The 120,768-nt window shown below is 51.3% G+C and overlaps 4 protein-coding genes across 8 annotated transcripts; all 4 read right to left on the bottom strand.

Annotated features, from left to right (window-relative positions):
- Positions 1-25,079: 25,079 nt before the first annotated feature.
- Positions 25,080-33,441, bottom strand: FGF8 (fibroblast growth factor 8). Its single transcript, XM_053983961.1, has 6 exons — positions 33,423-33,441; positions 33,022-33,162; positions 32,901-32,937; positions 30,664-30,811; positions 26,336-26,442; positions 25,080-25,417 (listed from the first exon to the last, which is right to left on the bottom strand). Exons 2-6 carry the CDS (start codon positions 33,051-33,053, stop codon positions 25,130-25,132), a joined length of 612 nt encoding a protein of 203 aa, XP_053839936.1. The 5' UTR covers positions 33,054-33,162; positions 33,423-33,441; the 3' UTR covers positions 25,080-25,129.
- A 10,776-nt stretch (positions 33,442-44,217) lies between these two features.
- Positions 44,218-48,468, bottom strand: NPM3 (nucleophosmin/nucleoplasmin 3). 2 transcript variants are annotated; one of them, XM_053983426.1, is made up of 6 exons: positions 48,313-48,468; positions 46,600-46,685; positions 45,781-45,900; positions 45,462-45,555; positions 44,929-45,052; positions 44,218-44,813 (listed from the first exon to the last, which is right to left on the bottom strand). In XM_053983426.1, the coding sequence occupies exons 1-5, from the start codon at positions 48,353-48,355 to the stop codon at positions 44,961-44,963; spliced, it is 435 nt and encodes a 144-aa protein (XP_053839401.1). In that variant the 5' UTR covers positions 48,356-48,468; the 3' UTR covers positions 44,218-44,813; positions 44,929-44,960. The 2 variants fall into 2 exon arrangements, with proteins under 2 accessions (XP_053839401.1, XP_053839400.1); XM_053983425.1 differs by lacking the exon at positions 48,313-48,468 and adding an exon at positions 47,489-47,684.
- A 1,361-nt stretch (positions 48,469-49,829) lies between these two features.
- On the bottom strand, positions 49,830-72,007 carry OGA (O-GlcNAcase). The gene is made up of 16 exons (XM_053983424.1): positions 71,572-72,007; positions 67,968-68,019; positions 67,546-67,643; positions 66,206-66,336; positions 65,372-65,543; positions 64,403-64,501; positions 63,974-64,258; positions 63,273-63,431; positions 61,611-62,221; positions 61,045-61,219; positions 57,486-57,571; positions 56,523-56,627; positions 54,843-54,928; positions 53,735-53,927; positions 52,778-52,937; positions 49,830-52,096 (listed from the first exon to the last, which is right to left on the bottom strand). The coding sequence occupies exons 1-16, from the start codon at positions 71,756-71,758 to the stop codon at positions 51,960-51,962; spliced, it is 2,736 nt and encodes a 911-aa protein (XP_053839399.1). The 5' UTR covers positions 71,759-72,007; the 3' UTR covers positions 49,830-51,959.
- Positions 72,008-74,580: 2,573 nt separating this feature from the next.
- KCNIP2 (potassium voltage-gated channel interacting protein 2) lies at positions 74,581-118,565 on the bottom strand. Of its 4 annotated transcripts, none has more exons than XM_053983735.1 (9): positions 118,414-118,565; positions 80,485-80,584; positions 79,250-79,370; positions 78,797-78,866; positions 78,629-78,699; positions 78,010-78,117; positions 77,542-77,646; positions 77,224-77,286; positions 74,587-76,893 (listed from the first exon to the last, which is right to left on the bottom strand). In XM_053983735.1, the coding sequence occupies exons 1-9, from the start codon at positions 118,484-118,486 to the stop codon at positions 76,846-76,848; spliced, it is 759 nt and encodes a 252-aa protein (XP_053839710.1). In that variant the 5' UTR covers positions 118,487-118,565; the 3' UTR covers positions 74,587-76,845. The 4 variants fall into 4 exon arrangements, with proteins under 4 accessions (XP_053839712.1, XP_053839710.1, XP_053839709.1 ...); XM_053983734.1 differs by having other exon boundaries at positions 74,588-76,893; positions 79,250-79,374; positions 80,489-80,584; XM_053983737.1 differs by lacking the exons at positions 80,485-80,584; positions 118,414-118,565 and adding an exon at positions 98,446-98,987 and having other exon boundaries at positions 74,581-76,893; positions 79,250-79,374.
- Positions 118,566-120,768: the final 2,203 nt, after the last annotated feature.

Consider the following 120,768-nt stretch of genomic DNA (forward strand, 5'->3'; position numbering starts at 1 on the left):
AATGAGGTTACCATAGTATACAGGCCACTTGACAGTACTTGCATCCTATTCCAGAAAGTCATCTTGTCTGTCTAATCTGAAGCTCCCAAATACTCCTATGAATAAATCACCAGGTCTGGAAGCCTCGTATTTTAGATGTTCAAAACTGCTGGATAAGGAGCTCTCTGGTCCATTTACACTGAATTTTATATACCCTGGAAGACAGGGAAGTTTCAGAAGGCAGCAGATTTTTTATCAGCATTTTAAAGGAGTGATGTCTGAAGCATTTAAAGATTTTTCAACCTGAGTTTGAGCTCAGGTGAAATAACGGCACATCTAGTACAGGACTTAAGTAGCCAGCTGAAAGGGAGGTAATACAACAAATTTTGCTTAAGATTATGGAAACTGTGTGTGAATGCAGTTTTATGTAAATTTTATGTCTTTCTGATGATATGAAATTTGGTTCTTTTTGTAACAGATTACAATATTGTCTGAAACATTAAAATTATTAAAAGCTGAGTGACTTCTCTGTCTGAAATTGTGATTGTAAAGGCATACTTATTATCAAGTTGGTCTTTTTCTAGTAGGATCCCACAAAGACTACTTATGCACCTTACACTAATATATTTACTAACAATCTGAAAAAAAATCTGAAATCCTTCTTAGCAAAGCTTTGTAGGAGGCACAAAGCATGGGGCAAGAGGCGAAGGATGCTTATGACTGCATAGCCCTAAGTTAAGTGTAGGCATAATCACATCATATGTATTTCAATCAAGCCAAATGTAAAGTCTCACATCTAGGAACAAAGAATGTAGGTCACACTGAAAGGATGTAACTCTATCCTGCAAAGCTGCAATTCCATAAAGACTTCATTAAGATGAATAATCAGCTGAATGTGAGCTCCTTCTGCTGTGCTGTGACCAAAGGGCTAGTGCTGTCCTGGGAAAAAAACAGGAGCTCAGAGTTCTTTTACCTCTGGTTTTGACTCTGTTTGTGACTGTTTTGGAAATAGTTTGTCCAGACAACACTTCAAGAAGGATGTTTAAAAACTAGAGGGGTTTCAAAGAAGAGTAGTAAAGAATGATTACAAGACTGTCAAACATGTTTTGTAGTAAGACCCAAAGAGCTCAATCTATTTTAGCTTTCTAAAGAGAAGGTTAAGGTGTGAGATGATCATACCTTATGAGCACTGAAACAGGAAGAAAAATCTGGATCTTCCATTTAACAGACAAAGAGATAAGATCTCTTGACAGAAGGTGATGGGAAACAAATTCATTAATGAAGTGTGCTTTTGTAGTGAATAAAATCAACTGTTGAAACAGCTTACCAAGATTTATGGTAGATTCACCATTACTGGGTTTATAAAAAACAGTACCAGTTGGGTTTGGTTTCGGGTTTTTTTCCATATTGAGAGAGAAAGAGAGAGAGAGAGAGAGAGAGAGGCTTGACCACAACTGCTAAAACTTAACCAGGAACTGACCTGGAGAGTCCTAACTCAGGATATCAAACCAAGACAGTCCAAGGGGTCTCTTCTAGTCTTAGACTCTCTTACTCTACAGAGGCAGCATGTGCATAGTGCATGTCTCCCTGCACTGTGTGGCACCCAAATTCCAGTGTACAGTCTCCAGCCTCTGGCTGTGCTGCTTTACCAAGGAAAACTACTTGGTACAGACCAGAAGGAACCTGAGTGCAAAGTACATGTGCAGAATGACCCTCTGGGATACCCTCTGGATCGAAGGTATGGACAAGTGCATGTGAAGAAGGGGGGCCTTAGTGCCTTCCAATTTGTAACCCAAGGTATAAACAACTGTGAAATACTTGGCTAAGATGAAAGGTGTTTACACTCAGGAATCTTGGAGAAGGTCAACTATGCTCCAAGCAGGGGACACAGAGCAGTATGAAGAAAAAAATTACATTCCTCTTAAATATGGCATTGTTTTCAAGTATGGACAATTGTCTTACAACATAGTAACAATAGTTATTTTTTGCCCAAAATGTAGATGTCATCCATTACTTTCTCTGGGTTCTTTTTTTAGAGAAATATACCAGCAACTGCATACCCTTGCACACACTTTCTCAGGCATGGTTTTGGATACTGCCTGTTGCAGAGCTGTCACAAAGCTGTGCATTGCAGACTAAGAAACCCATAGCCTTACTCTTTGCAGTTATGCCGAAGTAAGTGCTTATGTAGGTGCCTGCAGGAGCAAGAACTAAGGAAGGTTTGAACCATTCCTAAAACTGTATGTGTAGCATGATTATTTTGCACTGCATTGTTCACGCTCTAATAAAGGACTTGAAGCAGGTGCTCAGTGTAGTGTAAGCATAATAATGTATCTTTCCCAAATCTTACAAAGATCCCAGTCCTTTTCATGGCTCATGACCAGTCTGAACCTCTAGAAGAGGGGTAGGGTTCTGTGCTGAAGTAGCAGACCATTCCAGTATCACGGCTTGTAAACTAAAAATCAGGGGGCTTATATCTGCAAAGCCTGAACAGCGCAAGTCAGTGAAATCCAACTTGAAGAAACACCATTTGAATACCTGCCTGTCATTTTTTTTTTCTGTCTTCAAGGGGTTTTATTATTTGCAGTGCCCTCAAATACACCTTTCCACCTAAAGACACATTCATGTGGACAGCTCTTTGTTTTGTTTTTCCTTCCAACCAATGCTTTTGTGTATTTCTGAAACTTAAGACACCTCCTCTGCTACTACAGTACTTATCTGTAACACCATCGCTTTGAGGGATTAAAGCAGGTTACTTGTTACACACTTAGATCAAGAGTTATCTGAGTAGAAAGTCTATCCCGTTAGGGTTGGCGGAATCCGTTTTTGATCTTGAGTTGTTTTGATTTTCTCTAAGAGCAAGTAACATGTTATTTTAACTTCTGAATAAGGTGTGCTACCTGACTGTGTCTCTTCTGTTTGGCAGAAAGGATTAGAAACCTCCACAGAACTTGCACTCTATTAAAGCAGAGTGCTCACCATTGAGAACCAAGGAGCTGAATTGTTTTCAGATTATATGTGTGTGTGTGTGTCTTTCCCACATCAAAGACTTTGATGGAAGCTGTTCACGCTATTGTCAGGAATGCAGGGATTGGCACAAAGGTGATTAGCAAAATTGCTTTTCTGTAGGAGAAGCACAAAAATTATCAAAGGATTAAAGAGGATAAAATTAAAAGGTTATGCTGAATTTGGGGGCAAATTTTCTGCTTTTAAATTTTCTCCCAAATTATACATATTGATTTGGTTTTACCTATAAAATATTTGCCAGAAGAAACCAGGATTAGAAGCTGTTTCATATGGGTTCTGTTAAAGGGAGATGAAAAAATCTTCCCTTAAAAATATTCTCAACAGACCCTATTCTAAAACCTATCCACAAGAAGCTTTTGATGAGAACTATGAGCACACAGCTAGCTGCTGTCCCTACAATGTTCTTAACAGCCACAGGATTGGGACCTTTAGTCATGATTATGCTGAAAATTATGATAACAAACAATTCCATAAATCAATTTGTCATCAGTGATACTGTTTGTTTACTTTTCTCACTACACTCTGCTGACAAAGATACTAAACCGAGGGGATCACTTTCATTATCCACTTGCTAGGCGCATGCAATGCTTTTGTATTTTGATCAAGCAGCTGAGCTGCTTGAATGGTTTGGGAAGAAAGGCAATAAAAAGGGATTTTCGAATATTTTAGTGTATCAAAATAAACAGAGCCCTCCAGAATCTTTCTTGCTTGGCAAAACTGCAGTGCAATAGCCAGCAGAGTGTCTCATCTTGCTGGTTCAGACTCTGTTTATTGTGCATTTTATTTTAAACAGTCCTCTATTATTTGCTAAGTACAAGCCATATACCTATTTCTTGTCTTCGCATTTTGAGTTTTGTTTGTTTGTTTTACTAATCTGTTCTTCCCAGGAAGTCACCCAGAATATTTTATTTGTTTTAAACCTCATTTATCAAAGTATTATCTAAAGCATCGGTTCAGAAAATGTTCATTTTAACTGTTTTCCCAACAATGACCTTCTTCCTCCCCCCCAGGCCACATCAAGTTGTCATTCACCAGACAGCTGTGGAATTTGGAATCATTCCTTTTAAACGCTTTACAATTCCAAATGGTAGATTTCTAATGGCACAATATGATTGCCACAAAGATCTTTAAATTTCCCAATCCTCCAGGCTTCAAAGGCTGGACCGTCCTTGATCTCCTGAAGGAATGCTTTTGAATCTTGTTCTTTTATAGGGGCTACCTATGAAGATATTTTAGGGGCTTTTTCCTTTCGTACTTAAAACCTGAGGAACTAAACATTCAAATACCGCTGGCATTTTTGGGAGTGAGATCAAGACATACAAAGTTGTTTCTAGGGATTCTCAGCTCAGTTATTATTAATTCCACAGGTAGTTCCAAAACTTTTTGGAGTATTTATAAAGCAATATAAATATCTTTGGTGTAGCAGTGACTGTGATACTGTTTTATCCTGCATTTTCCTTCCACCTACACAGCTACATTGTGCAGTTCCTCACCTGCCTTGAGCAATTCTGACAGTGCCCTGACTTATCCTGTGTCCATGGGTACAGAGGGGTTCATTGCTCTTGGAGGATTCTCTGCTGTCATATCACTTACAAGCTAATAATTTGTTTAAGAAAGGTGAGCAAACCTAATCCTACAAATAGTTTTGGGTCAGCCTTGACCAGGCAACCAAGACAGAGCCTAATTACCTGCAACAACTACAAATAAGCAAAATTATTCAACTTATTATTATCTAGGCTCACTTCTCTGTTTTCTACAGTCAGAGGAAACATTTCACTATTTATCCTTTGTTTCACAGGAGGATTTCTCAGTCTGGAAGCTGACATTTTTTTATTTCTTGCTGGTTAATTCTATTTCTTACTACTGAAACACAAACTTCATTAATTTGAAGTTAAGAGACTTACAGTGCAGCAACAGGAATCTGGCTGGTGCTAGAAACAGCCTTTCTTTCTATTCAGTTCAGCTTATGCCAACCCATAAGGCAGGTTTTACCCCCTCTCCTCTTACAAATGAAGCACACATATATATAAAAAAATCAAGGACAGTATCCCACTGTCCACACAGTCTAGTCTTGCAGCAGAGCATCATACTTGTGCACAGTCCTACCACACAGATTCATGATAGATTTGGGGTCTTCAGCTGTACCCACCTTGGGGAAAGCACTGTCCTTTCTGTGCCCCTATAGTACCTCACACAACACGACCTCTGCTGTGACTGAGCCTCTCAGGTATTGTTAGAAGGAGCAATTAATGCTTTGTCACTGCAATAAGTGTATGTTTAGATACCCCGCATTGGTAGTACACGTGATTTTTAAATAGTCTGCAGCCTAACCTCAGGTTTTGTGACGACAATAACAAACTGCAGGAACCACTGATTGCTAACCCAGTTTATGGGTCAGGGAACAGGCCTTAGATCCTCATTTACACAGTTTCTTATGATCACGTAAGGCCCCACTCTCCAAGACTATTTTTATTTGTTTGTTTAGATCAGTTTAAAAAAAAATCCCAGGTCCCAAAATAGAGAATGTTTTCCTTTGGAACTGGAAGCAAACACTCTTGATGGCTTTAACATCTGTTGGACAATGCGTGGTTGGGTGGTGGGCACCTCACACAGTTTTGTGACAAACACATGTGCATACAGCGTGTCAGATTATAAATCCAAGAATAAAGAGTCATTAAAACCTTCCTTCTCTGGCCCACCTGCCATGAAAATAGGCTTTTCACTCTATCTATTTAAACTGAAAATTGAGTATTCGGAAGAAAAATGCCGACATTCCAGGGATTCAAGTCAAAATCTCCCCCTCCAGTAAAGGAGGTCTGTCAATTGAACATAGATTGATCCATTGTCTGTCTCCCATCAGGACCCACAAGCCACCCCATGCACATATGCTTCTATTCTAGCTTGAAACAGACCTCACAGTCCCAGGCCATCACAGTAACATTTACATCTGTCACGGGCTTGATCTGAAACTGCACAATTCTCAAATACCTTTCTGGTTTTAGCACGTGGTGCAGTTTTTGGGCGCAGATTCCAGTGAGATTAGCTTGCTACCCAGCAGAGCATGAGCCCTCTCAGCTCCACCATGAGTACAAACCTTCCTGCTCTTGGAAGGGAGAAAAGAAGAAAGAGATCTTGAACACTGGATCAACTCTTATCAGAAGTCACTTGACTGCCACAAATGCTAAATTCTGTCCTATCCTTTTTCTTTTCCTCCAGTTTCCAGTGGATTTACCATTGTTAGTCTGCCTGAAGTGTTAGTAACAATCCGTTGAAATGCATTTCAAGGACAAAATATCCAGACTGGGAAAGATGTCCATGCCCCTGCAGAGGAGAAAAGTCTTCTGATTTACAGACATAGGTTGTGACTCTTGAAACTGAATTTACTGGTATGGTGAAGCCTGAAAAATCGCAGTGTTTCTCACAGATTATTCTCCTTACCTGCAATTGTGCTTCTTCATCTGTTTAGCCATCGTGAGCCTTTAACACACTCTGAGCCTAATAACTGCATTAGTAATGCCAGGAAGAAAACAGCTTTCTAAGGCAGGTAAAGCCCACAGCACTTTTTCCCTTTTGGTTATGTCTTTTTCCATACCCACACATAGAAAGTACCTTTTTTCCCCCCAGCATGAATAGCTGTACAAGGAACCAGTGAAGCCATCTCCTTGCTTATTTTCTGTTGCCCCTCTGAAGTGTGGGGCCCATTTGCTGTGTGGATGCCCTGGCAGGTGTTCAGATGTGCAGGTGTGTGCACAGGCAAAGTCCTGAGCGCAAGCACAAAGATTCAAATATCAGCCTTTCAGCCTGAACCTGACACTGCCACTTTAAAACCAGAGATGTGGACATCAAAGTTTTCCACTCTCCAGAAGGAAAGGACTATTTTACACGATGTCTCTCATCTCTCTGCCTTTCCTACAGCCTTCTCTCTCTCTCTCACATACACACTTTTTCTAATACCATCCCTCCCTCTCCACTTCAAACCATGGGAAAAACCTAGGAAAAGAAGCTTGCCGACTAAGGGACCGTTTCGCTGCATTGTGTTTTCCAGCTAGACCTGAACAGACTGAAATCAATTCAGCTCTCTCTTGCTCGCTTTTTCCCTCCCTCTCCCATGTCTTTTTTTGTTTCTCTTAGATTGTGCTCTCTGCCTTAAGAAAGCCCGGTTTAGTTATATCCATCCCCATAGCAATCAAGTGACCAGTGTTTTTTTATTGCTTGTAAAAACACAGTATCTTTTTCATGGGAGTCAGGTTCTCCTTTGGTTTGAAATGCCCAGTGAGCAGTGGCAACAACCTGCAGAATCTTTGATCAATTCTCACATATCCATTTGAAGTATCTTAAGTAGACCCATCAAAAGAAAGGGGCTTGGTAATTAATATTTTAATAGAGTGTACCAGCCTCTCACTGTGTTATTGGCAAGAGGCCTGATTTAACATGAGCACACAAATACCTCTGTCTGATCTGAATTGCTACGTGCTCTAAAAAAATATACGTTATTAAAGCTGAAGTCCAGCTGTTGCTATATTAATATCCTCTGTTTTTTATTTGCTCCTACCTTTTGGAAGGTTTCAGTTTTCATTCTGAAATTTTCCAGGCTTGCTCCCAATACTGAAGTTATAACTGCAGGGTAAGAACCAGAGGAGAATGCAAGAAGGTTCACTGGAAACTTGAACAGGTGAGATTCAGCACAGCAGAGCCAGAAGCCCAAAGAAGGCAGAAGTGCCACTTAAATTTTGATTGTACAACCTGTTGACAAAAGGACAAAATTAAGATGTGTGTGCAAGCTGGCTCTTATGCCTTCCAATCTTTGGAACAGTTAATTCTACAGTGAGTGTTCCCTTAACATATTTTTTTCTTTCCCAGAGTTGTCCAGGGTCTCAGGACCAGATGTGAGGGTACTGTAAAGAAGAGTTTTCACTAAGTTTAACAGAATTATGCTCCTTTATATTGAAACAGGGTGCCACCTAAAGAAAGCACAAAAATTATCCACCTATCCAGAACTTCCATAATGAAGAAAACCCAGCAACCAAGACTAACCACAAAAAAAAAAAAAAAAAAAAAAAAAAAAAAAAAAAAAAAAAAAAAAAAATCCAGTGAAAGCCAAACAACACAATTTCAAAACAGTTCAAGTAAGAAAAATGAAGGTGCTGTGAAGTTGCAGGTTATCACCAAGTGGATATCACACCCAGTGAACCAGAGCCCCAGTCCTGTAGGACATGCATAACACTCTCTCAGGCAAACTGGGCTTGTAAAGCCCAGCCAGAAGGTAATGGCATGCCAAGGGCTTCTTCTCATGTAGCCTCCACTTGATCACAAAATTATGAGGTCTTGGTATGCTTTAATGGCAGTTAGATCAAAACCAGTATTGTAGAAACCTGATCACCACTTAGCAGGTGTTCAGTTCAGTTCAACAGCCGGTCCCAGGGCAGGTACATCCCATTTGAGGACTCACCTTCTTTGCTACCTGTGGTTTCCAGCTGGAGCAATCATAAATACAAGCACTAAAATCTGCCTTTCAGACTGACAAACTCAAAAGTCATTTGTCACTAGCTCTGAACATCATGCAGAGCACTGTTGGGTGCTCAAGACCGCTGAGAACATTTCATTTAGGTGCCTAAATACTTTTTACAGTGTCTAGTTTCTGACTCCTAACACAACATGTGCTGTGTCTCACCTACCTTCTGCACTGTTTTGCTGTGGTGCAGATTTTAATACTGCTATTCCAAATTAATTCCCAAACAGCACTGCACAGTGTGTCCTCTATTTCCTTACCACCTCAAATACACTGGTAGTAACAGTCTTGAAATGTAACCTACCCAGAATTTGTAACCTGTATCCTAATTTTGCCTGCACCCAGAATGTGGCCTAGTTATTTTCAGCCAGCTTTTCAGACCTTTATTCAGGAGAGGAGGTGATTAATTATGACCCTAATTTTATGCTATACAGACTTTTAGGTAAAGGAATTTAAGATCTTAGCTATTCAGGTCAGCATCAATTCTATTTGGTTTACACATGTCAGTGTTATGTGTGTATATATAAAGATTCTCTGTATTTAATAAACAATGTATTCTGTAAATAGAATTTACCTAGTATTTTTCTTAAAAATGAACATATGCTGAATAACATGTATAGGAGTACAACTGGTTCTGTACAAATTTGCAGAAAGGGGCAAGTAACACTGTATGATGAAGAAATCCTAGATGATAATAGATATTTGTCTTGAAGATAAAAACAAGTGCATGAAGTTATCCTTTCTGCAAGGTACCTCCCAGTTTATGTGCTTAATCATACAAACTTCTGGAAGCATCAGCAATGTTTTTTGGGTTTGGTTTTGTTTAGAGAAAACGCTGTGGTTAAAAAAAAAAAAATAAAGAGAACTTAAGCGTGGGGGAAAGCTTAGGTGTGTTGTTACTGTGAGTGTATTTTCAGGAGGAGTTTCCCAAGAGCTCAGTCTTTTACATGCTATAATTTCTTCTGACTGTTCTGGCTTCTTATTTTATATAATACCAGATTAAAATCTAAATACAATTTTTTCAAACACTTTTAGGTGCTGAAATTGCCTGTCAGGTTTAGTTGCCCACTTCCAGGTCTGCTGAGCTTTTCTGGCTTGCAAATAATTGTAATGATTGTATGTAAAGGCCATCTCTTGGGACTCCTGTGACAGATACTGTAGGAATGCAGCTCCCTTGCAAGTAGCAGACAGGGATCCACTTCCCTGCCCATCTTAAAACATTCTTTGGGGGAAAACTCATTCTCTCCATCCAGAATCTCAATTATGTCCCTGAAAATCCTGAGAACAGGGTTGAAAACAGAGTATATACATCAAGAAAAAAAAAAATTAAAGTTAACAAGGTAGTAGGGGAGAATAACGACATTTTCCAGCTCACATGAATGTGAGCATAGTCTATGCTCACATAGCCTTCAGAGCAATCTGAACTTTGTGCAGGAGCATAAAGACAGCAGATGAACATTGTATTAAAAAGGCAGAGGAGTGAGCTACAGTGAGAAAGGAGAGAGATGGTGTTGAGACATTTTTGGGGGGGCAGGGAGATGATTCGTTGGGCCAAGTGACCTTTTCCCATCCAGCAATTTCTTCTGTCCCAGTGCAGAATGACAATGGGAACCCAATGGCAGCGCAATCTGACATCCACGTCCATACTGAAAGAGATTCAACTCGACCGTGCTGCACTGCTGTGGCTATGGGATGCTGTGAAACAAGCCAGACCTAAGTTTCCAACTTGCCCTCTTTTCTGTTGTTGTTGTTATTGCTGTTTGTTTCCATTCACCCCCTTTTATTCTCCATTTTTTTTTCTGTCTTGACTCTGATGGGGGCTCTTTTTGTGCAAAACAAGCCCTTCTGATCTCTTTGAAAGGCCAGCTCTTGTCATTCTTCCAGATCATCATTGTATGACATGTTTTTATATCAGACTGACAAAGGAGCTATTTGATCAGGGGGTATGGTGTGTGATTGTAAGAAATTCAGCTAGCCGGTGGCAACCATTGTTCCCCAAAGCGGCTCCCTGACCCCATTCTATTCAAGGAAAAACTCCCTTGGAGTGGCCTCTATTCATTGAGTAACACCAGTCCGCAGTCTCACTCCAGGAGTATGCTCAATTCAGAGGTGTGTCACCGATATTGCCCATCAACCAGCCTTTAACTCTTTCATCAGCATTAGGTTTCCAACACAACAGCTGTTATCATAGGATGAGGTGGGGAGGGGGGGGTCGTGATGCATTCCAGCGAGCTGGAGCTCTCCTTATCTTGGAGAAATTTAACCTTCCTTTTAAAAGTTGCCTCGGAAAATATCTGCCTGCTGCTTTCTGTAAAGTGCAGCCTGAGTCATTTGCCTTCCCATCCCTGCGTCCTAAAATGTTACAGTTTGTTACTCAGCTCTTAAAACAAGAATATCTGTGCTTGCTCAGGCTAATGAGGGGCTTTGCATTGATATTAATGGTTTTCGGATTTGGCCTAAAATTATCTGTGACCCTCCTGCACCCCAATCGCACAACCTTTTCTGTCCCAGATAATCTTGTACCCATGTATGCATCCATGGTATCAGTGCAACTGCTGGCTGTGAAAAAGAACACAGAGCCAGGAATCTTCTGTCTCCCTGGGAACAATTTCATCTCACGTTATCAGCAAAGAAAACTTAGGGCATCTTCATGAGTGCTGAAAGGGCACTTCACTAAAACTGCTCCTGCTTCCTTCAACCAAACTCTGTGCACTAACATAAAGCCTCTAAAACCAAGGAAAACCAGTGCAAAAGCTCATGCTAAGTGGCTCAGGGCCACTGTCCTGTGCTTGGAAGGTTATACAGCATTATCACACAGCCTGAATGGGATCAGACTCAGACACAAGGTGCTGAACGGCTGTGGATTTGGCACCACAGCAATTGATGGCTTTGAACACTCTTGGGAGAACTGTCCAGATGACAGGATTAAAACTGGCAAGCCCAGTACAAGTGCAGGTACACAGGTTGCTGACTGCCTTGAAGTAGCCTCTGAAGTAAATTAAACTCAGTTCATCCATCGTAGTGTGGATCTGCTGCATCTGTTGATGCAAAATGTTGTCCCCATGCAATGAGCATGTCGGCTGCTGCAGGCCATCCATCTCTTGACATGGTTTCAGTGTCCCAGGAGCAGAGTTCCTTGCAGGGCGTCTTGGCTAACCATTCGCTTGCTTCCCTCGTTGAAAACACAGCCCTGCTTTCAACATCATTGCTAGACCCGTACTCCTTCCGCTGCCTTCCTCCAGCAGCCAGAATCCTGCCCGGTGTTTGGTACCACCTTGATAGCCTCCATCTCCGGGATCGGGATTTGTTAATAAACTCGGGCTCCCTCTGCTGGGACAGAGCATAAAATACGGGAGGGGCTGGGGGCACGAGGAGGGGGCTGTCTGTCTGTCTGCCCTGCAGGACAGGGTGATTTCACTGCTGGGCAGTTGGCTTTTTTCCCCCATGGCATTTCAGTGGATTTCACAATGAACTCTGCATTATTCTCCAGTGGGTGCTAATGGTGGAATAAACAGCAATGCTTTATGCTGCAACATCCTTCACTGCATGCTCCAAGACCTCTGGGAAACCTGCATTAAACTTCCAGTGACCTGTGGAGTGATTTGGCACCAGCTCTGTTTCATACAGGGGGCAGGAGGAGCTCAGGTGGTCGGCCACTTGTTCCATGTCGTGAGCTGGAATGTCTCCACTCTCCATTGAGACACATGTACTCCCAGTGCACAGTGCTGAATTTTACACATCTGGGAACAGACCTTTAAAAGGCTTCCGTCACAGACCTGCTGTCTTCCATCTACTGTCTTCTCATCCCCTCAGATAACTGCAAAAGTTGCAGCAGACTGGGGAAACCTGCTCCTGCCCTCTCCCAAGAGCACGTTCTGCAGTGAGACCCATCTGCATGCACAGGAAACTGCTTCTTGGAGGCTGTGTTTGCCCAGCCATCTCTGCATCCCCATCAGTAGACACTTCTCTGCTCCACCTGCACCATGCTAAGTGGTCACCCCATGATTTAAAGCATGGGGGAAAGATTCAGGTGCAGTCTTACTAGCCAAGCTATTCCCAGTGTGCAGAAGTGTCCAGGCAAGAATGAAACCTGCTAGGAAGGAGAAGCAAACCCAGTTCCTGAGTAGAACAGATAAAACTGCAGAGAAGGCACTTCAGGGAGACTTTCCCAGTGCATCTTGGACTCTTCCCATCTGCCACCTGTGAATTCGGCATGCTACATTATCTCTATGACCTTTAATGCACCCCTAGTTACTGTGCAGAATGTTACTGCATCAACATTTTTTCCAACAAAAACTGCAGTGTAGATCAAATTAAATGCATTTCCTCAGCAAAGCTGCTGCCTTCATCGCTCACATCTGAGCTTCCTGCCTAGAGATCACTGCTGAGCGTAAGCAGGCTGCTCTGCATACTCTGGTTTCAAGGAAGGTCAGACATTTCCTAGCAGCTCAATACAGGCAAATAACTCCAGAGACCTGTTACCTTCCATGACAGCTCCCACCAGTAAATGGTGCACCCAGCTTGCAGCTAAGTCCATGTTATGGTCCTGCGGCATCCTGATGTTCACCTGCTGCCTCGGGTCTTATCTAGGGCTGAGCCTTCTCTGTGTAGGCTGTTAGCAGAGGTATGGATTCACTGCTTTGGTAGGGAAAGATTTGCTTCCCCACAATGTATGTTCCTTAAATAATATACAAACTTCTTCTAAGTTCCTACCCCCATAGCTTCTCTATAGGTTTAAAGCAGAACAAGAAGCAACACAGGAAGGTTTCTGGGGATGAGGATTCTGTGCTGTGTTGATGACTCTCCTCCTCCTCATCCTGAGCTCTTCATGCCCCACTGGCACCCACTGTACCTTTATTCTTATGACCTTTTGTATTATGACTGCTTCCCACACAGCCAGCTTCAAGTAACAGCTCCCAGCCTGCTTCAGACAACAGCAGTGGCAGCATTATCCATCCTATGCATAAAACCCTGCAAGTTGGCACACTCAGAGCTTTCCTGCACTGGCACCAATGGGGAAGGCCAGATCCATAAGTACCCACCAGAGCACAGTGCTTGTGATGCTGCCCAGACCCAGAGCAGAGTCTGATCTCAGTGCCCAACATCTCCTCCAGGAAGTCAATGCAACTCCTCTGGACCATTCATCCAGGTCATCCCAGTTTGCCATGCCACAGGCTGAGCCTGGCTCTGGGGTGGAGCAGGCAGCAGAGGAACAGTGAGCAGTGGGTGCTGCCTAGTAAAATAGCCATGAAATAGCTGTCTGTGTCACACTGCCATTTCTCTAAGTGACAGTCCCCTGAAGCAGCCCATTAGGGGTTCACTTGGTCTCGATAGCAGAGACTCCACATTTGTCATCTCTTGAGTGACAAGAGGACTAAAAGCCTATGTGCTTCACTAACCGGCTCCAGCTTCCTTCTCCTTCCAACAGATATTCATTCCCAGGAAATGTACTTTAGGGAGCACAGGATGGGACCCAAAGCCCCTCCTCACCCTTCTACTGGCTGGTCCAGCTGCTTTTGCTTTTCCATGTAGGACTTGTCCACACTCCTGCCTGCTTTGTCCCCTTTGCTGTTCGTCCCTTTGCTCACATCAGCAGTACAGCTTTCCACACCAAAGGTAGCAAATACACAAAAGAAATGCCCCATCCTCATCCTATGTAATGTGATCCCATGTCACAGCACTGAGGATTTGTCTGAAATCCCAACTCACAGAGTATCACCATCAAGACAAAAACCTCAGCTGTAATTTTCTCTTACCTCTAGGGAATTTTCTTATCCTTACTGAAGCTGAAGGCAAACTGGCTCCCTCAGGGAGCCCCAGACTTGATTTGGGAAGCTCCAGCTGGTGACTGGAGTGTTTGGGACCTTAGTGGCCTGAAGGCTGTCACATTCACCAGCTGGCAACATGGCCCCTGGGTGCCACCTCCACATCACACCACACCACCCTGGAGTTCAGCCTCATTCTGGGAGTGCCACAACTCTTACAAGGAGGTTGGAGGGGAGCATTGGTGAAGGACAGGTGGCTGCTGTGGTGGGGACAGTCATCAAGCACGAGTCATCCCTCTGCACCGGTGTCAAGTGTGTGGCAAACCCACGGCTCTGCAGGGGGAGGTGGTGAAACTCTCAGCTCCTTGCAGTGATCGCTCTGAGAGGGAGTGAAGTGCAGACACATTCAGGCTCCACAATGGAGGCTGCAAGGGCTCAGCACATGTCAGCAACCTCTGATATGTGCTTGATCCCACCAGTCCTTTAGGGGCTGGGGATGTCCCTTTACCAGCCAGCAGCAATTAGTAAGAAAGAGCTTTCCTTATAATTATCCAGCTTGTGATAGTGGTGGGATTTGGGTCAAACCAGCAGGTGCTGCACATACTGCCACAAGCCACAGCCTTGGGAATTTGCAGTTTCCACCGCACTTCCTGCCCTATTGTGCCCCTCTACATCTCAGTCACTCCTCAAAAGTGCCGTGGGACAGCATCTGGGGTCAGTGACCAGCTCCTGAAACACAGATTCTGCCAAAATCCTTGCGTATATGAAAACGTGTGCTCTCACTGCTGTCGCTGCGCCAGCTTAGTGTGAGAGAATTGCAGACATGGGCATGGAGGATAATTAGGTCAAACCACCTTCTGCTCACATGTGAACTTATCCACAGTGGTTCTAGGGAAATTGGAGGAAAGACTGCGGCTTTACCCATCACAACTGAGACCAAAAATAGATCAGATGTCAATATATAGATGACAGGAGATGGAGTCCTCCTGGGAAGGCACAATATCCAGCATGTCAGATTTCCTTATAAAATAAATGCTGCCTTTGCCTTAGAGATGTGCTGTGGCCATTGCAGCTGGATGTAAGTGTCAGGAGACTGTAACTGCCTTACCTGCACCTCCTGTGAGGACCATCCATGTTTCTCTTCTTCAAAACAGACTGCAGTTATAGTGGTCCCATCTGAATGTGGATTACAGCTCCATGGTTGGTTTCAATTGCTCTGCAAATCCTGCAAGAACCTCTTGGAAAACACCAGCTCTGAGCAGAGACATCACCCCAGTGGGTGGTCACTTCATCTTTTCTCCTCTCAAGGTCTTGGACGCAACCAAGCCAACACCAGACTGTATCGCCAGATGCTGAGGCCAAGACACTTGGCTGCACTTCACAAGAGATATTGACAGATGGGAATCAGCTTTAAAAATCCCTACAGGAGCTCAGAGAGACCTGGAAAACCTGCTTGCTCTGCCTAGAGAAATTTGGTCAGGTGGGATGACACTGTAGGCTGGAAGAGGGCAAGATCAAGTGCTGTGAGTTGAAGTTAGGCATTTTAGGCCAAAAATGACAAAGAATATTGAAATATGGGGTCCCTGCAGAATATCCTTTCTTTCTGTTCCTTAAATAAGAGCTATGACTTTCACTCAGAAGGCACTGAGCAGGTTTCTGTCATCCAAGTATGGCAGAAGACTGGGATGAACATTTGGAATATTCCCCACAACCTTGAAATCTGCTGATGTAACAAATCCAGTCAGCATTCAGGATAGAGTCCAATCTTCAGTCAAAGCTGAGGAATTGGACATGAGGTTTAGAAAAAAAATCAGGTTTGTGGTTTTATACCTCATTTATAACTCAGATTATTGCATATATGCACTGCTTCTCCCACTGGACCACTGCCATACCTTTTCTTGGCCTCTAACAGATAGATTCAGCTGATTGGCAGCTCTGCCAGAATTTCTATCAAATCTTAATCTTTCTGGTTACTGATTTTCCCCACACCTTCTCTAAAGAAGTATGCCACTTGCTTTCAGCTCTGGCTGGGAGCTCCTGTGTGTTCACCCTGTGTCTGTGCAGAGCCCAGAACAGCATCAATGGCTGTGACACAAAGTATAAGGAGGAATGAGGATGTGATACTTTGGCAGAACAGCTCTGGAAAGTCTGTGCTCTTCTCTTGCTAAATTCTCTGCTGAGGGTTTGGCTCTGTTTGTATTTGCTGCTGAAAACTAAGCCAGCCTGGTGATGATGGAGCATTTTTGATGTCTAAAAAGAGCCCCCAACAAAACCAATAACTTCTGTTTATAGCTGACCTTCTCTGGTATACAAAACGTCTGAGCAGGCAGAGCTCATCCAACTCCAGCAGGCAAGAGGCACCCATCAGCACCACCTGGAAGGATGAGTTCAACAGCAGCTCAGGGGGAATGGGACACACAGAAGATGCACAGACTGGGACTGCTGTAATTCAGCCCAGTCAAAAGCATAAGCTGCAAGTAAAGCATTTGCTCACAGACACAATGAGTGAGAAAACTGGGCTGTCTGCTTACCCCAAACTGCTCATTTTTGCTTTTGTAAGAACCAGCTCCTTCTTGTACACACTGGAGGTGAAACCCTGACTGATCTCCCGGATGCAGAGTCTCACTGCACATGCACTGCCTGGCATGAGGGGAGTTTCAGCTGCAACCCAGCCTCCCCAGTATGGGTGGTAAGGTAATCCCAGTGTGGGAGAGAACACAGCTTCTTTTAGTAGGTATCTGATGAAATAAGCAACTTTGTCCTGTTTGCCCAAGGATCTAATACAGCTAATTACAGAAAACATGCACCATCAGGGGCATGTACTGGTGGGAGTCTGGGATGACCACACTTGCAGTAAAAGGACAGAAAAACATGGCTCCAGGGACAACCAGTTCTGCACCTAGAGGAACCCTGCAGGAAGATCTTTGAAGCATCTGCATGGATCTCAGGAGCACATGTCCTGCTGAAAGGCACCAGGTCCCAGCTTCAGAAACTGAGCTCAGAGCTTCAGAGCTGAGGCCCTGGCAGGACCACAGGCCCCTGAGTACCCACAAAAGCACAACCACCATAGTGCTGTTCATCAAGGTGCTCATTCCTCACCCTGCACCGTTGGAGCCTACATTTCACAAAGTCAACCTCTGCACTGCATCCTCTGCATTTTCAAAGTCTTTCCTTAACAGGTGGCTGTCTTCCTCCTCCCCAAACATGCTACAGCTTGAATCAGACACTTTGATCAGGGGGAAAATATCCCCGGGGAAAAAAGCTCTTGATGTAACACCAGCAATGTGTTTGAACCAGCCTGTCAGGGTACAGTGGAGAACCAGGGCCTGAAACTGTGGAGGGAAAAGGATGAAGACCTGACCAGCAGTCTTAAACAAACCCTGCCTGAACCCTGGGACCCAAAGAGTATTTTACAGTTCTTGTAGAGATACTCACACCTGCAGAGGAGTCTACATTGCCTTCCAGCAAGCACAGTGTCCCAGGCTGCTATGGAGACATCCCAAGCTTGCATATGCTGATAGGAGCTGCTGTCCCTGTACAAGCTCCTGGCTGGTGCTGCAGATGGAAATGGTTTGTGGAAACACCTGAACATCCAAACTAGATACATCAATCTGTTCAGGTTTGCTGTCTGGAACAGTAACTGTGGAAGAGAGCTGGACAATGAGCAGTTCCCATCCATGGGGGCCTTGAATGCCATGATGCCCCACGAGTATCAATGGCTGCCCTACAAAGAGTGGTGCCTGCCTTCCCGGAGCACTGTGTGGTGGCAGCACTGTTCAGGTGGCTGTCAGTTCATCCCAACACACACCAATGACCCCTACTTTAATCAAAATGGATAAAAATTCTGGTCATTCCCTTGCCTGCTCTACTGGTGGGTGACAACTCAAATGTTTGCCTGAGCCAGATGTAGTCACAAAATTTTGGTTTTAATGACATTTTGTGACACAGGTTGGCTCCTCCACTGCAGCCCCAACTGCTGAGAAATCAATCATTACCAGCAGTTAGCTGTTTGATGGTTAACAGCCTGAACCAAAGCCAAACTGGTTGTTAATTGGGCTAACAACTGATTTCAAGGGGTTGTTTTGCAGGGCCCAACACTCCCAGCAATTGACTTGGAGTTGTAACTAGCAGCCAGGCAGCAATTAACAGAATCCAGGGAAATTCGCAGGCCATTACCAAAGGGCTGGCTCCCAGCTGGGCTTCTGCTTCTCATGGGGAGATAGGGAGCACAGCCACAGCCCAGGGCCTGAGCAGGCAGAGCCAGCACTCAAGGTCCCATTTCAATCCTGATAGTCAAAATACTATGGATGTACAGCCTAGGGCTCATCTTGCACTTCAGGAAGCTTTTACGGGTTTGGGGTTTTTTGTTTTGGTTTGGTGTTGGTTTTTTTTTTTTTTTTTTTATTTGTGGGGTTTTTTGTTGTTGTTGTTGTTTTGGTTTTTTTTAATGTTGTTATTGGGGTTTTCCTGAAGTTTGCTATGACCTTCCACAGGGACACCTTCCAGCTCTCTTTCAAATCCCTTCTCAGGACTCTCTTTTGCTGTGGTAGCAACTAGACCCGTGCTTATGTCTATCTTGACAGCTATGGCACCTGCTACAGTGGACTATAGGAAACATGATATCTTTGGGACAAGGGCTGCTGCTTACTCTGGGAGCAGCTCATAAAAGAGGAGGTTCTAGCCACCAAGATGTACAACTACAGCAGAAAGAGTTTTCAAAATAATCACAGAAAGAGCAAGGCTGAGATTTTTTTCCTTCTCCTCCTACTACAAATCTTTGAGAGGAAAACAATTAGAAAACACTACTGGCCATATTGGCAGGAGAAGCCAGCCCAGTAAGCAAGAACCCTTCACAGTGCCATGACCATGGTTACAAGGGGTTACTCCATGTCTGAACAGAGGCGACACCACGCAGCCTGGAAGGACATTCCAGTGTTACAGCTACTATGAACATAGGAGAGATGCTATCAGATGAAGTCCAAGAACATCCCCTCTGCTCCCAGAAGAGCAAATCTGAAGTGCATTTCATTGCACAGTACCTGGGCCATTAGACAACCTGGAGTAACAGCCATAACCTTCAACTGATCCACACATGAGCCCTCTCTCGTCTGCAGCTGATGTGGTGCAGGGCCACTGGGTGGACAAGAAGTTTTGCTGGAGCCTGGTACCACTTTCATGCTGACTTTGACCCTGCAAAGGCTGCAGGTTCCCATTAGCCCAGTCCCAAACATCCCTCCAACATCTCCCAAGAGCTCCTCTGGTGTACCGAGCCACAGGGGCCATGTCTCCCTGGGCCCATGGCTTGTCAACACCAGAGACCACAGCACATCCTTGTCCAGGACGAAAGCAAACAGCCAACTTAGCCATCAAAGGTCTGCAGCAAAGCCACAGGAACTGGAGGGCAGCCCCATTTCTAAGGGAGAACTGATAGTGCTGTAGGCATGTGGGGGGAGGGGGTAGAAATGCTGCAAATGGGAAGCAGAGTGGTAATCAGGAGCATATGTGTAGGTGCTTGGAGCATCCCAGGTGCTACAGAAGTGCTAAGTGTTATTACTATGGCCAGGAAACTGGCTGTGAAAACCAACTGTACTCCACATCCCCTTTCTCTGCACCTTCTGCAGGGTCTGCACCCGAGACTCCCCATCAAACTCAGGAAAAGAGGAACCAGCCTGGAAGTGCCTTTGGCTGGAGGAGAGGAGAGGGGAGAGGAGAGAGGAGAGAGGAGAGGAACCAAGGCTCAAAAGGAGCATCGGGTCTTGTCCACCTGTGGCCAAAGAGATTTTGTGCCCTGTCAGAGTATGGTGCTGTCCCTCAATGCATGTTGAGTGCTGTTGCAGCACAGAAGGATGTTTCCATATGTGAGACTCATTTTGTGGCCACCCTGCCCAAAGTAATCTATCTCATGAGCTCCTGGCCCCCTGAGGGCCATTCCCTTGTGACAGCACTGAGCTCATTTGTGCTTCACCTTGTGTCTCTCTCTAGGATGCTCCACTTGGTTCCACAGCCAGGGCTTGCTGGTATGGAACAGGGCATGGAGCAGTGCTGAGCCGTCCCCACTGGCAGGATACAGCCCACCAACAAGCCAGTTTGGTTTGGAGTGGCCAAAATATGAGATCCCCCACTGAGTCCCTGAGCATCCCTGTTCCTGGCTATAAATCCCTTCCAAGGAGGAGTCTTCAGAGAGGGGGGCTGAAATGATCCACAAACTGCAGCCACCCCCCCACCCCCTCCCTGAGAGGAATTGCTCTCACACAAATGAAATGTGTGTAATTAATGGGCAGGGGGCTGGACAGGTCTGAGATGAAAGCGTTTCCTGGACTTGTCCTTCATTTGCATGGTATCAGAAGCTGTTCAGAAGGTGTGACTTTTCCCACAGGGAGCCCTCAGTTCGGTGGCACAATAAAGCCAGAACTTCTTACCCAGAATTAATTAAAGGAGGGGGAGGGGGATGGCAGGGAAATGTTTGAAAGCTGAGCCTGATGCAATAAACAAACAGCCCAGCCTACCTAAGGGAGCCTGGGCAAGCCCCAGCCCTGTTACAGCATCCTACAGCCCACCCAGCTCAGTGGGCACCCATATCTAAGCAGACCTCATGGAAAAGTTGTAAACTGAAAGAAGGGGTGGGAGCAGAGGCAGCATGTGCCAAAAGGTTTGGGGTTTGGTTGAAAAAGCAGGGGTACAGCCCCTGCTCAGACAGCACATGCCCCTTTTCTTGCCACTTCAATTTGTTGCTGCCTGCTATTCTGTTTCTCTGCCATAGAATCAGAGAATGGTTTGAATTGGAAGGGAATTTAAAAGTCTTCTAGTTCCAAATGCCCTGTCATGGACAGGGATACCTTCCACAAGATCAGATTGCTCAAAGCCCCATCCAGCCTGGCCTTGAACACTGCCAGGGATGGAGCACTCGCAGCTTCTCTGGGCAGCCACAGCAGCATTTAATCTGGAAACAGCTCTTTCTCCTGCCTGGTGCTGCCCTGGCATGTTTATCCCACATTTACTTCTTATCCTGTGTTAGCTGGCTGGACCAGATGTGCTTCCCCATGATCTGCAAGGCAGAGTCTCCCAGAAGTTGCTCAGCTCCAGCCCTGTCACTGTGTCCGGATGGCACTGGGCAGTGAAGCCCTGTCCAGGCAGGGACATGCACACACCACTGCTTGGAGCTCAGGATGGGCCATCATCCCTGCTTCAACAGCCAGAGCAGCAAGGCTCCTCTCCTGCTTCATCTGCCACCTCGCTCCAGCCAGCTGGTGGCAGTGAGGGGGCTGCAGGGTGACACTGGGGATGGTGGCATTAGCAATGGCACATGCCCACCACAATGACTTTGCTAGCTCAAAGCAGGGGTTTCTGCCCTAAACACCCACGCTAACAGCATGAGTTAACAAAAGCAAACACCCATCCCCAAAGCCCCCCGTCCCCAGCCCTCTCCTGCACCCAGCCCCATCTCAGCACCCCGCAGTCCCCAGGGCCCTTGGGTGGCTGTGATTCTCAAGCCTGGTTCACACACCTGCTGATGAAGAAGGAAAAAGGAAAAGTCCCAGATTCCTGGGTTGATGATTGACCCTATGCATTCAAGCAGCAGCCAGAGTTCCTGTAACTGTGGAGGAACAGCAGGTATCACCAGGGACTGTCCCCACCTCCCTGCACGGGTGGTGGAAGCCACCAGCCCTGGGGACCATGTACACACCACCCTGCAGGGCCCAGGAAGAGCACGAGCTCCTCCAGACTTACCAAGGACTAAGTGGTATCAGTGCAGAGACAGGATATGAGGAACCATTAATTAATTCACTTACTCATTAACTTTCTAGAATTGGGGTCTTTAATCTTCCAAGCAATGGTGAAACAACCTTTGTTGACTAGGAGCTAAAGTCAGACAAATTCAAACAACAAACAAAGTCTCAAGCTGTAGTGCTCCATGGCCACCCAAAAGCCCTTCAATGAAAAGTGGCTGACTAACCACGGACCAAGTGAGCTGGGGATCCCTTCCCAGAGGCCAGGCCTGGGTGCCTTTCACTGTGGCAGAGCAGACAGCAGGATTTGGGAGCTAGTGTGGTACAGAGCTGTGCGGGGCACAGGAGTGTCCATACCCACCTCAAACCCCAGGGTGCCAGCTGCTCACTGCTCCAGCTCTTGGCTGCATCCCAGGATGGCAGGGATGGGGGAACAGCCTTTATGGAGGCTGAGCACCCACACCATGCCCTTCTCTATCGTAACTGGGGCATTTGTAACAAGACAGGAAACGTGGAGCCAGTCCTGTGCCTCTGCTACCCATACCTGGAGCAGGCACCAATTCACTCATGTTCACAAAGCCATTAGGAAAAGCAGTTAGACAAATTAAAGGAAGAAAAGCAACCATTAAGGACTATCAAACACCATCTCTGCCTGGGGAAAGACCAGGAGCAATTCACTTTTAATTCCTGTCGTCTGTAAACCACAACAAAGTCTGCCCCCGCTGTCATCCTCAGGCTTCTGCATCCCTTGGGTCCCTCCTGGAACAGTAAGACAAAAGCAATCCATGCTGTCCTGTGGCTCAAGCAGCATCCCTGATCTCCATGATGCAGCAGCGATGCTCAGGTGCAGAGCAAGGCCAAGTGCTCAGCCCCTTCTTTTCCCTCCTTGAAATTATTGACAAATACTGGCAGCTCAGCCAGGGGAAGGCTCAGCCTCACACCCACAGATCAGTCTCAGCATGAGCACTAAGTGATGTCACAGGCACCCCACGAGCATTGTAACCCAGGGCTGGCACCAGTGATGGTGAGATGCACCTTGCAGGGCTGCTACACTTATGCAGTTTAACTTATTTCACAGTTTTATTCTGGCATGCTTCCATACCTTAGAACCATTCCAGCTCCTGTAAGCAAGACCCGGCACTGCAGCAGGGTTGAGTATTCTCTGAAGGAAGGGATGCAACAGCCCATTTTGCACAGTCTACAAGCTCTTCTGGGAAACAGAGGAGCAAATACCAGCTTTCTCTTGGAAAGTTTCATCCTGTCCTTGAAAGCAGTGGCCAAGGCTCCATTGCACAATGTCCCCATTCAACCTGCACTGGGCCTTGCTCCCACACGTCAAGAAGGTGGCATCTGCACATTAAATCTGAAATTTGCTGCAAGGAAAACCATGATTTCCATAAGACTCATCTGCGTCCAAAATCTTGGGGCAGTCTCCCACTTTTCACAGCTGTTCCCCTGGGAAGGAAATTGCACCAACCAGCAGCCTCAGCCCCATCCTGCACCTCACTGCCATCCTCTTCCATCCCTCTCCGACATGTCTGTCCAGCCCCAGCCCCTCCCTGGAAAGCATCAGGCTCAGTTAGACTAATACAAACTTTTAATGCACATATTAAATAAATATTTCAATCATTTCATATTCAATTTGTACACAACTGAAACAAAACAAAAATCCTCAAGGAAACAGGAAAAACCTCAAACAATCAAAAAAGATTGGATGAAAAGTCACCCCTGGTTCTGGCTCCTATCCAGTGTCTTTGTTTGCCCTCCCCGTGAAGAATAATTGGTTTAACCCTTTGGAGAGAGTCACAGTCCCAGGGCAGCATTTGCAGAGCAGGGCTGGCTGAGGATGTTCACTCAAGAGATTAAATGTTTCCTTTGGTGTGTTTTTTTTTTTTTTCTTCTAAATATAAAATTGGGCTCCTGTCAACACAGAAATTTTGAAAGAAACCCCCTCCCTTCCTAGGGGGGCAAGGGTGGCAGTATTTCTGATCAAAGAAGAAACCTGTAAGAGATGGTTGGCAATGGAAGCTATTATGACAAGATACTGAATATCACAACAAAACAGCCCGAAATGGCTCCACAATAATTTGTAAACTTTGTTTAATTTTATGGATGAAAACTTGCATCTCATAAAAAAATATAGACAGCAAAAAATATCAGTTTTTGGTGAGAAGTTCACATTTTCCACATGGGGAAAAAAAATAATACCAGTTATCAGCCCGCTCCACAGCAGCTGTACCTTAGTACTTTAAAACAAACTAAATGCCAAAGATGCTCCCGTGGGTAAGAGGTACCAAGTCAGTTCAGGACTTTCTCTGGGGAATCCATCACCCCTGTCCCCTCCTGAGAAAAAAATTAAGTTGAGAGTTGTGAAGCCAGCAGCATTCTCAGAAAGATGTGACTTTCAGCAACCCCTTGCTCAGCCAAAGAAGTAGGCACATCCAAGGAAAGAAAGCATCCAGTGGTCCTCACCCCAGGTGTCACAGTCAGCCCCATTGGTAGTGTCCCCACATCACCCAGGCTGCAAAAACCACCTAGGAGGCCTCCAACCACCTCCAAAATAAATCCTCTCCTCTTAGCTGTTTTCCAGTTTCTCCATCTTCTCCAGCAAGCATAGCATTAGTTCAGTTCATTTAAGTAGCACATTGCTTCCAGATTTGGATTTCTATTGTTTTTTTGTTTGTTTGTTTTAAACATGATTTTTAACTCCCTTCCACCTAGAGCTACAAAAAAAAAAATATTACAAAATAAAGCGCAACCCCAAACAGACTAGAACATTTCTAAGTGAAGGCCTCTTCTCCCTTCACCAGTCTTTGAATGTTTCATTACTTTTAAAGCTGGAGTACAAAAATAGAGCCTCTCTCATTTTTTTCCTATTTTTTTCCTTTTTTTTTTTTTTTTTTTTTTTGTAAAAACCAAACACCCCCCCAAAAAGTACCAACAACTAGAGCAGGTAATTTTTTTTTTTATCCTCCCCCCTCCCTTCTCTTTTTTTTTTTTTTTTTTTGTTTTTTTTTTGTTTTCTTTAATACCCATATGGGAAAGTCTCTACATATAGTCCACCAAGCTCAGAGCAGCATCCTCCAGGAGAGATGCAGGCAGAGGAGGCAGGGGCAGGCACATCAAGGGCCCGCTCTGGAGCTGGAGTTTCTAGTCCTTTTACTTCTCCGGTTGAAGGGGTAGTTGAGGAACTCAAAGCGTCTGTGGGGCTCGGTGGTCTGGTGGCCCTTGGGAAGCCTCTTCATGAAATGCACCTCCCGCTGGTGCTGCCGGGTCTTGGAGCCCTTGCGCGGGCGGCCCTTGCGGGTGAAGGCCATGTACCAGCCCTCGTACTTGGCGTTCTGCAGCGCCGTGTAGTTGTTCTCCAGCACGATCTCCGTGAAGACACAGTCCTTGCCTTTGCCGTTGCTCTGGGAAGGGGACAGGAGCAGAGATTCAAGCAAAGGACACTTTCTCAGAGGGCTGCTTCTCACTGCCCCACCCCGCACTGACTGCTGTGGCAGCAGGGTTGCACAGCTTGTGGGCAACCAAAGGCTCCAAAGTCAGAATTGCCCAAAATGTGCTTTTCCTTAACAAGCTGCAGGGAGAAGGCATTGTGACACAAACACTGCTCATTGCTGCTTATGTACCAGTCCAGCTGGTCCCAGCCTTAACTTCCACCACATCATAAGTGAACTTTTGCCTCCATCTGTGCCTGGATGTAACCATAAGCAAACTCACCATCCCAACTCACCCACCCATCCTGTCCCCCTGGGGTCTTTAATATAGGAGGGGTGTCAAGGAGCACTGAGTGGCAGGAGAAGCAACATGAGGTCAGTGGTGATGGTGCCCACAGATGCAGGTGGTGGGGAGAGCATGGGGTAGCCAGGAACTGAGCTCCCCCCATTAAGGGCAGTAGCAGGACTAGAGAGGGACCCACATCGCACAGCCCCCAGGAAGCAGCTGCCGTGGAAAATCCTTGCAGATAATCACTGTTCTGGAGGGATTTTGCATGTCCAGCCCCCCCACCACGGGAAGGGGCATCAAGGCACAGAAGCTGCATGACAAACCAGCGGGTGGTAGGGTATGGCCTTGGGGCCAGCCCCATGGAGCATCTTAACATTCCTGGCACTTGTACCATGTAATCGTGGAGAATAGACCAGCAATCCGCCTATTTGTTCAGAGAGATAGAAGGAATGTGCCCCACACGGCACCCGCCCACCTCTCTTGCTCCCTCTCAGGCTGCAGGATGGCTTTTTCCCCTGCCCCTAAAAGGCAGAGCTCCTCTCCTGGCAGTCCCCGCTCACGTCCCGGCACTTCCCTGCCCTGCCCGTACCCTTGCACCCTACCTTGCCAATCAGCTTCCCCTTCTTGTTCATGCAGATGTAGAAACCTGTGGCTGCCCCCTTGATACGCACGCGGCTCCCAAAGGTGTCTGTCTCCACGATGAGCTTGGCTGTGGAGAGCAGCAGGGGGAGAGAGGGAGGGAGGTCAGAGGGGATGTGGGATAGGGCTGGCACAGGTATGGAGACCCCAGCAATGCACCCTGATGCTGGGCACTGCAGGCACGTGATTTCTGGCAACTGGACCAGAGAGCCCTAAAATCAGCACATGAGGTTAAGATAAAGCCTGTCCCCCTCCCCCTTAGCTTGCCCCCATGTCCCTGCATGACCTTGGACATGTCCCTTTGCCACTTTAAGCTGTGCTGGACAGGGAGTAGCTCTGTTTTACCCAGCTCCACAGGGCTCAGTGGTTCAGGTGTCACAGAGGTGTCTCAGATGGAGGCAGGCAGTGAGCAGGGCACACACTGGTTGGCAGAGAACAAGGCAGCTGCCCTGCAAACTGAGGCAAGTCTGGGTGTGCCTGTGGGCAAGAACCAGACAGGCACCTTCTGGAAGCATACAGTGTGCTGCCAGCTGTCCCCAGCCCAGGGGACACTGCTCTGTGTCCCTCTGCCAGGCCAGGGCTGCAGGAGGAGCAGTGACTTTGCAGCTGGCAGGGGAGGCATGAAGGGTACAGCCACCCTTTTAATGCCTTTCACCTTTGCACGAGTCGAGAGGGCGTATTGATTTGGTCTCAGTTTTTTAATGGAGGCATCGATCGACTTCCGAAGGAGCTATGCAAATTGCTGGGTCGATGGGCCGCCTATAAATAGACCTGTCACCTTCCCTCCCTGCTTTCACCCTGGGAACCCAAGCCCCAAAGCCCATCCATTCCCAGGGAAGGGGGAGGATGGGGACAGGACATCCTTCTTCCCGCTCCTGCAGCTGCTGTCCCCAGAGCAAGCCCCGATGGGAATGGTGGCTACCTGTTTGCACCTCAAAAGGTCTGTGCTATGCCAAGCACCAAAGAATTCCCCACAACGCTAAAAAGCCAGCTGTGACTGTCCCATCAGCTCTTGTCCAGCATCAGCCCATAGTACTGTAAGGGCTATCCAACCAGGCATTTAGAGGACAGGCCACAAAAGTTCCAAGCCTACACTCTTATTATGGGTTTAAGTTCATTGATGCCTTATTTATCCTCTCTGATTCCTGCACAAGGGCTGCTCAGTTTCTCAGGGCTGCAGCCCACTCCATGCAGCTTGCACATCTCTACCCCAGGTTGCTCAGCCTCCAGCGAGCCCCAGCGAGGGCAGTAATGTGGCTCTGGAGTGAGAGGCTCTGCAGAAGGTTTCTTTGAACAGCAGAAGGTAGGTGCACACACAAGTTAAACTGAGCCTAAATTACACTCTGGGCTAGGGGCAAATGGCCTTTCTGTCTCTGCAGTGCCTCGACCCTGCATCCCTCTTATGATGGATGCTACTGCCAAGGGTGGGACAGCAAGGAGGCAGTACTGGCAGCTGACCAATGGAAAAGTCATCCCCAAATTTGCTGGGGCCGACTGATTTGGTGCTGTTAGGCCAAGCTTGATGTGCATGCAGGCACCCCCTCCTGTCAATATCACCCTGCAGCACCTCTTGTCCCCAGGCTACCATGCACTCACATCCCCCTGCTCCTAGGCAGGCACAGATTGAACTCAGAGACAAGAAACTTGGGAAGAGCGAACTCCAGGCTGTGCTGATCAATGCCCAGAGCCTGACAAGCACCTAGCATCCCCAAAACCACCCATGGGAGTGATGGCACTCTGCAAACAAAGCACTGAGACAGTGACCCCCTATTTATCTATATTGGGGAAAGGGGTGGAATTGATCTTGGAGGCAGTAAAAGGTTTGAGGAGAATTGATTTTTCTCTCTGAGAGATAGAAAGAGCTGGGAGGGAGGGAGGGAGGAAGGGAGGCATGAAGAGGGAAAGAGGGAGGGAGTGGGGAGGCCTTGGCCTCAGTGAGCACAAAACCCTGCTTTAAAGATGCACATTGCTTCTCTTTTGGACTTTTCTTTTTTTTTTTTTTTTTTCCCAAAGGGCAGATGTGATTTACAGCCACCAGACAGGTTTGCTGCCCTGCACGAGTCCAGCCCATGTGTCACTCCAGACCTCTTATCCACAGAGGATGAAGACAACCTGGCCCCGGGGACTTGCACCCCTAGACCCTTGCAGGCAGCTCACAAACCCTGCAAACTCCAGCCCCAAACCACAGAAAACCCTGGGCACAGACAAAAGCCAGCAAGAGGGCAGAGAGCTGTGCTGGTGTCTCCAGCCACTCATGGGGTCGAGTCCAAGCTGCAGCTGGCAGTGGTTTTCTTGGTGGCAGGCACAGCTTGGGAGGGACAAGCTGGGCTGCACCAGCCGCCCGCCTTCCCTTAGAATTAAAAAAAGTCAATCAAATATTGACAATTAAGACAAATAACTGAAAACACCAGACTCGATGTTAAGTCGGCTGTAAAAATGTCAGCGTGGGGAAAGGGGTCATCTGCAAAAATAAATCAACCCCTTTTACACGCCCACCCCCAAAAATGAGACTTAAAAAAAAAAAAAAAAAAAAGCAGAAAGAAGGGCTTGGGGAGGGGGGAATCTTTGCTACAAAAGTGGATTTCTAAATAACATTTGGGGGATTCCTTTTTTTTTTTCCCCTTCCTCTTTTGGGGAGGGGGGGAGGCTTAACGTTTTCAACTCTATTCTTTCATTTAAGTGACAGATTTATCCCAGTAAAATTATGTTTCATGCTCAAACTTTGAAGGGAAAGTGGCTACGTAAATGCTGAAAAAATGCAGCGAGACACACTTGATCCCCCAACTGGACTGCGAAGAGGAGAAAGTATTCAGGAAATGTTAAAAAAGGTGAAAGTAAGAAGCGTTTTAATAGTTCTTCCAGACATGGGGGCCTCCCTAGAGATTCATACAGAACAATCCTGAACCTCTATTTTAACATTTACAGACTTGCAACTCTTTTAAAACTTTACATCTGAAAAACTGCTTGTTCTCTTTCTGGTTTAGATCAGTCTTCATTTTCCTCCTTAACCTTTTTTTATTACATTTTAATAGAGTTTTTCAAGCCACCACCAGTCCCCTCCTTCTGGCCGTATTTAAACCTGGTTGTTATTTAAATATGCAATAACAGTTTTTTAAAATCCAGGCGTTAGAGGTCTAAAACAAGATCAGATTTTCTTTTTTTTTTTTTTTTTGCTTCAGAAATTAGCTACTGCCCTTTCAAGTTAGAGCTGCTCCAGGATGGGAATAATTCATTTGCAAGATTAATTCTGGATGTATGGAACATCACATGGAACCTGTACTGTGCTTGTACTGATAATATCCAGCGTGAAATTTTCAGCCAAAGCAAAATGAAGAAATAGCTCCCAAAAACCAGAAAGGTAAAGAAAAAAATTGTTTCTACTAATCTACCCAAGGAAGAAAGGGAAATTGCAGCTAATACCAAAGACAAACAGTTGTGATACCTATGTGCAACACACAGGAACACAGGCACTTCCCTGGGTGCAGGATCGGGCCTCCCGCAGCCGGCCCCGTGGCGGTGCCGGGGCTCGCTGGCCCCGCTGAGCCCTGCGCTGCATTTGACCATCCCCACACGTCAGTAGCTCACACGATCAAAGTATTTGGGCTTCGAGAGTCCCCAGCAGAGGGACCGGTCCCCTTGCCCCAGAGCGGGTGGAGGTTTTGGGGAAAGGGTGCCAGGGTGATGCAGAGAGGCCATGGCAGAGTGCAGGCTCTCACGCTTGCAGAGTCCCTGCTTTGTCTCTGGAGACACCGCAGCATCTTTGCCTGCAGCTGACTGTCTCGCTGACCCTTTGCTTGTGATTTGTTTTGAGAAGGAAGGGATGGGACAGGAAAATGCCACTTTAGACAGTCCTAGATCAGGGAAGGCTTCCAAAGCAGTCATTCCCTTTCTCCTCCCTGCCTCTTTTTCAAATTTACTTTTCATTTCTGTTTCAAAAGAAAGTCTCAGGGATTCCCATCCCTGCAAAGACCCGGGATGAAATGTCTGATGATGCTCAGGATGCCGCACACCCAAGCCCTCTGAGTCAGGTGCAAACCAAGAATTAAAAGGAAAGAAGCAGAGCCTATCCTTCAAGAACTGGTCCCCTCCCTTGGCACAGGGAACCTGCCCTCACCTTGAATTACACAGCTGCTGATTACTGACCCCTATGTTCTCCTTTTACAAGCCCCCACAAGCCGAACGATTTTAACGATTTCTGGCTAACAAACAGGACGGAAATCATCAATCGCCACGCTGGGCTGCGAACACCTCCCCAGCTCCCCCCTCGCCTGCCCACATCGTGTGTCCTTACCGTGCACATCCCCATCCTCTGCCATCGCATTGATTTTCTTGTTGTCCAAGATCTGCACATGTTTCCCGCTGGTCCGGCTGTACAGCTGGTAGGTACGGACAAGCCGCCGGCTGAGCTGATCTGTCACCAGGCTCTGCTCCCTCACATGCTGTGTAAAATTAGGTGGGGACTGAACAGTTACCTTTAGGAAATTAAAAAATATACAACACACCATTATAATCTCTACTCCTCAGCGGGGCAAGCGGGCTGAGCTGAGATCGCTGGCCTCCAGCTGGGCTTTACGGGAGGCCAGGAGCCAGGACCGCGGCGGTGCCTCCTGTGCCATCAAAGTCTCTCCAGGAGAAGGAGCATTAAGCTCAGGGACACAGTGACCAGAGCCCTATACAGAGCTGTGCCCTCTCCAGACATGCCCTAAGCAGACATGCTGGTAGCTCAGGAGTAGAACAGGGCTTGGTGACCCCAGAGGCCCCTCCAGGACCCAGTGGGTCCTGACTGGGACTGGGGTACCTTGAGATGGGCATCAAGGCTGGAAGTTGGAGGGGATCAAGGTGGGACATACAGGATGGCACTGTGTTGCCCTCTCAAGGGGCTGATGCTTTCATCCCACACCTCTCTAACCTCTGCAGGAGCATACTACTGCTCCAACTGCCCCAGGCACACACCCCAAGTTTCAACAGCTGCCTGTCCTCCTCTGGGTCTCAGGCTCTCTCTTTGCTCCCAAGTACCCCACTTATTAAGCTCTTCAAACACAAAGTTCACAGAGATGGTAGATTTATGAGGCATAAGAATTACAAGAAAACCATGCCCTAGCGCAGTTATTTAGTGGTATAACCACTCAAGGATACCAACATGCTACCCGAGCAAACATAGCTCTCATCCCCAGTCAGCTGTTTGCTGCCAGCACGGGGTGGGGTCATCCCTAGCCCCAGCACACCAAGCCCTTTAGTCCCAGAGCCGCAGCTGAGCCCATCCTCTTCAGACCCGACACTGCTGCTCCTGGGCTTTAAATGATTTTCATGAGCGGCCAAACCTGCTCCCCCCTCAGCCCAGGCTCACGAGCTGGCACATAAGTCTTTTTCCCCCCTCGTCTCAAATCCCTCTTTTAAGTCTGGAAAGTTTCGCTGCTCCCTGACATTTATAAAGATGTATTCTGAGCAAATGTTAGGAGATCGCTCCTTTCAACATCAGAAGGCTGGGGCTACCCCCCACCACCCCCACGTCAAATGGGAAGATTTCCTTCTGTCTTAAACAACAACAGAAAACCACAATAAAAGCAAAAGCCGCTGCTCTCCCGAAGCCAGCTTTATAGAGATATCTCCACTTGACAATGTCATCTCTCTCCCTCTGCTTCTGCCTGTGCATGTGTGTTTCCTATAGAAGGGTTTTGGATAATGCAGCAGGATTCTCTCCCCAGCTCTGATGAGGGTACCATGTGGAGGAGAGGTCATTAGCCATGCTGCTATTTGGTCTCCATCTCATACTCCAAAATATTACAGCTATGTTTTTATACAACTGCACAATCCCAGTGCTCCGTTCCCTTCACTTTTCAGCTGGAAACTCAATTTTTTTCTCCCCTGCAAGCTTCCAGGAAAATAACAATTTTTAAAAGTAGCTTAAAGGGCATTTTAAACAAAGCTTCTGCACCTGTAACCTCAGGGGGAAGGGGGGGCTTCACCCTGGTTTGGAGGTGCACCACTCCCAGCGACGCGTGCCTGCTGGTATGCGGGTGTTGCACAAGCTCTGCCCGGGATGTTTAATCTATTCATGTCACTTCTGTCTCTGCCGATACAAACCAGCGATGCTAAAGTCTGACACTTCTAAGCTGAATCAAAACCTGCGCTTTTTACTAAGGTTTTTGCAGGGTTTCTTTTCCTTTTTTAAATTCTACTTTAGTTTTTTCGATGAAGTAATACAGGGGGGAAAAATACGGAGCAGTGGGATGGGAGTACCCACAGTGTAATTAGGGGTCGGGGAGACGGGAATTAAAGCTGCTTTAAGATAACCCTGCATATTTCCTTGAAATCCCGGTACTCTCTGCTTCACAGCCGTAGTCCCCCGCACCTTATTTTGCGTCCTGTCCTCGGCTACCGGCTTTTTACAACCAGGCAACTTTTGTCTCCTGGGTTTTAAACCGCTCCGCTTTCCCTGTCTCCCTCCCTGCCTAGCCGCTCGGCGGCGGCGGGGCACCCCCCATCCCCGCGGGGCGAACAAAGCCGGGCAGCCCAGCGGGCACTTACCTGGGCTTGCAGGCAGAGGACGAACAAGTGCATTAACCTGGGAGGGGGAAAAGCGGGAGAGAGGTGTGAGCCGGGGGGGCTGCGGGCGCGGGGCGGGAGGGCTGTGGCTGCCGGTACTCACACGTAGCTGAAGAGCGAAGAGCAGGGGTCCATCGCGGCGCCGATGCGGGGCCGGGGGCCCGGGGCCCGGCGGCGGTGCGGAGCGCCCGGGGGGCGCGGCGCTGTCTCAGCTCCTCGGTTCCTCTCGCCCTGCCGGCACGTCCTCGCCCCAAAGAAAGGAGGGCACAAGCGGCTACAGAGGGGAAAGGCCCGGCGGCTCCACCGCCCGACCGGTCCCCAGGGCGCTCGGCCGGCGGCCCCTGCCGCGGGGAGCCCCCCGCCCCGCTCCGCGGCCCCGCTGCCTCCGCGGGAGGCGAAGCCGACCCGCAACCCCGACGGCGGGGGCGGGCGCGGCCGAGGGGCGGCAGCCGCCACGGGGGAAGCCCGGCGGGACCCCGGCTTCCCTCCCGGTCCCGGCGGTACCTGCCGAAGCGAAGCGAGCAGCGGGCCAGGTGTCGCCGGGGCTTGGGGCTGCCACTAAGGGCCGGGCTCCGCGGCCAGTTGTCGGCGGGACTCCCTCCCCACCCCTTGCCTCAGTTTCCCCATCCGTAAAACAGGGTTTAAGGGCTCGGAGGGTGGGTCGGGGACGCGGTTCCCCCCGCTGGGGGTTCGCCGCTCCGCGGGCGCGTTGTGGATTGGGAGCGGGCGGGCGAGCCCTCCCGGGACGTGCCAGACATTAAAAGGATTACCGGAGGAGGGGGATGGAGGGGGCCGGAGTTTCGAGAAGGAGTGAGGCTGAGCAAATTCCGCAACCGTGGGTGGGGAGCGGGACACCCCCGATTTCTTCGCGAGCATCCCCGCCGGGCGCTTACCTTGCAGAGCGGGCGGGCGCCCTCAGGGCCGGCGCTGCGGGGCCATGGGGCCGGGCGGCGGCGGGACGGGGCTCAGCCCCGCAGCCCGGGCAGGGCCGCCGAGGGCTGCATTGTTCCGGCGAGCCCCGGCCCTCCCGGCCCCGCCACCTGTTGCGCACCGGGGCGGGGGCTGCGGCGGGGTTGCGGCGGGCGGCCCCCGGGGCCGGTACCTGGCCGGGGCCGGGGCCGGCGCCGCCTGCTCGGCGCTGAGTGACAGCTGCTAATTTGCCGGCCGTGCCCCGCTGCCGGTCCCCGCGCTCCCCGCGCCCTCCTTTATCTTATCAGAGCCCATAATTACAATTGCTATTTTGCTTCCTCGAATCAGCAATCAGCGCTATCTGCCGCCGCTGGAGAGGCAGCTCCTGTCAGCCGCCCCTGAGTGACAGCGCGGCGGCTGCCCCGCCGCACAAGCACACCCACACTCACACACGCGTGCATGGCCCGCCCGCGCACACACACACGCCTGTGCAGCCCTCCTGCACACGCACATCCATGCAGGCATCCCTCACACACAGGCTGCACACAGTCCCTTTCACACACACGCACACAGCTGGCACATACGTGCAGCCTTTCCCATGAGGTCCCCTCCTTCTCACTTGCACCCCTCACACACTCTGCACCCCCCAGCACAGCTATTCATGCTTTGCTTTGCTTACCCCTACCCGCAAAACACAACCCTCTGCTTCACACACAACCACAGCAGCTGCAGCCACAGGACAGGTCTCTCCCTCACATGCACACCGGCACCCAGCCTGTGCACTTCCCCATTGCCCAGGCACCCAACAGCCCTAGACACAAGTGCACCAACACCTCTCCCCAGCACACAATGTGTCACCCCAAAACTCTGCCTACTGTCACTTCTGGGGATGGATCTCCCAAGGTTCTCACCTGATCTTGCTCAGCATCCTTCACTGCTAAGGGGTGCTGCAGGCAGGCACGGGAGCCTGAGCACTGCCCAGGCACTGCCCCATCACACTGACCCCACAGGGCCCAAGGAGAAAACAGTCTCTGCATCAGTATTAACAAACCCAGTACAGCACAGGATGAGCAACTGCCTTGTGCTGGCCAAAATTACCCCAAAATTTGGTTCATTGTTCATTTTCCTTCCCTTTATTTTTTTGGTGCAAAAAGATGTTTCTAAGGGGGTTTCCAATGTGTAGGAACAAGTCTTGGGCCAAGCCTTCATTTAACTGGAAGCACTTAGGAGGACCACAGGAACAGGCAGGATAGGCACTGAAGATGCTCGGCAGAAGCAGGAGCTGGTTTCCAAGGGCACGACACATTCACACACTCAGTTCATCAGTACAGCACATGGTCAGGAGAAAAACCCTCCAGGTTGAGCTGTGTGAACAGCTGATGTACCACAGCACAGGTGAGGTGGTTCCTCCTATTCACTTCTCTGTACTGCCTAAGGAAAACCAGGCAAAATCAGAGCAGGAAAAACTAGACACTCCTGATGCTCTAAATTCAGACAATCCATACCTGTTTATATATTAAAAAAATCAAGGAATTCAGTCTATTTCCCAGATGCTGCTCTCCTTCACCAGTGGCCACCTCTACTTTACCCCTGGTGGGCACGGGGTCAGGCAGGCACATGTTACCGTGCACACCACAGTCTACTCAATAGCACCATTTCCAGAACAGCCCAGACTGCCTTAAATTGGGAGATTTACGGTGTCCTGTACGGGGTCAGAGGCAGCTGCAAGCTGACAGTCCCGTGTGCCCCCTGCCCTCAGCAAACAGGCTCAAGTGCCAGTCATGGCTGTAAAATCAAGCCAGTGTGGGATCACACAGGGGTGGCCACACTTTGCCTGACAGGGGATGACAGACGATGCTCCTGTCAGCCATCCTCAGGCCTACAGCCACAGCCTCCACAGCCGCCATCCTACCCCACCTTTGGGAAGGGAAAAGGAATGAGCAGGTCGGTGACAGCAGCCAGGGACAGGCAGCATCACAGCTGCTGGGCTCGCTCACCTCTGCTGCTGCCTTGGATCATGGCCACAATCTGCTCCTTGCAGGGAAGATGGGGGCCTGCACAGAGGCATTTGGCTTCTTCCCTTGGTGCTTCCCAGCCCACCTGTGTTTGCATCAAGAGTGACACCCCCACCCCCTTTTGTTTTTAAGTAAAAAACCGTTTTGGATAGGCTCTCGCCCATGCCAGGCAGAACAAGGGAAATCTGCCTGCCTGTCAGCTCCTTCACAGGCCATCTGAGATAAGCCCCCTGGTCCACAGGGTGAGGGTCCCCTCCATCCCCTGGCACTGAGGCTAAATGTCTTGTCTGGCTCTCCTGGGGAGAAGAGAAACTCCAGCCCTGTGCTCCCGAGACCAGGTGGGCCTCAAGCCAAAGTGCTATGGAGATGGTGGAAGAAGGCCCCTTGTGGCAGAAAGACCTGGGGACCTGCTGTGCCCCCAGCACACCAAGCAGCCATTGGGCTCTGACCCCTGGCAGAGGCTTACTAGCATGGACCCATCAGATTTTGTCCTGCTGTCCCACTGCTCCATTGCCTTGGTCTGCAGAACTGGGACCATGTTTAGGCTGGTCAGATACAGAAGGGTTTTCCTTCAGAGAAGAGCTCATGTTCATCAGGGACATTAAATGATGCAGATAAAGCATTAGCAGCAGAGATGTGAGCTGCAGCCCTCCCATCCCCTTTCCCACAAAGCTGAGGTTACCAAGGTGCAGCTACAGGGCTACAACACCAAGAAGAAGGAGCTGAGAGAGGAACCAGGACACAGAGGCATCAGTCCCAGCCTGGCTGGGGTCCAGGCTTGGTCTCAAACTTTGCCCACCTCCTTCACTCCACACAGAACCCCCTGGCAGCTGGGGAGTGTGGAGGCAGCTCCTGGAGCAGCCTAGACTGAGATAAGACAGGAAGCATATCAGGAGAGGATTTGAGATGGAAGGAGCAGTAGGTGAGGGACTGTGAGACTCTGGGAGGGGTCTGTGCCTCTCTGTACAGCAGAGACTGGAGAGGGTGCAGCAGGTGCTAAAGAAAGCTCTTCCCATTCCCCTCATGATGCCCATGGCCCATGCCCCTCATGGCACTCCCACAACCCAGGGCCACCCCAGGACATTCCCTTCTCTCATTCAGGATCTCCCTTAGCACATCTGCAGGACAGAGCCAGATTCCATCTCCAGCTTCCTGCCTGCTTCTTTATCATCCCTGTCTAGCCCAGTTTTAGCCAGAAATGGTCCACATACACCCCTTTCCTTGTGCAGGACGACAAACAGTGGTGTCAACTCCTGCTCCCCACAAGAGGTCAAAGCCAGCAAGGAGCATCAGCCTGAAACCTCTCCACTAGCATCGCTTCTTTCAGAAAGGCAGAGAAGAAAAACAACACCAACCACAGCTTTAGGGGCAAGCAGTCCAAACTGGGCTGAATGGAGACAAGGGCTCCTAGCAAACTGGGAGCTCATATCATAAGAGGAGTCTAGGGGAATTTGGAGTGAGGGGAGGCCAGCAAAACACCCACAGGAGTTTTGCCTTGAATACCTCTTTCCCCTGAAACTACCAGTGGATAGTGTCAGGGGAAGCCATCAGGTGGAGAAGCAATCAGGACGTTGCTGTCACTCACAGAGAGAGGCAGAGTTCCCTGCTCCTGCCAGGCAGGGACATAGACAGGGCCACAGCGCTAATCCCGAGTGATGGAGGAGAGCAGTACCTGCAGCAGCACACAGCAACACTGAGCCGGCCAGAGGGCGAGGAGAGCTCCTCTCTGCAGGTGCAGAGGGCTCAGACAGTCTGCAGAGCAGTTGCCTGGGGGACTGTGAGAGGTGACAGACAATGTAGGCAGTGGGGTTGAGGGTTAGCCAAAGGCTGGGGCACCCAAAGGTGAGGACACAAGTGCAGAAAACACTGCCCAATACCTGAGCATCTCTCTCTGCTCCAACACCATATGAAGAAGAGCAAAAATGCACAAAACCCAGAATCCTGTAATGTTTTACAGCCATGCCTGGAGGATGTTTGGCCATAAACCAACTTTTCCCACCCCAAAATAAAGACATGGAGGTTTCCCAGCAAATCAAGAGGGATACTAGCCCACTCCACCCTCACCCTTCCCAGCCCCGTGGCCCAGTGCCCCCAGCCCTGCCTGCTGATCCTTCACTGTGGCTTTAATGGGGCGTTTCAGAGGCAACAGCAGCTCCTCCATGGCTGAGCAGCACGGAGCAGCCTGGGGCAATCCCACTGCTCACCATTAACCTGCCCCCCCCCCCAAAGGGAAGGAACTTGGCAAAACCCCATTGGGATGTGTTACATGGGAATGACCTTGTCTTCACTACCCACAGCACCAAGGCAGCCCCAGGGCAAACGAGGAGCGGGGAGGGGAGACACAGCCCACTCACAATTAATTCTTCTCTCTATTCAATTACTAGCAGCAAGACTGAGGCATGTTTTGTGGGTGGTGGGAGCACCAGGCCAGGAGACTGCCCCTGTGTTCTGGTCACAGCCCCCTGGACCCCCTGTGCAGGACTGGACTGGATGAGGTGACCCTCTCTGGTCACTCTTCAGCAGCCAGTTCTCACGGCTTCGTTTCAGGGAATCAGGCTGACTCCTCTGCCCCTCACCACCTCCTGTCCCTCCTATCCAGCAGCTTTCTAGAAACACAACATTTGCTTCCATAATTTCAGACTGTGCTCCTGGAATTGCAGGTGTCAGTATTGGCTTCACCATCCTCCAGTGGCCACGTGCTGGCTCCCAGGCAGCGATGCTCCTGCAGATCAAACACAAAGCTGGGCTCTGCTTTCCATCCAGGCTGGGCCATATGGAGGAGAGCTCACCACTCACTGCAGCAGGGCTGCCAGGGGGCTCAGCATGTGGCAGCTTCACTCCTGGCTCCCAGGCAGAGCAGGGGATCATCCTGTCATCCAGGACAGTCCATGGATGCTCACACAGATTTTCCAATGGTGTTAAGCATCCCCTGCATTTGGGTCTGTTGAGGCCAGTGCTATTCTCATCTCTGGCATACCCACAAAGCACATGGGGTGAGCCAGGCACATGGGTAATGATCTGGCAGAGTTGAGCAAGACCAAGAGCCTTGTGGAGGGCACTGAAGGGGAGGCACATGCTCAGGTCCCATCCATCTGCAAGGAGAGAGAACTGGGATGATTCTGTGGCCACCCAGCTCAGGAAGGGGTCCATACAGAGACCTTGAGCTAGGCAAGCCAGAAACAAAGACCAAAGGGTCCCAGTGAGGGCAGTTGGCATGGCATGAGCTCAGGGAGAAGGTGACATCTCCAATCCTGCACGATTTGAACATGAGGCTGAGTAATTTTGTGCAATTCTGCTCTGCATCGAACAGGGGTCAGCAAACAAGCAGCCTGCCCAGGAATGGCCATGACACGTGCACAGGGAAGGGGTCACACCCCGGGACATGTGGGTGAGGACCTGTGTACTCATGGCACTTGGGCAGCTCCACTCCATTCCTGACCTCCCTGTACAGACCAAACAGCACCTCCAGAACCTGGTCCCAAGACATTTCTGGCTGGCACAACTTCCCCAGCATCACAGCCCCAGCCCAAACTGGGGTCTCCAGCCACACATCATCAGGCAGGGCTGGGAAAGGGGGGGGGGGGGGGGGTCAAAGCCAGTCTGGGTAGGCAGGGGTGTGGCAAGCACATTTCTCTCTCTCTCAGGATTTTTTATTGAGGTGCACAGAGAGAGAAATGTGCTTGCCACACAGGGGCTCCACTGGCCACCCAGGAAGGTGGGAGCCATCACTCAATGCCAGGTGTCACTGTCCTGTCGGTGGGATGGGGTCTGTGTCTCCTTCAGCATCACGAGTAGCTGAGACAGAGATGCAAAATGCTGTTCTTTTCTTGCCTCATTTCCCAGCCAGCCCCATCAGGCAATTTGGCTTGGTTTGGGTCCTCTTAGGAAGAGGACTTCTGCACCCAGCCCGCAGTGGGGTTAAGCCTAAAACCAACAGCATGGCCCAGGGGGGGCTGTACGTGGCTGTAACTCTACCTTCGTTTGTTTGCTTACAGCATCCACCCAAAATGCCCGTGTGTGTCTCTGGGCCTCTGTGTCAGTGGCAGCTGAACTGCTGACCCCAGGAGTTTGCAAAACACCAGGGTTATGGCCCCTTTGACATCCCAGCCCAGCAGAGCCACAGCTCATCCTGACCCTGGCCCCGAGGAGTCAGGCCCCAGGACACCCCACATGGCCCTACAAGACCTGGGGAGACAGTGGGGCCAGTGGGAGTGAACCCCAGAGGAGTGTTGAGGTGGACACACATGATACTTGCTGCTGTCCAGGCTTGGCTGCAGGCCCCCACCTTTGGAGGAGGCAGTGCCCTATGGACCACCACGCCATGGACCCGCCCCAAATCCCCTGCTAGTCCTTATCCATGCCCAGCCCTTCATCTTCTGTCAACCCTACAGCCCCCACCCCATGCTGGGATGGGGACTGGCACAAGAACTGTGCCTCTTGCCAGCTTCCATGCCCAGGCCATGCCTGATCTCTATGCTGCCCTGCAGACCTCTGTGTCTATGAAGTAGGGAACATATGGTCACAGGCAAAACAACAGCCAGAGCCTGGAGACAGCCTGTAACTGGTTTCTCCCCAGTACCAGCTGTGGTAGGGGACTTCATGCCACCCTGGAGTGTGGCCCTGGCATGCACAATCCAAGCTGCCATCATGGTGCAGACACCAACTCTAGGATGTGCAGCGGTGGGTCAGGTTGCAGGGAGTCAGCCTAGGCACAGGTGCAAATGCCCAGGGAGTTCAGATAGAGTTTGAGAGCTCTCCAAACATTCTACTTCCATTTTTTTCCCCAGGAGACAAAATCCTACTTCCCAATGGCCAAGCTAAAGGTAGTTCTGCTGGCCCTTTTTCTGGCTCCTGCTGCCACCAGGGTGCCACCTGTCTGCCCAATTTGCAGAGCTGCTGCACCCTAGGATAACGGGATGCTGCATCTCCTGGGGTGTCCCCCTCGCTTCCTTCAAAGCCCAGGCAGCCAAGATTCAGAGAAAAAGAGCTTTACCCTGGATCAGCGTGGGAACCAGCAACAGGGAGCTCATGGAGCAGGGGACCAGCCCCACCTACAGCACAGTCACAGCTGTGCTTCTCAGCCGTCCTGGGGCCGTGGTCTAAGCCACAAAGAGTTGAAACCCAGCCAGAACTGTGATGGGGCAGGACCCGCTGGGGCATCAAAAGGAAAACCACTTCCTGGTCACGCTCAGCAGAGCAGCTCCCCATCCTGCTCCTCCATCCCTGAAATAGCAACTCAAACCTGACCTCTGAAATCAGAGCATCCTCTGGGAGCTGCTGGCCTGGCCCAGCCACCCAGCGGGAGGAGGCAGCCAAGCCCCAGCCTAGCAAAGCTGCACCTGAGCCAGGCCCTTCAACAAGCAGCCTGAGCCTCTCACCGGGAGCAGCAGGATGGTTTAGGAGGGCTGTGGAGTGTGTGGCACCATGGGTGCACAGCCACCCTCATGCATGATGAGTTCCATCCATATTAAGCTCCGTTTCTCTGCTGCATGGGCAGAGTTACCTACTGCTGCCAGAGAAGGGAGGGATTCATCATGAGCTGTATCAGCATGCAGAGCCCTGAAGCAGCAGATTAAGGGGGTGCTCAGATAAAATCAACTCCCAGAGCAATTCTAGAGCCACCTGGACTGAGGCATCATTTGGGTCCCCAGGTACTGGCACTTCCACCCCCTGTTGGGAGAGTGATGGGCTCCACACCCTTGGGTGTGTCTCCAGCATGGGGAGCTCACGTATGTTCATAGAAACACAACAACTCGATTACCCCCTCACCCTATGGAAGACAATGCAGCCCTCACACCAGGAGCCCCATGCTTCACTCCCTGTGCACAGAAAGCCTCCTGCCCCCCACCAGCACTGAGTATCCCCCAGCCGCCCATGCCCGAGCCCACCTGCTCTTAGACAGCCCTGTTTGTTTGCCCAAGGTATTTGCAGCCGGGGGCACCTGCTTTGATACCATCAGCTCCACGAAGGAAGCTGCTCACCTAGCGTGACCCCTGTAATCCCATCCTTCCCCATTAAGTGCTGTGTGAGCGCATCCCCCCTCCCAGCCTCCTGACATTTCAGCATTTATCTCCCTCTCCCCAGGCTGAGCACATCAAGGCTGTGACATTGCTGGGGAGCAGGAAGCAAACCTCCCAAAGTCACTTAGAAAGGGGCTTGGCAGTGCCAACACACCCCAGCCCCTCTTATTGCTCCCTCTGTTTTGGGGGCATCCACTTCCCATGGCATTGCCCTACCGCAGCAATGGGGACAGCCAGCACTCGTGGCAAGACCTTGAGCTGAGCTGGTCCTACATTGGGGTGCACAAGCTTTGTTTTCTCAAGCCTCCTGCCACCACCCTCATGTCCCCCATGGAACCACCTTTGCCCCCAGCCAGGACAGTCCTGCCTGCCTCTGTTCCAGCTACCTAGACACCCTGAAGTACACACACCAGCAGCCTGAAATAATCTCCTTTTACTGTTGAAGAGGCCAAATGCTCCTTCTCATTAGCCAACATAGCCTCTTCCACTCTGTGTGAAGCAACAGTATCACCCTCCCAGGACTGAGCAGTGCCCATTCCCTCCACTCATCACTCCCCATCAGGCTTGGAAGCAGCTGCCTCTCCCAACCCTTCCTTCCAAGAGTGCCTTGTTAAAAATGATCTCCTGGCTCCCGTTCCCCTGCATTTCCACGGAGCACAAGCACAGTCAAGGTCTGGCAGACAGATTATCCCTGACCCCTTCCAGGTGCACATAGCCAGGGAAATCTGCAAGGTGATGGGGTGCCAGCCCTGGCTGGGGCTGGGCACTGTCCTAGTGCTGGCCCAGCCACGGCTCCATCCGAAGCCCAGGACTCCTTTCCCATAACATCAGCACAGGGCACTGGTGCACTGTGCCCACCGACACCTCTCCAATATCCACTGCCCCACAGGGAGGATGCTACTGCCTCCCTTCACCCAGCTCAGCTGCTGGAATGCCCCGCTACTTAGGAACTTTCCGGGGTAACGGGATTTGCCGAGAGATCCGACCGCGCCTGTGGGCACGGGCACCGAGCGCCAGCCCCGGGCACACGGGATGGCGGGGCTGGGGGGGACACCGCACCCCCCCGGGGGACAGGACCCCTGCCAGCCGCACCCGCCCTCTCACAGGAAAGGAGCAGCAGCAGGGCGGGATGCCCTTTGCCCCTGCCGGGGGAGGGCGGCCATGCGCCGGGAGGGCCTGCGCGGGCCGGGCAGTCGGAGCGGGAGCGGCCGGGAGCGGCGGGCCGCGGTGCCCCGGGCCGGGCCGCGGTGCCCCGGGCCGGGCCGCGGTGCCCGCCTGCCCCCTGGCGGTGCCGCACCGGCCCCCGCCGCCTCTCCAGCCCCCGGCAGCCTCCCCCCGCGCTGCTGCGGGGCCATGCACGAAGCAGGGGCTTCAGCTCCCCCGAGCCGGCTTTCTCCGCTGGTGCCCCCCAGGCAGCCCAGGTCGCGTTTCCCCGGAGTTGGAATGCCAGCGGTCTTGGAGTCATGGCATTTTTGGGTTGAAAGGGACTTTTAAAGGCCATCTAGTGTAACCCTTCTGCCATGGACAGGGACATCTTTAACTAGATCAGGTTGCTCAGAGCCCTGTTCAACCTGACCTTGGATGTTTTTGGGGATGGGGCATCTACTGCTTCTCTGGGCAATCTGTGCCATTGTTTTACCACCCTCAAGGGTGGTAAAAAAACCCTTCTTCCTTATATTTGATTTAAATAAACCCTTTTAGTTTAAAATTATTACCCCTTGTCCCACCTCAACAGGCCCTGCTAAAATATCTGTTCCCATATTTCTTACAAGCCCCCTTTAAGCACCAAAACACCACAGAAAGATCTCCCCAGAGCCAACTCTTCTTCAGTCCTTTTCCCTTTGCTGCTAGGGGCTTTGAAGCTTCATTCTGAGAGCTAAGCAAAGTCTGTTTGGGGCCAGAAGGAAACAGTGGGTAGGTGCAAAGGAGCTGCACAGGTTCCAGAGGAGAGAAACATAATCTAGAAAATAGCCTGAGCTGAGGATCCACCCTGGATTTCCTACATGAGTCCAGGCTACTGAGAAACTCACTGTCCCAGGGCATCAACAGAGCCAGCACGACAAAACAGTCCATGGCGCTTCTCAGGGACGACATCCAGTGTCTCAGACAGGAGGACTGGGACAGGCATTGACACATAGGCCAAGAATGCAAGACTGATTGCAGAGAAACTGCCAGAGAAATATTTAAGGGCAGAACCAGTCACCATGGGTGAGAAATGCCACCTGGCTGAAGTGCAGAAAGGATCAAGCCCTCTCCAGGTACCCAGGCATGGGGGAACACTCCTCAGCACAGGTCACAGCTCAAACTTGCCCCACTGAAGCATGTATGGGAAGAACCTGCCAGCCAGCAGGGAGCTGACCTTTCTTCAGACCTGATGCCTGAAAGATCTTTATTGAGTGTAAGAACAGTTTTTTACAATGCAGATTGACCCAGAACCTCCCCCAAATCAGAGATGCTGTGAGCTCCCACCCCACCATAACTGCAGTTGAGAACAGAGCATGGCTCCACTTTCACACTTCCAAGTATATAAAAACCACCAAACTGTGAGTAAGCAAAAGCAAACACATTAGAATCAGTGAAAGTGCCTGTCCCACACTGGCTTTACCTGCTGGAGAAGGGGCCAGGACTGAGTGTTTCATAGCCAGGGAAAGGGGGTACACAGAGCAGAGGTCCAGGACAGCAAAAAGGCACAGGGTAAGGATCACCCCCTCCATCCCCAACTCCCAGAACAGGGATCAGAGAGAGGGGATATACCAGCAGCATCCATCCAGTTTTGGGATCACCCTCCCAGGCTGTGTGAAAGGAGACACCTCAGTGCTGGGAGCAGCCCCTGCTCCCCAAAGAGTTAAAACAGCATTTAAAAAAAAAAAAAAAAAGCAGCAAATGTTGAGGCCATGGCAACAGGTGTCCAACGATAAAAACCATCCAGGGAGAGAAGTCCCAGTGAGTACCTAGGGGAAGAACCAGGTTGAGATCAGCAGACTTCAGCAGCACATTCCACCCACACTTGCCACAGCAGTACCACAGCCACCCAGATCCTTCCTCCAAGGCAGCCTGGCCCCTCACCTTGCCTGGAGACAAGTTACTCTTTCCTCCTCCTACTTCTTGGCTGGCATAATAGGAGGAAGCTCCTCCTCATCCTCCTCAGACAAGTCATCGTCCTCCTCAAAGGAAGCATCTTCCCTGTGCACTGGGACACACAAGTAACTGTTACTCACCAATGTATGTCTGTGCAAATACAACTGGCCCATGAGACACCCCAAGAGTAGAGCAGCCCAAGGAGATCTAAAGCAGCTTTCACAGCAGCTAACAGTGGGAAATAAGCAGTGTCCCAGCTGGAGGGAGGTCTCAGAGGAGAATGGTGACAGCCAGACATGAGAAAAGGGGACAGTGTGAGACATCCAGATCCCTTTTCCCATGCAAGGCCTTATGGTAGGGAAGGAATCCCTGCACTGAGATGGCACCTGGGAACCAGCACAAAGGAGGGACAGCATGCCTGCCAGGTAGCACCCAGTGCATCTCCCAGCAGTTCCCTGGCCATTGGAGCCTCTTCATACCCCTCGCTCCTCCCAAGCTTTTCCCCACCCGTCAGTGCTTACTGATCCTGTGCCAGCCGGCGAGGTGCACTGGGCCAGAGCCTGCTGCCAGGCGAAAGGTCACTGGAGGCTGCAGCTTGAAGTTGTCCAGACTCAGCTGCAAAGAACAGAGATGGAGCTGAGTTAGGGGCAGAGGCAAAAAGTAGAATATCCTGTAGTTCCCAGTACAGCACATGTCGATCTGAGGGCACCTGCAGCTACACCAAAGGTACCCAGGGCATTTGCCTGTGAGCTGCAGATCCTAGACTGGGATCCACAAATATCCAGAGCTGTCCTGTTCCCTGCAGCCATCCACCTCCAAGTCTTCAAATCAGCCTCTTACCAAGGGCTGGCACGACAACTTCAGATTTGCCACAGGCACAGCAATCTCTTGGTTCTCATGGTTTCGCCCAACGACTTCCACCACGTTGCACTCGTCCTTGGCACCATCAGTGAGGCAGACCTGGGTGTGAGTGGAGATTGTGAACAAATGCTCTCCCAAGGGACATATCTGGGACAGCTGGAGCTCTCCACAGGACAAGTAACCCACAGCAATACTACCAGCCCAGGATGTCATGCAAGGTGTGGGGATACTGCTCCACAAAACAGGGAGAGCACTGAAAAACCCCATAGCAATTGTCCCCTGACTGCCCCAGAGAGGGCTCTGTGCCTTTCCCAGCTGAAACAGCTGTTACTGCAGTCACCTAAAGGGATGGCACCTGGGCTGCATTTTTTGCTGATCTGATCCATGCTGACAGGTTCTGTGCTCCCAGGATAGAAAACATCCCCAGGAAGAGCCAGGAATGAAGCCCTGTACCTATCTGAGCTTTGGGAGCAGCAAGCCAGACACCCAGCTGGTGTGGATCTGGTGTGAAGCTCCAGCAAGGTCAAATACAAGGGAAAATTCTTTTCTTCACCACCTGCCTGGAGCATTCCCCTACTCAGCAGTCTCCTGCCACCACTGGCTTTGCACAAGCACCTCCATATGATGGATAAATGTGACCACTGTGTCGTGCCCTGAGAGTAGCCAGTCCTGGGACCTCAGCCAAGGGAGTCCCCTGATTCAGCCCAGCCAAGAAAGGAGGATGAGCCTGGAAAAGGGGCATACGGATATGGGCAACTACAGGAGAGAACAAGAACAGTTAATTCACATTTCTCTTACCACAGACAGTGCTAAAATGTGGTCAGAGTCGTCTTCTTCATCCACCTCAAATGTGTAGGATTTGGTACTGGCAGTCAGCTCACAGCCTAGAAGGAGGAGATTAAAAAAGCAGTAGCAAGTATTACGCAACAGGCAAAGGGTCCTGAGGGGGAGCCCTGACAGGCATGCACATAGAATCCCTAAAACTCTCTATTTTCTCACGTGAGGAGCAGCATCAGACCAGGGCACCCTGGGCTCCAGGGTCCCAGAAAAGTACACATCTGCCTCTGTACTCTGTCCCTCATGCAGGGACAAAACCTGGTGTCCCCAAAGCAGGCTGCCATGAAGCAATGCCCATGGGCACCCAAGGTTCCCAAGCACTGGCAGGGCAAGGTTCTTCCCCTCCAGAGAGCAGAACAGTCAGGGCACACCACTGTAGGAAACAGGAGGACACAGACAAAACAGTGATTCTGCTCCTGCCATCGCCAGTACAACTTTTTCTTGCATGGGAGTCTGGAAGCAGAGACAGACACAGAGCGCCAGACCTGAATGATGAGGCACAACCCAAGGGGAGGATGCCAGGCCAAGCTGCAGGGAGCTGGAGTCCCTCAAGAGAAGTTTTGAGACATATTTTATTACATACTTCTTCAGACAGTTACAAAAACAAGGGAGATACATGACCACGTGCTTAGCTCTTAAGATGAGGATTCAGCCGACCAAAGGGAGGGACTAAACTGCCCTGGGTACGTTTACTTATTGCAGGATGATTCACCAATGTGAGGCTGATCGGAAAAACACAGAGCTGAGCGCTGCATACCAGTGCCGGCATTTCCAAGGGAGAGGAATCAGCCTCCACGAGCGCATGCCGGGGCAGGACCGCTTTCTTCCTACGCTTATATATTGAACTTACCGCGGGGAGGACCAAACCCCAGGCGCATAAAAGGCCGGGGGAGCTGTAACGCTGCTCCTCCCCCAGCGCAGCGAGCGCGGAGCCGCGCTGCCCGGGCTGGGCAGGGCTGGGCGCCGCCCGCACACGCGTTTGAGAGCAGCGCAGGCCCCGTGTGGCCCGGCCGAAACCCCTCCCAGAGAGGAGGGACACGGCCCCAGCGCCCTGCGACAGGCGCCCACGAAACGCTGACGTGGGAGCGCGGGGGATTAACCGGAGGAGCGGGAGAGGCCGCTCCAACCCACCGCCCCATTAACCCCAGTCCTCTAAAGCCGCCAGAACACCAAGACCCCACGCGGCTCCTCCCAAAACTGCCCCGGGACCCCCAGCATGTGCCTGTTGCCTCCCAAGCCCGGTCATACGCGTGTCTCTCCACACTCTCCTTCCCCCACGGCACGTTAATGCCCTCCACGTGTCTCTCCATACCCACGTGTCTCTCTTGCCTCCTTCCCCCTATAATGTCTCTGCTGCCCCCAGGTCTCTCTTTCACACCCCCCCCCCCCCAGTGTTATTGCCCCCACAAGTGTGTCCCTGCCTCCCCCGTGTCTTTCCAGCCTCCACGCCGTCCCCATTACCCACCAAAGTCTCTTTCTGCCCGTCTCTCTCCTGTCCCCTGTTAATTGCCCCAACGTGGCTCCCCTGCCCCCAGTTCTCTCTTACCTTCCTACGTCTCTCTCGTCCCCACACCCCCACCTCATGTGTCACCTCCCTAACTCATCTATGACCCCCCACGTGTCTCTCCCTCCCCCTGGCCCGTCTCCCCGCTCCCCCGGCCCGGGGCCGCTCACCGAAGAGGACGCTGCCGGGACAGGCGGGCCCGTGCGGCTCCATGAGGCGGCGGCGCTGGGAACGGGTCTGGCAGCGGGGCGGGCCGTGCAGTGCCGTGCCGGGCGCCCCGCCCCGCGCCCGCCCCCGGGGACCGAACCAAAGGGTCCTGCGGCAGCGCCCCGCCGGATGCCTTAATTCGGATATTTCCTGGCCATCCTGGGCCTTCATCATTTACTGACCCCACTGCCAGCTGTGGAAACGCCACATCGGAAAAACGGCCCTTACTACCGGCTGCTCACCTATCGCCCTTCTCCCTGGGCACCATCCCGGCCCACGGCAGCAGCCGCTCCAGCACTGGGGAGGAGACACAGGGCACGTACAGAGCCAGGAGGCTGAGGGCATAAAGAGGGCTACCGGGGGGACAGGAGAATGACAAGGCTCGAGGGCGGACCACATCAGCAGGACCCGTTCATCTCTATCCCTTTAAGCATGGTCAAGAGCAGCGTGACCTGACATGGGGGACTGCAGCATAGGAGTGTTTGAGCACAGAAGGCAACATCCTACTTCAAAATCTACGGTAAGGAGGAGAGGGCTGGACCGGCCTTTCAAAGCAGAAGGGGAAGCAGTCTGTTTGTGTTGCAGAGGAGCAGCCAAATTAAAACAAACCCCACTAACAACGAGCTCACACTGCCTTCTGGGGACAAACCTGGCTCTGCTGTTACCACAGAGACCTCTGCTAGCCAGCCATTTGCTTTGCTTGAGCTGGAGTAGGTTCAGGGAAAACCTGACTGAAGAGGTTTGAAAAGCTGAACCAGGTCCCAGAAAGAAGCAACTGCTCATGCAGCAATGGTTACACAAGCACACCCATGTGCTTCTCAGCAGCTGCTCTGCGCAGCCACCTGACCCTACCTGACCTGTCTGCAGCCACCACCCTGGAGCGATGGAGCCAGGAGCATCCATTGCTGCATTACGCTCCCTTAAAGGAAAAGTCTGGTGCAACATCAGAGCCCAATCCCTTTTCCCAGGCCAAGATGTGTTGTACAGAGACTAGTCTGTCATAACCTCATGAAATAGGCTTTAAGAAAACAATCACCTATGTGCAACACATTATTTAACAGAGAACATTTACTGGGCCACAAGAAAAGTTTTCACGTTGTAACTTCCCTGCTTGGTTTGTATGTTAATCTGTTCTCCACACAGTACAGCTTCTGAACCACACCACCAGTAAGTGAGTGCACTCGTGCAGCAGGTGGACAAACTCTTGTGAAGTGACATTAGGAACAGCTCCTTTTCATACCCCTGGCCCATCCCTTTGCTTATTAGCTGTCGCTCTAAGCAGGACGCTACTTGCTTTAGGTATCTCAGTCTTTATCTTCCCAAGTTAAATTTTGTGTATGTACAGCTGCCAACACCAAAACCAAACACAAGTCTCTGACAGCTGATCCCAAGGGCATCAAACACAGTGTGATGTAATGTACAGCGCTGAACCACTTCTGGTTCTGGACCAGCTCATACACAAAATACACATTTATTTATATTCATTTCTCAATTTTTATTCTATTTCTCGCATGGTCTTCAAATACAGTTTTACAGGTCTTTTTCTGCTACAGATACTGTTGATCTAAAACAGATTAATGAAAGTGGCATTCCAACCTTAATGAAAATTCATAACCATGAAAGATATGTCAACATATCACTTTACAATCCTAGAATGATGGTATTGGCCTGACATTCCATAGGCTTAGACAATTAACTTCTATAATAACAAATTCATAGGAAGAGAAAATGTGGCAACTCCTTAAAAGCCAAGAAATAAGGCCACAAGCATCCTATGCTGTAATGTTATGCATCCAGATGAAATAAGTCGAGTTGGGTATCCATGAAGAAACAAAACTCTCCCACCTGGTAAATCAAGGTATCAGCTACTCAACATGCACTCAAAGCTGTATAAAAACTAGTGGCATTCAGCTTGGACTTAATGAAATCCCACAGCACAACCCCATACCTCTTTCTAAAAATGAAATGAACTTGTTTCAACTTAAATACTTTGCTACCGCATTAAAAATCATTCACATTCTGCAGAAAAAAAAAAACAAAACCATCTTGCACAAGACTGCACCAGAAGGCCAAACACAGCATCTCCTTACAGGTTGCAGAGAGCATTACTGCAATCTTAATGCCATTCATTACAGGTTGCAAATCAACTTCTATGCAGCTGAAGGCTTGTCAGAGCAACCAAGCTTCCTTTGTGCACCACTGAAAAAACCCCAGGAAAATTTAAACATAAGATATAGACAGCTTATGGCAGCAGGTGGAAGAAACAAAGTACTGCAAAGTGCATATCATTGTCCAATCACCTGTGTGGGACACTGGGACTACTGTAAAATATCAGTTCCATTAAATGATCCAACTACCTGACTACCAGGTCCCATATGACGCCAGTTCCATCCCACCACCAAGCATGTCCATCCTGGGTAAAAACATTAAATTCTTGGAACATTTAAAAGTAGATAACCATTTAAATAATGTGTAAAAATGTGCTTATTGTGGCATTTCTTATAGAAAAGTTATTTGATACAAATGTGCAGGACTTGAAGACCCTGATTTACTCAAACTAAGTACGAACAGGCTTTGAAACATGGTGACTCTTCCAAGGACAAATCCCAGCTGTGGGCCAGCTCTCTCTCCTTCTCACCATCTTTCATCCATAATCCCATGTGAACATTACCAAAATTAACGGGTTCAGCAAAGCATCCTGTGAATTGCTGTTTCAGTCTCAGGAGAATGATACCCTCAAGCAGTGACAAACTGCTATCTGAAGGAAGGGTCAGTTGGGATCTGCTCCCCTTTCCTAAGATGGTCAGTACCTAGCCCTGGATATGAGGCACAGTAAGAAAGGTCAGTGCTGAGGACAGACTTGTTCTCGATTGTGGTTTCAGGTTTTTCCAAAGTGTCATCTTGGACCTATACCATTTCACTTTTCAAAAGAAAAAGTTACAAAAACCAGTAAACAAAAAGTTAGTCAGCATACAACTAAGTTTATATACACTGAGATTTACAAATTTGTCATTGAGTGACTTCTGCCACAGACCACTGCACATCTGTCCCTAACAAAACACAAAGCTTGAACCAATGGCCATTAGAAGTGACAAGGGGTCATTGCTTTATCAACAAGCAAAAAGGTAGTAAAAAATAGAACTGTAACTACTTATCTTTAAAAATGCTGATTGACACAAGCAACCCCTCCCATTTCTGCAACTTCCAATTGCACATCCTGCTCTATGACAGAGAAAAAAAACCTGCATCTTTATAGGCATTCTGCCAGAGACCAATTTTCTGTTGACACTTGAACGCAGAGAACTGTCGTCAACCACAGCACCGACTGAGAGGGATTCCTCTGAGAAGCTATAGCCCATGCAAGATTCCTTGGCACTTCACACAGGACCAGGAGAGGACAGGGTTTCTCTTTGTTTAACAATGTTTTCAGCAGCATTATCCCCTTCCAACAAATTACAGTCTGAATGTGTGATGGGTGATTTTCGCATAGCCCCTTTTACCAAGCTGGCTTATTGCTGGCTTTGTGCAGTTAGACCATATGAAGATCCCCACCACTACCTGCCCAGCTGTTAAGGGTCTACAGTACTAGAACAGTTCACTGTCAAGCACTTCAAAGGCTTCTTCCAAGGATAACAACATCCTTTGGAAATCCTTCCATTTTAGCAATTTCAAAACAACCCAGCTTGCTGTAAAATTCCAAGATTCTTTTATCATCTGGTCTCACTTCACAAAAAGCCCCACGGGAGCCTGAAGAAGAAAGAAAAGAAACAAAATACTGTAGGAGAAGAGTTACCATAAAAAGCACAGACATCAAATATTACTAGAGTTCCCACCAATTTTATGAGGTAAATCCAATTCCACATGGAGCATAGTGCCCAAGAGTCCAGATTTATGGCAGTACAGCTGACCATCCTCTAACGGGACTGCACACTGCAGGCATCCATCAGTCTGAACAAACCCTCTACACACCTTTCACTGCACACAAAAATATCTGATGTTGGCTCCAAAAACAGCACTGCAAGAGGGCACCAAGTGGCACAAAGGAAGTGTGAGTGTGAGGTGCACAGTCAGGGCAGGCAGCCAAGCACTTCCCATACTGAAGGTTTGGTAATTACCCACCAGTGCACACAGCCATACTTAAAAAAAAAGCATCATTAGCACTGCCTGCAGGAAAAATATAGACTTTTGTGCAGTGTTCAAGATGTAAAGATGTGTGCTCTCAGTGCCAAATTGCTCCCTCAGTTCTGCCTATCTTATAATTTAGAGGATAAATGGCTAAAATGAAAAGCTTCCTTTTTCAAGGCAGCAGCAGAAGTTAGCTGTTCAAAAGCTTTTGTAATTATTTACCCCAATCTTCCCAAGTTTGCCTTGCACCCTAGATATGACATGTAGTTAGAAAACAAGGAATTCTAAGTGCAAGAAACTTACCATTAGCCTTTAGAGAAGAGAGCAGGCAGGCCATCATACTTTTGGCCACACTTGGATCTGTCACTTTTTTGTGGATATCAATCTTTATCAAAGATGGGAAGTTAGCAAGGAACGATTCTGGCAATACTTCCTGTTCTTCATGGAAGCTTAGCATTATTTTCTGACAAGAATATTAGAAACAGGTATTTAATAATTATCCAGCTTTTCATTTTCATTCATCTTTATCAGGGGAGACTGCTTTGCACATTGAGTGCACCTCCAAACCAGCAGGCTTTTCAGCTACACCTCTGATGGCCACTTAGTTCCTCATCTGCTGAATTGCTGTCTGTACTCTAGACAAACAGACTGGCTAGAAAAGCTTCTCAGACCACCAGAGGAGGCATGCAAAGCTCCTTCTCAGTGACCCATACTTCAAGTGAAAGAGAACATAAGCCAACACATAACCAACAGTTTGCATATAGATACTCTTTTTTTCTTTGCCCTTTTAATGGGCAGTTTTATTCTGCCTTGCACCATTTACAGCTGTCACACTCCACAAATAGCTCATAGATTTTCACACCAAAACCAAGTGCTCTTCAATTTCTTTTCCATACTTAAACTGGTAAGACTTTCAGTGCTCTATCTGCAGCATGGGGAAACTAATACTGCATTATGCAGTAGAACAGAGCAGGAGCAATACTTTATTTTCAAAATGTAATTCTCTCTAGATGAAGGTGCTTTACATTTACTGCATTGATTACTACTAAAGTACACCTCATGGGTGTATTACAGCACATAGCTGTATCTGACTGGCAATGAATAATTTTACTGTCTCCTTCTGATACATCAGATGCTTTAATACAGGCTCGAAGTCTTCAGAAAGGTGAAAAAACTGAATTTCATGTGAGCTCAAAAAAAACAAAGACCCACTTTGGAAATATTCCAGCATACAGTTCTGATCTCACAGGTTATACCAACCTCTGCCTCAGACAGCTCCTTGTCACTATTTGGTTTAGTATATTTTTCTTGCATGAAAGGGATCCAAGACATTTTGCATTTCTTAATGAAGGGAGTTACATCAACTGTTCCCAAAGCATAGCCACATATGCCATCCTCATCTTCTAAGACAAAGCAGTAATCCAAGCTGAGGGTGAGCAGACCTCCAACTAACCTGCAGAAAAAAAAGTGAAAATTCAGTCAAAAGAAGGTCTGTTGGACCAAGTATGCCCTTCAGGTTCCACAGAGGAGCCTCCAGAGTCAACCAAAGAAGTGAGTCCTCCAGTCATGGAATTAGTTCCAACAAAGCACTGACTGATCAGCTATCAAAACTCAGCTATAAGCAATATCTGCACCTCAGGATTCCACTGTTTAATTCCATACACACTGCTCTTCAGCTTTTGCTCTTAGTTGCTCTGCTGCCATTATTTCCTTGTTTTCATAATTGCCTTTGGGTATTGTTTGATACCAGTTACACATCCTTTCTTAACTGCCTTCCTGTCACTCAGAGCAGACTCTCTATAAAATTCTATCTAAATTAAACACCTGAGACAAAAAAAAAATCCACTCAAAGTAGCTAATTTTACAGTTCATTTTTAATGCCCCATTTTTTAAAAACTTCATCTATCATTGCTTATCATTTTTAAAAGTTTCTACATGTACTTCAGAAAAAACTTGGGGCACTTGGCTGAGAGACTGCACCTCAAAAACCTGTCAATTCTATTCTAAGAACTACAGAAGTTCAGAAAAAATACCAGAGGGTAACTACAGACTAGGGACACTCATGATATACTTTCACAAAATCTTATTTAAGATACTGTGATGTACACCTTTCTTAATACAGAGGTTTCAGCTAAATTTATTTTCTAACAGCTCACAACAGGCAACCAGCACATGAACTGAGACATAACTGTCAGCAGTCTCTTTAAGAAACCAAAACCCCAATTTCCTGAGAGTAAATTATTTTATCTACTTCAAATGTTCTTTCTGTATTCTTCCCACACACAATTCTAAAAATTCAAATTAGATACACTGTCAGGACTTCATCCTTCAGAACCACCTCTGCAGGACACTCGTTCCTAATACATACTTGTCTCCAATTAAATCTGGTAAACTATGGAAGGGTTGATCAGCTCCATCAGCATACATTTCTCTGCAGATCTTATATACAGATGCCTAAGAGGAAAAAAGAGATGATTTCAACTTAGCAGTCACATTCAAAAGAGAGTATGTCATTAGCAGCTGCACTGTAACCTAGTACTGACAGGCACTGAGTCACCAGAGATCAAAAGTATCCATCTATGCAAAAGGATGGCGCTCCCTCCACCTCTTCCCTGAAAGTAATTCAAAGTTGCCTTCAAAAAACATTGCAGTTAAGTTGAAGGGCTGAGAAGGAAAGGCTGGAGGTCTATCTCCTGCTCTTGTAACAGCACAAGATTAATTCTGATGGGTAGGTACTAAACACTCAGTGAAGACCACCACCATTGCTACAAAGTCCCTTTACAAAACCTCTGATGTTCGAGTACAGCAACTCAACATCTGCAAAGGACAGATACATCCTGCACTTCAAAAGGCTTTCACCTGGATCTCTTTAAAAGAGCAAATTTGTATTAGCCACATCTTAAATAAGAAACTTCAACTTTTTTTTTTTTAACAAAAATGCTTTGCATTTGGCATTTGACACTTTCTTCCTTTAATTAAAGGGTAACTCCTCAGAAGAAATACTGTTTATGACTGCATGCTTAGCTGCACCTCTAATTCCTAAGGTGGTTTAGAAACATCAATTCCATTTTCTACAAAAGAACAAGTCAGCTTAGATCAAGTCCTGCATGAAGGTTTGGAAAAGGCTGCTTTACTGCTCGTGAGAACAGCACAGGATAGAGCTGGCCTAGAACTGGCAAGAAATGGAGTCTTCATGTGTCAGCCTTGTATGTCTGACTGGCTTCAAAGCTGACTAGTTTGAAATACTGCAAACTCAACCTAGAAACTCCTGTTTCATCTCAGTGTACCTACCAAAACAAGATTTCAAGCTGCATTAATCCCTACATTGTTTCAGCTGCATCCATAAAGAGTTAATTAACTACTGGCTGATACTTCAAGCATTCTCCATGCCAAGCTAATAGGAAGGAAACTACACCACAGATGCATTCAGAAAACATAAAAGGTAAAAAGCATTAATCAAAAATGACTAATGAATTTTTCCTGATTTTAAAGTATCAAACACTCCAAAGCAGATTTGACAGTCTTTCAAAATCAGACCAAAAAGTTTCCAACTCTAACTAAAATGGTATGAATGGCTGAACCATGATCACATTTTTCAGCTCCATTTTGAGATGCAGCATCAATGTTCTGCCTATACAGCTCCGCAAATACCAGCAGGTACCACAATAATCACTGACTGAAACAGGCATACACACCCACCCTCTAAGGTTAATTCACTGGATGTCTCCCTGCTGCAAGAATTCTTCTACCAGCTGAACAAATTTAACTTGTCTTTCATAAATAAGGAAGGCACTCACAGATTTAAAAGGGTGAGGGGGTGGGAGGCTGGGTATCAAGCTGTGGGCATACACATACTGTGGCACAGCATGCTGCTGAACCAGAGGCATATTACTTAACCCCAGTTCTCCTGTGAGCTGGCATTTGTGCCTTGTGCAAGATAGCAGGACACCTGATTCATTAGGGAAGAGGGGACTCAGCACTAATCACTGCTGCCACGAAAGAAAGTGCATCACAAACAGCAAAAGTGACAAGTGTCAAAAGCAGTTACCTCATCTTTAGGGAAGTAGGGTCGTATGGTGTACACTTTGGAAGTGGGTGTTAATGGAGGTGGTTGAAAAAAGAGGTCATTTGCCCCATCAATAGGCAGCAAACGCTGTGAAAACAAAATATTTAATATAACTGTATGAACAACAAAACCCATCACTCTTGGGTGTGCACTGCAGACTCCCAAAATAACATTTGCTACTTGCTACCCCCAAAAGAAGGTGGGGTTGGTATGCTTTACAAATGCAAAGACCTTATTTGAATAGAAAATATCCAATTGGTGTTCTAAAATATGCAATTGAAACAGCACATTAAGAGTCTGTTAATCTTAACTGCTTTAAAAACTTTTTACCAATCATATCTACACTGTCTAAGAACACAGAATGTCAGGAGGAAAGGTTTGGTCTGAAGAGGGTTAACTGGCCAGAGGAGACGCTTTATCCCAAAAGCAATGCGCTGACTCAATTTGCTGCGCGCAGAGCACCTGTGAGGGGGGAAAAGTATAGCGCCTGAAAAATCCATGAACAAATCTGCACATGGTACAAACAGTGATTTAGGAACACTTGCCAATTGAATCCCTCGCAATAAAGCACATTACAGCATTCTTTTGAGAGGAACCAAAATTTGGATGACGATTCCTTTTGCTCATGGAATTCCCATTGGCAGACAAGCATGCGCGCATTGTGCAATTGCGGGCGCAGGTAAAAATGCTGTGCGACCTGCAAAGAAACAATGTGAAATGTACAACTAAAGCCGCTGCGCTTCGCATGCGCGTGGGACAGGCAGCATCTCCTTGAGAAATTACTGTAGAAAGGGGAGGAAAATTATTTTAAACCAAGCTGTAAGGCTAATGGGCTTTGGACCAGAAAGCCTTCGGCAGACCAATCCTTCCAGACCTCTGATGTGCAACAAAAGGTTTCTCATAAAACAAAGAAAATGTCATTCAGTTGTGAAGTCATATTGATACCTGGAACTCTCCTGCTAGACCACCTCTAAAGGCCCAGGGTTCTTGGTCTCCACTTAAGAACTGTGCTGAAGATTGACTACGACACCCTGTTGAGATCAGATCCAAGCGGAGAATGTTACGAGAAGGGGGATTTCCTGGGTGTCTTACATGTCCAAAAAGCTAACATACACTTGTGGAAAAAGCTCTCTAACTGAGCTAGAATCCAGGGCTTGGGGAGGGGGAGGGGCTGTAATAATGTATCATTTATAAAGCTTTTGTGCTTGTCCACTAACTGCAGTATTTCAAATTTTTGACTACCTGTAACAGGTGAGAATTCAGCTACACACTTCATTCTACACCAGAAGGCACAAGAATGATGCCATGCAGAACTACATAGACTTCCCACACATTTTGTACATTTTTTGGGGGGTATTTTTGTCAGAAACATTAATTTAATCTATGAAAATCTGACATCTTGGAAGCTACATGGCTCAATAGCTACTACCATAAATTTTTAGATCAAACAAATGCCATTGTCACAGCCCCTGGAAAAAAAAAATGGACCTTTCTGAAGTCACATTTTAGTACTGATTGTTTCTAATCTTGTCAGAAAACTAGGACTAGCAATATATGTAAACAGTCTGGAACAGATCAGGCAGCCAGGACAGCTGTATGAAACAGCATTCTTGCAAGAGACTACACGGATTTACATAATCCAGGCCACACCTTCACAATACTGTTGGCACATTAAAAAGCTAAGTAGTGTTAACTGGAATGAACTCACAATTTAACTAATACACCTTGGTGGCCATTACTAGCTTTGCTTTTTGTATCTTGATTTTTATTTCCATAAGCATACTGGATGCACCAGGGACCCTGCTGCTCAACCAGCAGCAGCAGGTCCATTGCAGTGCTTAGCTGTAGCTTGCACTTGCTTTAGAAAGAAGCTTACATTGGCTGTTTGATTTTTAACACTGTTCTACCAGCAAGGCACCGCAGCCTTTGCCAAGTAACATAAATGACAGCTCTGGAGAGAAAAAAAAGCCAAGTGGTATCTAGAGTGGAGACTTCAATACCTGCCTAGTTTTCTGACAAGAGGAGCAGCGCAAATACTCTTCCTTTTGTGGACAGCAATCTACCTCCTGTTCAAGTAACAGCCTCAGATCAGTACAGACAAGTATGTTGTGCTAGTCAGAGAGTCCCAAAGTGTGCCAAGTTTGACATTTATGCGAGTTTAGGAATACAGGTTAAATACAAACTACCCTAAGTATGGTAAATTTCAGAAACAATCCAAACACCAGAACTCAAAATTCGTTTAACTCCCATATTTTAGAATTCTCACTTAAGAATATATCCTTTCCAATGAGATTTAGTCAATAACTTGGAAGACAGTATCTGTCTGTCCTTTGAGACTACAACTTAACTAGCACTTCCAATTATTACAGTAAAGAGCTGTGTGAATGAAGAGCTGTATAAATGAAAAACATAGTTAATGCCTTAGTCGCTGCGCAAATGTGACTTCAGTTCATGCCTGTTGTACATCTAATCTATCTGAGCTGCCTCACAGACAAAACCTTTCCATTTTAATTAATTAATGACGACGCGCTGTGAACATCTGGCGCTGTCCATCCAATAGCAGTAGAAACTTGTGCTGAGGATTCTCCCATCTGTACACAACGGGGAAGAAGACAATAGAAGTCATTAGTAATCCATAGTACTGTACAGCCACACTAATTTAAGGGACTGAATGCTAGCTGGACTTGGGAGGAGAGGTTAAGAAAGTGAACATCCAGTGGACCATTGAGCACACCATTGTGAAAACTAACTTGTTTGGATTTGTAATGTACTTGACTTTATATAATGAGGTATTTTATCAAAGACCTTCACTCTGTATATACACTAGTGATAAAACACAAGCTGAAGACAAAAATGGCCCCTTTCACAGAAGCACTGTTAGTGTAAGAATATTAAACTGTACATGTGAAAAACCCTTAATTTTTCAACTAGTAGTGTGAGTACTGGAACAGAACAGTACCAAAGTTAACAGAGTTGGTGTTTACTGAGTTGGCTTCTACTGTGAACTACTCCAAATATTTGAGGCACTTAGAGACTCGAACCCAACTTTACAGGGACACTGAAAACAATTTCAGTTGAATTTAGCACATAGTCTGATAATTCTGAAATGCAATCTGCATTGGGCCCTTGATGTTTTCAAAGACTACAAGAACCATTGTTCCCTTTATAGAGCTTTGGCCTAGAGCTATAAGTAGATTAAATTATCAAGAAGAGAGCATTCTGTCTAGCTAAAGGCCAACATACAGCAAGAATAGAGAAGTTGGAGGAGATGTGTTACACTTAAAAATGCACAAACTATGGCTTTTAAAACAGCATGAAGTTGTTAGAGAAATGTTAACATACTACAATGCTGCTGAGTTTTCCTCCCCCCACTAGGTTTTCTTCTGTGCTTTGCAGAAGGCAGTCTTAAAAGCTCTCTTCTTTATCAACTATGAGTTTAGGGATCAGATATTTAATAAGCACAAAACACAGGAATCTGTTGGGAACAGACCTAGTTGATGATTTAACAGGTCTTCTCTGTCCCTGCTTAAATCTGTCAGTATTTAAGACTATAATTTAAAGACAATCCAAACACTAGGATTAGACCAAGGTTGTGTAATGGTTAGCCACTGTGAGGTTTGTGACAGCTACAGAAAGTGTGACTTGGGACCATCAGCTTTGCTGTCTGCTGTGTATGTCAAGCAACTCCACAGCATATTCCTCACAGTTGGATTGAAACCTGAAAGTGAAATGAGATGACTAGAATTACCTAGGCCATGCTGGTGCTATCTGCCAACTTAGGATCTCCCAAAAATCTTGCAGAAAAAAACAACAACAAAACAAAAAAAAAGCCGCACATAAAAAAAAAGACTGTTTCAAGATCATTTTAAGTCTCAGACTAAATCTGTCCAGAGAGCTCCACAATTTCCATCCATTACCAAAAATATAGATTAAAAATTTTTAAAAAAATCAGCAATTTGGAAAGTGTTTAAAGAAAATTATTTTGCACCAGAATAGCCTTATGCTAAAGCTCGCATGCGCACAGGGGCTGGGAGGATCACCTTCCTCATGGCCAGGCCCATTGCAAGGTCTGTTGAAGACAGCAATAATGTTATCAAGACAGAGCAAACAGCAGATGGCTGATGTGATCACATTTCGTAGTGTCATTTCCAATCATACAGTGGGGCATCCAAGGAGTTACGTGGCATAGTCCAGTGTGCATTCAGTCAAGAATAAGTTAAAGTCAACACTTACGTGTCAGATGAGATTCAAGTTTCATTAGCCCAAGAAGAAAATCAAGGTCTCCAATCTTAAGCATCCAGCAGACTTCACTTTTAATAGCAAAGCAAACTCACTGCAAGCATTGCTTCAAATAGCGGGACAGGAAAATCTTTAAAACAGGGTCAAACCAGACCCCCCTGTCCAAGAAACATTCACCTAATACTTCAGTTTTCCCCGTGGGCTAATTAAAAACACACATAAAAAATAAGCTATCTGGGATTATAATGGCTCCCAATGCACCTACCTAACCACTGCACAAAAGATTTCACCATTGACATAATACTCTTGATATCCCAGACGTAGGAGTACATGTCATAAAGGATTGTCCTGTTGGCACAATTGGAGAGGCGAGTGAACATGCCCATCACCAAGCTGCACATCTCTTCAAACTTGGCTGCTCGGCTACGCCATTCTTCTATCTATGAAAAAGATCCACAAGATCAAACACAGGCTCCTAGAGAGGAGAGGTACTCTAAAGATGGAGAAAGACTACACAACTCACTACTTCATTTTACCAGGATGGACTACCACACCACACATGACACACAGATAGTCTCTATGGCTATTAGAAGTGAGGCCACTACAGGGAACACTGGTCAAATGCAGATACTAGACTGCCTTCATAGCTATGTGGCACTACAGGGCTTAAAATAGTAGATTCCACTGGAGGAATGAAAATTACTGTGACCTGTGGTTCATTATACACTACCTTCAAGTTCTCCTAAGTAGAACACCAGTCTCTATTACAGACAACAGGTAAAATTGCTTGGGATTTTGACATAAAAGGAGAGAAACAAGATTTGCACTCACTTTTTCAGCATCCTTTCCTTTGCAATTTACGCTGACAACACTGCTATTTGCTCTAAGCCACTGGAATTCCCTCAGCATCTGTGCACCTTTGGGTCCATGTTCATAAGGAAGGTAAAACAAGTCAGCAAGAAGCTGTAAGTCCTCTAAAGTCACTGGTTCTACTGTGTAAAGAGGCTTTTCATTCGGCCCAGGCACAAAATGTTCTTTGTTAATTTGCTCATCAGTCTGCATAGGTGCAATGTCACTACCAGAGTCTTCCTGCATAGACATCTCTGGAGACTTTGACTCAACTATACTCTCCTTATCTGTATCCATTGGCTTCAGCTCCTCTGCCATCTTGGCTTCGGCAATATCTGTCAGTATCTGGTTGGCATTCTTGTCTGCATCATCTTGTTTTTCCACCACCATGTCCATTGGTTCCTCATCAGATTGCTTCTTCTCCTCCTCCTTGGCTAAGGCCGGTGAGTCACTGCTCAGTGCCGCAGCCTGGCTCATGATGGGCTCCTGGTACACTGTGGTAACCACTGTTGCTGCATTTAAAGAGGATGGTGCCACCAGTGGCCCTACATCCCCTACAGAGGTTTTAGCACCACTGTGGGCCACTTGCCTACCTGAGAATAAGAAAAAAGTATAGTTTTCAATATCTGCCAACTAACATTCAAATCAGCAACTCCTGCAAATGATGGATGATGTTGTTACCATAGCATCCCATCAGGACAGATTCCTTTTGGTACTTTGCCTGTTCACTTCTGTCAATGTAACTCTAACTATTGACTTTGAGTTTTGCAAGTTTCCTTTCCACATAACTGGTAAGCAAAAATAGGATGAAGAAAACGTTAGGAAATTTAACATTTATTTTTAACTATGTCATCAGAATAAAAAGCTCCCCAAGTAACTATTTTTCTCTCTGTATCAACTGACTTGGTAAAGTTGTATTTGAATATAAAGGACAGTTCATAATAAAAGCTTAATATGATAAGCTGATGCTTCAATATTTCAATTTCAAAACTGTCTTTAACCTGGGGAAAATTGAGACATTCAAAACCTTACCAGATACAATCTTGTATCTGGTATCTACAATCTTGTATCTGTATCTACAATCTTGGCATTGGACAACATGCTCTAACTCACCCTCCCTGACCAAGGTTGTTAGACTCAAGATATAGCCCAAGCTCCCATTGGTACAAAAAAAGGTGTAGAGTGCTGGAAGGAACTCGGCTGATTTATGCAGAAAAACTCAGGAAAGTAAAACTATCTTAAAACAACTGGAAGAACACAGAGTCTTCAGGACCAGAACTAGTTTTTACAACAATCTAACATCAACTCAAAAAAAAAAATCCCCACTGTACTTCCTATTCTCTCAGGTTCCACTGAAGCCCAGTAAGAACTGGCTCTAGCAATTTCCTGCCTTCTATCAGAAATGCCAAAAGAAAATACATCAAGATTGCTTCTGTTGATCAGTCAGAGCATTACAAGCACACTGCAGAACATCAAGCATTTTTACTTTTTAATTAAGGTTCCCCAATTACTAAGGCAGAAAATATTTCCGGTCAAAGTGTATGAATTGCCAGGATCTGTAAAATATCTTTAATCTAAACACAAATACTGAACATCTAACACCATTTTTCTACCAGCCCCAGAATGATACCAAATCATACTCACTGCTGTATTGCTGAGGTACTCCAAATTCCTGCAACCATTCCGTTAAGGCCAGCTTCAGGGCCATTTGTGGGCTGTAGAGAACATCCGTTTCAATATCTTCATCACTCCCCTCATTTTCCAATTTAATCTGGATCGATACTGTGCTATCTTCAGTGTCAGCTACAGAGACAAATTTTAAAAGTTATTACGTCAGTTTAATTTAAAATAGCAAAAAGAGATGTCAGACAAGGCATTCAGTAACTCAGGGGCTTACCTGACAAAAAGGAAAAGTTACTAGATTCTAATTAGAAAAGAAATTAAAATTACGGTCACCACCAATGTCAACACAGAAACCAGACACCCTGGCATTCAGGGTGTCTTCTGATCTGAACTGCTTCTACTCCATTGAAATTATATCCATGGACACATTTCAAACTTGGGCATTAAACTTGCTTTCCAAGAGTGTTAATTACCTAACCACTCCAGAAGCCTCTCCAGACTAAGAAATTCTTGGATACCATGTGCTACAGATATGCCCCAGGAAGTCAGTAAAGCAATATCATTATCTTTCAGGCAATTGCCATTTACTTATGAACAGAAAAGGCTAGGTGATCATAAGAAGAAAAAGTTGCTGAGGAAGACATAAAATCATTAAAAACATTGAGAATTGGTATGATTTGTATTATTAAGCATAGATCTAGCAAACAGTTATGCATACTTACTCATCACCACATCTTTTCTCACTCCATTCATGTTAGACTTGTACCAGGTCGCAAGTGTGTGAATGGCAACATAATTGGCTTCAAATTCACAGTTTGGATTGGTCAGAACACCCTTTAGTCGAGGGATGAGTTCAGTTGACCGACCCTTGTAAGGCCCAAGAAAAAGCCTCTTTTGATCATAATCATTAGCATGAATGTTATCCCAGATAACTGGGGCTCTCCTGATGATCTTAGAAACTTCTTCAATGGATTCTACCGGAATGTCTTTGGATACTACTTTCGGACCTAAGCAGGAAATAGGATGATCAGAGGGCTTTGCATATATTTGAAGATTCAACCCCCAAGTAGTTGAACAGTTTATTTTAATAAATACTTACAAGTAAATACTTAACACCAACAAAATAAAAGAAGTAAGCCAGCAATCTTTACCTGTCCATAACACTTCAATTCCAGGGAGCAGTTTTTCTCCTACAGTCCGTAAATACGGTGACTGGGCAACGTTTGGATAACAGAAAGTTCCACAGTACTCTGCACAGGAAAAGAGAATGTCACTGTTATTAGAAGGATGCACATGTGTGACAACATACCAAATTGTCCCACAAACACATTGAGAGAATACCACCCTTGGAAATGAAAAACATTTATAAAATTAATCAAGTAAGGCCCAAAAGTCTAAAGTATAAATAAAAAGAATATTATGAATGACATTCAGAATAAATATCAGAAACAAATGGTAAAGAATTATTTTAAATTGCTCAAATGTCAAAATTAGGAAAAAATTAATCAAGTCCATAAGTACAAGGCCTGTTACAGCAGATAGTATCCAAGAGAATAAGAAAAGACGCATTACTCATTACAAAGTGCAAATACCTTAAAATTGTAATACTGGAACATATGTCTCTAAAGTTAAGGTCTGCAACAGAACCACAATACTACAGTGTAAGATGATAAACTAAAAATAATTTTTGATAAAACAACCGACTCAGTGACTAGTGAAGCGAGCAATCCTATTAAAAATAGAAACCAGTGACAGTCATAAGCACAGACTACCTCTACTTAAAAATATTCTTAGAAACAAACAACCTGCTAATTCAAGAAGCAAAGACTTCAGTTCAAGTTAGGAAAAAAAAAAATTTCCATAAGTCTATCAGTTCAAACTTCTTGAACAGTTCTATCAAGCCGCCTTATTTGCTTGGCATTGAGCTTTTCAGAGGTTTATAAATTTGGAAAAATCTTTGCATACATCTGAATAATCAAACTTTTCTTTGTAAATCAATTTCTTCAATCAACCCCAAAATACTCCTTAAGGCAGTTATCAAATGTTAAACCAGGTTTTCAAACAGTAAGGTAACAGTCCCCCTCCTTTAAGGCTGAATGAAACTATCCTGCTTGTATTACCTGTAGGACAGAAAAGGAATGTGTCTGGTTCTCCTAGATATTGATAAATTTCATTTGTGATTGAGACTTGAGCATGAGCAAAAGAACTGAAAACTTCTTTATCTGCTGCACACATGTTGTGATCGATATCATCAAACAGCAGTGCAAAAGATCTGCAGCCAAACTGAGAAACCTAATACAAGAGACAAGAGTAAAATGTTTAATTTGTTAAATTATTATTGCTTCTTTTAATCAAACAGATTAGATCTAATCTACCTTAGAGACAGCTATAGGAACGGGGATATAGTAGAGACAAGACAGACTTTGGTTTGTATTCACAATGAATGCCTGTCTCTGACCGAGAGCTCTGCTTCTCTCAAAGATTAGACCTTTAAAGACCTGCAATCTGTTCCAGTTTTAACCATCCAAAGCTGATCTCACAGGGTGGACAGCTGGGAAAAAAGCTAATTCTGTAACAGCACTTGGATAAAGGAGAGGAGTCAGTCAGGAGAACAAAGAAGATGTGCATGTCAGGTCTGTGAAGGCATTTATTGTGGGCTAGAATTCTTGCTTTAGCAGTGCATCTTGGCTTCAAGATTCCAAAATACTCTGAAGACAAAAATAGCCTTCAACATCCAATAGAAGATGAGGATTTTTTTTTTTAAATCAAAGTTATCACTGGCTGCTTCTGCAATGTAACTTGAACACGTCCATTGGAATTGTTCAGAGACACCCAAACTAACATCAGTGCTGAAAAGGTTCAAGAAGCTGGTGGAAAGCTGCAAGAGCAAGCAAGGAATTGGAGCTTCCAAATTAAGCAGCACTGGAACTGTGCTAAGTTTGTGTCATCCTTACCTGGTCCAGCTTACGTTTCAATGTGGATACCTCTTTAGGATTGGAGAAAGTGATGTCAAGTCCAGGTGAGATTGCATAGATGAATTCTATTTCATGTTCTCGTGCAGCTGATATTAGAGTCATTAGCTGCTCTGGAAATTAGAATATTTCAGAAGGACTCAATTAAAAAATTTCTCAGGCATCATCTAAAGTATATTATAAAGTGCAGATACCTCTTCTATCATAATTAGAAAAAAGAATTGCTGGAATTTCTTGAAAGTAACATAGCAAAGAATACCTAATTATTTGGAAGAATTTTCAGCAATTATGCCAAAAGGAATACAACAACTGTCTTTGTATTCTCATTTTCATCATTAAAATTTTTATAAATATTTTTTTAAAAAAATTTATCTCAATGCTGTGAGACAAATACGGATATAGTCTACTTCCACAGTACCTACATGAACAGTTCTAGAATTATTACTCATTTTTTCCACACATACTAACAATTTATTGCAGTAATATCACCCCATGTGACAGAGGTTCACGCACTACTCATATGACTGAAGCTTGGGCACATGAAAATGTGGGGCGTAACATGTGCAGAAGTAGCTGCTTTAAGAAACAAACTTGCAATTGAATCTTTCATAGAATGAATAAAGAGAATTATTTTTAGCATACTTAACAAACTTAGCTGTTATTAGATATTACCTTGCAGTATCCTTTATTTTTCTGCATTGATTCAAAGAGGCCTCCAAGAAGGATTATTTAATTTCAAGAGAATATAATTTTTCTCCTCACCCAAGGAAAACTATAATCCCTTCAGTCTAATAAAGCATCATAAATCCCATAAATGCCAGAGGTGGATAAAAAAACTCACACTAGTGTGAACAGATCTTTTATGTTCTGACTAATTGGTCAAGAGCTGTTTTTCTAACAGTTACTCTTTTCATTGAGACAAGGACTTAATGAATCACATAAAAGGACATGCTATTTGCCCTCCAATCTTTTTTTCCTTTTCTCAAGCAAATAATTTCTACTTCAAAAAACATTCAAAAGATGTTCAAGAGCCAGAGGAGTAAGTCTAAACAACCTTTCCCATGACCAAAAAAAAAAAAAAAATCTTATAAGACAAAGCCTTAAAATCAGTTTCAGAAATCATCTGCAGTTATAGTTAAAAGAAGTAAATGCATGCTTGTTCCAAAGCTCCCATAAACACACCTGCAGGGTATTAAAAAGAGGCTTTCAGTCACCTTTGGGAATGGCTACTGTGATTAAACACACACAAGTATACATAGCAATAACCAAATAATTCAAAAATCTGCTTATAGAAAACACAGAGGAGAAATAAAGGCAATTACCCGCTTCCTCCACAGAGTACATTTCTCGCCAAAACATCCTGTGCTTGTAGTCATCCTTTGGAGCATACAGGTATGTATTCAGTCCCCACTTCTGAAGCCTAAAAACACAGGAAAAAAGCCTTCAAATAGCCTAAAAATTCAGGAATTCTGTGGTTTACTTCATGTTATTCTTTTACTCGATCTAATATTTCTTTTCTTCACTGAACATTGTGTTATACTATTAAGTCACAATAACTTTCAGCACAAATTATATTGGACAAATTTGGTATATGCGAGATAAGAAGGTGAATACAAATCCCAACAATACAGATATTGGGCAGAAAGTTGCTCTAGGTTAGAACAATAATTCTTTCCAGACTTAAGTGGAAGTTTATGATTACATTCTGATGGAATGTGCTGCAGTAAGAGGAAACATGACTTGCCTTCTAAAAAGTTCTTTTCTCTGCTCCATCACCCAAGGTCTTCCATAAAATCCTATGGGCAACAAGATTAGAATTATCCAGTTAGATTATGCCTGCTTCATGAAACTTTGTATTTCAATCCACCATTTTCTTCCTCTTTTGCTACATTTGTCAAAAAGCTACCCAAAGCAGAAAGGGAAAAAAATAGTTAGCATGAGGAAAGTGTAATTAGCTAAACTGATCTAAATTTAAAATGCAATTATAACTTGTTTTATTTCTTATGATCTAAGGTCTTATAATTTTGGCCACTGAAGCAAATAATTTTCAGAATACAAACTGTGTTCCTGAGCATATGCCCTTGACAAGTCAAGTCAGCATTTTTATAGCAGCAGACCTAATTAAACTACCACTCCAGACATCTACAAAATAGATTTGATTTTAAGGTGAGCACTGAAAACACTTGAAAATATTTACCAGCTCAAAAAATGCTTAACTGGTGGTACAGGCTAGGATTTATATAGGCAGAATATATAAATACATACTGCAGAAGATGATGTGTAATTAAAAAAAATGTGCAACTGAGTCAACAAAATGCTTAGGATTTAATTTCTTTTATTCTGTTTAATAGGATCTTTGTCAAAATTAAGTTGCAAACTGATATCCTATTTTGCCATTTTCACATTTTACAAGCTAATACTATGTCTGTGAATAATCATATATTAAAGCATCTACCCAAGTGATTTTAGAGTGTCTTGAAAGTCATACAATTCCATGGAAATTGCAACTGCTTCTGGCTTTAAATCTAATCTTTCCATTCTAGAAACAATACTTTAAAAAAGCACTCTCAATGCCCTCTTAGTCAAGCCAACTCACTTAGACCTATGTGCAAACAGTTCAACCACAAGTGGGCACTTCAAAACAAAGCTTCAGCTTGCAGTCCATGCAAAGACCAGAGACTAAAATAACATGAAATTTAATAAGCTCTTATTTTCAAACAGCATGGCCACTCAGTGATGAATGATACTACTAATACACAAAGCTCACAAGTTCCCATAGAACACCAGTTCTATGGGTAAAAGGTAAACAGTATCTTCATTTCCAAAGCTATTTACTCTTGTACATCTGTAAATACTCAGTCTCACTGAGGTCACAATCACCCTTCTACCTTCCGAAACTCCAAACTGATGCAACTGAAGACATTTCTAAAATATTGTGTATCAGTTACATGCTAAGTGTACAATGCTCTTTTAAAAAGCTTAAAGCAAGAGGCTCAAGTTTTAAGAATTATTCTAAGAGTGATCTCAAACTGCCTGGCACCACAACATGGCAAAACTGAGCAACTGCTCCTCACAACTGCCCAGTGCAACAGGGAACAACAAGAGAGAGCTGAGAGGCCTGAAAACCTCCCAGTTTACTTCACTCTGAAGGAATTTCTTATTTTCACTATAGTTTCCTAACTCTGATGCTGCCCTGAGGAAGCTCAGGAACTCACAAGAGTGAAACCCTGTGAAACTAAAAGAATATCTCCTATGCCTCATAACTTGTTCATTACACTTTTGCTTTAGTTATGATACTACTGTTTCAGACCTACAAGCCTAAAACAGAACACAGCCTACTATTGGAAAAAAAAAAGAAAGTAAGAAAATCAGTTATCAAAAACTAATTAAATAAGGCTGAACAGAACTGGCTAATCTGCAGCAATACTTTTCCATCTGTCACCACATTTCTTAGGTTACTACTGTCACCAGCCAATTACAATTCTTGGATCTTTCTGTCTAACTAAAAAAATCGACCTAGTTTTGTATTATTCCCTCAGGACTGTGTGTCAGGTTAATACAAAGTCAACAGATTATGCCAAAATACCTCATCCCATTACCACGCTCTCCATCACCACAAGTCAGGACATCCTAGAGGCAGTGCACCAAAGCTTTGCATTGAACAATCTCTTAGATGTTATTACTCTGCAAAACAGTGAATATGGTAAGTGGCATACACTCCTTACAACTCTTAGAGTGCACACCCAGTATTTGGCCAACTGCCCTCTGCCTTTTCTACCAAAGATCCAAATTCTCCATCTCAGCACTGTAACCTCACCACACCTTAGTCTGTGTTAACCACTACTTTATGTTTAAGTATTTATCTACACTTCTGAAGTTAATTCCTGTTTTTCTCTTAACTCTATAAATCCCTTGAGTCACTATGAGACAGATGTTTTCACTCACTACCATTTACCTCCTCCAACACAAGTCTGTTTTTCTGCTGGTAGTGGTTTTTTGTTTCCCCTTTTTTTTAACACTCCCCTATTTCTTTTTTTCCCTGTACACATATTATTGTTAGACTGGTAACTCCTAACCAGCGTTTGACGGCTTCTTCGGGCAGGGGCCATTTTCTTGCTTTGTTTTGTGCACAGCACACTCTGGAACACCTGCAACAAAATATATGCTGAGGCAGCCAACGGTGTAACTAACATGACAAGAAAATTTATTACAGTATTCTCAGTGGTTCCAATAGAGACCTGGACGAACAAGTGATGTTCCAGGTGTATCAGCGGGAATGTAAGAAAATATGCTGTTACAATCTGTGTTTTACTTCACTGTTATGTGTCTCAAAAGCCCTCAATTTGCTATCTACCTTCACAGAATTAAGTCTATTAGCAAAAGAAAGGCATTTTTCTCCAGACTGACTGTATTTAAGCCCTACCATTTCACCTCTCAGTCATATTTACAGAAGACTAATTTTTTTTTTTTAAGATACGAACAGAAAACAGTCTGCAAAGCAATGCAAATACTGACTTTGATTAACTGCCTGTTCTCCTCTCCATTCCATCTGCTAATAATTTTGCTTTCCTACTGGAAAATCATTACTGGTACAGAAATAATATGTGACCACGGGAAATAAACAATATAAAACCAACTGTTATGTTGGGAATAAACCATTTTTCCTGCTAACTTTCAACCATCTACCTTGACTGACCTGTCAGAAATGCATTACTGAGAACTGCAAAAAGTCCTTTTATTCTGCAGCTTCAAGAACAACTTAAACCTTTTAATGGTGCAACTGTGCTAAAAGACAGAGGATCTACATTTAAAATGATACGCTAAAACATTTTAGAGAACAAGGTGCATTTAATATTAATTACTGAGCAGAGGTCCACGGAATCACCTATTCCCTACTCAGGGCTGAACGTGAGCCTCTGGAGCGCAGGAAGAGCACGTCCAGCCGGGATAATCGCGCGGTAGCTCTGCTCTCTCCCACTTCCCCCTTTAGACACGTACGAGCAGGCGAGTCCCAGCGCTGCTTCAGCCGCTGTGAGGAATCCTCGGCGCGCTGGGTGCCAGGCCTGCCCGCGCCCCGCCGCACAGCTGCCATCAAAGGGCGCTCCCCGCTCAGCACGAGCCCCGGGGGCAGAAGCCCCGCCCGGGAGCCGCGGCTCCTCCCCACCCTGGCGGAGTCCCGGCCAAGAACCACACGCCACCTCCCCGCCGAGCGGGCTCCTCCGGGCGGGGGAGGAGACGGCAAAGCAAAGCCAGCTGGGACCAGCCCACCCCCCGTCTCCCGCGGATACCGCACCCCCCGTTCTCCCGCACCCCGTCTCCCAGGGGAGACCCCCTCTGAATGCTCTCACCTTCGACGACTCCGCAGAGGAAGCGGCGGGAGCCCAGCGCGGTTTCCGTCTCGGTGTCGGTCTCCTCGCCCCCCGGGACCGGCCCCGCCGTGGCGCCCGGCGGCTCTAAGGGGGCGCCGGGCACCCCGGCCGGGTTGGGACTGCCCTGGGGCTCCTCCAGCGCCGCCTGCCCCTCCTTCTGCACCATCCTGCCGCCCGCCGCCAGCGCCGCCGCTCGCTGGGCCGGGCCGAGCCGAGCCGGGTCGCTGCCGTCCCCGCTCCGCAGCCCCTTTGTCTCCGCCGCTCCGGGGCCGCCGCCGCCGCTTCCTGTTTACGGGGCGCTGCGCCTGCGCGGGGAACCGGCCCCAACCGGTCCGCGCCGCTCCGCCCGCAGCCGCCCCGCTCCGCGGGACCGCCGCGGGGGCAGGGGAAGCGTCTGCCTCGGCGGGAAGAGAGCGAGGGACGCGGGCGGCCGGGACCGCGCCGGTGGAGCGGGAACAACGGGCTGGGGCTCGGGAGGTTCCTCAGGGAATGAGGCGGGCGGGCGGCGCGCGCGGTCTGCGCAGGCGCGGGGCGCGGGAGGGCGCGCACTGCGCGTGCTCGGCGGGGCCGGCAGCGGGAGGGGCGAGGCCGCGGCGGCCTCAGGGCGCTTGCGCGGGGAGGCAGAGCGCGCCCGCGGCGCACGCGCGAGGGGCCGCGGGGATTGAGGGGGAAGCGGCAGCGGGGCAGCACGCATGCGCCGTGGGGTTTGTGTAGGGAAGCGGCGCCGAGGGGGGAAGGAGGGTGGGGAGTGGTGTTTACCTCGGCTCTGCGCGTGCGCCTCGCGGCGCAGCGCCCCGGCGGGAGCGCGCCTGCGCGGGAGGGAGGGCGCGCGGGCTCCCGGGAGACTTGCCCTACTTCTCGCGCTGCCGCGCAAGCGCAGCGGGGCCCGCTGGGGACGCCGAGCTGCTGCGGGGGCACAGCTCCGACCGTCCTGGCGTGGCACGGCACGGCCGATGGCACGCCTGGACGTGTTTCCGTGCCTGGGAGAGGCCACGAGAATGCTGAAGGGTGCGATGGTATCAGTAGATCAGAGGAGGGCTCTGAGGTCACACAGCACCTCTCCTGCTGCAGCCGCAGGGGAGCACCAGGGACCCCAGGGCTGAGGTGACCTCTCTTGTGACCTTGGGGAGAGGCCGGCAAGGTGATCCTGCCAGCCTTCCCAGCACTGGGGAGGCTGCGGCGGGTACCAGCCAACAAGAAACAAGTTAGCAAAGAGCTGCCGAAAACCCCAGGTCGCGAGGAAGGTCTGGAGAAGGCCGGCAGACATCAGGGCAGACACATCACGTTTCAGCCACGTTTCCGCTTATTCCCACTGATAACAGCTCGGGAAGGACAAGAAGCCGCAGACGGCTGCGTTTCCGGCACCGTCAATACCCGCGCTCGGGAAGCTGCAGCAGAGCCCCTGGCCAAGGGGCATCTCCAGTTACCACCATCATCAGGCCAGAGCTTTCAAAGAGCAAAAATAGGAATTGTACAGATACCCTTAAACAGGAACCAGCTAAATTGTATTGATACACGAGCAGACTTTACAGAAGGATTAGAGAGGAGAAATGCACAGAATCTGGGTGGAGAACACACAGGACTTTCACACAGTGTCACAAAAGACCCTGAAGGGATGCTCATATCTCTGATCATGGCAAAATAATCCTACAGTAATAGTTCTCCCAGTGTTAGAATCCCATTCTTTTACAAAATGCTTGTTTCTAGGCAGTATTCAGGATGCTGGAGTGAATCACTGCCTCGGGCTGCATCAGCTGCCTCATCCAGTTGCTCAGCTGTTTTACCACTTAGTACTATTAATTTTTCCTCTGAAAGCTGGGGAAAACTTGTCTAGAAACACAAGGCTGCCCTTTTCCAGGGATCCATCAGCTCTCCTCTCTGTTCTCATCATAAACCAAATGACTTGGTTGTCCACCCTTAAATGCCACCTCCTACTAACAAGGGTCATCCAAGCCATGGATCACACAGCAGCTTCTCATGGCAAGCTGAAGGCACAACTAAAGGATCCAGGCCTCCCTGCCCTCAGGCCCTTCCTGACCACCTGTTTGGGGGAGAGCTAAACAGATTATTTTTTACTCCCAGAGATGCTTTCCCACCCCCCACTCCAAAAGCTACACTCCCTGCACAAACCTTTTCCCATCTGGTGTGAAAAGGCTATGGCAGCATTCGAAGGCTGGGGCCCACAGTGCCGTTTTTCCTATTATCACCTCAGCCTCTTCCCTTCCCTTCCCTTCCCCCTGGGGACACTGACCCAAGGGATCCCATCAGTGGCTCACAGCATCCCTGTGCCACAAGAGGGCACATCAAGCCCTTGGATGTCATTGCCCGAAATAGCAACCAGCCAAACAGAGCTCAGGGGATAGGATATACCAGGGAAAGTGGGTTAGAGGGGAAAACGTGCTCAGGCCCATTCATACTGCCATACACAGCCCTGGGAGATGGCCAGCAGCCCAAAAAGGTCCCTGGAGAGTCAGAGGCTTTGGAAAGATCAGACTTGCTGCTTACCCAGTCCCACAATGGTAATTACCCCCACAGCCAGAGCCCATCCTTTTAAGGCTCTGCTTGGTCTCCAGGCAGCTCTTTGCATTGAGCTTTCAGTTCCTGGACCACAGTCTGTAGAATGCTGGACCATTTTGCTGTCCCACATCAGGTCCATTGCTCTCTAGATCTGCCACTTTCTTACTTACATGACTGTTTACTTAATTTTTCCCAGTTTTCAGTGCTGACTTTTCTAACAACCAATAATTGCCATAAGATAACCCCCTCCGCAGTCCATACCCACCTCCTTAAGGTGGCAGGCGACCATGTTCCTGTTAGCACAGCCTTAAATGCCACATCCTAACAAGGGCCACCTGGTCCCAAGCTTGGGTTCACCCAGCAGTATCTGTGGCAAGCTGAAAACACACCTGGCAGCCTGACTCCTGAAATATGACACACTTGATGTAAGAGCTTTTTAACCTTAACACCTCCAGCCTCTTAGCAGGAGAAAATCTATATTTACAGGACCACCAACAGCATGGCTAAGCTCAGTGTGCACCCTGTCCCCCATGCAACCTCCCAGAGCACCCATGCAGAGCACCCTGCAACCACAGCACCCCAAAAGGGATACCAACCCTCTGCAGAGACCCCTCGTTTTTCCTGCCCTCCCATCCCAGGCAACTGACAGATGCAAAGACAGAACAGTAGTGTGCATAGCGATTGTGGTTAGATTTTATTGGTTTTTTGTTGGTTTTTTGTTTTTTTTAACTCATATAATTGTTATAATACAAAATATACAGACTGGAGATGCCAAGCGGGTTGTGGGTCACCATGCCCTGGGGCAGGGGATCACACCATGCGACCTACAGCGTGAGGGGGGAGGCGGCAGGTGCTCCACATGGCAGCGAACAATGGGTACCCCAGAGAGCTGGGAAGAGGGAGAACAGGGCTGAAGAGATGGAGGGGTAAGGCCCTCCCACCCTTAGGAGAATGCAAGTGGGAGCTCAGCCCCACAGCAAACCTGGGAACAGGTCTGTGAGATGAACAGTGTGTTGAATGAACCTAAAAAACACATCATGTCTGTGAGATAAATAATGTGTCAAATGAGCCTAAAAAACATGTGATGTCTGCAAGGGCTGGGCCAGGGACGGCCCCGGGAAGCAGCCCCCTAGCTTTGGCTCAGAGCCCCAGGGGTTAAATTCTAATGTCTCCAGCCCTAGGGCCTCAGCCTGGGTCTGGCCCAGCATGGGTGCTGATCCCAGACATCGCAGCTCAGGCCAGCCCAAACCACCCCTGGCCAAGGATACAGAGAGTGAAGCCACAGTCGGGGCTGTCAGGGCTAGGTACATTCCCAGTGCCTGTGAAGGGCTTCTGGAGTTGGCATGGGATCATTAGCCATTGGGCATCACTCTCCCAGCTATGACTTGGAGTGGTATGTGGGCAGGACAGGCCTGTCTGCACACACCCATGTCCAAGGAGCTGGTGGTGACAAAAACCCAGAGTCTCCATCCCCAAGGTCCCCAAGCAGCCTCTCACATGTCCATGCTGGGAAAAGGAGAAGAGTCCCCTGCCCCAAGGTGACCCTCCAGCCTGCCAGCAGCATGGCAGTGACTCCTGTCTAACCCCAGCCTTGACTTTCTCCTCCAGGAGCTGCCAGCTCAGCTATGTCACCAGCACAGGGCTATCCTGTGGGGACACCTCTCTGCATCATTGCTCATTCCCTCATCCCCGGGGCAGCAGGTGGGCTGGGATGGGCCAGGGCACACGAGCAGGGCACGGTCAGCAGCTAATGATGCCAGGAGCATGGCTGTGAGCCCTATGGGACCAGAATGGCCACCAGAGACGAGCCCATCTCCCTCTTCCACATGTCCCCATACCCTGGCTGTCACATCCTCAGGAAGGGCTGGAAAGAGTGTCTCTCCACTAGAGTCTCAAAGTGGATCCCTGGGGTCCCCCTGTGCCAGCACCCCAAACCTGAGGGACAGGGGCTGAGGTTGCAGCTCTCCCACCCCTGCATCGTCCATCATGGGGGATAAGTGTCACAAGTCACTTCGAAGTCTCTTTAGCCTTCCCTCTGCCCCTGTTAGGAAGAGCTTGTAGGTCTAACCAGGATCCCTGGGATCAGGGGACACTCCCTATAGCTCATGCAGCAATGAACCCCAAGGGCTCACGTGGTTGCCTTCTCCAGGCACAGCCCCCCTGCCCACCCACTGGCCCAGGACAGGGAGGGTGGCCAGTGGCTCACAGTGGACACATCAGACACGCTTCCCACAGCAGGGCACACCAGGGCAGGGGAGGAAGCCGAGGCACTGACTGTGCCCATTGCAAGATTTCACTGGTTTCTAGACTGTGTTGCTGGAGGATTTGGGCTGGAGCTGGGACTGGGGGCTCCTGGGGCTGGGGAGGATCAGGGTAGGCGAGCTGTGGCTGCACAGGGTGGTGTGCATGGGGAAAACATCTACTGCAGCCCAAGGATGCATCTTTTCCACCAGGATTGGGTGCAGAGAGGTCCATCCAGGTAAAATTCTCATCCTGTGCCAGCCATGCCCATGCTCCAACATCTGGGAGCACCTGCTTGGGATTCCCCAAGGAAAGCAGAGCTGGGCCAGGGGAAAGGGAAAATCTCGGCACTGACTGCATCTCACAGAAGGAAGGCCCCTTTCCATGGAGGTGTCTGTGCAGCCAGAGGAGGGGAGTCTCAAAGGAAAAGTCAAGAGAGAGAAGAAGGTTCTGGGCCCAGTGTCAGGAGAGCTCATCTGGAGGCAGGTCCGGGAGCTAAATCACGCTGTCGAAGAGCTGCATGGATCGCATGATGTTCTCATCCTGTCAGGAGCAGGTGGAAAGCACACAATTTGGGCACAGAACAGCCATCTAGGCAGCTCCCCCAAACCTGGCTTTACCCTCATGGCAACTCTGGCACATGGGACAAGAGCCCCAGGGACTACAGGCAGTTTCCAAGCCCTGTTGGGATCCATGGCTCTCCTCATCTGTACAAGGATGCTGGCATGGGTACAGTTCCCAAAGCAGAGCTCCAGCCTTGCCCCTGGGAGCCCTGGCTTCACTCCCTCTCTGCAGGAAGGAAGCAAGAGGGACAAAGGTCCCCAAAGAAGAGGGTGGTGACCTAGCTCAGAGAAGAGTTGCTGGTGACTTTACCTTCTGGCAGGACTCCAGGAACTCCTCGATTGTCACCACGCCATCCTTATTCCGGTCCATTTTCTGCAGACAAGCACAGCACAGGGAGCATAGCAGGGACAGCCCCAGCCCTAGGGAGAACCTGGTACCCCTTGCCCAGGTCCCACAGGGGCTGGACACAGTGCACTCCTGGCCCCAGGCATGCCCAAGCACCAACAGGACCAACACAGCCCTGCTTCATCCCCAGGGTGGGGTGTTTTCTACTGCACCAACTGCAGCTCTGCGCTGGAGCTCTGCTTCCCCATGTGCTCATGCTTCCTGAGAATGTACTCAGCTCACCTGGAAGAAGTTCTCCACATGCTCCCGGGGTGCTTCCTCCCGCATGGCTGGGTAGGTGTATTTGCCCATCATGTCATAGATGGACTTCATGATGTCCAGCATTTCCTGATGGGAAGGGGAGCAGGGTTGCAGTGTCAACATGGGGCTCTGCCTCCACCTGGTCCCCAACCCACACCTTTTTCTTGATGCTCTTGAAGGACCTGTGGGGTGCTCAAATATGTTTGTGCTGGCTCTGTGCACAGTGTGGGGCCATGTGTGGATGGAGCCCCAGAGCTGCACACCACTCATCCACCCTCCATCCCAGAGACACACCAGTGCCAGGAAGCCAGCAGGGACATTTGCAAAGCTGAGCTCAGTTAAATATTGATCCCCTGGGCTCTCCTCCAGAGCTCAGCCAAGTTCTGCCCTTGTCCCTGCCAGGTGCAGACTTGCACTGGCACCGGGGACCAGTCTGGACCCCCATCCCACCTCTTTGGTGATGCAGCCATCTTTGTTCAGGTCATAGAGGTTGAAGGCCCAGTTCAGGCGATCATCAATGGTGCCCCGCAGGATGGTGGACAGCCCAGACACAAAGTCCTGCAAGGATGGACGGGGCAGGCAAATGGGAGTTACAGCCACAAAGGGCCTCAGAGACACGGAGTACAGCCCTGCTTGATTCTCCTGCAGAGAGGAACTCAGCCCCAAATCTGATATGCCCTGGGGCTGGGCTGACAAGGCAAAATGTTGGGTATCAAAAAGAGTTGGGGGAGAAAAAATTGCTAAACTCTGTACATTTCCCACACTACTCCCTTGGGTCACAGCAACCAAGAGGACAATATGTTCAGCCAAAGCCTGAACAAGACCCAGCTATGGCTGTGTCTGCCAGTCTGGGTCTCTACACAACCCTACCCAGAAAATACAGAAAGCCCTTTTTTTTTGCTTTTAATTGGTTTTCTGTTGCCTCTGGGAATTTAATAAACTCCACTAGGCCTGCCAACTCTTCATCCATCTGCAACAACAACACTGCTGACCCCAGTCCATGGTCCCTGGAGGGCTGTGCTCTCCTTGCCCCGCTGCACCCCATCACCCCTCCTTGGCCACAGCTCACCTCAAAGCTGACGGAGCCATCATGGTCAGTGTCGAAGGCGTTGAAGAGGAAGGTGGCGTAGGTGCTGGAGTCTGCAGGGAGGCAGACAGCATGAGGGGGTGCTGTGTGACCCTCTGTCCCACAGAGGCACCCATGTGTATGGGGACAGGGATGGGGATGGGCACTCACCTCCTTGAGGGAAGAACTGTGAATAGATCTGCTTGAAGTTTTCTTCGTTGACAATGCCGCTTGGGCACTCCTGCCAGGGCAAGGTCACAACGTCACTTCCATATTGCAAAAGAGGGCTGAACATCCCCTACAAACCTGTGGCTGCCTTGCCTTGCCATCCAGCCCTGTGCACCTGGTGGGGTGGCTAGAAAGGCTGCTTAGAGCATCTCCCTGATTTTTTGGGCTGCACCCCTCACTGGAGGAGCTCTGAATCCCAGGCACCTGGGAAGGGGCTCTGTGTACCCAAGTAAACAGAGCACAGGATCAGGTCTCCCCACTGAGCTCCCTGGACGTAAGATCAGGCTGTAGCCTTATATAAACTTCAACCCCAAATCTTTCACAAAGAAAGCAGTACCCTGAGGTGGACATGGCAGCAGAGGTGGGGGCTATCAAAGCTGGTCAAGGAGTACTCACATTCTTGAAGCCTCGGTACAGGACTTGCAGCTCTTTGCGGGTGAACTTGGTCTGCTCCTGCAGCTGCTCCAGCCCCTCGGGGCGGTGGCAGACGGTGGAGAGCTCAAACTCATCCTCAACACTGTCTGCAAGGAACCCAGGGGAAGAGAGGGTGGCTGAGGCCAGCACTGTCCTGCCTTATCTTGTGATGCCAGGGGGCAGAGAGGCACCTTGCACAGCACATGCTGTCCTCTCACACCTGCCCAGGTTTACACATTTTTGGGGTGCTCTGCTCAGCCAGAGCTGGGTCTATGCCAGAAGAGGACACTCATAGACACCCTGGCTTACAGACCAGGACTGGGCAACAGCCCCATTCCAGTACAGCCTAGGCTGGGCACAAAAGAAGTGTGAAAACCCCCCAGTGCTGAAACCCTCCCTGCCTGCCCTTCTCCTCCCACCAGCACAGGCATCTGCCCTGTGGAGTTCAGACCCTTGATGTCCTGCAGCACCAGGGCTCACATCCAGCAGGAGAGTTGCCCCTCAGAACCCCCGGCCCCAAATGCCACCCACCCCCCCCCAGCCTTTCCAGATTCTTTTCTACCCACTGTGCTCCCACCTTCCTTGATGGCTTCTCTCCACCATCTGCCAAGCTGCACAACCCCTGGCTGCAGCAACCAGCACCCCTAGACCCCACTCAGCCAAGAGGGGCACACGGCAGGTACTCCCTCTTTGTGGGATGGTTCAGACCCTGCCACTCCATACTCACCTTCTCCCAGGGGGGATTGGCTTGGAGCTGGGAGAGATCCTGACCAGGGGCTTGGACTCACCGAGGAACCAAGCACACCCAGCACAGGGGGTTAAGGGACTCTGCACTCACTCCCTGCTCAGTCTCGTTCATCACCCCATCACACCTCCATCTCCAAACCGACCCTCAGCTTAGAGAAACAATTCCCCACCCCTTAGACCAGTGCCGGGAGGGCCCTGCTGCCCTGAGCCAGCTCCCAAGCGGTCCTTGCCGCTGTGCATCCCGTGGGAGCTGCTCCAGGGAGACGAAGAGGGAGGAAACCAGCCTGTGAGCAGGTAACGACAGAGGTGGGTGCAGAGCCCATGGGATCGGACCCCTCCAGGGCAGGGCTGATCCTGACAGCCAGGGCAGGGGAGAGGCGGAGGCGTCCCCTTCCCGCAGGCAGGGCCAGGGCGGAGAGCAGGCAGCAGCACTGCCGGGGACAAACACACACAAAGGCAAGAAGAAGCACTTGCTTTCACTGAGCGAGGGGATGGATTTGGGCCGGCAGCAGGGCAGCAGTTTGAGGAATCGCTGCTTCAGCGCTTTTTTAGTTTGGACTGGCGGGTTGCCTGGAAGAAAGAAGGAGTCACCAAGCAGAAGAATTAACACAGCATCAGCCCCCGGTCCCGACGGGCAGCAGGGTTGGGCACCCGGCGCAGGGTGATCTGAGCAGAGGCAGCACATGCAGAGTGAGGCTGGAGGAGCAGGAAGGCAAAACCCAGCCCAGGCTCTGGTCGACCTTCCTGCTCAATCCCAGGACAAACCCAGCACTGGAGTATCCATCCTTGGGAAGGATGAGGACAACCCTGCTAGGCTACCCACGCCCTCTTTACACCCCCATCATACCAAGGTGCCCTGGAGACTCCCAGGAGCCCAGAGAGTCAGGAAACGGCAGGGCCAGACTTTGTCCTTTAGCCTTGAGGACAGTTACTTGCTCCCTGGGGACCCTCTCCGAGGGGCTCTGCAGGGAGGCAAGACAGAATGAAGCCCAAGAAACAGCCGGTGGCGGATCCAGGGCATTGCATCCTCCCTAAGCTCGGGCTGGGTTTGATCCTGCTGGCAGCCACGGGCTGAAGGCAAAGCATGCACCGGACCCCCCATGCAGCCCGGACTGCAGCATGCACCCCCACCCCAGTGCAACACTGGGACCCGAGCCCAGGGACCTGCTTTGAGACAGCCAGAAGGGAAACGGGGCTTTGCCTTGGCCAGGCTACAGCTCTGGGTGAGGGACTCCCCACACCAGCCTGGCCCATGGCCACTGCATCCAAGTCACCCTGCATTAATAGTAGGTCCCCTCACTGTACTGACCCCAATGCCACCCCCTGTTCCCCCAATTGAACCCCAATGGTTTCACTCAGCCCCATCTGTCCCAGCTGGTGTTGCCCCATGGCTGCAGACCCCCTCCCTCCCTTCCCACAGTGCCTCAAGCCAGCAAACTCAGCGCAGGACTAACGCTGCAGGTAGGGAAAGGAGGAAGAGGAGGGGATGAAGGCCACGCTGGGCTCCAGCCTCCGACGGGAGGCAAACACCAGCATGGGGACAAATGGGACAAAAGGTGCAAAGTCCCTTTGGAGCTCTGGTTGTCACTGTGTTTGCTCCAAGCATCCTGTACATCTGCAAAGAGCAGGTCACAATGCCTATGCATCCTCAGCCCTGGTTTTGGGGTTGTTTCTCTAGGGTTCTAGCAAATAGCTGCCACAGAAGCCCTTTCACAGCCTTGTGGGGCTAAGCTGAGCCCCACATGCCAGGAAAATGGTGTTGCATGGTACCCAGCTCCAGGACAGGGACATGGGTCTGCATCCAGCAGCCACTTCTTGGCAGATTGGCCCCAAAGTGCCCACAAGCAGAACATGGGACCCTCTGAGCTCACACCAAGACAGCTCCATCATTCTGGGGGATGGAGAATAGCTCCAGGAGGTCATGGATCCAGCAGGACATCACAAAAAGCCACTCAAAGAGGGCAAATTCTCCCCAGGCATGTGGCATCCCCAGCAGGGTGACAGTGAGCTGCAAACCTATGGGGATGAACAAACACATCCCCTGGCATTTATCAGGGGGTGACAGGGGCAAGGGTGAGGACCAGGATCTTGGCACTGGCAGAACAGCACAACCTGGCTCCTGTCTGCTCCAGGGTTTGCAGACAGATGAGGAAAGAGGACTTTTCTTTCCTAGAAGTGGGCACCAGTTGTATATAAACCATGATTTTGTCAGAGCTACCCTTCCAGGGCTTTAATTTGCAGAGGGAAAGGGAAATTGCACCTTTCAGCCTTCCAAGGATGCTCTGGGGCCAGGTCCTTCCAGCAGAGCTGAGCTGTGGGAACAGACCTGACAGGCAGAAGTATCCCCTTTGCTGAGAGGGAAGGGACAGGGTGGTCAGAGCAACACCCCATGCTGGGGTGATGGACCCGGGAGGGAGCAGGGCAGGAGGGAAACCACACAGCGAGAGAGATGCAACAGAGAGTAAACTGTGGTTGGACTCACAGGGGCAGCAGGTATAGGCACGTGCAGTAGGTCAGGTCGGGTGCAAGTTACACTTTAGTTTGTTATAAAGAAGGAAAAAGAAAAAAAAAATAACATGGGCGTTTTCTCAAGGAGGAAACCGAAGGGGGCCCAATTCCAGGGTCCCCAGGGCAGGGGAGGGAGCACATTCAGCACATGCAGCTTAACAACAGGAGAGGGGTGACCAGGACTGGGGTTTTGCTGTCCTGGCTTTAGTGAACACAAGGGCTCTGCTGAGTAGGACACACACCCTCTTTCTGTCCCCAGCATCCAAACCACAAGCAAGTCTGGGAGCTGCTCCTCCTTGCTAGGAAACAGCTCTGCCCAAAGATGAGGTGCAGTGCCCAACCATGTGCTGCCACTCTGGACACAAGGGACATTGCAGCACGAAGCCCTGTCCCTGGCAGCAACAGCTCCTTTTCCAGATCCACTCTGCTCTCCACCCTTCTGTAAGGGCCATCCAGCGGCCGGCACAGAACAGAAAGGGCAGGCAGTGTTTTATCTGCGGCGGGAGGGCTGCCGGGTTAAGTGCCTTGTCGCTTCCCATGCATCACTCAGCTCGGCAACTTCAAAGCACACAAACACACACAAGCCGAGACTCTATCCTTGAGTAGCACCAGAAGGGGAAGGAATTTCCCATCCCCACCTCCACATGCTGTTGAAATAAATCCTGAAGCCTGGCTCTGAAGGTCCGAAGGGACCTACCCTACCCCCAGCAATGATTGCCATCAGGATGGCCACGGGCCACTTTGTATCGAGCCAGCAGCAGCTGATGTGCCCTTGGAGGCTGGATCCAGCCAATGCTACCGTGCTGAGGGTTACCCAGGGCTGGGCTGACACCCCCTTCCCACGGAGGACCCAAGCCTGGGCTGCTCCGTGGCCTCCCCAGAGGAAAAACAGGAGACAGGTGCATAAAAATGTCCTTATCCTCCCATAGAGCCATAGCCACCAGTGCCCTTCCAGTGACAGCTGGGTGGGGAGACCAGCCCACCCCTTCCATGGCACCCTCCTGCTAGAATACACCCTCAATAACAAACCAACAGGCAGTGCCAAAACTCCCCCATCACCCTCAGTAACCTGTCAATAAATGCATGATCCTGATGGGTGGAAAATGTGCATCCCATGACAAGACCCCCTACAATGTCCCCGGCTCCAGGGCACAGCACCATTCCAGGAGGGGAGCAGAGCACCAGCAGCCCTGCTTGGCAGGGCTCACAGCCCCTGCTTGGCCCCGTGAGGCAACACTGGGTCAGTTGGCAAGTCAGGAGGAGCTGGTATCCCAAGGCTGATCTGAACCCAGCTGCCCCTAAAACCTGTGGCTGACAATCATCCCTGTGCAGGGCTCAGCACTCAGGGAAGTACCCAGCCTCAGGCAGTGCCATCAACCACAGCTCTCTGGGGTCTGCAATGATGCACAGCACGAGGAAGAGTGAGTCTCCCCTGGGGAGAAGTCAGGATGTGTCCCACCAACAGCAGCTCTGCAAATGACCCTCATCAGTCAGCAATGCAGAGCCAAGTGCAGCAAAGGTGCCAGACGGTCATCCATCAGAGGGATGAAATCACAGCTGGCATCTCCCAGAGCCAAGGAGTCCCTCTCCTGGGGGTGGAGCAGCAAAGCTGCCAAGTGAGCTGCAGTTTGTGGGACAGCAAAGGCTCAGGACCAGGATATTCCCTGGTGCCAGAGGGAGAAACACAGCACAACCCTTGTGCTGAGCAGTCCCCAGTGGGGCTCACAGCACTGCTGTCCCCATTCCCATCCCCAGCCTGTGACAGTGATCCAGCCTGGCTGTGCCCAAAGGAGATGTTGCAGAATAATAATTTCTTCAGACCACACCACGTACGGAATGTTGCGAGCAGCGAATGGGAGAGGATGCACATCCCAAGAGACAGTGGAGCTCAGGGGCTCCCCAAACGGAGCAGACAAAGCTGCAGGACTGGGACAGCCATATGCATCACGCTGCTGCAAAACCCACACACAGGGACACATCCTGCCCCCATCAGCACCTCCTCTGGCAGCAGGAACCAGCACATCCAAGGTGCCAGAGGAACTACCCAAAAAAATGCTCCAGCACAGCAGCAGCTCCTCTTGGCTGCAAGCAGTGTGTTCCACAAGAGAGCTAGGGCTCTGCATATCCATTACCCAGATGCCATCCGTACCCTCCACAGTAAGGCACAGGGACAAAAAGTGGATGTGCTTCAGCCACATCCCAGCCAGACCCCAGGCAGCTCAGGAACATCCTCCATCAAAAGGAGGTTGAAAGCACCTCCTGGGCACAGCACTCTCCTCTCCTCTCCTCTCCTCTCCTCTCCTCTCCTCTCCTCTCCTCTCCTCTCCTCTCCTCTCCTCTCCTCTCCTCTCCTCTCCTCTCCTCTCCTCTCCTCTCCTCTCCTCTCCTCTCCTCTCCTCTCCTCTCCTCTCCTCCCTCTGCTCTCCTACTAGTTGCTTCTCTGATCACTCCTGGCCACACACCTCCCATTCCAAAATCTGGTTGCCCAAGGGAATGTGATCTGCAGTCCCTTTATTTCACAGCATCCCCAGTGCCAGCAAGGAGGCAGAGGGGATGGAGGCAAACCAACCCCAAAACACATTCATGCAAAGTCTATTGGCAGCTGTTGTCTGAGCTGGGACTGTCTGTGGCACCGTCGAGCCAAAGGAAACCAGGCATCAGCACCATGCAGCTCCCTGCACTCCCACCCTCGCCAGGCACAACCAACAGGTCGTGTATCCATTGCTCTGATATATTTAGGGTCCTCTTCTTTGGCCACATCCAGCCCTATCCTCAGTACCCACTTGCCAATCCAGGAAGTTCAACACCCAGAGCATCCTCTTCCCTCCCCAACCCTGGCACAGCCCCACAGGGAGGGCTCGCCTCTTTCCCCATGTTTTCCCCATAGCCACCAATTCCTGTAGCAGTGAGAAAGCTTTGCCCTGCATGGTGCTGCACCCCATATTCATGGCTCTTTTCTCCCAGCTCACATTTATCTCCTCAGCCTCAGTTACCTGCAGTGTTTTTCCCCATCATCTGACAAAGCCCAGCCCTCTGCATCCCCTTGCCTTGAGACTCGAATAGCCCAGACAGTCTCCATACCCCAGCACTGCACACATCACTGCATCCCAGTGCCTCAAGACCCAGATATCCCCACCCTAAAGCTCCCAGACACCTTACATTTCTAGTATCCTGCACCCAACACCACACATTCCAATGTCCGCAAATATTCCCACCCAATATCCTAACAGTCTGAAACACCCCCAGACACCCTCACTTCCCCAGTTCCCTACACCCTAATGCTGCAAGACACCCCAATGCCCCCTCCCCCCCAAAAAATGCCCTAAACCACACTAATCCTTCAGAAACTCCCCTAAGCACCCTGCAGCCCTTGGGATAGGAGGAGCACCTCCACCACCACAACCCCATCTCATTGCAACCCCATCCCCATCCCTGTCCCCATCCGACCTCCCCTGGTCAGGTCGATGATGCCCAGAGCATGGAGTATCTTGAGGCTGGAGCAGAGCAGCAGGATGATGCCCACCGTTTGCAGCCCCTGCAGGTCCCAGGGTGCCTCAGCAACCGCCATCCCCCAGACACACAGCCCCAGCCGGCAGCTGCTCTGGCAGCAACAGACCCAGCAACGCAGGAGAGGGGAGGGCAGGGGAGGAGAGACCTGCCTTGGCCCTCCCTCTTCCTGCCCTGGCGCCCTTTGGGGTCCCTCGGGGCACCCAGGCTGCAGAGAAGGAGAGCCCACGAAACTGCCCAAGGGACTTAGGGGTCAGCTCTCCTGCAGGGCACCCCTGCACTACACAGCCAGGCACAGGAACCTGCAAAGGGGTGCACAGTGTGCTCAGCCACACTGACTTCCACTCCAACAGCAGCTCGTGGTGGCACTGGAGCTGAGCAGTCTGCAGGGACCCTTGAGTTCATCACACGCTACTGGGATACTGCTGTCACCAGCCTGGGGACCAGCTCTGCCTAGGAAATCCCCTCTGCCATAAACCACCATCATAAACCACCAAACCTTCCCCCCAAAAGTGTCCCCACCTTGCATGGCACAAGTTCCCTGCCTTGGAGCTCAGCCTTGTCCACTGATCACCTCCACAGACCTCTGCAGCCTCATTTCCTCCCTCTTCTTCTGCATCTCTGCACCAGCAAGTCAGTCACAGCCACAGCTGGGACTGCCAGCCCTGGGTACATTGCCTGCTGCTGGAGAGAAATGTGCTCCACAGGGTGCAAATGTGCCCCACAGGGTGCTGCCTGGAGGGAGGGCAGCAGGTCAGGGACAGCCAGGGTGGGTGATCCCCACAGCCCACCCGACGTCCTGCTTTGAGGGCAGCCTGGCAACAGTGGTAATTAGAAAGTTCTTTCAGTTGTCTCTGCATGTCTCACCTAAAAGCTGCTTCTGATGCGGCCACCTCCTGCACCAGCAGTACAACAAGCCCCAGGGCAGGCACCCATGGGGGAATGAGACATTTTCCTGTATCTCTGGGAGGGGATGCTGTAGCCAAGCACGGATGGCACATCTGACATCCCAATAACAGCACTCCAGGGACCATGGACCCTAGAGCCCAGTCCAGGCCACTTCTATTCCCACCTGTGCCCAGTCCTGGAGTCTAATCCTGCCCCTCAAGGGGAGAGGTGAAGGAGATCCTATTGAGCTCCCACAGCACCCTGCAGCCCAACATAACCTTGTGCTAAAGAGTCACAGCCTCTCCCACTGGACTTGAAGGTTTTGCCCTCCACCAAGAGAGCAGGACTATAAAGAAGGGCAGTCTTAATAGGCTCCTTTGCTCTCTACATTTCTTGCTTTTCCTCCAGCCCGTGGTTCTCTCACCTCCCTGTGGCTGAGTGATCTCCTGCCCCTCCATCTGCTGGCTCAGAGCCCATCCTGGGACAGAGTGGGGGTCCTTTTCCATGTCCAGCTGAATCTCCTTGCTCCCCTCTCCAGGCACATCAGCAACAGTAAGAACAAATCAGGCCAGAGGGAATTGGGAAGGAAGCAATGTGAAAAGTGATTAACACAAGGCCGGAGGGAGAAGAGATTCAACAAGCTAATTAGGTCTGGCTGGGCTGAGCAGGACATGTCACCACGCAGCAGCAGAGGCACAGGGTGCACTACAGGTACTGTGGACCTTGGGGAGCTCAGAGCTGCTGGGAGAGCCAACCCTGCCCAGCCCTAGAGCCAGCTGACAAACCTGCTAGCCCATGGAAAGGCAAGGGTTAAAGCCACTGCAGATGGGGGAATGTCTTGTGCAGCCCAGCCCAGGGAACCCCAAACTTCAACCTGGAGTGCCTGCAGCTATCCTAGGCTAGATTTCAATGCTCCAAGATCTACTGCCCTGCAGCAAGCTCACCTTGACCTCAGGGGTCTGTAAAACCCACCAGGCTGGATGACACCCTGAGCCCAGGGACCAAAGCATCACACCCCAAAGGGCCAGTCTCTCCTGCAGCCAAGACACAGCACTCTGCCAAAGAGGTTCCTGGAAAGCAGGAAGAATCAGGGCTTGGCACAGGACTTTGCTCTCACCAGCACCTTGGGGATGCTCGCTTTCTCCTCTCTCCAGAGGGACCCTCATCCTGAGCCAGCCATGAGGAGGGGTCCATACTGCTCACCCTCCTACCCTCCTGCCGGTGGCACCCAGGCATGCTGCTGCTCCCTCCTGTTTCTCCCCAGATTCCAGAAGGGTTTGGCACTCTCCCAGCCCTGCTTCTCTTTCCATATCCTGAGCTCTACAGCAGCAGCAGCCCCCAGGGAAGACAAAAGCCAGCACACCCTATGTTGGGGGCTCTCCAAGACCCCCAATCCTGCTTGCCCCCCAGCACGTACCCTGAACAGCCAAGGCAGGAACAGCCCTGGGCGGGCACCAATTATCCTGCCGACAGCAATCTGCCACTTCATTTAATATTAATCTGTGGCTGGGCTACGCGGGTGGCTCTCCCGCCTTTTCCCTCCCGCCATCCCTCCTCCCAGCCGGGACCGATTGCTCTGCGCTGAATTATTGATGTTGCACTTCAAGAGGCAAAATTGATAGTGTTTCTCTCCACCTGCCTCATCCTGAGCGCTTGGCCAGAGCAAGATCTCAGCAGAGGTCCGAGAGCCTCCTGCATGGGTCTGCCAGGTGATCTTCAGGGCTGGGGACAGGCATGATGGCACAGGGCAGAGGTGGGATGACACAATCCATCACTGATTATCCAGCTGGTAAACAATGACAGTTCCAGTATTGTTCACCTTGAAGATCCTGGAGCACAGTGCAATCACAGGGATGCTCCATTGCTGCTGCCAGACAGTGGCTGTGGCAACGTCCAAGGGGGTACAGTGCCAAGCAGACAAGACAAGGGGTTGCAGAGAGTCAGCACTTCTGTCCAAGCCCTTTTTCAGGCAAGTGCCAGCTCCAAATGAAGAATGGGGTCCTTGGGGCCTCATCCAGCTGAGGTTGGGAACCAAGAAGCCTGTAATTCCTCCAGGATCTCATTGCGAGATGCTCCCACTGAACCCTTCCCCCAGGCTTAGAGGGGTTGGCTTGGTCCCCTCTGGAGCTGCTCCATTCCCAGCCCATCACTGTGGTGCACAGCACAACCCGGGCAGAGAAACAGCTGCAGGCAGGGGACCAGCAGGGATGGGGCAGGGAGAGCGTGGGCCAGCAGCCGGAGCAGGGGAAGCACCGCCGGCAGCATCGATGGCTCCGGAGCAGGTGGCAGAGCCCTGTGTCCATTAGCAGACCCAAGCCATTAGTGTTTGGTTTCAGGCTCTTTGCGGTCTCGGGGCTGTCACTGTTGACCGAGCCATGGCTTGTAAACAACCCCTGGAGGGGACACAGTATTTACCAGCCCCAGACACTGCCTGGGACCTTCCCTGGAGAGCAAAATCCTACCTGCTGCCTCTCAAGTCAAAAGGGGCAGCAACCTATGCAATAGCACCTCACCTCCATCCCAAACCACTGCCGTTCACACACAGGACTTCTTGTACAGTGCCCAGGGTTCAGTTTAACCTCAGCCAATTTATGCCCCTTAAGCAACACGTTTCCTTCTCCTCTGGGCACCTTCAAGCAATGAGAGCAATTGCTGGCAATCCAGGGCACCTGGATCCCATTCCCACCCTCACAGCTGGGGCACATCTCCAGCCAAGCCAGAGGGAACTGCAGCTTCTCAGCATGGGAAGGTGGGTGGAGCGGGAGAGGCATGCCCCTGTTCCTTCTGGAGAGGTGACAGATGACCGGGGCAAGGCTGGACACAGGACACCCCATCTCCAGCATCCTGCTCTGGCCCATGCTAGGGAAAAATCAGGGAAAAAGCAGAACAGCTGTAATCAATGCCACCAATTTTGGAATGCCACGGGGAAGCGAAAGCACTGGGAAGGGGGAAAGAAAGGTCTGAGGGAGGCACCCCCAAATCACCAGCAGAACTGGGGAGGAAGAATCCACCTTGGGCACAGTCAGCATGCCCTCTCCCGGCACTCACAAGACAGGATGTCTGACAGGTCAGCTCCTGCCTCAGTTTCCCTCCTGGTATGATCCACATAGGAGTACTGCTGCTGGAACACAGGGACTTAGCAAGCAGTTAAATAGTAATGAAAACTTCCACCCATCTTTCCTGTCCTGCAACCAGGTTCACAGGATCAGAGGGAAAGATCCCCTCAATCTGTCCCCTCCCTATCTCCAGGCACAGCCAGCCTGTAGGTGCAGCCTTGGGCACTGCCTGCTTCACTGCTTGTAGAGGTGAGCATTCACTACTACACCCAGCCTGTGTGTGAGCCAGTGCTGGAGAAGCACAGCAGTGTCTCAGGGCACCAGGGAAACTGTCTGTCTCCTCCTCACCCTGTGCGTGCCCCAGTGCCAGGGGCCAGGCAGGCTGTGGCATCCTTCAGAGAGGTGTGTGCAGGCATGGCCAGGGGCTGGGCAGGGCTGGGGGGACCTTGCACACAACCAACCCCGGGAGTCCAGGGAGCACCCAGCCAAGCAGTCCTGACCTCGCTCCCACCATGAACAAAGCAGAATCCCCCGAGCGGATCCAGACTCTGCCAAGTGTGTCCCGTGCACACCACTCAGCACCTCGCACAGCCCATCCATAGCTGGACAGCTCCCTCTGTGTCCCCGCACCCTGCCCCGGGCCACAGGGAGTCTTGGGGAGAGCCAGGAGCAGGGGGCCCAGCATGCACCCGTCCTGCCTGAGCCTGGCTGCTGTGCAGACTGGTGATGAGTCCAACACCTCACGTGCAGGGTGAGGTGACCGTGGACTCTGGTAACACTTTGCTCCTGTGGAGGTGCTGGAAAACACCCTGGTGCCCACATACATGGTCACACAGAGTCCCAGCCCCCAGCATCCCAGCACACATCAAAGTCACCACCGTACAGCAGACACCTTGCCAGCCCGGTCCCCTCCCTACATCCCCAGCCACTGGGACAGGCAGGATACTCTGCTTCTCGCATCCTACACCCCTACAAGCAGCCAACGGACACCAGGACTCTCTCATGGATGCAGCAGCCTTGGAGCATCCTTGGGGGCAGCTCTGGACACCCACCACCTGCCCCTCATGTCCCGGAGATGACAGCACCACCCATACCCGTTACCTTCCAAGGACACAGGCTCGAAGAGGCCAAATTGCTCCAGCACCTTGACGAAGAGGACCAAGACCACCAGCACTGCAATCATCTCAAGGCCTTCCAGGTTCATGGTGGGGGTGTCTCATGGCCCCTCACCCCTCCACCCCTCCCTATCACAGTCCTTGAGCCCCCTCACCCCAGCACTTCAGCCGCCAGACCGCGCATCCCCAGGGACACCCGCCTGTGTCCCTGGTGGGGGTTTGGCTGTCACCCCCTACTCAGGGGCACCTGCCATCAGCCATGGGCGAGCGAGGGGTCAGCACAGGGCTGTGGCTGGAGGCTCAGCAAGCCACGGCTGAGAGCCCAGGCAGAGCAGGGCCGTGCCTGTGAGTAAGAGTGGAGAGAGGCCAAGTGGAGGGAGGTGTGGGGGGTGGCGGGGATGGGGGGGTCTGAGGGGGAAAGAAGGCATGCCCTCCCATTCCAATGACACCACCTCCATCGATTTGCTTAATGCAGTTGCTAAGGAAACGGGCCACAGATATTAAAAGGCACTCAGTTCCCAGGGGGGGACACGGGGAGGGGCAGGACGCTGGGCACTGGCAAAACATCCAGGATGGGGATGACTCAGATTTGTCCTCTGTGCCCCAGACATGTGTCTTCCCCATGGGGACCAACTTGGCTAAACACCTCAACATCTCCCTCCTGAGGAGTGTCTGGGGCAACAATTCCATCCGCCCCATTTCTGAGCAGGCAGACTGGTCCACCTCTTTTGCTGGGAACACCAAGGGAAGATGGGGAGCAGGTCTGGGAGAACAGGCTGGGAGCAGAGGCCATGATGCAGGATTCCCAAGACACTGCCAGACCCTGAAATGGTGCAGCAATAGCAGGAGAGGAGGAGAAGCAGGGGCTAGGGACCCAGCCAAGGTCACACAGAAGCTGGAAACAGAGGGTGAACTTGTGCATCTGTGTGCCTCGAGCACACAGCCAATGGGGCTAAATTTAGCTCCCTTTGTCTTTTCTAACAGCATTCCAGCCCCTGCTTGGCTGTTTGATCACAAGCCACAGAGATCACTGGGGATCCAGGTACCTGTGGTCTCTGCCTGTCACCAGGGCTCAGCACCCCTTGGGGTCTTCCCCGTCTCTTCCCCCAGGGATGCCACCGGCACTGCCCATCTACAGGCAGATAATTCCCATATGGTGCATGATGCAAGACCAGAACTAACTCCAGCACCAGCGTGGTAAGCAGGGAGCAGGGCTGCCCCCATGCCACTGCCACCTCCCAGCCCTCCCAGTTTACCCCAGGAGCAAGGCCACCTGCCACAGCTATAGGTGGGGTCGCCATATCCAGGCTATGGAGCAGACCCCCAGCAAGAGCTCCCAGCGGGGCTGCCTCACATCAGTCTCCCAGGAACCCCCATCTCCAGCCCAGCAGGCTGCAGGTTTGTCCCCTGGCAGGGGATGGGGAAGGCTGGTGTCTCAGTCCCAGGTCATGGCATAACCTGGCTATCTACTGGCTCCATGCCACTGGGCTTGGCATCTTCTGCCCACCTGGGGCACGCTCCCAAGGTTGTTCTAACACCAGCAGAAGATGCCAGAGATGCATCAGAGGCGTCTTGAGGAAAGAGCTGAAAGCCTTCCCCAGGGAAACATTCCCCAGGCTGGAAGTTTTCAGACCTCACATTTCCTTTTCTTGGAAAGAGCTGAGTTTCCAGGCACTGAGCCTGGATTTCATGTGTCTGCCTCCCAGTTTTGCCCTCGAGTCAGTCCCTCCGGGCTGAGGTGGCACAGACCTGTTGCATTCTTGCAGGAAGTTTCCCACTGATGTCAACTGTGTTTTTAAAACCACTTTTCTTGCTGAGCTCCAGTTACAACCCATCATCTCCTCAAGCCTCCAGCTGCTTCCAGCATCGATGCCTGTCCTGTAGGCCATGAGTCTATTTTTGAAATCTAGTTTTGGCCAGACGTAGAGGGAGAAGAGCCCTTCCAGCCTGATCCAGAGGGTTTAGGGCAGCTTCTCTGTAAAGGGAACCTGCTGAACCCATGTGAACGGACTGTCATCGGCCCCTCATATGTCGCTGGCAGCATCATGGGATGTTGGGGCTGAAGCAGTCATAGGCCAGTCACTGAGTGACAGCTTCCCCACCTGCCCTTGTGCCTCCCCCGTGCCAGCCATCCTCCCCAGCGCAGCAGTGATAATTCTTCCACTGCCTCCCGTGTCAGGATTACGTATTTCCATGCTGGAGCCATTAAAATAACACTCCATTGTTTGCTACCAGCATGACACAGAATCCCATCAGGACCAGCACAGGCACCCGGTACTGCTGCCATGTCCCAGTGCCACACACTGTGCCCAGCTCCCAGCACCCCCAGACTCCCCAGGGTTTCTTGCCCAGAGCATATTCCTTTCGACCAAGGGCAACTCCAGATGGGCTAGGTGTGACAAAGGACCACCCCTTCACCTCACCAAGGTCCCTACGGATGTTACTCCATCTGGAGCTGCCCCCAGGATGGAGGAGACACATGGGACCACATGTGGGATGTCACCAATGGAGCCAGACCCACAGTTGCCTGCAAGGGATGCTCAAGAGCATGTGTACCCCACCAGAAGTGTGGGACAGGGCTTTGCTCCCCCATCCCACTGAGGGGCATCGCTCCCAGGGGTGCTCCTTGCCCCTGCAGACAGTCAGCATTTGGTCATGCTGTGGGAAGTGCCTTAAGGCTCTGGCTGAGCTGTGCAGAGAGAAGTCTCACAGATGGATGGAGCAATTCACACCCCGGGCAGGAGAGGCTCTGCACGTCCCCAGACACGTGATGCCAGTTTCACCCTTCCTGCCCTGCTCCTTGCCTTGGGGTCTCACCCTGCAAACCCCTAGCACTCACATCCCACTGCAGGGGGTCTTGGAGAGACCCTTCACTGGGGAAACTGGGACCCCCACCCCATCCCAGAGCTCTCGAACACACCAGCTGAAGACCAAAGATGTGGGTCACACCCAAAGGGACCCAGAGCCCCAAAATGCAGACTGAGGCCCAAGCATGAGCTTGGGCACCCTACAAGAGTGGGAGGCTGCAGAGAGTCCATCTGCATCCCCGTCTCACAGTGAGGGGAAGCAGTACCTAGACACCGGCAGCATGGTGGACCCCAGAGTAGTGCTGGATACAGCCCTGAGCCACAGCTCAGCTCCGGGGCTGCTACCGGCTGCTCTCACATACAGTGGAGCAGGACCACAGCCAGGAGGAACTAATGAAGTGACTGAGGAGATTGAGGTCTCCCAGAGAGGCAGAGAGGGAGTCCTCAATCCACCTCTCCCACACCAAGCATCTGGCTCGCCTCACTGCTTGGTTTGTGGAAGCGGCTGAGCTGTGCCACCCTGTCCCCCCATGTCCCCAGCCCTGTACCTTCAATGCCGCTGATGATTTTGAAGCAGCGGGTGGTGAACCAATAGGAGATGAGGAGGAGGATGGCAATCAGGGAGGCATAGAGCAAGCTGTCGTTGTGCAGGGATGTCCTCTCCATGGCTCCATCCCCTGTGCCCGCTCGTGCCCCCACCCAGCCCCGCCGTGCTATCTGGGGCAGCCCTGTCCCGGCAGTCCCCCTGCCAGAGGAGCCGGCCACCACGGGCAGGGAGGCGGGGGGCCGCACGGGCAGGCAGGCAGGTAATTGGGAGCGTTGTGTGAGAGCCAGGCTCCCAAACCAATTACCTTAATTGTGCTCAGACAGCACATGGCAAACAGTTAAAAATAACCCTCCTGGCCCGGGGGGAGAGTGGCACCATCAGCCAGAAGAAGGAGGCAGGGGGCAGAGAACAGACAGGGCTCATCGCACATGTGGTTGTGTCTCAGTGCCATGGGGCCAGCAAGGTGTCACCACAGCCCAAGAGCTCTCCGAGTTCCCTGATGATCTTGTGATCCTCAGGGCTCAGCTCCTTGCTGCCACACCATAGGTGAAGCTGGGAGTCCTGGAAAAGGGGCTCCCTAGGGAATGATGCTGCCAGGATCTCTGCTGATGCCTGTGTCCGTCCTTGCTCCAGACACAAGGGCTTGAAGGAAGGTGTCTCTGCCGTTCTGCTAACCTGGAGAGCTGGGTCTGGCATCTTGTTCCCTGTGTCCCACAACAGCACCTCCCCAGGGATGTCTGCGATCAGCATCTGTTTCTCTCAGCCTGGAGTCAGAGCCAACCAGCCTGGTTCCTGCTCTGTGATGCCAGGTGCATTTAGTGCCACTGTGGGTTTGGGCACACTCACTCACAGATCCCAAACCATGCTGGATTAGCTGCACCCATACCTGAGATGCTTCTGGCCCCTGCACAACTCTTGGCCCCATCTGCTGTCCCATGGGGCATAGGGCTGAGGAAGACACTGGACCCAAATGTTTCATCACAAACCCTCTTTGCATACAAGATGTTCCAGCCCTACCCTGCACCCACAGCCAGGGGTTGTGGCCACCCAAGTGTGTGAGGAGTACAGCATTGCCCCAGCTGTGCCCTTTTCAGGGAGCAGAATCCAAGCATGCAGATCCACCCCTCCCTTCCTCCCTCCCTCCCTTCTCTCTCCCCCGAGATCAATGGCTCTGAGGATCCACAGGTGACACAGGACAGGATGGCAAAGTGGCCCTGGCTCAGCACTGGGGAGAGCAGCAGGCCCTGTATCACTGCCCCAGGAGCAGGCTGGCACTGAGTCCGTGCCACCTGTCCCACTTTGGGCTGTGACACTAGCAGCCATAAAGCATCCCCCACCCAGCCACCCCTGCCCTGGCTCTCCAGTGCTGCCGGCACTACTAAACTTAAACACCCCGCCAGCCACCTGCTGGGTGGTGTATAAATAACCCCTGGAGTGGGGTTTCTTGCCCAAAAAGCAGCTCCATGCACACAGCATGCCACAAGCACACCCAGAGTCACCAGGTAGCCAGGTGGCTGGGCCCTGTCTCCATCCTCCCAGCACTACCAGCAGCTGGGGATGGGGAACTGTCCCCTGCTGCGAGATGAAGCAGATGGGGACGGAGCAGGGCAATCATGCATTGTCAAGGGACCTGCTGTCTCTTCAGGAGGGGACCATGCACCTTGACTGTGGCCAGGATCTGCCCTCCTCGAGAGCCACTCCTGTGGCTACCCCTAAAGTGTTCTTCACTCAGTGCAGCAGGGTGTTAGTACACTACTTCCACAAAATGTGCCACAGGACCTGCTGGGCCACAATGAGGTGATGGTCCCTGGGCACAGCTGGACAGCTGCTGCCCGGGTTTCTTGGGTGCTCCTGACCTGCCGGGGGGCCAGCCTGATGAATAGGAATTTCTCCTTTTTTTTTGGTTCTCGGGGCCATCATCCATTAGGGAGAGTTAAATTTAGGTTAAAGCTGATCCCTTATTACCTTGCTGCTAATCAGAGCGCGAGCAGATTATTAATAAGCACATTAAAATATTGGTGAAATGCTATTTTTGGGAGGTGAAGTCACAGTTTTAATCTGGTTAATTGATTGAGTCATTTCTCTTTGCCCTCTCTGGCAACCCGTCCTTGGCCAGCTCCCCAGCGCACCCAGCCAGGGGGCCCCTGGCCCCAGGCCCACCTGGTCAAGCATCCAGTGCCTTCTGCAGTGAGCTCCAGGAGACCTCCTTCACCTATGCAGGAAGGACAGGGGGCCACTGGTCACCGCCCCCCAAAAGGGAATGATGTGGTAGGATAACAGCCAGAGAGGGATCAGCATCTTGGTGACCCAAGGATCGGAGCAGCAGCTGGGGAGGAGGGGAGCTGTAGAGGGGAGAAGGCTGTGCAAGCCCCACATCCCACACCCACCTCAGAGCTGCTCAGCTTTGGGTTTCACTCCACTTTGGCTTGTCTCAGAGCTTGGGAGGACACCAAGAAGACAGCGAGGGTAGTCAGTGCCCCACGGCCAGCCATGCCCTCTATGCCCATCCCAGTCCCATGCATACCCAGCAGGGCTGTAGGGAAAGCCCTTGGTCCTGCACAGCACCACACATGGGCACTCCAGAAACCCAGGGGACACCTGCTACAGTCCTGATGCCGCAGTACCCAGCTGTAAAGCCCAGGACATTGGGAGAAGGACCTGCAGGATATCCTTGCAGGTGATGGGGTTTGGGAGCATCCCGAGGGTCCCATTCCCTCTTTGCTCCGTCACCTGCAGCTCTGCCCCTCATGCCCTGGGCTGGACTCAGCTGACTCATCCTCTGCCCCCTCGACTCCAGGCAAGTTGGCTGGTGCCCAATGGAGCCAACTAGCGGGGATGGACCTGCGGCACACCCAGCCTCCAGAGCCCGGCATGCTGCTGGGCTTGGGGGACTGTCCCCTGCTTTGACCGGGAGCTTCCGTCCCAGGGCTTGGGTCCCTGGGGCAGGAAGGTAGCATGCCAGCTGGGCATGGCTCACAGGTCAAATATTGCTCCCACATCCCAGCCTCCCGGGCTGTGCCAAGTGCTCCATGCTATTCCTGCATTTCTCTGGCCCCAAGGACAGGCACAGGCTGTGGAGACCCAGGGGTTTCCCCAGGCAAGGAGGGGACAAAACCTGGGAGGGGTTTTCCAGGCAGGCTGAGTCCTGGCAAAAGCAGTGCAAGTCCCAGCCCTGCTCTGAGGCGTGACGCTGCCACATTGGCCCCACAAGGCTTTCCCTGCACTCACACTACGGCACATCCCTTCCCAGCACTGCTGGGGCCCAGAGGGGCAGCCCGATGGTTCTCATCCATGGGGATGCCAACTTTGTCCCTGCATAGGGACGCACGGACAGGGGTGCGAGTAGGGCACCCAGATTCCCAGCACACACAGACCCCTGATGACCTCCCCAAGATATGCCCACTGGGTTTAGGAGATTCTGGCTTCATACCCAGGGGTTCTGGGCAGCTGGCAAGGCCAGCAGGGGCTGGCACAGGGGTGAGGATCCTGCCATGGCAGTGGCAGCAAACCAGGAGCACAGAGTAGGCAGCTCTGTCCCCAGGACCAAGCATCCCAGGACAAAAGCACCAGTAGATGCAGGCACCAGGGTGTGTCCCTGCCCTGTGTCCCTGGCTCATGGGGCACACCCAGGGTTTCCTTGTCCATCTAGATGGAGGGCATGGCTCCAGCCACAGAGGAGCCACATTCCTTGACATGTTAGGAACCATCAGACCAGCTGCAATTTATTTGTACAGCAGTTCTTTCATGCTCCACTTTGCATCAGTCCCCTCCCCAAATAAAACATTCCCCTCATGCCAGGTCCACAAGGGGCCTTCAGGGGCTTTTGTTGCCTCCTGGAAGAATCTTCAGCTTTGCTCCACGCAGAGCTCAGTGCAACCCCTCCACCAGCATTTCTAAACAGCATTTCTCCCCTCCCCAAAGAGGGGAGAACCCTACAGAGCTCACCAGACAGACATCCCCTGGCACAGAACAGAGACCCCGTGTCCCCCAGGACGGTACTTACCTTGGGAGAGAGTCCCGGTGACAAACTGGTAGAAGAAGCGGATCACCCGGCCCAGCTGCCTCTTGCAGCGCTGCTGGCAGTGGCTCATGGCTCCAGCTCCCAGCGCTGGGGAGGGACCCAGCCGCACCCCCTCCCGGCCGCCAAACAGCCCCCCAGCTCCTCGGAGCAGCGGGCGATGCCCGGGGGAGGACTGAGCCTTTCTGCCCGGAGCGAGCCTGCGGGCATCGGCGTCCGCTCCAGGCCGGCGGAGCGGGCAGCGGCAGCGCCCGGCAGCGCGGCAGCCGCCGGCCCCGCTCCCCGGCGGCGGGCAGCGGGAAGTTTTGCGCGGGGATGCTCCGGTGCAGGTGGGCAGTGGGACACAGAGTTCGGCGGCGGTGCTCCTCCCGGGGCTCGAGCTCACGAAAGCCGGCCGCTGAGAGGGAGCGGGATGTCCGGGTTCGCCCCCCGGGCCGTGCCCTCCCGCCGGCCCCCTCCGTGCCGCAAAGTTGCGGGGAGCGGCGGGGAGCGGCGTCAGGGAGATGCGGGATGCCGGGGAGCCCAGCGGTGCCAGTCAGCCCTCCGGCAGAAGTGGATGGACGCCTCCCTGGCTGGCACAGCCTCGGGTTGCCCCCGGGTCCTGATCCGCCCCTTGGCACTAGCTCGACCCGGCACTTCACGCCCCGGCTGGCCGGGAACCAGAGGCAGGTTGGTATGGCAACCCGCAGACTCCACAGGTCCCGCTGACCAATGAGGCACCGCTGCATCCCAGGGCCGCCTCTCTCCAAGAGCAGGCAAGGATGCTCCTTCCGGAGGGAAGCCGGCACCGAGAGCATCCTGCATCCTTGAGCATGAGCCATCCACTCCCACAATCAAGTGTTGTGAACATCCTGCATCCTGGGCATCAGTCCTTCATCACTGCAAGTGTCCTGCATCTCCAAGCATCCACTTCTGCTCCACACAGGGGAGGAGACAAGGACGGATGCAAGGATAGGAGGAAGAGGAGTCAGACTCTCAGACCACACACGCTAAGAGCTGCTCACTCCAAAGCTCAGCCTGGCAGCAAGTTGCTAACTTGCACAGTATGTCAGAGCCAGAAGACAGACTAGAGTGTGGTGGCAGTGGGATTTCGCTGCTCCCAGAGCCAGCCTGAGACGGTCTGTGCAGACTCAAGACAACATCCCTTCCCCTAACACCATTTTCCCAGCTGTATTCCATCTTTACAGTGAATTCACACCCCACAGCAGCAGGATTCTATCAGTTCTGAATCCATCCAGACTCTATAATCTCATAAATTTCATCTCTTATTAATAGGGAAGGAAGTGAACAAAAAGGGACCTGATGGAAATTACAGCTTCTGTTCCCTCAGGGATGGAAAAGAGGGTGGAGCCATGATACAGCCAGGAACAGCCAGACTGTCCAGTCCCTACCAATACCTCAAGAAGGAGTCCAAAGGGAAGGGGCAAGAGCACCGCCACTTCCCACCAGCCCTCTACTGGGGATGGCATAGGGGAACTTCACCTCCTGCTCCCCAAAAGAAAGGCTATCCCCTCCAAACCAAGCCCCCTCAGTCTGCCCCCCATCTTATACAGGCTATGGCCATGCAAAAGGGGGCCAGCTGCCCAACAGAGTGTCTCCACACCACAGCATGACAGTGTCCCAGGGGGAGGGGGACCTGCAGCAGGGGATGCTGCACTGGCAGCATAGCTGAGCCAGGTTTGGAGAGATCCTAAACAAGGCACAACACACAGCACAGCAGGGACTTGCAGTCCTTTAATAATACATCCACAAAGCCCCAGGCCAGGGAAGGGCTGCAAGGGACATCAACCTCACAAGAGGAAAGGGCCAGTCCAGGCCAGCTGAGGCAGACTGAGCAGCTCAGCAGACAGAGACACAGATGTAGACACAATCTGTGAATGCAACACCTTGACTGAAGCTACCCCTATGAACCACTTGCCCCCAGCTGAATGTTCAGAGATTGGGTAGCCAGCAATGCCCAGTCCACTCCTGACACCTTCCAGGAACAGGTGTGGGGTTTAGCACCCTCATCCATGTCTACAGTACCCAGGAGCTCTGCTCCTGGCTCAACCCCACAACACAAACACATTGGGACAGTTTCTTGCAGTGATCAGGTCCCATGAGCTGTGTGATACAAGGCCAGATCCTGCAAATGCAGTGTCCCCAGTGCTACGGGGACCAGACAGCACAAACCAGACCAAGGCAGCTGCAGCATCCCAAAGGCCCGCGGGACACAGGACAGGCGACAGAACAGCCACAGGAGGGTGCCAGAGCCCACAGTACGTGACACCATACAAAGTTTGTAGATCCATCCCAAGCTCTACCATCCAGCTCCTTGGCAGCCAGTTTCTATCTGACAGGGAAAGTTGCCCCATCCCAGCATGTCCCGGGTGGGTGAGACATGCACGTGCCATCCTGTTCACCCTGGTTGTATGGTCATGCGGGACAGGGGATCCAGGGGATCTCCTGTCCCTTCCAGATCAGCAGATGTTGCTCCTCCCTGGAAAGCCAAGTAGGAATTCAGCACAAATGAAAAGCAAGCCACAAGGCAGGACTGTTGAGCCCACCCTTACACAACTTTTCTTGCTAAAGACCCCACCTGGGTCACATCCACTCACGGGTGCCACTGCAGGGTGCATCCTCCAGCCTCCTCCCCCACAACCCAGCCTGTGGTTCTCCCACACCTGCTCCCTGCTTAAGAAGGCCAGTGGTTCCCCAGCCCCTGCCCCAGCTGCAGCCCCAGGTGAGCTCCATTCCCCACAGTGCCTCACTGTGGGACAAAGGACATAATCTCCCAAAAAGATACTTAGAGTCAGCCTGTGTCCCCAGAGCATCTGCTGGGCCCCCAAAGGGGACATGCTGCTGCTGGAGCTGCAGCAATGGGAAAGAGGAAGACTGTGGCTCCAGGCTTTGGCTCCAGCTCCAGCACATGCTCCCCACATGTGCTTTGACCCTGGCAAAGGGAGATACTGCCCACACCTCGTAATGCTGAGCCTGCGCTGGGGCCCAGCCTAGCTTGGGGGATATAGGGCAAATTCAGGGGCACTGAAGACCAGCACTGTCCTGCACTTCCCTGCCCCAGTCCCATGCCTGCCCTCTGGCTGTGCTGGGACATCTCCAGCTTGGAAGCACAGGAGCCAGACAGGCAGTGCAGGCCATGCGATGCACCTGTGATGTCATGGGTGGAGACACGGACTGCCTACGCTCCCTGCCCCTCGCTCCCTGCCCCTCGCTCCCTGCCCCTCGCTCCCTGCCCCTCGCTCCGTGCCCCTCGCTCCCTGCCCCTCGCTCCCTGCCCCTCGCTCCGTGCCCCTCGCTCCCTGCCCCTCGCTCCCTGCCCCTCGCTCCCTGCCCCACGCTCCCTGCCCCTCGCTCCGTGCCCCTCGGTCCCTGCGGCCGCGGTGCCGCTGCCTGACGCTGAGAGGAGCCCCGGTACAGCGCAGCAGAGCGGCGGAGCGGCGGGAGGTGAGCCGGGGACACGGCTCGTTCAGACGGCTGTGGCAGCTGATGGCACACGGGGGACAGGAGAGGACACGTGTTGTTGTGTCGGAGCGTGGCCCTGAACGCGTGTGAGAGGATGCACGGAAACCGTAAAGGCCGTGCGGCCACTATGGACATGCGGCCAGCGCGGTCCGCTGGCAGTCCCTTGGAGGCTGAAGAGACAGTGACAACACCACCGAGGAAGGGGACACGACACATCTGCCCACACCAGAGCCATTGCTTCCTTTCCTACCCAGGCCCCCTCCTCCCGAGATGGCTTCCGGGCAGATGCATCCTTCCTAAGCCACCGACTTTTGGGCTGGTACCTGGCGAGGGAGTGCAGGGAGCTGCCGGGGGAATTCACGCTGGTTCCTGGCCATGAAATATTCATTAGCACAGCCGCCAAGAGAAGGGAGGAAATAAAAGATAAACAGAAGGGGATGGGGTAGAAGACATAATGCTTGCAGGCAGCTCAGCATGGCGCTAACAAGCCCATGGAGTGGCTGAATCAAGGTCTTTATACCAGTCATCACACCAGTATGTGGGTCCCCTGGTGTCCATGCAAAGCTTGATTCACTGTAATGGATGTCATGAGCACATAAACACCCCTAGAAAATGCAGCCAGGAAAGAGCAGTGCTTGCAGGCATACCCAGCATGGGTAGGGATGTGCCTACCATCCAGCATGTCACAGGGATACCCTGGATGGTGCCTGGGCTTCAAAGTATTTCAACTTGGGCTAAACCCTTCGGGGACAACACCAGAGAAGGGCCCCAGCCCAGAGCCACCTTGGCCAGGGCATCTGTGAGCTTTCTGGAGTCATCCTGTGGCTGGCAGAAAGGAGATGCCAACATTTCTCTCAGGGAGGAAGGGCTGTCAGGATGGGAGGCATATTTCCAGTAATGAGAAAGGGCTATCAGGGCGGGAAGGAGGAAAATTTCCATTACCAAGGAAGGATAATCAGAGTGAGAAGGATGCAGGACATCCTTCGACCCTGTGCCAAGCCTCAGCCCACCACTCAGGTCCACATCGGCTGAGTAAATGCTCGGTTCTCTCTCTAAATAATTCAAACTCACCTTTTTTTTCGGATGGAGGGCATACACATCCCAGCAATGCCAGACCCACAGTTGCTTGGCAGGGACAGAGCAGGTCCTGGCTGGAGGGAGAGCTCAGCAAGACTCAGACCAGAGCCAAGACACGATGAGGGAGAAGGAGGTGGACATCTCAGCAGCAGGATCACTTCAGGAGCCATGCGTTTCTGGTTCCAGATACACCACATCGGGGTGGGTGGCTCCGTGGGATCCCAACACCTCTGCCACCAGCAGAGGAAGGCTCAGCCCAGCCAGCCCTGCGTGCTGCTGCTCTGCTCCTGCTCCTCCTGCCTCCTCCCAGCCCGGGGAAACCGCAGCCTCCGGGTCTGGGGGAAGTGCTGAAAACGTGATGCCAGAGAAAATAAATAAAGCAGCTAATGAGGTAATTTGCATAGCTATTAGCAGTCAGGATTTGCAGCGGGTCTGACATGGGATGTGCTGTCACAGCGAAGTACAGCCCGAGGGCTCTGCTGCGCTTGCAGAGGGAAACACACAACACAGCCGTGCTGCACGGGCACACCGCAGGCACCCACCGCAGGCAGCGCCACCCCACCACCGGGGAGGCGAGGGGGCAGCAGCAAATCCAGCAAGGAGGTGGAGGAAGGCTCGGAGCAGGGCACACGGCCTGGGAGGAGCTGTGTGCTCTAACCGTGAGCCCCTCCTGCCTTTGGCCGCACACCCCGCGGCTTGGCCTTGGGATGTACAGATCGTGGGCCAGCACACAGCTCCTACCTTGCCAAGGCTCAGAGAGCATCCATTAAAGGACGAGCTTGCAAAGGCCAAGGAAAAGCTGCCAGCAGCCCAGGCTTCCTCGCAGGGCAGCCCTACATTGTCACAGCCAGCTGGCTCCATGTGCTTTCCCATCCAAAGCTGGCCACAGCTCCCTGCACCCCTTACATCTGCTTGCTCCCTTGTGAACCTGGCCTAAAACACATCCCAGGACAAGCACAAACCCTTTTCTACCCCAATCTTTGGTGCCAACAAACCCACCTCATTCTGACTCCCAGCAGAAGGTGCAATTTTTGGGATGTAGGACAGTGCATGAAGCGTAACACCATCAACAGCTCTGCATCATAACTGCACCCACCCTTAGCTGTTCGGGTCAGGAATCATTGAACCGCAGCAGGCAGGAGGGCACTGGTCATCCTGGTACATTCAGGAATGCAGGGGCACATACCTGCAACCAGTGACACGGCTGGATCCCCAACCTGCTGTGCCCAGTAATTTGTGACAGAGAGGAATGGCACACAGGGCCACTCTCCCCAGGGCTGCCAGGGCACGTCTGGCTTTGATCACAAACGTGCAATGACAGCTCAGCTCGCTCTCAGCTGGTGGATCTTGCTAAAAAATGCATGTGACGTGATCTGTCTGCTCAGGAAGGTGCTGCCAGGGAAAGAACCCAGCTCAACGCTGTGCCCTGGTCCTGCAGCACCCACCTGCCAGCAGCTGGCAGGCAGCAGGTGATGGGGCAGCAGCCTGGCTCTGTGGCACCACGCTAGGGACGAGCACATGCCAAAGCATCCCTGCAATGCAGGGAAAGGATGAGGCACCCCCGGTCTCTGATGGCAGAGACAAAAAGAAAGACCCAACAGATGGGTGGTTGGACTGACAGACACAAACTCCACCACCAGTTTGGGTGGTGTGTACCAGGCCAAGATGAAAGTCAGAGCCCCACAGGGTCCACCCTGGTGTGTCCATCACCCCCAGAACCCTTGTGATGGCCCTCAGACATCCAGATTACACTGAGACACTGAATGCTCCCAAGCTGAATCTTTTTTCGTCAGTTCTGCTAAATATTTTAGGTATTTACACAGAAAAGCTCTCTGTGCTCGGTGGCATGTCGGCCCCTTTGGCAACACACAGGCAGCCACAGACACACCCCCGCCTGCCGGGTTGTGAATAATTCATTGACCCCATGAACAGGATAGAAGCGGTGGTAGGAGAGGACAAAGTTGGGGGAACGGCTTCATCAAACCCTGCCCCAGCTCCTGGGGTGCACCCCGAGTGTCTCCATGTCCTGCAATAGGAGGGCAGAGAACTGCACCAACAGCTGCAGGGAAACAGAAGCACAGGGAAGGGAGAAGAGCCAGGAGCTGAACCCAGCCCTGGTTATACAGCTGACACATCGAGACTGCAGCTGTAAGCAAGTAGAACCATAACCTGCCTGGCCCATCTGGGGGCATTTCAGAGCTTCTTGAGTCTGAAAAGCACAGCAGTGTTGGGGGCACCCAGGGTATATCAGGCAGTGAGGCAGCACAGTACCCAGGAGCTCCAAAGAGTGTGGCCTTCACAAGTGTGCACTTTGCTCTACAGGGGTGCACAGCTCACACTGGGGCACAACACAGACACAGCATCTCCTTACCCCAAACCAGCATTTTTCTGCCCCCCAAATGCCCACCTTGCTCCATGCCCATGGCACCTCATGAAAATCAGCAGGGATTTCCATCCCCAGCCCTGTTCCAGCACCCATTCCAATCATCACCAGGGTCTCCTGAATTGAGAAGCTGGGAAAAAAATCTCAGCCTGGTCACAAGTGATGCCAGCCCTGCTCTCAAGTCTGCTCCAGGAGAGGACGTGGTCCTCAGCATCTCTCCAGCCTTGCCACTCTCACCACCCCACACCAAGCCACAGTGATGGTGGCAAATTAATGAGCTCTATGCAATCACACATAGGTTGGGCTCCAGTAAATTGGAGGTGGCACTAGGCTCATTTCCTTGCAATCAGCGCTCGCTTGGCCACCAACAGATCTGTCTCGGCAGGGTGACAGGAGGAAGCACAGTGGGAACAGGCTGGGACACGACCTCAGCTCCCACATGTTCAGGCAGCTCAGGGCTGCCTGTGGGCCGGGGAGCGGGACACCCTCTGTCACCCAGGCGGATGCTGCCGCGCTGAGTGACATGGGCTATTAGCACCACCGCTTATCCAGGGGCTCCTGCACACGCTGGCTGCACAGCTGGGAGAGGGAGATAAGACGCCCAGAGGGGAAACATGTTTCAAATGGCAGGAATCTCCCCCAAAATGGACTTGGCTTGAAGGCATCGAGAGGGTTTGCTGCTATTAATAACTCCAGAGCTGTAACGAGGCACGTGCCCTCGGCTCAGGGAGACACAGCAACAAGGCAGGGAGGGAGAGCAAAGCGGTGCTGGAGATGGGGCTGAGGTCCTGACCCATGGCTCCTCACCAAGTCCATGGGTCCCTATGCCAACAACACCCCGGCACTGGCCTGAAGCCCCTGAATAGGTGGCTGGGTGGACCTAGGGGGTTCAGGGCAATGCAGACACACAAGGTCAGTGCTGTCCTTCCAACAGCCCACAGCTCACCTGCGCCCTTCTCCAGCCTCAATCCAAGGCACAGTGCATCCCCATGGCTGGGCTAATGGCCCCCCATGCCACATTGACCCTCTCTCCACTTGTACCCTGAGTGATGGCTCAGCCTTCCACCATGCTGCTCTCTGCCCCATGGGGTAGCAGGGCCGCCCACTTAGCATCTCCAGGGCACCTGCTCAGCTGACTGCCAACCCAGGGAGGCCCTAGAGACTGCCTTTTGAAACTGACATTTTGGGGACAGGAAAGCTATTTTCAGTTGTTTCAGAGGTAGTGTTTCCATTGCAGTTTGCCTGCCTCCACTGGAGGGAGAGATGCTCTCCCTGGAGGTGCCATGGCCAGCAGCTTTGTGCTGGGCTGTGGTGCCCAGCACCAGATCTGCACCACTGGATCATCCTCATCCTGCCCAGTGCCTCCACCCACTTGGGAGCACATGGGAAGATATCCCTGGGTTCCCACTTGGGCAGGAGAATCAGGAGCATCCCATCTGGGAGAGGGGCTGGTGAAAGGCACAGGGCAGAGCCCGGGGGCCTTGCTCCTGCCTAAGACCTTCTCAGCATCAGCAGGTTTTCTTCTACACACCTTAATGAGACAATCTCAAAAATTAGCACACAGACCTGAACAGCCCCCCCCCCCCCCCCCCCCCCGTCACTCCCTGGAGCCCCCAGGCACTCTTGATAGGAATAAATGTGCCTGGCAATTATGGAGGGGGAGTACAACCTTCCAGTGCAAGACCTGCTGAGAGATTCAGAAATAAATATGTTAATAATCAAATATCCATCCTGTGTCTGAGCTCACGGGAGGACTTTCAAGTCTAATTAGTGGAAGATTTGTACCATTGCTGCCAGGGCTCAAGGGACAATTTTCCGTGGTTCCCATGAAGTGAGAGGTTCTGCTATAATTAGCCAGCAGCATCCCGTGTGCAAGGATTACCTCCAAACCTCCCCCGCATTCCGGGCTGGGGGCAGGCGGGACCCAGGTAAGCCAAGATGAGAGATGGCCCCGGGCTTTGATCTGTGCAAATCGAGTCTGGAGCTGCAAATCCAGGGCAGGCAGGAGGACAGGTTGTGAGGATGGGCAGCACACCAGAAGGAGAGCTACCCTGAGCCTGCAGGTCATCCCATGCTCCCACATCTGTACACAACCCCTACATCATCACGGAACTCGTCCCCACAACATCCTGCCACAAAGACCTACAGTGCCTCTAAAACTGCTCCATTTCCAGACTGACCATTTCCCAGCCAGGGCCCCAGGAGCCAGGGATGTTCACAGTGGGAGGCATTTCCCAGTCAGACCTGTTGTATATCTCCTCCCCAATCCATCATAGCAGAATGAGTAGTGCCCAGGAGAGTACTCCTACCACTCAGCCCAAGTGTTTTTAAACAGGGCCATATCCTGCTCCTGAGGATGTCATAACAAACTCCATTTCCACTGCTACAACAGCTTGTGGGGTGGCTGTGATGGGGAGAAAGCAGCACCCCGAGCAGAAAGACACAGGGGCAGTACCTGGAGGTGTACCACTGACAGTGCCCAAACTGGGACCAGCCTCCAGGGGAAAGTGCAAAGGCAGAGAGACAGCAGAGGGATGAGGAAGGGATGGAGACTGAGCAGAGGGAGCCACGTCTGCATTGAGGACCAACAGCACAACTGAGGATGCTCTGCTGAGCAGGGAGTGGGACCCATGTGTCTGGTCTCACGGGGGGATAGCCTGGCAGATGCTCTGCCAGAGATCACTGACCTGGCAGCAGCTGCCAGGGACACTCATTAGCACCAACTAATTGCAGGCAGAGGTGGCTGGCCTGGCAGCAGGCACCTTGCTCACACACTCTTTCCAGCCTGGTAGCAGGCAAGACTCCAAACTGAGGGGAGAATTATAGGCAGGGCGTCAGTGGTCACATCCAGGGCACTTCCTCAGGGCTGGCCTGGAAACATCTGTGCCAGAGATCCTGTGCCCATGAACAACAAAGTCAGCACCTCATCCCTCCCAAGGGCATATATGTACCCCATGTTCAGCCAGGTTGCCCAGGCCAGGGCACAGCCATCCCCATCCAGCTCCTCTGCCAGCCCCAGGAGACTTCCTCAGTGCCACTGGGTTGTTGATCCTAGCAAACAAGGGGTTACCAGCCCCTCACCTCCCCACAGTAATTTAATCAAGCAATGATAAAAGAGAAGTTGTATTATCCAGAGAGTGACAGTGGGTTGTAATTACAGCAGGGCAGGCTGAGAAAACAAACAGTGCTGAGGGAGGCAAAGGATGGTGCAGGGCTGGGGGGACACCACCATCCCTTGGGACCTACGTCCCTGTCCTGGCACTGTGGTCCAGGGTAGAGGTGGGACTCTTGAGTCTGTGAGGGGTGGAGGAGGAGAAAAGGCTCCTTTGCCTCCATGGGTGTGGTCCCAAAAGAGCCTCTCCCTCCAGCTTACACTGCACTGGGGTGGCCCCGATCCCAGCCCCTCCTGGGGGATGCTGGGGGTGGCCAGTCCCAAGGAACAGCAGGTTTTCGGTGAGTCACTTGGAAATATTAAACACCATCTCCTTCTCCCCCTTTCTGCTTCAGGGCAGCCCCCTGCACCGAGGGGCTTGCTGCCCAGCTGAGCCAAGGGCACTAAACCCCAGCTGGGATATGGCACCCCAAAGGGGCTCTGCCTGCCCCTTCCCGCCTATCCCCCTATCCAGGCACGATGCCCTCCTGCTGGTTACTCCAGGCTTGGGTTTGAGCTTGTGCCTGGCGTCTCACGCAAAGCACAGACGGGTGGAACACAGCACAGCCACACTTCAAACAAGCAGCTCACAGCCCTGTCCCCACCCAGCCAGCAGCAGCTCTCCCTCAGGAAGGGAAAAGCTTCACTCCCATGTTTGCTGTTGGAGGGTACCATGGGTGCCACCACAGTGGCAGCTGGGACACATCAGGGTGGCTCAGTCTTGAGGAGTGCATGGCATTTCCTGACCATCCTGCACCATCAGACCCTGTGTAGTACCCAGCCACATCCCTTCCCTTTATTAAATCCTCCTGTCCTCAGCCCAATCCTCTTACGCTCTCCCTCTCCATTACAGCATCTTTAAATTAATGCCTGGCCAAGCGTGGGATAGAAGGAAATTAACCCTGGGGAGGGGGAGTGGTCTCCACAATGCCTCTTACCACCTAAAGCACAGTTCCTTGCCCTTCTCCCACCCGATATGCAGGGGGGACACCGGATCTACCACAATCACAGCGAGCATCACTCGAGCACAGGCTCTCAGCCCCCACACCCCTTTGCTGGTGGGGTGGCAAGTGCCCCCTCTGGGCAGCCCTCTACTTGGGAGGCTGCAAGGTCCCCAGGAGAGACCGCCAGCTGTGCTTGGGTTTACACCAAAAACATCCAGCTGGGAACTCACTGGGAGCAGTTCCAGAGCTGCCTGCACCCTTGCTGGGACATTCTGGGGTCCCCAGTTCTGGAACAAGAAGTCAGGAGGGATTTGGATGCTGGTAGGAAGCACTTGTGACACCCACAGTGTGGGGAGCTCAGAGGAGCTGGGGTGGGTAGGAGGCAGGGATGTGTCCAGAACAAAGGGCACCACAACACACATCCTGATCAGTGCGGGGGACACTTCTTGCCTGTGTCACTGTGGGGGAGTTGGAACACATCCCTTTTGGAGGATCTGTGTGAGGGTGAAGAGACACCAAGGCCATGACAAACAGGTCCATCCCCCCAGGCTGCGATTCAGGCAAGACTTGATAGCTTTTGGAAAAATGCCTCAGGGATCGAAGCCCATTGCTGCCAGCATGGTGCAGCCGTGGGGCCAGCAGGATCCCCTCAAGCTGCCCTCTCCCAGGCCAGTGGTGGCCAGGGCCAGGAATCGCTTGCCAGAGCAGCGCTCCCGCTGATCCTCTCTGTTATGCAACAAATTATTCCACTCGCATTAATGACTTTGCGGCAAAGGGGGAAATGACATGAATGATTCCTGGTGCCTGGGAGTGACTCACTTTGCACGATGGAGGGGAAGCAAGCAGGGAGGGCGGGCTCCAGGGGAAATTTGTTTGGGTCAGCATGATCAGCAGAAGGCTGGGGATGGGCTCAGAAGATCAATTGCTTGAAGCAGAGTGAAGGGGAAAGAAATAAGTACTTAGGGGCAGATCCCACCACTCAGGAGAGGGCTGAGATGTCTTCAAGAGATGCTGGGATCAGTCATAACCACAGCATATTATAACATCTGTTACTGTGCTGCCCAAGCCCCACACCCCTTTTCCACCTGTGCTGCGACTCCAGAACCTGGCACCAGTAGCTGTCCCTCCCTGCTCCTGGGTCAGATGAGACCTCAACCAAGTGCAACCAGGGCTGGGGGTGCTGTACCACATCACTGAACCACCCAAATCCAGCATGCCCCTAGGAGTCTAGTAGGATAGGCAGCTGCCTACCACGGCCCTTGAGGCAGCAGGGTTGGGGGGGATGGCAAAAGGGACCTGTCACATGGGCTGCAGTACAGAGCCTGGCATCTGACCCAGTCCCTTCTCCCTCACCTCTGGAAACTTCACTAAATCACACCATTAACAATTAATGCATATTCCCTCCTGGAATAATTCAGAAGCTGTCAAGGGCCAGTGCTGCCAGCCACTTCCCAGGGACACCAGAGACACGTGGAGACACACTGGGGACTTCAACAACCCACTGCCCAGTAGCCCCAGGGGGCCCTTGCAGTGACAGAGGGCCAGGTGGATTATTGCCTTTAAACCCATTCTGGGGCTTTCTGTAAGCAATGCAATTTTAAAAAATTCAATCTAGGAAGAAGCGATTAACCAAAGGGGCCAGGAGCAATGGCTCGCCTGTCTAATCTCGTTAGCAAGCAGGCCAGTTCCCATCTCACCCCACCACAGCTGCATGGGCTGCAGTAACTGGTGAAAGCAGACAGATAGCTCTTTCCTGGCTCCTGACCGGGCTCCTGATGGGTGTGAGAGTTTTCTGGTGCCTCCCTGCATCCCAGAGGGCTACACCTTCCCCATCTGGGTCAAGGAAACCCCTCTTCCCTGTGACTCTCATCCTGGCCAGGCCATCACCAATGATACAAGGTCCCACTTTCTGCCCCACAGGCTCAGTGCCAGGTCATGCCAGTCTCTCATGGTAGCACCTTGCCAAGAAGCCTGCCTCTGCTTCAGACTGTCGAGCCCTTTCTCAGCAGGAATGTCACTGCCACGGGATGCGTCTCACGGGAATAACAGGACAGACTATGGTGTCCAACCCCATCCAGTTCTCAAGTCTCTGCAGGGCAGAGCTAAGGCAGTAGATTTGTGCCACCACCCCACCTGCTGAGTTAGTCACTCCATCATTGTCCCTGACCTGCTCCCTAGAGAGGGACCGCAGGTGAAGCTGTCCATCTCCACTGCCAGCCCCTTGGGGCTCTGAGTATTCCCTGCCTATCTACAGGCACTGCTGCTGCTGCAGCATGGTCCCTGACAGACCTCTCTGTGAGCAGTCAGACCCCACACCTCCCTCCCATCAGGACAAAGCCATCTGTCCATTCCAGGTATAGCCCAGGGCTAAGCAGAGCAGGTTTGTCTGCACACAGGGGTGTGCAGTGCCCCCACTTGCACAGGGCACAACCCCTAAAACACTCACTGTGGATGAAACTGGCACAGGAATCGGATGATCATGCACACTCAGAGGGGGGCTCCTGCTTGTATGTCCTGCAGACCTCAGGGTCTCAAGGCCCCCCATGTCCTCAGGTGGAGTGAGCAGGAGCAGCATGGATGGGACATTGACCTTCTTGCCCAGAGTCCCCAGCAGCAATGACAACACCAACGTGGGGTTGGGAGAGGCGCCAGCTCCCTAAACAGAAGGGATCTCCAACCCAACAGGTTCAAAAGCAGAGTGCTTCCTGCCAAAATGGGGCTGCAGTCATCCGGAACCCGATGGAGCTGAGCCTTTGAGGCTGGAGAGGCACGCAAGACATGGACACAAAAATGCATGTCAATGGCAGTGAGTGTCTTCCCTGCCCAGCCGTTTCTATACGTGACTTGCCCTGTCTGGATCACAGAGGAAACATTCAAGGAAGCCCAGGTTCAGAGGCAGCGAAAGTGGCAGCCCTCCACATCCCCCATCTCTGTCAACTCCTGTTGAAGGCAGCAGTGTCCTGCCCCCAGCTCCCTCCTGCAGGGCTCTGTCTCCAAACAAGCTAATTACTCTCACTGCTCCCCAGGGGCTGCACCACCCCTTTTCATTTGAAGAGGAAGACAAATTTACTTAAAAGCCTGAAGCAGCCAGAGCCACAGCAGCTCGGGTACAGGAGGACCCCAGCAAGAGCCTCCCACCCAGCACAGCCCGGCTGCCACAGAACATTTGCAAAGCCCTCAAGGAGAGTATCACAGGGACCAGGGTCACTCGTCCCCCGTATCCTGCCACTCACCCCCATGGCATGGCATGCACCCAGCCCCAGCTGCCAGCAGAGCACTCTGGCATGGACAGTGGGTTGAACATGACCCTTGCACCATCCACAGACCCTGCCCTGTGGAAAGGGGCTCCTCTGCCCCTTTGCTCCCACAGAAGCCGCTTACCCACAGAACCCCAGCAGTTCACTTGCTCAGCAATAACCACCCTCAGAGTTCTACAGTGTTAGTGAAGGGTTGTGATTCCCCACCTCAAGCCAGAGCCCCTCACCATGGCATCAGACCACCCAGCTCAGCCCCTCCCTCCCCCGGCGAGGGACGACAGGGAGATTCGTTTCACTAAAGGCTCATTTATCTGCGGCGTGATTAGAGAGCAGGGCTGGGATCCGGCGGCAGGAGAGCGATTTGCCAGCAGATGGATTTATCATCTCCCAAGCACAGCAATTTGGCTTAAACAAAACCAAACCACTTCCCCTAATGAAAACATCACTAATGAGGACTGAGGCAGAGGCAGCTCCATGACCAGGGTCTCTCCTGTCCTTCAGGGCTGGTGCGACCCACTGACATCCAGGCTGTTAATGCCTGAAGCTCAGGCCCAGCTAGGACATATGGACCCAATACAGCTGGAAGAAACCAGAGTTTGCTCCAGGGACCAAACTCCACATGTCCTGGCTCCCAAAGCTCTGAGGGCAACTGGTTCCAGCACAACACACAGTATGAGAACAGCACCACTGAGTTGAGATATTTTCCAGTTGTAACATGGCCAACAGTGAGGAAAAACTCTGTGACCTGGTGAAAGAGCCTGTGCACGGCCAGCTCTGTGCAGCAGGAGCTGTATCCCTTGGCCGAAGTTGAGACAACCCATGAATTATGCATCAGCATCTGTAGAGATCAGCTGTTTAACTGGCCCAACCAAATCCATGAACTTCCTGTCAATTAATCCTGTGCCACCAATTCCCCATGGACTCCAACCTGCCTTTGCTTGCAGGGATGCAGCAGCAGCTGCCAAAACCTCAGCTCCAGCCTTTCCACCTGTGAAATCCAACCTGCCTGTGAGCAGTGGTACCCGGCAGCATCACTCACATGCTCCTTGCCCTATGTTTGGCTAGGAGCAGCATCCCTTCCATCAGGGACCCTCAGGATCTCAGCAATGCCACAACACCCCATGAGGGAGAAGTCATCAGCATCAGAGGACTGCAGACAAGCCAGGACAGCAAAGAGGGAAGAGGAAGAGGGTACAGATGCCAGAAGGAGGGAGACAGCAGACAGAGATGAGGCAGAGTCAGGCAACAGTCCCATCACCCCGAGAAGGTGCAGCAGCCATTGAGGGCAAGGCGCTTTGGCACAGAGATGACCCAAGGGAGTCCCTAACCCTGGCACACGAGGGGGAGACTCTTCCCTACAAACCCCACCCTGACAGAGGACCTCGTGGGAGCTCGGGCACCTGGCTCGAGGGTCAGCGTGGCTTCCAGCCCAGCCTCACTGCCAGGCTGCAGGAGCAGAAGTGGCAAGCAGAGGGAGGTTGCACGGAGCAGCAGCAGCAGGGGAGGCAGGTTAGCGGGGGAGCAGGCGGATGGGCAACACACGGTTCCCACGGGTCAGACATCCAGGGGAAGGACACTGGTGGGTGTCACCTCTCCTGGGGGCTGCTGCTAGGAGGAGGGGACAACCCATGCTTGACAGTGACCAGAGGGATGCAGGTAGCTGGCCCTGCCAGACCCATGAGGACAGGGCTGTGCAGGGCTGTTCTTGAGAAAGCAACTGGGCAAGAGAAGGACCTTTAATCTGGATATGGGCAAGCTGGTCTTGGGCACAGTCTCCACCCCAGCCCCCCTCCTTGGGATCCATCCAGCACACAAGCACAGCACACAACCTGCCATTCACACTTGCAGCTGGGCTCCTGGCCAGCCCCTGCCTGTTCATGCCCTTGCTCCCACCTAATGATCCTGTCACTCCATCTTCCAGCTGCAGATCCCAGTGCTTCCCCCTACACACACTATTATTTGGGACGGGCTACCACTGACACCTCCTCCACACTCTGGGAAATAAATTATCCCCCATGCAAATGGAAGTCCTACGCCATGGCAAGCTGGTGGAGATGTTACCCCCACCTGGCTGATCACGGGCTGTGACTAGACACGATGAAGCTGCTGGGTTTGCCAGCAGCAGAACAAGCCCCTGGCACAGCCCTAGATCTGCCCATCACCTGGGACCCTCCTGCAGCAGTGCCAGGACACAGCTCCTCAGCTTTATCCCATGGCAGGGACTGGAACCCTGCTCCCACTGACTCGACTGGCCTGTTCTCCCTCTGATGTGTCTGTAGGGGACAGCTTGGCCCCACCTCTCCTTTCTTACTGCCATGGGGAGGAATACCTGTGAAACACCCTCCTTCGAGGTAGGGAGGAGAGCTCAGCCAGATGCTCTGCTGCTGCTACGCTGCTGCCTAAGGCTTTCATCTCACAGGGTGGGCTGCTAGAAGTGCTAGGAGTTGGGGAGTCCCCATCCATCAGCTGTGCCTCTGAAGACAGAAGGATCCCAAAGCTCTGCAGATGATCTCTACAGCGATTGCTCAACCCTGCAAACACTGCGGCTGCCTTTGGGGTGGAGCAAAGCGGTTGCTCGAGTCCCAGATCACGACAATTGGAGGAAAAAAGCAGGGGTGAAAAGTGAGCCTCCTAACCCTTTCTTGGGGACCCAACAGCCCTGGAGATAAATCCCTCATTTTTCCAAAATGCAGTTAGGGGCTTTGCCCCACCCCAGACGGCCTAGATATTGACCCTGTGCTGGCACATGCTGTCCTGCTCACGGGATACAGCATGGCCAGGAGAGGTTTGTCCAATGGGGTAAGACAAGTTCCAGGCCGCCCACCCTTGCTCCAGATCTGGAGCTAGGGCACCCGTGATGCTCACACACCCCTGTGGAGCAGCAGGCAGGAGGGAAACCCTCCTCCAAGCTCACTCACCTCTCACACTGCCAGCATTCAGCATCACGGATCTGGCACCTGCACTTCTCGGGACAAAGTGGCTCTGGATTCCCATTTCTTCTGCATGGAGAGCCATGGCCAGAGCAGTCCTGAGACACTGGCTCTGGGCACTGCTTGCACACTAATTGCTCATGCCATTAGAGGCAGGAGGAATAATGAAATTTATGGATGGCTTTTATTTCTCGCTAGCGTCATCTAAATATCCCAGAAATGGACCAGTTTAATTTCCTGGTGGTGTAACCTAAACATTTCTCTCCTTAGCACCCAGGTGGGTGCCCAGCCTCAGGCTCAGCAGCCAGGCAGGCATGGCTGCTTCCTGCCCTTGCCCCATACCACCGCAGCAGGGTCAGCACAGGCAGGGTCCATCCCGGCTCGCCCCAGCACAGCCTGTCTGTGTTTCCCCGGCACAGGGAGCGCTGCTGCTCTCCCCACTGCTCACATGCAGGCAGTTCTCATTCACTCTGGCTTCTCACACACACATCCACGTGCTCACATAGCCAGGGCAGCTGGGCATCTCTGGAGACACCACAAGGAGTGGGGACTGTCATGTGCACCCTCATTTTCAACAGCTTTTTAAATTTAATAATGAGTGGACATCGTGGAGTGCTTCTACCCTGAGCATGGATGGGGGTCCTGTGCTCCTGTTTAGCCCCTCTCCTTCTGGAAGTGGGTGTTGCTAACCCTTCTCTGGGCATGCAGAGGTGGGAATCACATTGCTCTCACCCATGATTTTGGGCAGTGATGGGAGGCAGCAGGACTGACTGCTGTTCCTGTACACCCTGGAGCTGCTGTGGGCTGTTGCCTTGCCTGACACCAAATCATCTCTTGGTTAACAGCTCTTGCATGGCAGATGCCCTCTAAACTCTGACACACCCTGATGGATGGGGGTCTCCAAAGCTGCAGGAACACCCAAAACTGCTCGTGCTTGACCCCAAGCAGAGCTGAGCTACCAAACAGCAGGTGCCAGGGGCAACCCTCCCATCTGCAGATAGAGCCCACACAGGCACTGCCAGCTTCACACCAGGGCGTTGCTACAGCCCTGTGGAGGTCCCAGCTCCTCACCACATCTCCAGGATATCAGGAGAGCCAAGACCAGGTTAGAAGGCATGGGGTCAAGCTAGTAAACCCTCCCTAGAGTTAAGGTTGCATCCCCTCTCCTGCCTGCATCACTTCCACGCTTTTTGGGAGAAAGACAGCTTTCCCTCCACAGGGGGGGTCTGCTTCAGCGCATTCAGCCAGCGCAGGAGAAATCAGTGCCACTGGGACCAACTCCCTCTCCTCTATGGTGCTACTGCAGGCTCTGCCCTGGCAGGTCACTGATTTGACAGAGATGGGAAATGAGTGACATGCCCTACAGGGCCTGTTTCCCACTCTGGGAAATGGGGCAGATATTTCCACCCTTATTCCCCAAAGACTTTCCCAAAGCCCCATCCCTGCAGGCAGGGACTTGCATGGTGGTACAGCTCCACTCCATCCATGTTCTCGCTGCACAGCTGGCTCAGAGGTAAGCCCAGGCATAAAAGGTCTCAGTCTTAGAGAGACTGGAATTTATTTTTAACTTTGATTTGATTTAAATCCATATGGACATTTTAAAGTTACTGGAGAAACCAAAAGTTGTGTGTGGGTTCCAAGTTCCTACACAGCTCAAAAATATCTTCTCTGCAGCACGTTTGGGCAGACAGTAAGCAGCGTTTCCCATGTGTGGGGCAGTTCAGGAAAGAAGAGCAGAGGTCCTGCACTGATGCCACCACCTCTTTGAAATTCTAGAGCAAATCTTGAAATCCACCCCAGACTTCGGCAGGAAAAGCATCACCGGAACTCAGGGAAGCCGCCTGTGCCCACACAACAGTGCCTGCGGCACCAGAACACCGAACCCCAGTGGCTAAGGAAAGGTTCAGCTCCATCGGGGTCCCAGAAAGCAGGTGGGAACTGCTGCCCCATTTCACAGCTGCAACAGAGGCCCTGAAAGAGGACAGGATTTGGCCTGATCTGTGGAGAGCACGTGGGGAAGGAGGGGTATTGCCAGCTCCAGCCCAGCTGCTTCCCTATCGGACAGCGGAAGATGAGGTGTGACGGATGGACAGATGTTGTGGAATGTGGGATGCTCGGCAATTCCCTGATGGGGCAGAGGATGAAGGGGAATACAATAGGGTCACAAATTGATCATCTTAATCCTCTCTGTCCCACAGCTATCCCATCCAGGGGCAGGACAACTCAAGGGGTGCTCTAGGTGACACCGGGTGACGGGTGAAGACACCAGGCACCGTGGTGCTGCTGGGGTTTTCTGAGTGGAGTGAGCCTGTCTTCCCTGGGGAACCTGCTGCTGGGATGCTGCTGTGCCACCCCAGGGTGCAGCCCTGGCATGGCAGAGAGAGCCCAGCGCCAGACCCTGGTGTCCCGAGGGGCTTGGGCGGAACAGTGAGGGAGTGTGAACCTGGGGGGCGGCCAAAAGCGATCCAAGCGTTCCACCCCCCCGCCCGGGGCCTTTTCCTTGCCTCGGGACAACCTCTGCACGCTGGGACCAGCCCTATCGCCCCCGGAGCACCCTCTCCCCGGGGGCCGGGACTGTTCCTCTGCTCCAGCGCCGGGGTCGCGGTCGTTCCCCCTCTCCCCGAGCAAGGCGTGCGGCGAAGCGGAGCGGGCAGGGAGCGGGGCTCAGCGGGGCTGGAAGCGGGTGCCCGGGACCGCCCCGCGCCGTGGTTCGAGTGGCTGCTGCACCTTCCCCGGCGGCGGCACTCACCCGTCAGCTGGTCGTAGGAGCCGTCCAGGTCGCGGGAGTCGGACAGGCTCTCCTTCCTGCCCTTGCTCCGCATCTTCCCGCCCCGCCGAGCGGCGGGGGGAACGGCGACGGGGCGCACGGGCTGCGCCGGCGGGCAGGGGCTGCCCGCGGCCGCCGCCTCCCCCCGCCCCGCCGGCCGCGCCGCTCAGCGCGGCAGCGCCAAGGGGCCGGCGGTGCCGGGAGCTCGGCTCGGCTCGGTTCTGCACGGCACGGCACGGCAGCAGGAGCGCGCAGCCGCCCCGGTCCCCGCCGCTGCCGCCGCCGCCGGGGCTGGGCACGGCCGCCCCCTCCCTCTCGTCCTTCCCCGCCTCTTCCCGGGAACCGCCAGCCCGGCCCCGTCGCCGCGGGGAAACTGAGGCACGGGCAGGGGGCGGAGAGCGGGAACGCTCCCGGGAAGAGGCAGGGAGAGAGCTGGTCCGGACTGCACCGAGGTGCGGTCTTCGGCGGTTCGGGAGAGCCCCGGGCACCAGGCACCGCTCAGGGACGGAGAAGGGGACAGAGATGGAGACGGCGTGGGGCAGGAGGGGTGCAGACCCCCACAGCCCACTGCGGGGGAGCGATGGTCCCCCGAGTCCTGCGTGTCAGTGCCCATGCCGGGCTGCGCCGTGGGACCTCCCAGGAAGGGAAACCCCAGCCCTGCCCGGTCCCGCGGGGCTGTTGCACCTCCGCCTGGGGGGAGAAGCTGGATGAGAAATCGGTCCGAGCCGGAGGGGATGGGCAGGGGTCAAGAGATGCAAGAGAGGTGTGGGGAGGGCGGCCAGGTCCCCCTGCCTGCAGCCAAGCACAGAAGTCCATCCCACTGCCGTCCCCATCCCGAGCATGGCTTTCCATGCAGTGTTGGAGTCTTTAGCAGGATTTTACCCCATCTCCTGCAGCCCCAGGGAAAGGGTGAAGCAGCAGCAGACTTGGGGAGGCTTCCAGAGGCACGGTGCTGCCAAGAGAGGAGCTCACAGCCCACCGGTACATCTGGCACTGGGAACTTGATGTCCCGCTGCTGCCCCTGGTTATTTGTTGCCATCTGTGCACGATGCCATCCCCGGGGGATGCCGACTGTGCTGAAGAGTCCCCTCCACGGACAAAGCCAGTGGCTTTTGTCATGCCACTGCCTGAGTACTGACTGTTTGCACCATGACAGGGGTCCTGGGCGCATCTCAGCTGCTGTCCAGCTCCTATCGCTCCCCAGTGCTCCTCCCTTCATTCTCTCACCCATGCAGAGAGACAGAGGAGAGCAGGGGCTGCGGGAGGAGGTAAAGCATCCCTCCTGATCCCTGTGCCAGCCCGGCACACAGGAGCCGCAGGGCAGAAGGGAATCCAGATCAGCGAGGAGGGAGGGCCATGCTCACGAGGCAGCATGTTGTCAGCGTGCTTTGGTGTCAAGCCATGAAAGAAGCCGCCTTAGCGAGGCAGTGATGCTTAGCAACTGCCTGGATCTAAAAATAAGAGCCATTTAGCAAGGAAAACGCAGTGGAGAAATGCTTGGAGAACTAAACACATTCCCCCAGCCCTCCCTGTGGCCCGGCCAATGCACGGAGCCTGCATGCACTGACTGCCTGGAGGGAAACTCTCGGGACAGCTCTGGCAGTGCCCCTTTCGCTTAGCCTGACAAGCAAACCTGGAGTATGGCCAGCCCACGGATCCCCTGCACTTCTGGGCTTGTCCATCCTGCTGCTCCCTGGCCTCCTCAACCTCCCTCCTCCAACCTCTCCACCATGTGCTTGCCCACATTTTCTTGGCTGCCCTTGGGGACCAGCAGTGTCCCAGGGAAGTAGATTGGGAGCACTGTGTGATCCATGCCCAAGCTCACCCACCAACTTCACCTTCCTCAGGGTCCATCCTGCTATTCATGTGGCAAGCCCAGCAGAGCTGCACAGGGAAGTTTTCACCTTCTGCCATCCCTGGTCCACTGGGAGGCAAACATGGCTATTTTTATCCTAGCTAAGTGCTTCTGTTCCAGCAGGCAAGCAAGAGATGCTTTGCCAGGCTGGGGAGAGGGGGGAAGCTGGGTGGTTTGGTGGGTAACACAGGGTAGGATGGGACAGCCCCAGGCCCAGACTAACATATCCCACTCCCCCACAGTGTAGAAAAAAGGGGGTACAACTCACTTGATCGCTGGTTGCCGCTCCTTTCCGTAGCAGACGTGAGGGCTGGGCATTCTGCCAGGATTCACAGCCTCTGAGCCTTTCTCTGCTTGGGAAAAATACAACATCCTCCCTTAAATGTTCCTCTGGGCACCCTTCCTTACTGGGAGGTGAGAGTCTGCAGGTTGCCAGGGTAGGAGAAGCAGGAATGGTTCTGGTCTCTGCCCTCTTGTCCAGA

Source organism: Vidua macroura, chromosome 8, assembly GCF_024509145.1.
Source record: "Vidua macroura isolate BioBank_ID:100142 chromosome 8, ASM2450914v1, whole genome shotgun sequence".
NCBI lineage: Eukaryota > Metazoa > Chordata > Aves > Passeriformes > Viduidae > Vidua > Vidua macroura.

Bases quoted from the DNA above. Each gene is read 5' to 3' on its own strand.
- FGF8 (XM_053983961.1), bottom strand. From the start codon at position 33,053: ATGGACCCCTGCTCTTCGCTCTTCAGCTACGT. The intron at 26,443-30,663 runs GTAAGGACACAC...TGCTCTCCACAG, and splicing joins AGAGGATGGGGATGTGCACG to CCAAGCTCATCGTGGAGACA. The intron at 25,418-26,335 runs GTAGGGTGCAAG...TCCCCTTCCCAG, and splicing joins AGGGGAAGCTGATTGGCAAG to AGCAACGGCAAAGGCAAGGA.
- NPM3 (XM_053983426.1), bottom strand. From the start codon at position 48,355: ATGGAGCCGCACGGGCCCGCCTGTCCCGGCAGCGTCCTCTTCG. The intron at 46,686-48,312 runs GTGAGCGGCCCC...TCCTCCTTCTAG, and splicing joins TCCCGGCAGCGTCCTCTTCG to GCTGTGAGCTGACTGCCAGT. The intron at 45,556-45,780 runs GTAAGAGGCTGA...TGTTCTTTGCAG, and splicing joins AGTTGTCGTGCCAGCCCTTG to CTGAGTCTGGACAACTTCAA.
- OGA (XM_053983424.1), bottom strand. From the start codon at position 71,758: ATGGTGCAGAAGGAGGGGCAGGCGGCGCTGGAGGAGCCCCAGGGCAGT. The intron at 68,020-71,571 runs GTGAGAGCATTC...TGTTGCCCATAG, and splicing joins CCTCTGCGGAGTCGTCGAAG to GATTTTATGGAAGACCTTGG. The intron at 66,337-67,545 runs GTAATTGCCTTT...TCTAATTTCCAG, and splicing joins GTACTCTGTGGAGGAAGCGG to AGCAGCTAATGACTCTAATA.
- KCNIP2 (XM_053983735.1), bottom strand. From the start codon at position 118,486: ATGCGGAGCAAGGGCAGGAAGGAGAGCCTGTCCGACTCCCGCGACCTG. The intron at 80,585-118,413 runs GTGAGTGCCGCC...TCTTTCTTCCAG, and splicing joins CTCCTACGACCAGCTGACGG to GCAACCCGCCAGTCCAAACT. The intron at 77,647-78,009 runs GTGGGATGGGGG...CCTTCCCATCAG, and splicing joins ATGGCTGCATCACCAAAGAG to GAAATGCTGGACATCATGAA.